General features: G+C 36.3%; 2 protein-coding genes across 2 annotated transcripts; one reads left to right on the top strand and one right to left on the bottom strand.

Annotated features, from left to right (window-relative positions):
* The first annotated feature begins 27,600 nt into the window (after window positions 1-27,600).
* Window positions 27,601-128,255, top strand: LOC148940475 (uncharacterized). Its single transcript, XM_089105499.1, has 14 exons — window positions 27,601-27,613; window positions 35,328-35,390; window positions 39,030-39,149; window positions 55,615-57,665; window positions 67,318-67,503; window positions 88,415-88,641; window positions 91,617-92,562; window positions 95,163-95,374; window positions 99,008-99,237; window positions 106,951-107,193; window positions 110,356-110,638; window positions 114,809-115,097; window positions 121,840-122,045; window positions 124,991-128,255. Exons 2-14 carry the CDS (start codon window positions 35,338-35,340, stop codon window positions 125,420-125,422), a joined length of 5,478 nt encoding a protein of 1,825 aa, XP_088961625.1. The 5' UTR covers window positions 27,601-27,613; window positions 35,328-35,337; the 3' UTR covers window positions 125,423-128,255.
* On the bottom strand, window positions 69,677-73,845 carry LOC148940476 (uncharacterized). Its single transcript, XM_089105518.1, has 2 exons — window positions 72,130-73,845; window positions 69,677-69,760 (listed from the first exon to the last, which is right to left on the bottom strand). Exons 1-2 carry the CDS (start codon window positions 73,843-73,845, stop codon window positions 69,677-69,679), a joined length of 1,800 nt encoding a protein of 599 aa, XP_088961644.1.
* Window positions 128,256-135,884: the final 7,629 nt, after the last annotated feature.

The following is a 135,884-nucleotide window of genomic DNA, read 5'->3' as shown; positions in this document are numbered from 1 at the left end:
CCTGTATAACCGATCCCCTGTGCAACTGAACCCTTGTGTAACTGAACCACCAGGAAACAGAACCCCATATAACTAAACACTCGTGCAACTAAACCCCGTGCAACTCAACCCGATTTAAATGAACCCCTGTGTAACTGAACCCCCGTGCAACTGAACCCCCGTGCAATTGAAGCACCTTGCAACTGAATCACCGTGCAACCGAATCACCATGCAACTGAATCCCTGTGTAACTGAACCGTCCAGCAACTGAGCCACTGAACTCAGTTTTTCAGTATTCTAAAAATATGAGGTAATATAATTGGGTAAACACAAGTTAGAATTTTTTACATGTTCAACCTTGTTTGAATTGTTTGTTTCTTAAAATCATCATATAAACGCCTGTCAAGATCATTCATAAAAAAGCTTTGTTTTATTTTTGCAAAAAAAAGAAGATCCGATGCCACAAGCTATTAAAGGTGGTTTCTCTTCTTTTTCAGATGAATTAGACCTTCCTGGACATTAAGAAATAAACATATGTGTTTGACCTTTGACCTTTGTCAAAGGTAAAACACAATATAAATATTTGTGTCTTAAAATATTTGACCTTTGTCAATCTAGGCAACGAATTTTGATCAGATGTCTTTCAGGAGATTGCAGCTAAAAAGGATAAGGGAGGGGGACTAGCTGCACTCCAGCCTTTTTTCAACATGCTCAGAAATGTTAAACTTCATACCCTCAGGTTTCTACACTCAACTGTTCTCGACACATTGCAGATACGTCATCTTGTAAAACTGGATGCACAAAGTGCCTCTTGATTTAGTTGAAGGCGCTCCTAAACATTTTCCGAACGATGTGATGTCTGATACCATCAGCCATTGCAGATATTGTTGGTATTTCCTTTTCACAACCAATAAAGGAAAAACTGTCTTTTGATTGTGTTTAGTATTCTTCTTGACATTTTCCTAAGGTTTAACCTTGATGCTCCGTGTTTTTTTTTTTAATTATAGGACCAAATATGCCCTCTGTGATTAAAAAATGTCACCTTGTATGTTAACAATAGGCAACTTCCATAACTTACTGCCCTTGCACGAGGGGCTAGGGGTTCAGAATCCTGGAGGTATAGTTATTTAAACTTTTATCTGTTTAAATAAAGTAGTCATCTCAAAATTATACATCGGATGTATTTGGGGAAAAAGGGGGTGGAGGTGGTATCCCTTCGATCACTTTTAATTCTTAAAAGTGCACTGGAACCTTTTATTTCCAATCGAATGAGCACCCCCCCCCCCAAGTTCATAAAAAAAATTCCATAAAACCTTATTGGTCAACATTGAGTAGCTAGCTTAACTTACAGCCCTGGCTCCGGGAGCTGCTGGTGGGGTTGTTACCCCCAGAGGCATGGTTGTTTGACATTTAGGCCATTTCAAAAAACATTTTTTTAATTTTGATCGATACATTTGGGGAGAAAATGGCGGTTAAGAGGAGAGGCTGAGGGTCTTCTGGTTACCTTTGATTTTTCAAAAATGAACTTTAAATTTCACTTTCCAATCAAATGAGCCTTCTCCAAAGTTTGTACGACCATACCTTCTATAAAATCCTTAAATTTTAACAATGGGTAACTTGCAATAACCTACAGCCCTTGCTCCGAGGACTGTGGGGGTTTTGTTAATCAAGTTTATTAATCACGTTTTATTGTTAGATTGGAAATTGAAAGTTTTAGTGCCCTTTTTAAATTATTAATTAAAAAAACTTTTTCCACAAAATGAGTTTTTCAAAGAAAATTAAAGAACGCCCATCATTCTCCCAAACACATCCAATCAAAATTTTGAGATAGCCATTTTGTTCAGCGTAGTTGATTACCAGATAGAAAATATATTTTTGAGGAGGACACTCCCCCACAACCCTCAGGGCAAGAATTATAAGTTATGCCCTGCAGGCATATAAGGTTTGTATTGAAATCTTTGTCGTAGAAATTGAAAAAGGGCTCATTCGATTTGAAATTCAAAGGGATAGTACCCTTTTTAATAGTCGAAAGCGATTTGAGGACAACTAACCCCCTCTCACGCCCAAGTTTTCAACAAACACATCCAATCCAAATTTTTAGATAACCATTTTACTCAACGTAGTTGAAAGTTTTGGAAGTTAGGTCTTTAAGGATGACACCCCCTCCCCCCACAGCCCTCAGGGCAAGGGTTGTAAGTTATACTATGGGTCATATAAAGTTTTATTGAAAGCGTTGTCGTAGAAACTTCAAAAGGGATCATTCAATTGGAAATTGAAAGGGCTAGTGCCTTTTTTAATAGCTGAAAGTGATTGGATAGCGACTAACGCCCCTCTCACGCCCACAAGTTTCCAAAACACATCCAATCAAAATTTTGCAGGCCAAACTATAAAGTCTTAAAAGACAAAAAGATTTAAAGTATTATTTTCTTTTTCCCTGTAAAGACTATGTCAATATAAAACGAACAGAAATGAATTTTTAAAAATTTTTCCACAAAATAAGTTTTTCAAAGAAAAGTAAAGAACTCCATAAACAAAAAATTAGCTAAAATAAAATCAAATAATCTACAAGGCATGAAACTACCACAAATCAGCATCGATAAATAAATGAAACCCAAAACGAACAGAAATTACAATAATTAACCGAGTCAAACTTAAAACGAGCAGAAATTAACATAAGTTGGGCGCTAAACCCCTATGCCTTCGCAAGGCCAGAACAAAATTTGCACTTTACTGAAAAAATACAAATGAATGTGCAATGCCAGTTTAATATGCATATACTGATATTTAGTAATCAAAATGTTTATATTATTTGATTTTTTAAAGTTATTAAAGTAAAAACATTTATATTTTACTTTTATATTTTACTTACTTTATATTTTACCAGAACAAAATTTGCACTTTACTGAAAAAATACAAATGAATGTGCAATGCCAGTTTAATATGCATATACTGATATTTAGTAATGAAAATGTTTATATTATTTGATTTTTTAAAGTTATAAAAGTAAAAACATTTATATTTTTTCAGTAACGTACAAATTTTGTTCTGGCCTTGGGAAGGCATAGGGGTTTTGCGCCCAACTTATGTTAATTTCTGCTCGTTTTGAGTTTCACTCGCTTATTTATTGTAATTTCTGTTCGTTTTGGGTTTCATTTATTTATCGATTCTGATTTGTGGTAGTTTCACGCTTGGTAGATTATTTGATTTTATTTTTGCTAATTTTTTGTTTAATGGAATTCTTTACTTTTCTTTGAAAAACTTATTTTGTGGAAAAAGTTTTTTTAATTAATATGTATATATACTGAATATGAACAAATGTATATTAAACTGACAATGCACATTCATTTGTATTTTTTCAGTAAAGTGCAAAACCCCTATGCCTTCCCAAGGGCAGAACAAAATTTGCACTTTACTGAAAAAATACAAATGAATGTGCTTTGTCAGTTTAATATACATATACTGATATTTAGTAATCAAAATGTTAATATTATTTGATTTATTAAAGTTATAAAAGTAAAAACATTAATATTTTTTTCAATAAAGTGCAAATTTTGTTCTGGCCTTGGGAAAGCATAAGAGTTTTGCGCCCAACTTATGTTAATTTCAGCTCATTTTGAATTTGACTCGATTATTTATTGTTATTTTTTGTTCGTTTTGGGTTTCATTTATTTATCGATGCTGATTTGTGGTAGTTTCACGCTTGGTAGATTATTTGATTTTATTTTAGCTAATTTTTTGTTTAATGGAGTTCTTTACTTTTCTTTGAAAAACTTATTTTGTGGAAAAAGTTTTTTAAATTCATTTTTGTTCGTTTTATATTAACATAGTCTTTACAGGGAAAAAGAAAATAATACTTTAAATCTTTTCGTTTTTTAAGACTTTATAGTTTGCTCTGCAAAATGTTGATTGGATGTGTTTTGGAAAATGGTGGGCGTGGGAGGGGCGTTAGTCGCTATCCAATCACTTTCAACTATCAAAAAAGGCACTAGCCCTTTCAATTTCCAATTGAATGAGCCCTTCTGAAGTTTCTACGACAACGCTTTCAATAAAAACTTTATATGCCCCAGGGCATAACTTAAACCCCTTGCCCTGAGGGTTATGAGGGGAGGGGTTGTCATCCTTAAAGATCTAATTTCGAAAAGTTGCAACTACGTTAAATAGATTGGCTATCTAAATATTGATTGGATGTGTTTGGGGAAAAGATGCGTGTGAGAGGGGGTTTAGTTGCCCTCAAATCACTTTCGACTATTAAAAAGGGTACTATCCCTTTGAATTTAAAATCAAATGAGCCCTTGTTCAATTTTCTATGACAAAGATTTCAATAAAAACCTTATATGCCTCCAGGGCATAATTTATAATCCTTGCCCTGAGGGTTGTGGGAGAGTGCCTTCCTCAAAAATATATTTTCTATCTGGAAGTCAACTACGCTGAACAAAATCGCTATCTCAAAATTTTGATTGGATGTGTTTGGGGGAATGATGGGCGTGCGGGGGGGGGGGGGCCCGCTAGTTGCCCTCCAATCACTTTCGACTATTAAAAAGGGCACTAGCTCTTTGAATTTCCAATCGAAGGAGCTTTTTTAACAATTTTACGACAACGCCTTCTTTAAAAACCTTATATGCCCCAAGAGCATAACCTAAAACCCTTGCCCTGAGGGCTCTGGGGGAGTGTCCTCCTCAAAAACATATTTTCTATCTGGAAATCAACTACGCTGAGCAAAATGGCTATCTCAAAATTTTGATTGGATGTGTTTAGGGAAATTATGGGCGTGGGGGGGGTCTAGTTGCCCACCAATCACTTTCGAATGTTAAAAAGGACATTAGCCCTTTGAATTTCCAATCGAATGAGCCTTTTTTGAAGTTTCTACGACAACGCCTTCTATAAAAACCTTACTTGCCCCCAGGGCATAAATTAAAACCCTTGCCCTGAGGGTAGTGGGGGAGTGTCCTCCTCAAAAACATATTTTCTATCTAGAAATCAACTACGCTGAACGAAATGGCTATCTAAAATTTTGATTGGATGTGTTTGGGGGGAATAATGGGCGCGGGGGGGCTAGTTGCCCTTCAATCACTTTTAACTATTAAAAAGGGTTCTAGCCTTTCGAAATTCCAATCGAATGAGCCTGTCTTGAAGTTTCTACGAAAACGCCTTCTATAAAAACCTTATATGGCCCCAGGGCATAACTTAAAACCCTTGCCCTAAGGGTTGTGGGGGAGTGTCCTTCTCAAAGACATATTTTCTCTCTGGAAATTGACGACGCTGAACAAAATGGCTATCTCAAAATTTCGATTGGATGTGTTTGGGGGAATGATGGGCGTGCAGGGAGGGGGGGCTAATTGCCCTCCAATCACTTTCGACTATTAAAAAGGGCACTAGCCCTTTGAATCTCCAATCGAATGAACCTTTTTTGAAGTTTCTACGCCAACGCCTTCTATAAAAGCCTTATATGTCCACAGGACATAACTTAAAACCCTTGGCCTGAGGGTTGTGGGGGAGTTGTTATCCTCAAACACACATTTTCTATCTGGAAAATCAACTACGCTGAACAAAATGGCTATCTCGAAATTTTGATTGGAGGTGTTCGGGGGAATGATTGGGGTGGGGGGCTAGTTGCCCTCCAATCATTTTCGACTATTAAAAGGGCCCTAGAACTCTGGATTTCATATCGAATGAGCCCCTTTTGAAGTCTCTACGACGACCCCTTCCATATGAAGTGCCCTGCTCTAAAGGAAAAAAAACAATAAAGGGTACATTGTGCCAACATTGTTCTTATATACCCTCAGAGCATAACTTAAAACCCTTGCTCCGAGAGTTGTGGGAGAGTTTCCTCCTCAAAAATGTATTTTCTTACTGGAGATCCACTACGCTGAACAAAATAGCTATCTCAAAATTTTGATTGGATGTGTTTGGGGGAATGATGGGCATGGGGGGAGGGGCTAGTTGCCCTCCAATCACTTTCGACTATTAAAAAGGGCACTAGAACTATCAATTTCCAATCGAATGAGCCCCTTTTGAAGTTTCTACGACGACCCCTTTCATATGAAGTACCTTTCTCAAAAGAAAAAAATAATACATAGTACATTGGGCCAACACCGTTCTTATGTGCCCTCAGGGCATAACTTAAAACCCTTGCCCTGAGGGTTGTGGGGGAGTGTTCTCCTCAAAAACATATTTTCTATCTGGATATCAACTACGCTTAACAAAATGGCTATCTCAAAATATTGATTGGATGTGTTTGGGGGAATGATGGGCGTTTTTTTTGGGGGGGGGGCTAGTTGTCCTCCAATCACTATCGACTATTAAAAAGGGCACTAGCCCTTTGAATTTCCAATCGAATGAGCCTTTTTTGAAGTTGCAACGACAACACTTTCTATAAAAAACGATATATGCCCCCAGGGCATAACTTAAAACCCTTGCCCTGAGGGTTGTGGGGGAGTGTCCTTCTCAAAAATATATTTTCTATCTGGAAATCAACTACGCTGGACAAAATGGCTATCTAAAAATTTTTAATGAATTTGTTTGGGGGAATTATGGGCGTGGGAAGGGGGGCTAGATGCCCTCCAATCACTTTTGACTATTAAAAAGAGTACTAGCCCTTCGAATTTCCAATGGAATGAGCCTGTTTTGAAGTTTCTACGACATCGCCTTCTATAAAAACCTTATATGCTCCCAGGGCATAACTTAAAACCCTTGCCCTAAGGCTTGTGGGGGAGTGTCCTCCTCAAAAACACATTTTCTATCCAGAAATCAACTACGCTGAACAAAATGGGTATCTCGAAATTTTGATTGGATGTGTTTGGGGAATTGATAGGCCTGGGGAGAGGCTAGTTGCCCTCCAACCACTTTTGACTATTAAAAAGGGCCATAGAGCTCTTGATTTCCAATCGAATGAGCCCCTTTTAAAGTCTCTACGACGACCCCTTCCATATAAAGTGCCCTGCTCTAAAGGAAAAAAATAAAAAAGGGTATATTGTGCCAACATTGTTCTTACATCCCCTCAGGGCATAACTTAAAACCTTTGCCCCGAGGGTTGTCGGGGAGTGTCATCCTCAATATGATATTTTCTATCTGGAAATCAATTACGGTGAACAAAATGGCTATCTCAAACTTTTATTGGATGTGTTTGGGGTAATGATGGGCGTGGGAGGGGAGGGGCTAGTTGCCCTCCAATCACATTTGACTATAAAAAAGGGCACTAGCCACTCCAATTTCCAATCGAATGAACCCTTTTTGAAGTTTCGACGACAACTCCTTCGATACGAAGTGCCCGGATCTGGGGACAAAAAACCAAAAAAAACACATTGTGTCCACATCGTTCTTTACTTAGGCAGCGCTAGCGCGCTGCCTATGATGCTGAATATATAGTGATATATTTTTTTTTTGTCCATACCCGGGCACTTCGTATCGAAGCAGTTGTTGTAGAAACTTCGAGAAGGGCTCATTCGACTGGAAATTGGAGTGGCTAGTGCCGTTTTTAATAGTAGAAAGTGATTGTAGGGCAACTAACCCCCCTTTCGCGCCAACCTTTTCCCCCAACAAATCCATACAAAAATTTTAGATATCCGTTTTGTTGAGCGTAGTTTTAAGTTCTAGAAATTGGGTCTTTGAGGATGACAACACCATCACACCCCTCAGGACAAGGTTGTAAGTTATGCCCTAGGGGCATATAAAGTTTTTATTGAGCGCGTTGTCGTAGAAACTTCAAAAAGGGCTCATTCAATTAGAAATTGAAATGGCTACTGTCCTTTTTAATAGTCAAAAGTAATTGGAAGGAAACTAACACCCCTTCCACGCCCACCATTTCCCCAAACACATCCAATCAAAATTTGGAGATAGCCATTTTGTTCCACGCAGTTAAAGTTCAGGAAATTATACCTTTGAGCAGGACACTCCCCCCAGAGTCTTCAGGGCAAAAGTTATAAGTTATGCTCTGGGGGCATATAAGTTTTTATTGAAATCTTTGTCGTAGAAACTTGAAAAAGGGCTCATTCAATTTGAAATTCAAAGATTCCAGTGTTCTTCTTAAGAGTCGACAGTGATTTGAGGGCAATTAGCCCCCCTCTCTTGCCCACGTTTTCTCCAAACACATGCAATCAAAATTTCGAGATAGTCATTTTGTTCAGATAGCCCTGGGGGCATATAAGGTTTTTATAGAACGCGTCGTCGTAGAAACTCCAAAAAGTGCTCATTCGATTGGGAATTGAAATGGCTAGTGCCCTTTTTAATAGTCGAAAGTGATTGGAAGGCAACTAATATCCCTTCCACGCCCAACATTTCCACAAACATATCAAATCAAAACTTTTAGATAGCCATTTTGTTCCGCACAGTTTAAATTTCAGGAATTTTACCTTTGAGCAGGACACTCCCCCCAAAGTCTTCAGGGCAAGCGTTATAAGTTATGCCCTGGGGGCATATAAGGTATTTATTGAAATTTTTGTCGTAGAAACTTGGAAAAGGGCTCATTCGATTGGAAATTCAAAGGGCTAGTGCCCTTTTTAATAGTCGAAAGTGATTTGAGGGCAACTAATCCCCCTCTCACGCCCACCTTTTCCCAAACACCTCCAATCAAATTTTTAGATAGCCATTTTGCTCAACACGGTTGAAAGTTTTGGAAACTTGGTCCTTAAGGATGACAACCCATCCCCCCACAACCCTCAGGGCAAGGGTTGTAAGTTATGCCCTGGGAGCAAATAAGGTTTTTATAGAAAGCGATGTTGTAAAAACATCAAAAAGGGCTCATTCAATTGAAATTTAAAAATGGGCTAGTGCCCTTTTAATAGTCGAAAGTGAGTGGAGAGTAATTAACTCCCCTCTCACGCCCTCCATTTCCTCAAACATATTCAATCAAAGTTTAGAGATAGCCATTTTTACAACGTAGTTGAAAGTTCTGGAAATTATGTATTCAAGGATCACAAACCTCCCAGAGTCCTCAGGGAAAAGGTTGTAAGTTATGTCCTGGGAGCATATAATGTTTTTAATGATAGAGTTGTCGTAAAAACTTCAAAAGGGGCTCATTCAATTGGAAATTGAGAGGGCTAGTGCGCTTTTTAATAGTTGAAAGTAATTGGACGGTAACTAACCCCCTCTCACGCCCACCATTCTTCCAAACACATCCAATCAAAATTTTGAGATGCCCATTTTGTTCAGCGTAGTTGATTTCAAAATAGAAAATATGTCTTTGAGGAGGACACTCCCCTAAAACCCTCGGGGCAAGGGTTTTAAACTATGCCCTGGGGGCATATAAGGTTTTTATAGAAGTTGTTGTCGTACGAAAATTCAAAAAAGGCTCATTCGATTGGAAATTCAAAGGGCTAGTGCCCTTTTTAATAGTCGAAAGTGATTGGAGGGCAAGTAGCTCCCCCACGCCCATCATGCCACCAAACACAACCAATCAAAATTTTGAGATAGCCATTTTGTTCAGCGTAGTTGATTTCCAGATAGAAATATGTTTTTGAGGAGGACACGACCCCACAACCCTCGGGGCAAGGGTTGTAAGTTTTGCCCTGGGGGCATATAAGGTTTTTATAGAAGGCGTTGTCGTAGAAACTTCAAAAAATGGATCATTCAATTCGAAATTCAAAGGGCTAGTTCCCCTTATAATAGTCGAATGTGATTGGAGGGCAACTAACTCCCCTCTCACGCCCATGTTTTCCCCAAAGACATCCAATCGAAGTTTTGAGATAGCCTTTTTGTTCCACGCAATTAAAGTTCAGGAAATTATACCTTTGAGCAGGACACTCCCTCCACAGTCATCAGGGAAAGGGTTATAAGTTATGCCCTGGGGGCATATAAGTTTTTAATTAAATCTTTGTAGTAGAAACTTGAAAAAGGGCTCATTCGATTTGAAATTCAAAGGTATAGTGCCCTTTTTAAAATTCGAAAGTGATTTGAGGGCAACTAGCCCCCCTCTCTCGTCCACGTTTTCCCCAAACACATCCGATCAAAATTTTTAGATAGCCACTTTGTTCAGTGTTGGATTTCCAGATAGAAATTATGTTTTTGAGGAGGACACTCCCTCACAGCCCTCAGGGCAAGGGTTGTAAATTATGCCCTGGGGGTATATAAGGTTTTTATAGAACTCATCGTTGCAGAAACTTCAAAAAGAGCTCATTTAATTGGAAATTGAAATGTCTAGTGCCCTTTTTAATAGTCGAAAGTGATTAGAAGGCAACTAACACCCTTTCCCCGCCCACCATTTCCCCAAAGGTATCCCATCAAAATTTTTAGATAGCTATTTTTTCCACGCAGTTTAAAGTTCAGGAAATTATATCTTTGAGCAGGAAACTCCCCCCCCCCCAAAGTCTTCAGGGCAAGGGTTATAAGCTATGCCCTGGGGGCCTATAAGGTTTTTATTGAAATCTTTGTCGTAGAAACTTGAAAAAGGGCTCATTTGATTGGAAATTCAAAGGGCTAGTGCCCTTTTTAATAGTTGAAATTAACTTGAGGGCAACTAGCCCCCCTCTCACGCCCACCATTTCCCCAAACACATCCAATCAAAATTTTGAGATATCGATTTTATTCAGCGTAGTTGAAAGTTCTGGAAATTAGGTCATTTAGGATGATAACCCCAACCGAGCCTTCAGTGTAAGGGTTGTAAGTTATGCCCTGGGGGTATATAAGGTTTATATAGAAAGTTGTTGTAAAAATTTCAAAAGGAGCTCGTTTGATTGGAAATTGAAATTGCCCTTTTTAATAGTCGAAAGTGAGTGGAGAGCAATGAACCCCCCTTTCACGCCCACCATTTCCCTAAACATATTCAATCAAAGTTTAGAGATAGCCCTTTTGTTCAACGTAGTTAAAAGTTCTGAAAATTATGTATTTAAGGATGACAAACCCCCCAGAGTCCCCAGGGTAAAGGTTGTAAATTATGCCCTGGGGGCATATAAGATTTTTAATGATAGAGCTGTCGTAAAAACTTCAAAAGGGGCTCATTCAGTTGGAAATTGAGAGGGCTACTGCCCTTTTTAATAGTTGAAAACGATTGGACGGTAACTAACCCCCTTCTCACGCCCACCATTCCCCCAAACACGTCCAATCAAAATTTTCAGATAGCCAATCTGGTCAACGTAGTAGAAAGTTCTGGAAATTAGGTATGTGAGGATGACATCCCCCTCACAGCCCTCAAGACAAGGGTTGTAAGTTATGCCCTTTAGTATATAAAGTTTTATAGAACGCGTTGTCATAGAAACTCCAAAAAAGGCTCATTCGATTAAGAATTGAAATGGCTTGTGCCCTTTTTAATAGTCGAAAGTAATTGGGAGGCAACTAGCACCCCTTCCACGCCCACCATTTCTGCAAACACATTTTCCCCAAACGATGACACCCACCCTCTCAGCCCTTAGGGTATGGGTTGTAATTTATGCCCTGGGGGCATATAAAGTGTTTATAGGAAGTGTTGTCGTAGAAACTCAAAAAGGGTTCATTCAATTTGAAATAAAAAGGCCTAGTGCCCTTTTTAATAGTCGAATGTGATTGGTAGGCTTGAAATTTTTATAGTAAAGATCGATGTGGGTATCGATGTGGGTATTTTGTTGTTGTTGTTGTTGTTGTTGTTCAGACCAGGGCATTTTGTATCGAAGGAGTTGTCGTGAAACTTCAAAAAGGGCTCATTCGATTGAAAATAGAAAGGGCTGATGCCCTTTTTAATAGTCTAAAGTGATCGGAGGGAAACTAATCCCCCTCCCCTTCCCACCGTCCCATTTGGCTTTATGTTTAAAAACTAAATGTTGCCTTAAGATTAAATCAAAATGCACTGTGTTAATGCTAATTCCAAATAAGGCATCTCAGCAATATCCTAAGAATGACTGAGGGTATTATGTTCAAACTTACGGGGCTGCTTCTGCTCTTAAAATTTAACCGAATAAAAATAGCGTAAGTGTATCCAAGCTATCAAAGAAAGTAAACAGATTTTTTTGCGAATGGTATCAAGTTTTCCATTTCAGGTCAACTAGGGGAGGTATGAAACTAAATTAAACACTCCTATTTGTGTCCAGATTTTTAAGAGATTTAACATCCCAGATTTAACATGTCCAGATTGAACATCATAGGATTGCATATTAGTGCTTATAAAGGTGTTCCAATCATGTCCCTACACCTTAGCTAACGCTAAGAAACACTTTCTGACATTACAGACAACTTTCTGTTAGGTCAGAAACATTCTGTTAGGTCAGAAACTTTCTGACATTTTAGATCAACCTAGGTGCCGGAACATGTTCCCCCCTCAACAGGGTCTTCTAGGCTCAAGGCTCCGATGCCCAAAATACTTGATAAATTCAATTCAAAATCAATGCTAAACGTTGCTGAAAATTTTTCTCCAACATACAAATAGCAGGTCAAACTATAAATTCTTAAAAAAACGAACAGATTTAAAGTATTATTTAATTTTCTCTGAAAAGACTATGTCAATATAAAACCAACAGAAACTAATTAAACAAACTTTTTCCACAAAATGAGTTTTTCGAAGAAAAGTAAAGAATTCCATTACACAAAAAATGAGCAAAAATAAAATAATCTACCAAGCGTGAAACTACCGCAAATCAGCATCGATAAATAAATGAAACCCAAAAAGAACAGAAATTACAATAAATAACCGAGTCAAACTCAAAACGAGCGGAAATTAACATTCGGCTCAAGTTCGGCTCAAAACCCCTATGCCTTCCCAAGGCCAGAACATAATTTTACTGAAAAAAATACAAATGAATGTATTTGAAAAATCAAAAAGTTAATATTATTTGATTCATTAAAGTTATAAAAGAAAAACATTTATATTCTTTTCCAGTAAAGTACAAACTATGTTCTGGCTTTGGGAATGCATAGGGGTTTTAAAAAGGTAAAGGGTACTATAATTAAAAAGGGTACTAGCCCATAGTATATCAAATAGAATGAGCCCTTTTACAAGTTTCTACGACAAATATTTCAATAAAAACTTTCTATGCCCCCAGGGCATAATCCTTGCACTGGGGGTTGTAGGAGAGTGTCCTCCTCAAAAACATATTTTCCATCTGGAAATCAACTATGCTGAACAAAATGGCTATCTCAAAACTTTTATTTGATGTGTTTGGGGGAATGATAGGCGTGGGGGGGCTAGTTACCCTCAAATCACTTTCGACTATTAAAAAGAGCATTAGCCCTTTGAATTTCCAATCGAATGAGCTTTTTTTGAAGTTTCTACGACAACGCCTTCTATAAAGACCTTATATCCCCCAGGGCATAACTTAAAAGCTTTGTCCTGATAACATATTTTCTATTTGGAAATCAACTGCGCTGACAAAAATCAGCTCATGGGTACCCTTGTAATGCTTACTAAGTTGACGGTATATTTTTGCTAAAATCGCCCCTTATTAATTTGTTTTCTATAATTATCTTAATTATCTTGTGCACTAATAACTGCACTAATTACTAATAAACAAATACATATTTAAGATCATCATAGAAAACTGATTCTTGGATTGAATGTTACAATAGTTAGGCTCTTATAATTTTGTTATTGACAAGGATCATTATGTACTTACCATTCATTACTATGAAGAATTTGATTTTTTTTTTTTTTTTTTTTTGCTCCAACCAAATCATATAGAAAAAATGTTCGTGGAAAACAAGAAAGGGGTCCCTCAGTCACAAATTAGAACTTACATTTTCCTTTTTAAGGGTTAAAATCTACTGGCAGGCAGCCAACAATGGGGCAACACACATTTTGTTTATGGTTTTTTCTTATTCTGCTCTCTTTCCTTTGTTTTCCTTATAATTACTTTATAGTCCCAAATTTCCAGAGGGGGTCATGGCCCCCCTGCCCCCCTTTCCTGCGCCCATGGTGGCAGGTATATGCAAGGATATCCACTGGACTCTTAAAGAATGCCGAACCGATGATAATATTATGGATTCAGATGCTGTTCTCTGTGATGAGGCCCTCAGAATGGATTCCAAAGGACTGGCTAGTCGGCATAATCCTATCCCTATATAAGAGAAAGGGGAACAATGAAATCTATTCTATAGAGGCAAAACACTTCTTTCAGTACTTGTAAATCTATTCTCGATGACCCTACTAGATAGATGCACGAGCATCCTCCGAAGAGGGTTCAGCAGGGCGAGTTTAGCCTCGGGAGATCAACTGTCAAAATATTCATACCATGCGATAGTTAACAGAAAAAAACGAAAGAACTTGGGAGTAAAGCATGCATAGCCTTTTTGGACATTAAAGCTGTATACAAAATCCGTACCATGCGCTAGTTAATAGAGAAAACGAAAGAATTCGGGAGGAAAGCATGCGTAGCCTTTGTGGACATCAAAGCTGCATTCAACTTGGTGGATCACAACTCGCTCTAGATGATGCTCTGATCAACCCGGTTCCTGACAAATACTTCAAGCTATTTGAAAAGCTTTTCAGAGAGATGGAGAGTTGCGTCCAGATCAACGGCAAACGGAGCACGACATTCGCCATAAAAATTAGTGTCTGTTCGTGGTGTACCACCACCCAAGAACATTTCAGTTTCATAACAGCGTAATAGCTTTTCAGTTGCTTTTGTTAGTTGGCTATATAACTTTTCGTTTATGGGGCTACCTTTAGACAGCTCGGAGCCAAGGTGGTAGAATTTTCTTGCAAGTTCAACCAGAGCTCCGAAGACATTTATGCTCCCAAGGGGTGAGACTGGGGCCAGGGGACTCAACTGTTATAGCCTTAGTTTTGAGCCAGTTAATTTTCAGCCGCGCTTCTGCTACCTGTTCCTATAGGACTTTCAGGGTGTCAGTCAATATATCAGGGGTATACTAGGACCACAGAACTATTCAATTGCTTTTAGACCATGTCATGACACTCTGAACTGGAATGATCAGCCTAGAGGAGCAGAGCTACGATACTCTCTACGCCGCCCCAACGCTACAGGAGCATTAAGTCACTTAATTCAGCCGCAATATTTTCACGAATTTGCGCTACTGATTGCAAGAGTACAGGTAGCAGGAAAATTTGTGTCAAGAGTAGTCCTTGTTTGTGCAGTCACGGTGAGAGTAGTGGTATTTGTAGTGAAAAATAGTCATAGTAGTGGACTGCCACGACTCAGAGTGGTGCCTCATCGACAGCAATTTTAGCTGTTTCTAGGAGTGTTTTGAGGTTCCCCTTCCACCTTATCCAGGGTCTGCCCCTCGGTCAGGGCCAGCCATAAGCTTCTGGAATGAAATCGTTGACCATTCGGGCTGGGGTTAACATAAGTAGGAGGCGTCCAAAACACCTGAAAGTACGCAACACTATTTGAGCGAAGAATAGCACTTGGCAGGTGAGCGTAAGCAACCTTGCTTGTGTTGAGGATTCAAGATTTAAGGGGTAACGTTTCCAGTGCATAGAGCAGAGCCGACCTTACGGATGCTTTATAGCTTCGCATCTTCATACACCTAGAAATGTGTTTCATTCTCTAGAGAGTGTTGAATCTTCCGACGACAGACGAGGCTTTTGATATTTGGTTGTAGACCTCTTCATCTATGGAGCTATCATTAGGCAGCTGGCTTAATGTTATATCAGAGGACTTACAAAAAGCATTTGATTTGATTAACCACATACATTGGTGGAAAAAATATTCAATGAATTTCAAGTTGACCCCTTTTCAATAAGAATGAATAGCGTCTTTCACCTCTAATAGGACAAAAAATGTCAAATACCATAATGTATATCCTGATCCCCTCCTAATTTATCATGGCGTGCCCATGAAACCCTCTCGGGCTATATCTTGCAATGATAATTAACCTTGGAATCTATTTCTTGAATAGGAGAAAATTTGTTGATGATCTTACATGTCTTAGACACATGTTCCAAAAAGTAGCGCAACGGATATCCTGGAAATAATATCAAATGAAGCTGTTACCAATGATATGACTGTCAACCATAAGAAGTCAACAATTTTAACAATTAATTTCCTTAAAAATCTCCCTTCTTTTACCTGCCCAATCCCCCCCCTGAATTGTCAGTTTGCACTATGAAATTACTGGGTGTTCTCAATCTCAAACGATTTAAAATGGAATTATCATGCTAACTATATTTTAAAACGCAAAAATACCACATTTTCCCTAAATAATAACCTCAGAAAATTAGTTTGGCAACCTGGTATCTCCAACGAATGGTGAGAAAGAATAGAGGCAGTCCAAAAAAGATGCCTAAAAATGAGGGTAAGTCCCCTTATATCTCCCTTCTTCAGAGAGCCAATCTCGTCGTCCTCAGGGAAAGGAGAACACAAATTTCCTTGCGTTTTGCCAACAACCTCCATAAGCCCCGGAAAAATTACCTTTTTCCTAGACAATTCCCCGCCCCCTTCGACCTTGCCTCCCTCGTCCTGCTTCAACAGACATCTCCCTTCATACCCCAATAATATTGTTCATTGAAATGATATAGAAGAACTTCTGTCTCGTAAATAGTGAACATATTAAAAAAGTGAGTCTCACCTTGTTACCCTACAATCGCTTGATGTTTTTATTTCAAATTTTGAGTTCTTTTTGACTAAATTGTGTTTTGTAGGTTTTAGTGACAACACTAAATCGTCATAATTTTTGTTTATTTCCGCTTATTAGCTTTTAACTTTTGTGAGTTTCATTTGTTTGTGACAAATTTTTACATCCTTTTTGACATTTTGATAATTTTTTCTGACTTTTTTTTTCCTTTTTTAGTATCCACTTTGTTACTCTAAAGTGCAGGTTGGGCCCATATGAACTTGTAATAGCCACTTTTCATGACTGGGAGATGAGCTAGGGCTAGGGAGATCAACTATCACTGCCTTAGTTCTGGAACAGTTAATTTTCCCCCTCACTTTTGTTTTATTGGTTAATAAAACCAATTTTATTACAAATATTTTCTTTTGTACTTAATATTGAAAATAAACATTAAAATTATACTAAAATTTCAAACTGATGAGCTTTCAGCAATTAATATCATTATACATCAAATATTCAGTTTAATTTATTAGTTCCGTCTAAAGCTGTTCAAGACGAATATAGTTTCACTACAAACAAGAGTTTGGATACTGCCCCCTTCCTTAACTGTAAATAAAAACCAAAAACCTATTGCGTCTTTGGGGCTTAGCTGAAAACGAATTATATTACAAATATTTTCTTTTCCAGTTCTTTACACTATTAAAAATAAAAATAAAATTACAGTGAAATAAATTCTTGAACTGATGGATCTTTCAACAATTAATATCATTATACATCAAATATTCAATTTGGTGTTGTTTATACTTTGCAAGACTGTTCAAGAGGCATATAGTTTTCAGTAAAACGCCAATGACGCAGTAGGTTTCAGACTTTTACAGTGAGAGAAGGAGACGATCTATATTCTTCTCGACCAATATCATGAAAATTGTTATTTTGAAATTTGATTTCATTCCTCAAAGGTCAATGAGGGACAAAAATGTCCTTGTGTTGCCTTCCAATAATTTTTTGGTTTATTAAGGGTGTAACAAATTATAACTGACAATTCATTGACCCTTCCCCCAAATATGAAAAAAAAGCTTTGGGCTAAGTCATTGCTAGTATTTTACAATGGCATTTATTAGTATTTACTGAAAAAACTCTTTGGAAAAGATTGATATTGTTGGAATGTATTTAATTCCTATCTAAATATAATATACCAGAACTAACCTAGGGGAATCAATCTAAACCATCCGAAGTTTTTTTGGGAGGGGGAGGAGGAGGCAAGGGATTTAATATTTTCTGTTTAGAGGGATAACAGGGGCACCAATTCACAAAAAATTGTGGGGGTGGGCAGCATATAATTTTCAAAATATAGGGGTAAATTTGTCATTTTTAAATTTTTCACAAAATACCCATAAAAGGCAATTTTCAATAAAAAAAAAATACCCCCTAAAAAGAGCATTTTTCAAAATATAGTCTTTTTAAAAATTCTAGAAAGGGGATTCGGGGGCCAACAATAGTATGTCTGATCCAAATAAGAGTTTAGACACTATAAGGCTCATTAGAACTTGAGTTAATTCTCGGTGAAGTAGTGTAATAAGTTAAAAGAGAGTAAATCCGCAAAGAATATCAAAATTGGATACCCGTAATGTCTCTCAAATAACTAGGGTGGATCGTGTTTAGAAATTCGGAGAGTTTTTGGAGAGTGTCAAGGAACATGAAATATTATGTTTAACAGAGGGAATAAGAATGTCAAAATTTTGTTTTTGTTACAAAATTTTGTCTTTGGCTAGTTCGAAAAAATAGGATGTGGACAAGAATGAGGCCCTCAATGACTAAATAGCTGAATGGAAGAAATATAAAAAGTACGGAAAGACAAGAAAAAGATTTCCAAGAGAAGCAAAGTAGGGAGATTGGAAAAACCTACAGAGACAAAGATCATAAATATCTTTTCGAACTTAGGCAGAAAAAGTGCGATGTATTAGGCAGCGCAATGGAGATGCCTAAGTAAAGAGCCATGTGGGCACAATGAGAGTTAACCCTAAAACAGACCTCATCGAGGCCTCAAGGGACAGAGTTGTGAATTAAAAAGTGTAGTATCTGTTATGTATTCTTTTATCTGTTGTCTTCTGTTTTTTTCTTTTTTGCTGTTTTAATTAACTTCTCTCTCTCTCCCTGTAAAAAAAAAAAAAAAAAAAAAAAAAAAAAAAAAAATTAGACCAGGGCAATTCGTATAGAAGGAGTTGTCGTATAGTATTCGAAAAGGGCTGATTCGATTGGAAATTGAAAGCTCCTTGGGCTATTTTTAACAGTAAAAATCAGTGGAGGTCGACCAAGAAACAGCCCTTAGGGCAAGGGTTGTAAATTATACCCTGGGGGTATATAAGGTTTTTGTAGAAAGGGTGGTCCTATAAGCTTCGGAGGGGGCTCATTGGATTTTTAATCAGAGGATGTAACGCCTTTTTTAATGGTAACGGGCATTGGAGGGTAGCTACGCCCCCCTCCCTCCCACACACATGTCTTCTCCCAAAATGTATCCAATTGAAATTTTGAAATATCAATTTTATTCAGAATAGTCCAAAGATCATATAAAAAGGCTTTTGGGGTTGAAAGAAATCCCCAGAGCCTGGGGGCAAAGGTTGGAAGTTATGCTCTAGGGGCATTTAAGATTTTTATGGAAGAAATGGCTGTATAAACTTTATAGTAGTCTCATTTGGTTGGAAATTGGAAGCTCTAGTTCTCTTTTAAAACCCAAAAGTGATGGAAGGCAACTAGCCCCCTCCTCCAACTACCCTTCTTTCCACGTAACTCATGTGATTGAATTTCTGTTAGAGTCATTTTGCTTAAAATAGTCCAAAGAACATGTTCTAGAGTTCATACAGCCCCCCAGAGCCCTGGGGCAGGGGTCGTGAGTTATGGCCTGGGGGCATATAAGATTTTTATGGAATAGCTGGTCGTATAAACTTCAGGTGTGGTTCATTTGATTTTAAATTGGAAGTTATAGTGCCCTTTTTGAGAGTCAAAACTAATATAAGAGCCAGCAGCCCCTCCTCCACGCCCATCATTTTCACAAGCACATCAAATAAAAACTTTGAGATAGCAATATTGCTCAGCAAAGCTGAAGGGTCCAGAAATTGTGTTTTTAAGGATGACAACCACCCCAAAAACCTCAGGATATGGGTTATAAGTTATGCACTGGGGGCATATAAGGTTTTTATCTAAAGGGTGGTCGTGTATACTTCACAGGGGTCTCATTGAATTGATAATCAGAAGTTTTAGTGCCCTTTTTATGAGTCAAATTGATCAGATGTCAGGTACCCCCCCCACGTCATATTTTCACAAGATGCCCCCAATATACATTTTTAGAACGTCATTTTTTAGATAGTCCAGAGATCATATAATAAGGCTTTTAGGGTTGTTACAAACCACCAGAGTGTGGGGGAAAGGGTTGTAAGTAATGTCCGGCGGCATTTAAGGTTTCTATGGAACGAATGGTTGCATAGACTTTAGAGGTGGCTGAAAATCGGTTGAAAATTGGAAGTTTTAGTGCCACTTTTAAGTCAAAAGTGATTTGAGCCCCCACCCCCCTTAACGCCCATCATTGCTGAGAAACAAACATCCAAACAAGGTTTTGAGACATATATTGTTTCAGCATTATTGAAAGGTTCAGTAATTATGCGTTTGGGGATGGGAATGTGGGGATATTGCTTAGGCAGCGCAATCGCGCTGCCTAAGTAAAGAACGATGTTTGCACAATGTATTATAATTTTTTTTTCTTCCATACCAGGGCACTTCGTATCGAATGAGTTGTCGTAAAAACTTCCAGGGCACTGTCTTAAAATGCCAGAACACAATTTGCACTTTACTGAAAAAAATACAATTGAATATGCATTGTCAGTTTAATATACATATACTGATATTTAGTAATCAAAATGTTAATATTATTTGATTTATTAAACTTATAAAAGTAAAAACATTTATATTTTTGTCAGTAACGTGCAAATTATGTTCTGGTCTTGGGAAGGCATAGGGGTTTTGAGCAAGTTATCATCAATTCAAAGTTATCATCAATGTTATTAAAGTTATCAAGTATTTTGCGGTAGGTTGCATAGGTTGCATCAAGACATGGCTAATTGTAGACAGAGAAAAGCCAAAACAGATAGTCCAAGTATTTGAGACGCAAATGCTTAAATGGCTGGGGCATGGGTAAATGGCAAGAGTATGCATGACTCTCTTATTGGACACATGCTTGTTTGTTAGTTTTGTCTGCCTAGGCATGCTAACCGAGAATTTAAAATTGACATAAGACCGTTAGATTGCCTGTAATGAGAGGCAAACAAGGCACGCTTGCCTATATAAGGTTGACCAAGAATTGACACAGGACCATAGATTTGCTTGAAATAACAGGCAAAAAATCGTTTAAAGCCATCTTTATCTTTCAAACAGTACCTATTCATTGCCTAAGCTCAGCTGAACATTCTGAAAAAAATTTGAATTTTTCAAAAATTTTTCAAATTTTTGGGTCACTTGCCCGAGACTCTGGGCGGGTGGGCGCCCCCAAATATTGTCCCAAATTCCTCTCTCAATTTAACACTTGTTCGCGGATGCCCACCGTCTCCTATCACTTTCCAAATATTATCTATTCGTTGCCTCAGCTCAATCCAGCAATCTGAGCCAATTTCCACTTTTTCAATTTTAGGGTCACTTGCCTGAGATTCTGGGCAGGTGAGGTGGGCACCTCCAAAAATTGTCCTAACTTCCACTCTTGCCTTACAACTTATTCAAGGATACCTAAATCCTTCAACGATTAGACTGTTTCCGTAGCGGTAACCATGCATGCGCTATACACATACCAAGAATATTTTTTTTTCATTTTCACATGGGGTCCCAATCTAGCCCATGTCCATCGCTTAGAATTCAGCCTACACACATAAAAATAATATTTACAACACTAACACCGTAACTACTTCTCCTACTATCACCGCAACTACTGTGATACTATTACTATTAAGGCTAAGTCTATGAAGGTAAAATTTACAAAATACTAATGGCAAATTTGAACTAACAAAAGACACTAAGTGTATTTAGATTGTCAAAATAGCGTATCTTAAGAGTTGGAACGTGTGTTGAAGGGGATTTTGAAAAAAATATAAAGGTTACATGTTCATTGTGCTACTAAGGCTGCTAGAACTATTGCTGGTGCAACTATTGCTTCTACACACACTAAGGGTATTAAGGTGAAACTTTCATAGAATAATTAGGCTACTTAGATGATTAAGTTAGACCATTCAGTGTAAGTTGTGGTGGATTTTGAAATAGCCAGTAGACACTATGTGTATACTTTTATTGTTACTTCTATGTTTAATGTAACTAATGACATTGAGGACAATAAGTTGAAACTTTTAGGGAACGTTTAGGGGGAGTTTCAATTAAACAAAAAAACTATGCACATACAGGTATTAAAAGGAAATATAAAAAATATCATAGGCAGCGCTGTTCTATCATAACTAGTTATATCATTTATATTTTAAGGGAGCTAATTTGATGGAAAATTAAAAGTACTAGTGCCTTTTTTAGGAGTCAAAATAGATTGGAGGGCATTCAGCATTCCAATTGTATTTCCCTGACAAAAAAACTATGTCAATATAAAATGAACAGAAATTAATTAAAAAAACTTTTTCCACAAAATAAGTTTTTCAAGAAAAAGTAAAGAACTCCATTAAACCAAAAATGAGCAAAAATAGAATCAAATAAGCTACCAAGCATAAAACTATCACAAATCAGCATCAATAAATAAATGAAGCCCAAAACCAACAGAAATTACAATAAATAACAGAGTCAAACTAAAAATGAGCAAAAATTAACATGATTAGGGCTCACAGCTCCTATGCCTTCTCAAGGCCAGAACACAATTTGAAGCTTACGGAAAAAATTTAAATGTTTTCACTTTTATAACTTTAATAAATCAAGAATTATTATGATTTTAAGGAATAAACATGAGCATATGTGTATTAAACTGATAATGCACAGTCATTTGTAGTTTTTCAATAAAGTGCAAAGTTCTGGCCTTGAGAAGGTATAGGGGTTGTGAGCCCTAATCATGTTAATTTCTGCTCGTTTTGAGTTTGACTCGGTTATTTATTGCAACTTCTATTCTTCTTTAGTTTCATTTATTTATTTATGTTGATCTGTGGTAGTTTTATGCTTGGAAGGCGATTTAATTTTGTTTCTGATAATTTTTGGCTTAATGGAGCTCACTTTTCTTTGAAAAACTTGTTTTGCTGAAATTTTTTTAAAATTAGTAGTCAAAAAACACAAATGTCACTCTTTTTTCAGAGACTTTGCCCGATAAACTAGAGATAAGAGACAAATAAGAAGAAAAAGAACTGAATAGCTTGACAGAATGATGTGGAACAAGCTGTCATATCAAATGACTGAGCCCGACTTAATCTCCCACAAACTGTGAGCTTGGATGAGTTTTTGAGTTACACTAAGAGCACGAGAGTCAGGTCAGACCCAGCACTGAATGATATAGCTGCTCAAATGTGAAAATAGGCACACACTTACATCCTTCTATATACAGAATTCGAATTTAAACTACTACTACTACTACTACTAACAACTCACCGCAGCACCACGCCGCCTTAGGCCAACACAGCTACGCACGCTCCTCCTCCATCCCAATCTATTCAAAGCCTCCCTTTTTACACCAGCCCACGAAGTTCCCATTTCCTTTAAATCTTTCTTTATGACGTCCTCCCACCCCAGACGGGGATGACCTGCTTTCTGTTTAGCCCTACACGGTTGGCCGAAAAGAAAAATCTTCGGAAATCCGTCATCCTTCATCCGCACAACGTGCCCTAGCCACCTCAACCTTTCTTTCATTATAGCCCTAGAGAGCGGTATTGAACCACATTTTTCGTATAGCCTATTGTTTGAAATACGGTCAGTCAGCCAGGTACCCAGAACAATCCTTCAGCAATTTCTCTGGAAAACATCTAGCAAATCTTCATCCGCTTTTCGGAGCGTCCGTGCTTCAGAGCCATGGGTACCCAGAACAATCCTTCAGCAATTTCTCTGGAAAACATCTAGCAAATCTTCATCCACTTTTCGCAGCGTCCATGCTTCAGAACCATATTTGACCACTGTCATCACTGTAGCTTCTAATATTATAATCTTGGTTTACAGACTTATCTTTCTAATCCTCCAAACTTTTTTCAAATGTGAAAAAAACACCTTGGCTATTCTACTTTTAACATCTTCACTGCTCACACCGTCTTTACTAATACCTAACCAAGGTAAGTGAAGCTGTCCACCTGATCAATCTTTTCATTATCCAACGTCACCTTTCAGCTTAACTTATTCCTAGCCTTAGTGACTTAGTCTTCTTAACATTATTTTTCAAATCAATTCTAGCACCCTGAACTCGCAAAACCTCTAAAACTTCATTCATTTTGCTCACACTTTCATCTAGGATGCTTAAATTATAAGCATAATCTAAGTCCAGGAGACTTTTCCCTCCCCATTTGACTCCGGGGTCTCCCATTGCCTTGCCTTTGCTCCTTAAAACAAAGTCCATCAAAATAATCCATATAAAGGGGGATAGAACACAACCAAACTTAACTCCTGATTTAATACAAAACCAGCTGCTAATCTCATTTCCTACCTTAACCGCAGCAGCGTTATTCTCGTACATAGCACTAATCACTTTAATGTATTTGTCTGGTATACCATACAAGGATAAAACCTTTACTAAAGCTCTTCTATCATTAGAATCGAACGCTTGCTCATTCTCTTTAAAACTGAGGACCAAAGGTGTTTGAAAACTCAGGCATTTCTCAATTATTAGCCTAAGAGTGAAAATTTGGTCGACACATCCTTTACCTTTTCTAAACCGCACTGTTATTCTCTTAAAACTTTGTCTACGACATCTCTAAGTCTAAAAAGTATCATATTACTAATTAATTTTCTACCTACAGAGACCAGACTAATGCCTCGATAATTACCACACTCACTTTTACCACCTTTCTTGTAAAGTGGCTTAACTAAGCTTTTCCTAAAATCGTTAGGTACTTCCCCTTTTTAAAAATCATATTCATAATTTTCAGTAACTTATTTCTAACCTCAGAGCCACCATATTTAAGAAACTCATTTACCACCCTGTCAGCAACTGGAGCCTTATTATTTTTTAATTCTTTTAGTACTGTTGCTAATTCCTCTTCATAAAACAAATCTTCCTTCACATCCAAGGTATCACAAACTTTTTCATTTCCTCTATATCTTTTCCTACAATTCTATCTCGGTTAAGCAAATTCTCAAAATGTTCGGCCCATCTCTCTTTAGTTTTTTCTCTTTAGTTTTTTTTTAGCAATTTCTCTGGAAAACATCTAGCAAATCTACATCCGCTTTTCGGAGCGTCCGTGCTTCAGAGCCATATTTGACCACTGTCATCACTGTAGCTTCTAATATTATAATCTTGGTTTGCAGACTTATCTTTCTATTCTTCCAAACTTTTTTTAACTGTGAAAAAACACCATGAGCCTTGGCTATTCTACTTTTAACATCTTCACTGCTCACACCATCTTTACTAATACCTAACCAAGGTAAGTGAAGCTGTCCACCTGATCAATCTTTTCATTATCCAACGTCACCTTTCAGCTTAACTTATTCCTAGCCTTAGTGACTTAGTCTTCTTAACATTATTTTTCAAATCAATTCTAGCACCCTGAACTCGCAAAACCTCTAAAACTTCATTCATTTTGCTCACACTTTCATCTAGGATGCTTAAATTATAAGCATAATCTAAGTCCAGGAGACTTTTCCCTCCCCATTTGATTCCGTGGTCTCCCATTGCCTTGCCTTTGCTCCTTAAAACAAAGTCCATCAAAATAATCCATATAAAGGGGGATAGAACACAACCAAACTTAACTCCTGATTTAATACAAAACCAGCTACTAATCTCATTTCTTACCTTAACTGCAGCAGCGTTATTCTCGTACTTAGTACAAATCACTTTAATATATTAGTCTGGTTTACCATAAAAGGATAAAACCTTTACTAAAGCTCTTCTATCATTAGAATCGAACGCTTGCTCATAATCTTTAAAACTGAGGACCAAAGGTGTTTGAAAACTCAGGCATTTCTCAATTATTAGCCTAAGAGTGAAAATTTGGTCGACACATCCTTTACCTTTTCTAAACCGCACTGTTCTTCTCTTAAAACTTTGTCTACGACATCTCTAAGTCTAAAAAGTATCATATTACTAATTAATTTTCTACCTACAGAGACCAGACTAATGCCTCGATAATTACCACACTCACTTTTACCACCTTTCTTGTAAAGTGGCTTAACTAAGCTTTTCCTAAAATCGTTAGGTACTTCCCCTTTTTAAAAATCATATTCATAATTTTCAGTAACTTATTTCTAACCTCAGAGCCACCATGTTTAAGAAACTCATTTACCACCCTGTCAGCAACTGGAGCCTTATTATTTTTTAATTCTTTTAGTACTGTTGCTAATTCCTCTTCATAAAACAAATCTTCCTTCACATCCAAGGTATCACAAACTTTTTCATTTCCTCTATATCTTTTCCTACAATTCTATCTCGGTTAAGCAAATTCTCAAAATGTTCGGCCCATCTCTCTTTAGTTTTTTCCTTATCGCTAATTGCGACCCCATTCCTCTCTTTAACTGGGCCAAGTCTGGATTGACTACTCCCTCTCAATTTGTTAACATACCAGTAAAATATTTTACTATTATGCCTTCTAGCTGCATCTTCCAGATCCTCGGCAATTTTATCGATGGCCACCACTTCACACCTCCTTAGTTCATATTTTAATGCTTTCTCCCCTTTCTTTACATTCCTTTTGTTTTCATATGATCTATCACTCAGATAATTCTTGTACAAGTCCTTCTTCCTTTCTATTAAACATAAAGATTTTTCACTAATATTCTTAGCTGCAGTTCTAGCTTTCTTCCCTAATACACCTTCAGCAACTTCGCACATTATTTTCTAAAATTATTTCAACCATCTTCCACATTATCAAATTTTAAACTCTCAATTTTAGTATTCAACCGTTCCTGGAAAGTTTCTCACAAATTCTGATCCTGGATTCCACCAACATCATAACTTCCCGGGAGGTAGTTACTCTTCCGATATTTCAGCTTTAAATTAACCCTTTATACTACTAGATGGTGATCTTTACTTTCAACATCAAAAACGGCAATCCCATATATCCTAGTATCTTGTATTGATCCTGCCAGTCTTCGGTTTACTATAACATAATCAATAAGGTTTGCTGTCTTACTATTACGTGAATACCATGTTAACTTATGAGCAATTTTATGACCAAACCCCGTATTGGTTAATTTACAGCAAACATTTAACTCAATTGGCCATGTTAGTGTAATGTGTCAGTAGTCATACAGCTTTTCGAAGAAAGAGATGGATCAAATGAATCAAACCTTACCCTCAATGAGCAGAAGTGCATGGCGTTGCGTTTCAACCCTCCTAAATCGGACTTTCAGGAGCCCCTACCTTGATTAAAATAGTTGGCAGTGAGAAAATTCTGGGGGTAATTTTCTCCGTTGATTGCAAGTTCAACAACCACGTAAGTAACCTTGTGCGAAAAGGGTATGCAGCGCTACAGTCACTGATTACCATGAATCAGTTTGGGTTCAGTGTGAATTCCATGATGCTTGCCTTCAAGACTTATTTTCTACCCATCATTGAATATGCGTGCCCAATGTGGGGCCCTAGTGTACAGTTGAGTGCTGGGATGGGTCAAGATATCGAAGCTATCCAAATTTGGGCTTGTAGGATTATGGTGGGTCAGGCCTTCACTACTTATGACAATGTGCTGAAGGTTCTTGGCTTCGAGTCGCTTTTTAACCGCCGTCAGAGACTTATTTGACAGTTCTCTATATCTCTGTATATCTATATATCTGTGATGTTCAGCCAACGCCGAAATTCGCGAACTGACGTTTTAACCGTCGTATCAACTTAATATCATAATATAACAAACAATCAGTCTACTTTCATTTGTTCTTTCCAGGAGTCTTAAATGGTTTTGTTGATTGTTTTTGTGTATATCAGCACTACCTCTCATTAAATTATTTCTATAGGCTGTAATAGTAGATGCCGTATCTGCTAATCACACTCTTCATCAGTTTCATCTCATAGTGCCCAAACAATGCCCGGATCGATTTCAGAATTGTGAGTGGACTGATCAAATATTTGTCATAAAAAGTTAGTATATAAAGGGGTTTGTGTCCATTTTGCTTTTTTTTTCTCAATAAATAGCTAGAAGGTCATATTTGGTCCTGGAGCTATGCTCTTTATTTTTTGTATGATAGTTTCCTGGAAAAACTGGGCAAGGTTAGTAGATTGATCAGGCTATTTTAAAGACACTCACACTTATTTGGCTATTAGTCTTTTTTAGGCTTGTTAAATATTAAAATTCTAGAGCATAGGCTCTTCACTGTTATTGAAAGCAATTAGGTTAGCCTAGCATAAATTAGGTAGGCTAGTCCAGCAGGTGCAGATAAAGAATTGATGTTTGAGGGTACTGATGAAAATTTGGTTCCCCCATTGGTATTTTTTGCCCCTCCGTCCCTCTAATTAGCAGAAATTTTTAACCTAATTGTTTATTCAGTGCAATTTTTTTTACCTTCTAGAGAAACTTACCCCTAAAACTATCCCCTGTAGCCTAGGCTAAAAGAATTCAGAAGCTAAAATATGCATACATTTGCTGTTGGTACATTATAGAGTAGAAATCATTATTTAAAGGAAGAACTAGGGTAAAAGACCTCTTTTTGGGAAAGACTGCTTTTCTTTGGCCTTCTGGAAAAATAGAGATGGGTTTTTGGACCTCCTCTATTTTACTACAGCATGATGCAATGTGAGGATTGTAACAAGAGCCCTGCCTTCTTGGTAAAATTTCCACCAATAATTTGTCTCACATACATTAAAAATGAGGTCTCTGTTTTGACAAGCAATTGAAAAGATACAATTAGGCTATATTTAGGCTAATATATGATTTATAGAATAAATATCAAGCTATAAAAGTTACATTTTTAGAATCAGAAAGAAATCAGCTTTCTTTTAATATGTCAATAAAACTAAATCACTGAAAGGATATATACATCAGTATAGGCTAATTGGTATTTCCTAAAAGAGATCCTTGTAGGTAAGTCAATAAACTAATATTTTCAAGTGGTCAGTCTTAAATAATTTTAATAATAACAATATTGATGCATAGCTTAGATTTTTAGCTATTCATTGATACATATAACTCTTCTCAATTCCTCTGGTAACACGGTGTGAAGGTTTTAGTTTTACATAATTTTGCTCAATTTGATACTGTTTTTTACCCTATGTCATTTGATTTTGCAATAAGTGGAAAAGTCCAGGTAAAATTCTAGTATAGCTGCTTTTTACTATCTTGGAAAGGGATTAGGTTAGGAAAATGAAACTTTCAGTAGGCTAATGCATACTGGGCCAAAAATATACTATGGGAAGGTATTGCCAAGCTTCCATGTTAACATTCTTTTGATTTTGGATAAGGTTTATATTAACAGACTATTCTGGTAGCTGAAATGTTATTTACCCCCACCCCTATATATACCAATTCAAAGTATATATTTGTACATTAGGGGAGGGGGTGTTAAAGTTCAAATTTACCTCTATAGTTAGAATTGAATCCTGAATCTAAATTTTAATGTTCATTTGCATCATAAATGAGATTCACCCCCCCCCCCCTAATGTGCAAGTGTATACCCTGAATTGGATTTTAACCTTAACTGGTATATTGGGGTGGGGGCAAAATTCATTTTAATGAGGATAATCCCGAAAATTTTTACTGCAATGTCAATTAGACTTATTCCTCGGTAATTTTTGCTCTCAGTTTTATCAGCTTTCTTGTAAAAAGGGAGAAAAACTGTTGTCTTCCAATCCTTTGGGAATCTTTTACACTAATGAGAATAGATAAAAAAAATTCAATGAAGTGTCATCTCTAGCACTTCATTACATGTAACGTTTTCTTTTGTCTTGAAGCAAGCCATAGCTTTTGGTATGATGACAGTTGATGTAGTTTTATCTTTGTTTTTCAACCAGTAGTTGACTTGGAATAAGTGAGACTAGGGTGAAATTCTTGAGACTATTTCAGATGTCTATTTTGACTAATTTCAGGAGACTAAACAAACACTCAGCTGGTACATTGCTAAAAGGTAACAAAGATCAGAAATATGCACTTCTGCAATTTTGGGTACTTGATTTTGCCAATGCAAGTCTTGAGACCAAGTATCTTCATCCAGCACTGCTTAACTGATAGGTCTTGAACTTGGGCATCTCCCAGTTGAAGATCAGTGATATCAGTCATTGCTTGTGACCTCTATTCTATGTCTGTCTTCTGGAGACATTACTTTTCTGCCAGAACAGGAAATCTTGCAAATAGTGGCCTTGGGGATTTTGGCTTCAAATTTATTGTATTCCTTGGTTCAGCCAAAGCCAAAATATCATAAATTTGATGTTCAAACTTGAAATGGTCTACTTGATTAGGACTATAGTATATTTGACAAGACTGTTAATAAGAGATCAATGTTATCACTTTGCTCTTGAGTATTTTTGAGGTCCAATATTAAATTGAATACAGCTATTCCCTCCTATGTCTGGTTTAAAGGCAGGTAATCAAAATGTAAGCATTCAGTTCAGTAAACAAGCCAACTTTGCAAATATACTCCAGTTCCTTGAAGTTAGTTGCAACGTCATTCACAAGTTTTCTGACACTTGCCTTTAGCAAGTGAAGAAGTGGGAGCTCAAATTGAAAAACTATGCTGAAATTGTTGGAAAGGTGAAGAGAGTAGTACTTGAATTCAAGGTATGGCTTTGTCAACTTGCTTTGTTATGTCAACAAGATGGTCAAACATGGTTTCTATGAAATAATTAGTAAAAGCAACCCAATGCTCAATAAGCAGCTTTATGCATGTCTGAAGGGCCAACCAACATGTCTGTCCTGGTGCAAGATTTCAATGTGCTTTGTGTTGAAATAATTCCTAAAATTCGGCATACTTATTTCGCCTGGAAACACTTCTGGAAAAGTGGGCAATGATATTTTCCACCAAGTCTTATCATGTTTTTGGAAGGGACAAGTATGCATAAAATGAACATAAGGGAATAAGATGGCATGAGCATTTAACATTCAAGATATGGGGCACCATGGCTTTCATTTGCATTGAAGTAGATCTATTGGCTCCAAACATGATGTTAGTAGTATCTGCACAAAATCCAACAATATTTTGCCAGAGAATTGAGTAATGGTAGATTATGTATGTTAACCCATATCAGTGTTTTTTTTTCTAAATTTAAGAAATGTACTTGCGCATCTTTGAAACTTCATAAACTGGGATTGAGCAAAGTTGTGAAGCTAAAAACAGTTTTCTTGTACTTTATTTAAGCAGAAGATCTCTTTTGCAAAGTTTCACTTTTACAAAACAAAGATTTTTAAAGGTCATCAAAAGTCACAGCCCTCTAGAGGGAGAAGGAGTGGAGGTAGGTACTTCAAAATACCTTCCCATGACACGCTTCAGTCTGTAGACACATCCCTGAAAGTTTAATTTTTTTAATGTTACCCCTTTCCAAGAGAACACATAGTAGCTAAACTAGAATTTTACCATCTTGTGATCTCTACTGTATATAGATTAAGAATCAGATTTGTTATCACTGTCTTAAGGCAAGCAAAGCAAAGGTCACTTGCTTCTATTCTGCAATTGCTGCATAGCTTAACTAATACTCCCTTATGTTGGTAGTTTACACCCAGCAAAGCCACTGCTTAAAAATAAAATAAATGCCAGGCTACCTAAATAATATTCCAAGGTTCACCTTTTTGAAATTTTGGCAATTTCAGCAAAGTAAGCCAGTGTTGCTTCATAAGCTTTCTTAAAAACTGAGCATATGCAATCTTTGAGAATTTTTCAACCTTTCATTTGAAAAAATTAAACTTTCCATGAACATCCCTGAAAATCCTTACTTTACCCCAGGTTTTCCCTGAATCCCTAGATTCAAAATAAGTTCCCTAAAAGTGATTTTTCCCTAAAATAGGTAATCTCCCTAGAAGTGGAATCCCTGGTTAGCTTCTTGAATGCTTAGTAAACTCAGCTATTTTAGAACATGTAAGTGCAAACAAACTATATTTTCTTGCCAACATAGCTTCTGTGCCAGTCAATCAGTTGATACAAACCTGATGATGCCTGTAAGTATGTCACAAAACTTAAGGACACTATATCTCCACTTGATTCTTTACCACACTAGATTTAGGTGAAGCATTTGATGAATTATATCACAGTAGACTGAATTCAAAAAGTCCATGCAGTGGGCATTCACAAGGAGGTCATAAATTGTTCCATCTGGTCCATTCAATGCCTTCAACCTTCAACACCTTCTCTGTCCGTCATTTGGGCTGTAGATCCAGTTTCATTCACCTAGCTGAGCAACTTTCCAAGTAGTGAAATGTCCCTAAACAGAAATTATGTGTAGTTTCTTGCTGATTCCTTGAAATACTGGACTTTCAGTCAATAACAATATACCAAATTGCCTGAATGTTATGCTGATAGGCTAGTTGGTGTTGCCATATCCAAGTGTTACACTATTCATTTTGGTGCTCAAAAATCCCAAATCCCATATTTTCTTATGGTTCCCTTGCTGGTTAAGCAAGGGTCACCTTAAAATAGAAGAGGAAAGGCGTCTTGAAATGATCCTTGCTAGTAAGCTCGATTTTCACTTGTTAGTTTGCCTCTGTTGTCTCATGTACAAAAAGTTTCTAAACGCAAGCAGCTTATTATGTTACCAAAATTCACTTGCACACTATCCTAAGGGACTTCTAAGGGACTTTTCTCTTTTTTGTAAGGTTGTCCATCATCAGTTCACAGATCAAGAAGGATCTGAATTTGCTCTGTAGTGCGACTTAAGGTAATTACTTAACAAGATGGCATGGCAATAGATTGACTAAATTACATAGCTAAATATACACCAGAACAAATCCTCCTATCAAGTAGTCAAAGATTTGAATCAACTACCTGAATGGTGTCAATGCAAGTCACAATATATGATAACAGTGGCAGCATCCTCCCCCAAGCACAAGGTGTCAGTGGCATTCCAGAAGGAGCCATTCTTGGGCCAACTTGGTTCAGTATCTTTAATGGCTGTTCAACATCCCTAAACAGCTTGCTAACACCATATAAAACATGCTCACACTGCAACCTCAAGTGATTTGCTGGTACAGGTGAAGAGGCAGCTAATATTCAGCTGGACTTCAACAAACTCCACTTGGTCTGTTAAATGGGCCCCAGAATTCTGCACTTCAACATATACAACACAATAATACTCACATAACCTACCATATTGGGACAACTAGTTGAAGGTTCAAGATGAAGGGAACAGTTGGGTGGGGGGTGGTGATTTTTGATGGAGAGCTTAGTTTCTTACCTACACATAAGCCCAGGTTTCTAAAGTCAACTGAGCACTTGGACTTGTCATGAACAAATTCACGACTAAAAAACATATGTGGCAATAAAGCTTTACAAAGATCTTTTCTGTTCCTACCTAGAGTTTGGCATAATTCTTCCATCACCCTAATACAAAATTGATATCAAAGCCCTGGAGAGCTGTCAAACTTATCCCTCACTTTAAAAGTAACACCATATGAAGACTCCATATGACGTTTGAAGTTGACTACTCTTATACACATGAGGGAAAAGGGTAATATGATCCAAGCACTAAGCTGCTCCACTACTAAGACCTGAATTCCATCTTCACCCCTTCTTTGGCTTGTCACGTCCAAAAGCCAAATCTCCCATGCTCTCAGAGAAAGGTGCAACACAACTTTTTATGCTATCCATACTGTCCCCCTTTGGAATAGCCTTTCCTTACAAGAACTGTTAAGAAGCTGAGTGGAGTTTGAACTATGATACCATCGAAATGCAATGAAGTCATACTATCATAGAACTACCTACTGGAGATACCTATAACCTTATCTTTGTGCAAGTGTAATTTAAGGCAATACAGGGCTCTAACAAGCATTTAAGACCAATAACTGGAATACTAGGCACAGTGGCTAAAGAAAGACATTGTTTTTGAAGCCTCCAGGTCATGACAAAAACAAAGTTGAATATTGACAGCTTCAATTTACAACAGTCTCTACCCAGGAAAAAAAAAACAAGCCATCCTAGCCAAGTGGGTGGCACACTGGAGGTGCAATCCTATGTCCTTTGGGATGATGGTTCAGATCCTGGTGTTAAACAGACCTGGCTTGGTGTGGGTGTTAATGATGTGATGCAGTAAGCTCAGTTGCATAACAAGTTAAGTTACAAAGGACGAAAAACAGATGTAATTTATTTTTAAAATCTAGAAACATAAATATTTCAAAAAACGAATAAGATTTTATAAACCAGATATCTAATCAATAAAGCATGCTGAGTTTTTTTAAGTATGCTGCAAATCTCAGTTTGGCAGCTAGTTTCACAATGAATTTGGAATTACTATATCGCAAATTAGGACATGTTAAGGCATTTTTATGTCCCATACTCTATTCTTTCCTGTTTTTAAGTTTTGAAACATGATTTGAAGATAAGTTTTAGCTATCAAAGAAAAAAGAAAGAGAAATAATGTATTTTTGGCGTAGAAATTGGCTTAGGTCCTTAACATCTGGCTCAACTACCTTGCCATGTCCTATGGCTGGGAAACCTGAACTTTAAAAAAAGGTTTGTTTTTTTCTGTCAAAGGTTAAGGCAGATCTCTACCAAATCTTCAAAACATTCTTCTCTCGATTGTTTTATCTGAAGCATCAAGAAGTGGCTTTTTGAGTATTTTTAATTCTGAGTTGTTTCCCATTTGCGTATCTTTTTTGGGAGCTTGCTGAGAAATTGTAAAATAGAACAAGTTAGAAAGCCCTAATAAACAAAAATACTAGTACAAATTTATTATTAGACTTGTATTATTTAACATGTATTTTTTAAATTTGATAAATATCAAGGGTTTCTGTTTCTTCTGAACTCAGCACAAGGAAATATTTTGTCTAAACTTTTGTCAAAATTTGCTCAGGAACTGCATGAAAGATGTTTTTTGTTTTTGCTTCAAATTTTCTAAGAAATACTGCAAATAGAAAGCTGCATAGATCTTCCCAGCTTAGATTTTTCAGGGTATAAAGCTATTTATATATTTTTCAGATCTTATTAATAACCCTTGTATCTTAATTTTGGCTTGTCCATTTCTACTCCCCCACTATCACAAATTCATTTGATGGGTTGGCATGCTTCCATTGCTAGCGTCGTCCTCTCCCCCCCCCCTTGTGTACCTATGTACAATGTAGCTGTGCAGATCTCCAATTTAATTTTGTATATACACCCACTCCATATGTATATATTCATTTGACATAGCATTGCTCTTTTTTTCCTCATTTTAGCAAAAGCTTATTCTTGTGGTAGATTTATTTTCTAAGGCCTTGCTACTGTCGTGTCTAATACCTCCATGTGGGACAATAGTGTCAATCAAAACGATATGTACCCAACCCTCTCCAACCAGGGTAACCCCTGAATATATATGAGCCCCCCTATAACCTATAGTCGAGTTAAGATCACCCTCCCCCCCCCAACACACGATTTTCATCATATTTGTCTGAGGTAACATTGCATGCTTCATTAGTTTTTTTTTAGTTTGGAATGGACCTGATCAAATTGGTATATCAGTTTTATATCTATTTCTTATTTTATGGATTGTCCCTGTTCACCTTCAATATTGAGAAGTATTCTAGTACTTTAATAGTAAAATAATGCAAAAAAATTAAGTGTGCTAAACCAGTTTGGTCTCTGAACGTTCCATTTAATGTTTATTTGCCTTGAATGTTTATATTCCACCTAAGCTGATATTTTTTCATGCGCTTAAGCTTGACAACTTTGTTAACTTATTATAGGCAAGTTTCAATGTCTGAATCAAGTATGCATGATGAAAACAACTGTGAAATGTATAATACTTGGTATGATTCCCTCTTTCTTTTTTGATTGTTGCTTTTGTCCATTGCTTAGAACAGTTTAGTCATCCCAGGGCGAAATGACATCATCTCATTTTTTAAAGCTCTTCTGCTAATTTTTTGTTTTGAAATGAATGATTTTCGATTTATTTTTATTTGTCTACCTTTATTTTTACTTTTTTTTACTTCCTTTTACTTAGTTGAACTATGCCCCTCCCCCCTCAAGTGTAAAATACAATGTTTTAATTTTGCGTTTTCAACTTAGTATGTTTTTAAAATTAGTTTATTCCTTTGGTTTGATTTTAATTTTTTCCTCAGAAGGTATTTTTTTCTTTTTTTTTTGTGCTATATCTCACTTACAAAATATATTCCCAGAAGTTACGCTTTCTTGATATAATGCCTTTTCAGCCTTGTAGGACTGACGTATGAAGTTAAAATGTAGGGGTAAAACTAGACAACCTCTCTCTCTGATTCCAGATTTGGGCCACGGGTCCAAAGTTACATGATACAGCGGCAAGAATCATGTTATGTCTCCAGTGACCACAGTGTAAACACTGCTCTGTTAAGTCAAGCTGGAATTTTTCATCCCCCCCCCTCCTCTGGTCCACTCCATAATTAGTTGATCACAATTTCAACAGTCTTCTTTAATTTGCTATATGTTATTGTTATGTAGATTTTATGTTTTTGCTTTGCAGCTCTGCATGCTATACATTTGAAGTTGTTTTATGTGTTTGCTAGTTATATAATGCTGATCTATGTATGACGTGCTTCAGGGATGTAGTCAGAATTTGATTTTAGGGGATGGGGCTTACAATGAAAACAATTTAGGCTTTTCACAATTTTTTTTTTTGGGGGGGGGGGGTGGGGGCGATGGATTTGAAACATTTGGCTATGCAACTGACTTGTTTTTTTTTCACATATTTTCTAATTTTTACAAGGATATTCAAGCAAGACTGGTCTACTAAAAAAATTATTCCAGAGATATATTTTATTTTTTTTGTAAGTTTTTGAAAGTTACCTCGCTTTGTCTTTTTTATGAATATACAATCTTTCCCATTGAAAAAACGACTGGAAACTAAATATAACATTATTGACAATCTTGAATTTATTAGCCTTTTTATTCAAAATACAGCTTGAATCGTTACTACAAAGCTACTCGAACTCTAATCATTCTTTTCGGGAGGTGGGGGGGGGCGAGCCCCAAAGAGAAGGATTTAAGTTTGAGTCGCTCTGTAGTGACGATTCAAGCTGACGAATTTCGCGAATACATCTATTCAGGAAGTGTGTATAAAAATCTAAACTTATATTTGGCACACTTAAATTCAACTGTTCTAACCTTAGTTAGGGGGGTCAATTAAAAATTTGCCAAAAAACTGATGGTTAATTTTAATTCGACGCATTAAACACATGACGATGCGTTATTTATAATAACAGTTGTTCGACTTAGTTTCTTCTACTATTACTCTGTTGAACCATGTTGTAGTTACAGAAAAAAATTGTTTCATTAAAGCGAATTTTTTGGCCTGATGTGATTTTATTTGCATCTTTTGTATCATCTTAAAAAAATTGAAACATTTTAATAATCCCAGACAATTCTGGCAAGATAAAGTATGTATACAGGGGGGAGAAGCAGCGGGGGGGGGGATCTTCAATTTTTCGTCTCTAAGTGTTTTCCCTTGTTATTTTCTTTTTTAAATTAAAATATTATTTTGAAAATCCCCACAAGATTTCATCTAGTATGTGGATAGACAGATATTCATTCAGCAGTAAAAACAAATACATTATCATATATCTTACATAAAGCTCTATGACCGAAAATACATAAAAAAAAACAAAAAAAAACAGCACACACACAACGGAAAATAACGAGCAGCAAGTTAGTGACTTAGCAGTTCATCCAACATAGCCAAAAGACATAGACGAAAAAAACAAAACAAAAAACGAATCGAAATTTTGATACGGCATAAAATAAATAAAACAAAAAAATACCTCATCAACATTTTTCAAATGCAGATGATACTATGGTTGCAAATCAATTTGTATGTTGTTAATACATCCCCTGTCTTACATTGATATGTGAGACATGGTATTTTGAACGTTGAAGTTGAGTGGAATACAGCAATGGGGTAGCATATCTGAATTTATGGGGACATTTGAGCATCAACTAATTTTGACATTTGAGTCGGGCAGATACCAGTTATTGAAGCAAGCTGAATCTTGGCCTTTGTAAAATATCATTGTGAATAATTATGATGATTTTGAATCACTCACTTACTTAATTTTGGTGCTTAAGTATATCCAAACTAACGAAAAATTATGACACTAGCTTGCTAATTTTGGCTTTGAAATTATTTATACGTTCAGGGGAGGATACATAAATAGTGTGTGGGGGGGGGGCACCGACGAAACTTTGGCTCCCATGTTAGTGTTTTTGCCCCTCCACCCCCGTAGTTGGTAGAACCTCTGATCTTTGCGGGAAGGACGTGTCCCTAAAACTACCCCCTGGATCCACCCATGGTAGCATTAGATGATACTAATTATTGAACGAAGCTGAATCTCATTGTGGATAATGTTATAAGAAAATCAGGATGGTAAACATTCAGGCATTGTCTAAGTCGTGAAAGCGCAGATATCAGTATCTACCATTAGCAAAAAACAGTGTTGCTCGTACAATAATAAATAAGTGATTGAATGGGTAAACTTTTTTCATTGGCTAGGTAAGTGAACGCAATTAGCTACATGGGGAAACAAACTACGTCAAATGACTGATTTTAGTCAGTGCTTTTTTGCACTAGCTCTTTCGGATCTGAGGAAATGGGGGTACGTGTAATTTTGTAAATGTCAAAGTAGTACAGGATTTATCTGGGGGGTGAATAAAGTATCATATTCTTATTTGAGAAAACCTAAATAAGAGCCCCTAATTTTTGTATCACCCATATCTCTGTTCAAATCAAAGTTCATATAATTATCCAGTAAGCTTATCGCAGATCATTTCTGGTCTTCGTTCTCGGTGCGAACAAAAAGCTCCTCCCACTTCTTTCTGCATTAGCGGGAATGCGGGTTAGTCTGTTTCCGATTGTTTCCAACAAAGTGCATTATTCGTAATAGCGGGTTTCCACTTGTTTCCGATTAGATCACAGTCTGACTTGTCTACCCATGAAAAGATCTGATGCCGCCTATGTTTCTATCTGCAAAAACGTTCTCCGGAGCACTCGCACCCCGGTCCGGGTTTTTATAATGGGTGAGATAGGGGATGATCATACTGGATAATTATATGAACTGTGGTTCAAATCTAGTCCCGAATTTTGTTATTTATATATCTCAAAACCCTCTGCAGTGATGAGCCCCACCTTAGTCCCCCGAAATTAAACTGGCTTAGTGAAAAAAAAATATTATGGTGCGGATGATCGTAAATGTGTTCCGCGAGGACTGAAATCATAATTTTGAGGTTTTTCTCCTCTTTTTGAGGGCATTAAATTGAAATGCAGAGCTAGTGTAAAAGAAGTATTGGTTTAAATTTGTAAAAATGTGGTTAAATGTGCCGTTGATATCTAATACACCCCTGTCCTAATCGTCAAACTTGGATGTACGAGTGTGTATTGTATAAACGCTATTTTCCTTGTCCGTTTATTTTTACCTTTTTAGGGATTTATCTGATGACTTGCAGTTCCGTGATGGTTCGCAGGAATGTTTCAGTTCATTAGAAAATTCCCAAAAAGCTCTAAAGGATAACAATTCAAGTGAAAGACAATTAGATAAAGTGAAGTAAGTTAGGTTTTTGTAATCTAAACTTTTAATTTTAGTATTTTTCTAAATATTTTTATTAAAAATATTTTAATTAATAATTAAATAATTTAATATTTTTTAGCATATTTAATATTTTTTTAACACATTTAACTTTTTTTACTTTTTAATTTAAACTTTTTTTGTCAAATCTCGTAAATACTGTATTACCTATAAGTTTTTGCTTACAAGCCATTGTATCTTTTGGAAACGTAGTGAATTGTGGAGGAGCTCCTCCCAGAGTTTGGAATCTTTACGTACAGGCTTGGTTGTATTCAGAATTTTTTTTTATATAAAACGCATGTACCCATTATAAAACTCAAAAGCGTAATTAGTGATGTTACTTATTTCATGGGGGATTTCATGGGGGATATATTAGTATATAATAGCCTACAGACTACATGCGTTTTGGTGAACTCCTTGCCTTTTCCTTCTTTGCCACCAGCTAACGTTTCCTAGGGCCTTTGAGGCAGGCAAAACCAGTTATTTAGGTCTGCTATCCAATAACCACCATTATTGTTAGAAGCGTGTTGACTGTTTACCAAGGTAGATGTAATATACAGTAGCGGAAAGTCCTATACTCTCCACTGAGAATTTTTGACCCACATCTAAAACCACACAAGCTTCATGACCCCGCCATCGCGCACGCATAATGAAGAATGTTCCTGATGGAACACCAAGTATTAACTGAAACTATGGCTCTGACGGTTTGGAAAACTTCCCAAATTGCGCGCAGTATGAAATTTAATGTTTGGAGAAACATTTCGCTACTGTCTAATACCTCTACTGTGCTGTATACCCGCAGTAGCAGTGCCTTTTCGTTGTTATCTAGCATTTAATCAGATACTAATCTGTAGTTTAAACCCAAATGTCCGCTCCCACTTGATGTAGCCTTATATGTGGTGCTATTATTATGGCATATAAGTAGTGTTTCATCTTTCATATTTTAAAAAGTCCTAAATGTTCATTTCCGAAATCCCTAAAAATTTACCCTATTTTTAAGGAGCTGAATTACTAACAATAGAGATCACTGTTCACATTCTAGATGAAGCATCGTTTCAATTGTTGTGTCAAAATGGCACAAAGTGCTGACGATTTCCTTAGTAATTCCTGTTGTGACTGAATTAGTATTCAGGAGTTTTGTTATCCATTGCTGTCCCTTTTACCCTAGTCACCGTAAAAAGTCGTTCAGTTTTACATTAAATTTGGATGTTCAAAAGTAATTTTAATTAACTTATGACCTTACCCAATCAAAAACAAATTTTGATCCAATATCTGGCGTGAAGTAAAATTCTTGTTGCATGTTTGGAAATCGCTGATGATTTTCAGAGAAATGGGGATGGAGGTAATGGGCGCAATGCACAGGAAAGTACTAAACTAGGAATACACATTCCTGAAATAATCTGGTACACTAAAATCACAAGTGCTTATAAGTTCTAAACATAAAATACACGAAGCTTATAAAATATATGAAGCATTTTAATGAGTGAGTGATAAAGTCTAAGATTTATGCACAAATATTCTTAGTTAACAATCCCAAACAAGTTTCTTTTGTAAAATAAAAACTTGGGAATTTTCCCTTAAAAAATTATTTTGTGAGTAGTATAATACATTACTTTCTAAAGTAGTTCACCTTCTACATTTGAGAGAATATCGAGGGGAAATTTGAACTAAATCAACACTCAATTCCATGCTGATTGTCACAAGGGGGTATCTCAGGAATGGATTAGGGTATTGAGTTGGAACTTGTTGTCAAAAAGACGTATCAGCAATACCCAAGGAACGGTTTATCGTGTTAAGATGAAAAGGAAAATTGTCATAAAAGACCCCTCTGGTATGATTACAATGCGGATGTTTCTTTTGGTTCCTTCTCATGCCACATTTATTTTTACCACAAAACATTTTTGTTTTCAACCTGTATGTTTTAATGTTTTTATTGTACTGAAAACGCTTTATCCCATCAGAGGTAGCAACCCTTAAAGTAGATACAGCTACAAAAGTGATGTGGCTCTGTTTCATTGTCTGAGGCGGTTGTGGAATTGCTACTAAAAACATCTCAGCTACTGCATAACTGGACATAAGGGTATGAAAAGGGTTGTAATTCATATGTATACCTGTACTGCCGTAGTTCCATAAGAAAACATATTTCAGTTCCCTAAGAAAAACATATTTCAATTAACTAGAATTCTGGTATCTACAGGTAAGTGCTATTTTTACGGGCCATACCGTCGCTGATAAGTCTAAAGATCTAACTTATGAGTTTTATAAGAATGGAGAACTATAGTTTTGAACTGTTCAGGGTTGAGGTCATTTTTTGATATTGAAGCAAAAAATAAATCTTGAAAATGATGACGTGGCTTCTGATTTTTAACGCTTTACTTGGGTATGTCGCGCATTGACATAAAACCGTGTCGGCTACTATTGGAGCTGCGGGTACATGAACGTTTTTGTCACGATCATTGATACCCTATCGTCTATGAAATACAAATTCTCTACCTCTACCAATGCGGCCAGTTTATAAAGACCTACTGCAGCTCTTATCATGGGTTGTGTACTTTCAAAACTTGTATGCCATATGTTGCACCCAATTCGTGGTGAAAATATGCCTTGTTTGGTGGACAGTGGGCAACCCTAGATCCTAATACATCGTAAAAAAGGACGATATTTCACGACATTGGCATAAACGTTCAAGCAGAGTAATTTATTGTTACTATAATGTGTCTACACATTTTCATATACATATTTCTGCATATTACACATATTCCATACGCATTACACATATATATGGACGTAGGGAGGGGTGCTGCCCCCCCCTCCCCCTTGACCTTCAAATTTACATTAGATATGGCTGAAAAAGCAGATGGTTTGGAAAAAGCAGTTGATAAAACTCCATCACACTATCGACTGCCCCCCCCCCCTCGCCAATATGCTGCCTACGCCCATGCACATATACTTCTTCACATTTCTAGATACATATTTCTATACTTACTACAATTCTGACATCATTTTATTAGTAACAATTTTTGACTTTGAGCTATTTTTGTAATGGGTTTCCCAAAGCATGAGTTTTGTTTTTCTGGGACCCAGAAGTAGGTGACGTTAGTTGTAATTGCGTGAAGTACCTTTCTTCAATGCAGGAGCGCAGCAACTGATTTCCAGGGAAATAAGCAACTGATTTCAGTTATAATATTTATGTGAATAGCACTGAATTGGACTTCAACAATCAATTATAGAAACAAACAATCAAGTCATCAAGTATAGCATAAGAAAGTGCAAAATAGTATGTTCTTTGAATTTGAGTTTTATTAGTAGGCATATCTGGGCGTGCGCACACCTTGACTGAAGGTAGCGATCGATATATTTATTGTAAATTTATAATTTAATTATAAAGTTTTCATTATATTTGCAATACAACGCTTTTCAGTAGCAGAACTCGGAAGATTTAGTTGTCTGGGAACATTTCCCCCCACCGACTATTGTTCGCAATTAAACTATTTGATATGCAATTCTCTTTGAAAATCAATAATTGTTTTCCCTTGAAAATCAAAATCTCGGTGTGGCAAAGGATTTGCCAGGGCAAAAGGAAGAGGCACTTAGAATTATGAACGATTATTATTCCTGAGATGAATATCAGACTCTGCTCTTGTTATCGCAATTGCATTCTGAAAACAATAAATTGTTTTATATAGAGGCTATGGATTCTTTTTTATAGGGTGTAAATTTTGTGATTACTAAGTAAGGGAACATGGAATTTTGTGTTTGGGGGAAGGAGGCCAAATGTTCTGCCTCCGGTTCGCATAAGAGTACACACTACATTTGTTTTCTTTTATGGCTGTAAATGGACTCCACTAATTTTACTTTGCAATCACCTTGCTAGACATGTTTGCAGGCTAACTTCAACTAATTTAAGAATATTATTTCAAGATATAATAACATTTTTCCCAGGAAAGGGATGAGAAAATATTGAGCTGTTCTGAAGCTGAATGGTTGCGAAATTTTATGTACAAATTTGTAAAAAACAAAGAAATAAAATCGAACAACAAAGATTTTTTTTTTAAGGCAATGGGACACTATCACCTAAAAGCTTCTGTATATTTCGATCGTTGACTCAAGACCCATCATAAGGGAAAAAACTGGTCATATACTTTTTTGTGTTTTTATTTCATCTTTCCGTTTTTCAAGAATTGGACTTGGCTTGATAGAAAAGGAAGGGAATAATATACCTGGATGAGATGCATAATTTCGGAAAATATAGTTTATAGGATAGGTACATGTTTTTAACCTTGAATTAAAATCAAGTAGTTGCGGACATCAAGCCATATGGTAATAGTAGAAAAAGCCAAGACAGATAGTCCGAGTGAATGAGATGGCAAATATGGCATAAACCTTTTTTAGGATTGTATAAAAATGATATCATTTCATTTGTTGATAGATAAGTCTATCTATCATCCTGTCCATACGTCATTCCTAAGGCAGAACTAAGGTAGATTGTCACAGAACTAAGTGATGAAAGATTGGATTGGGTTGACGCGTGACAGAGAAATGTCCACTGGACTTGTATGCAAAATCTGGGACTGAATTTGCTTGGACTCACAGGCGAACAAGTGAAAACTAAGCCTAATAGGCTTGGCTGCTTGTAATCTAAAGGCAGAAAACCCTCCCCTTAATTTAAATAAACTAAGGGGAGGGTTTTTTAAGAATCTAAGGAGGGTAATTAACTCCCTTCCCCCTCTAGATGGTATTGCTGGAGAATTTTTTGACTCAATTTCAAGGTTGTCAAATATGGAAGATGTGTTTCATTATTTACCAGTTCCCTAATATCCATATATGACTGACTTATGAAGACTCTCAAAAAGATAAAAAAAAAATACTTCGAAATTTATGGATTACCTCCAAACAATACATTTATCCAAACAATACCTCCAAACAATTACCTCCAAACAATACGGGAACTTAACATTTTTAAGAAGGATTAGTTCGAAAAAAGAAAACAAAAAAGACAAGTTATGTAATAAATGTAGGAATTTATAGAGTCACACATAGAAAATCAAGATTTCAGGACGGGAGAGGGTGGGTCCAAAGCCTCTCCCCCTGTGTAGATATTGAATTTCTGACATAACTAGTACTTGCAAAAGCGTTTTATCGTCTTTGAAGATATCGTCCCTGTCTTCATAAACGTCTTTGAAGACAGGGATTCTGGATAGTTGTGTTCAACTTTTACTCGACTTCTTATTTGTTTTTATTATTATTATCAAAAAGTTCGTTACCACGAACTGTTCGTAGTTCAAACAGTTCGTGGTAACGAACTGTAAGTTAGGAGGGAGTCGGCCCAATAGTAACCGACAGTCTAAAACCGGAATTTTGGTAACAATATATACATAAAAAAAATGGATTTTTTATGTTGATGCCACATATGTAAAAACCATTAAGTTTAATGTTACTCGTTCCAAGATACACGCCTGAGAAAATCAGCCCGGTTTTCGAAAAAAAGGGGAATATCCCAAAAAACTTAAGCGATCATAACGCAAATCACACCATCAGATTCAGCATATCAGAGAACTCAATTTTTAGAGTTTTCAAGCTCCTATCTACGGAAATGTGGAATTTTGTATTTTTTGCCATAAGAGAAATCACGGATGCATGTTTTTTTCCCCAAGGGTGATCGTATCAAACCATTGATCATAGAAGATTGGAAGAGGGCTCATTCAGACGGAAGTCAAAAGTTCTAGTGCTCTTTTTAAGTGACAAACAAATTTTGGAAGACAACTAACCCCCATCCCACGCCCCCTTTTTCCCAAAAACATCCGATAAAAATTCTGGGATTGTCATTTGGTTTCGCATAGTTGAAAGGTTCAATGGCCATATTTTTGGGGATAACATGACCCCTCTCCCACCAGTGTGTCTGGGGAAAGGGCTGTAAGTTATGCGATTTGCCCATTGCTCATACAGTGTTTGTTACATTATAGTCATGCTCGTGGATAAAATCAGAACTAAGCATGACTGAAGTATAAATAAAGTCCCCCCCCCCCTCTACGTACTTTGTTTAGTTGAGCCATGTTTACCCTTCAAGCGTAGTCTTTATTATTGAGTATTGATTTAAGGGTCAGTTTTTTTTTAATCAGAAAAGAGCACTGTCGTATTTAAGATTTTGTTTGATGGGGGGGGGGGGTCTTAAAAAGAGATTTGTCATTATCAAGGTTTATCTATGCAAAAATTTGTTTACATGTAAATGTAAACACGACAAAAAATTTTAGGCTGGGGGTCCACACCGGGTAATACAGTCATGGGAAAGAGGTAGAATAATTTATTCAATTAGACTTTCCGTTCATGAATACGTGCGTCATTGTGTTACATTTATTCTGTTTTGGATTTCATTCTAATTCTAAGCACGAGTTTAAAGTACTGGAAATTGCAAGTCTATAAAATCGATACAAGAAACAAGATCTATGCGCTTTGCTTTATGTCTAGAGGGTGATATTGTTCCCTGTGTCCAGTTAGCGATTTACAGGAGGTTAGAATTGTCACTGAGAGAAGATATCTCTTGAAATGAAAATTTTAATGTCTATTTTGCGTGATTGAAGTATGTAACTAGTTTTGTTTGTTTTTTACTTCTGGAAATTGTATGTAAAACTGACGGAGAGGGTAGCTAAGTTCAGTATAAAAAAACGAGTATCAAAAATTCAGTATAAAAAAGACCTAAAAACGATGAGTGTAATCTAGTTTTACTCAGAGGAATCTTAAAATTCAAAACCAAATAAATGTATCAGTTGTGTTTATGTTTTTATCTCTGTTTTTACATTTATTCCACATTGAGTCAGAGATGGAAGCTAACTTTTCCAAAAGGCCACAATAGGTATATTTGTGTTTATTTTTTTTTAAACATTCTTGTTCCTTGCATACTAGTCTAACCCTAATTATTTCGTAACCAATTAAAATAGATTAAAATACCGAAGGATTGGCATATTTTCAAAAAAAAAAAATATGTTGTATGCTTGTTCTGAATTCTTCTAGTTCTACTCAGAGTTGCCAGATGGGGCACATTTGCGCCATTTGGGTGCCTTTTGAGGCGGTTGTGCATTGAGTTTTTTTAAATTGGTGCAATTTTTTCTTGGGGGGGATATTGTTCATTCGTTGCATTTTCACTAGAAAAACGGCGCTTCCGGCGCATTTTCCCTTTTATTGCGGCACAATTTTAAATCAGACATCTGGCAACACTGATTCTACTGCGGAACATCCCATTCTTAGTGATTGTGATGCTAGTAGTTTTTGGTACTAAGAACCACTAGTCATAATGCAGCATTGTATAGTTAAGTTAAAATTCAATAAAATAAACAAGTTTTTTCAGCTGAAAGTGAGGAGCAACATTAAAGTGAAACGAACTGAATTTATTCCGTACATGGAGGGGCTACCCCTTTCTCAACACTCTTTACATTAAAGTCTTTTAAAATAATTCTTATTCAAATTCAACGTCCCTTGTGTGTCAGGAGTAGTCCTTAAAGGCTTGGGACACCAAGTCAAAACTTTTGCGTAAAGAGTGAGGAATTTAGAAAGGGGCAGCCGCTCTCATATACGGACTAATTTCTTTTTGTTTTAAGTTTTAATGTTGCTCCTTACTTTCAGTTGAACATTTTTTGTTATTTAATTTCTGAACGTTTTTCAAATGCCAGAAAGTCCTCCCCCCCCCGCTTAAAATCTCCCCTAAAAAAATTCCTCCCATAAACTTTCCTCTACGAACAATTATTCCCATGAAAAATCCTCCCGAAAAATTTTCGTATATTTCACAATAACAGATACTGTACGTGGAACAATGGGCAAATGGCATAGCTTCCAACCCTTTCCGCTGGGGATCTGAGGGCCATTTCATCCCCAGAGGGATAGTTATTGGACCCTTCCACTATGCTGAATCAAATGGATGTCTCAAAATTTTAATTGGGTGCCTTGGAGGAACTAAGGGGAGTGGGAGGGGACCAGTTCCCTCCAGTCGTTTAGGTCACTTAAGAAGGGCACTAGAACTTTTAATTTCTGTTTGAATGAGCTCCCTCCCGGTCTTCTGGGATCGTTGGTTCTGTATTATCACCCCAAAAAAAAAAAAAAAACACGCTTAATTGATCGTTCTTCTGGCAAAAAATGCAAAGTTTTGTAGATAGGAGCTTGAAACCTCTACATCATAAGTTTTGTAATATGCTGAATATGAGAGATGTGATTTTCATTCAGATTGATTGACTTTTTGGAAGTATTTCCACCTTTTTCGAAAATTAGGCAAATTTTATCAGGCTCGTGGCTTGTGATCCATAACATTGAACTTCATGAATTTTATATGTTTGGAATCAACATAAATTTTAATGTTGATTTTTATCAAAATTCTTTTTTTAGAGTGTTGGCTGCTATTGCGCCGAGTCGCTCCTTTTTTTCAGTTCGTCATCACGCATTGTTTGTTAGTACTCAAAGTTTATTAAATCTAACAACTTTAGGATGTAAAGCGGGATAGGATTGAATTAGAAAAGTATAGCCAGCATTACCGCCTTTTTCGAAGGGCTAGACGGCGCTGATCATTGATTCCACTTGAAACCAACTTACGTTTTCAGTCCTAGCAGTTTCCCATAGTTTTTGCTTGTATGCAAACATCCAACCATAATAATCCCCCCCGCCCCCTAGCCCTTGAGTGCTGAAAGAAGAGAAAAGAAGATTGAGTGCCCGAAAGAAGATAATCCATCGGTTTAAACAATTGAACCATAGTGAACCTAAAATATAGGCTAAAGGGCTGGGCACACGTAGCTGATTTCAGGATCAGCGCCGATTTTAAAGGAAATCGGCGTCGATTTGAGGCTGAAAATTTTTCAACAGATTTACAAAATCAGCGCTGATTTTCATCATGATCATCACCAAAAAATAGGGATACAATAAATAGTCAGTCAGAGGTATCTGTGGTGAAAGACCCGACTACTGAGCTTGAGAATTAAACTGAGAACTAAGCTAGGATTAATCAAGTAACTATTAATAGACTCCAGTTGACTATTTGTGTCCATGATTTTTTGTTTTGAAAATTTTGCGCGATAAATTTTTCTTTCAACCAAATTTTTCTTACCGCTATCGTTTGTCCACTGATGCTGAAATCAGTTCCCGAAATCAGCTACGTGTGCCTAGCCCTTAAGCCCAGAGGCGGTTTAGAAGAGAGACAGAGGGGGCACTTGCCAAGGGTGCAGAAATTTTAGCTGCGTAAAATTTCAAATAAATGATCTTGCGGTTATAATGATTTTGTTATTTTTGAAAATTATTTTTATTAAAATAAAGTAGAGGGCGCAGTTGGCAGTATAAGCAAATTTAATCCGAAATTTTCATTTTCCCTATATTTTGATCACGATTCCTTGATAATAGAAGTAAGAAGACTGAACTTGATTAATTTTAATTTTTTGTGATATTTTGATTTCAAATTTAGCTAATATATGGTTTTTTCTTTTAATTTGACCTACAAATTTTTGGGAGACGGGGAGGGGATGAGGCGCTAATCAAGATTTTGTGCCGATCGCAAGAGAGGCCAGAACCGCCAACGGCTAAGCCTCTGAGAATAATAAAAGGCTTGTTTTTCAAGCTGGCTATAATCGTAAGAAAAAGCTGCGATGTGAGCGGTTCTAGGAATTTTTAGTCCTATTAAACCTATGCTGAAACGCCAATTTCTCCTCTCTTGTCAGCTTGTCATGCTGTTTTACGCAATTAGTCATATAACTAACCAAGCCCTGTTAGCTCGGTCAGCAGACCGTGTTTCCCCCAAGATATCTAATGTGTAAGTCTTGTTTGATTCGCCTGTTTTTCAACGTTTTCTTGAATTGTCAGCTCGACGTTTATAATTAGGCCACTCTGCTTATACCTCATTCTGAAGTTCGGAACCTTGCTCTTCGCCCTAAATATCCATATTTTTATGGTTTTTCTCTGATATTTTATATTTTGGTTAATTTGACTGTTTTCTTTTTTTTTCAAATGGGCGCCTTTGGTCGATCTAAGCAAAATTTTAGACATGGTTCCCCCTCCCCAAGAGACCGATGCCAAATTTACATTTCTTAGAGGGGTCCTACGGCTTACCATATTAAATTAAAGAGATCCAGATACGTCTAAACCACCCCTTTGGATACTGCATGGGCTTTTCAAAGTGTTTGGTTTGACGTTCGCCCCCTCCCCCTTTAGCGCTGCTCGGTGGTTAGAAATTTCTCCCGAGCCTATCTTTTTCTAAGTGGTGACTATGTTTGTGTTCAAGTATTATAAATGGCAAGTCAAACAAAATCTAATTAACCTCGTGGTATGTTTTCTTTTATTAAGTATGAACATATTTGTTGTTCGATTTTTAACAAGATGTAATTCTTCATTTTGGCTTTGAAAGATTTTATTTAAAATTTGATCTGTTGAGAGTTCGGAAATGAAACTGAGAGAATCATTCAAGCAAGCGTTGGTATGCGCAAATTCAAATCCAAAGATGCACAAAAAGTTCTAACTTTCGTCTCAGACAAGGAAAAGGGAATTTTGACGGCAACTGTTTTTGTGTTCCTGTAATTGCTTCGCGAAAATTCAGGTTTCTGTTCTTTGATTCAGTATCAGTTGAATCGATTGCATTGAAATATTTGAATGGATTATTGTTGTTCATCTGTTATCAAAAGAGTGTTTATATGTTAAAGTTGACGTGGGGCGGGGGTTGACAGGCATAATATTAGGTACTTGGGGGTGGATGGGGTATTGAATCAGCCATTCACATGCAGTGATGATGGGTGGGGTGGGGTGGGGCGCTGAGATATATTGTGGCTGTTTCCACAGTGGCTAGAAACAGCCACTGTGCCAGTGTTTGTGTACGTGTGGTGATGGCCGTCAAGCCACTGTGCCAGTGTTTGTGTACGTGTGTTAATGGCCATCAAGACTCTGTGCCAGTGTTTGTGTACGTGTGTTGATGGCCATCAAGCCACTGTGCCAGTGTTTGTGTACGTGTGGTGATGGCCGTCAAGCCACTGTGCCAGTGTTTGTGTACGTGTGTTTATGGCCGTCAAGTCACTGTGCCAGTGTTTGTGTACGTGTGTTGATGGCCGTCAAGCCACTGTGCCAGTGTTTGTGTACGTGTGTTGATGGCCGTCAAGCCACTGTGCCAGTGTTTGTGTACGTGTGTTGATGGCCGTCAAGCCACTGTGCCAGTGTTTGTGTACGTGTGTTGATGGCCGTCAAGCCACTGTGCCAGTGTTTGTGTACGTGTGTTGATGGCCGTCAAGTATTACTATGGATGAGTACCAAAAGTGGTTTTTCGTAGCTCCAGTTGAACTGTATTAAGCTTTTTATGTTGGCATTCAGTCTTCTAAGAGAGGTTTGGGGGATGAATCTGGTCCTTGAAGCCCCTGAAGTTTGTCTCCAGGGGGGTGTAGGGTGTTAGACATAAGAACACAGCCAACATTTTAGATATTTAAGAAAATACTTTCGCGGGTCTAAAACTTTTAAAAACTTTTGACTCGAATTGGGCAGGTTTCTTCTAGTGAGTAATAGTAACCAGCAACCTTTTTAGACCCTCCTCCTCCCCCCTTATGTGTAGTTGTTTAGCTGGTTTTTGTTCGTAATATTCTGCGCAATATTTTCCTACTGTGAATACTTTCTTTCTCATGAGCTTGGTGACGGCCGCCTCAAAAATAAATATAAAATATATTTTATCTAGTTGCCCTTCGAGAAGGCCTCTTTTAATTGTGTTCGTTTTTATTCTCCTTTGAGAACTTTTATCTGTTATTAAACTCATTATATCCTTTTTTTTGCACTAGTGACAGTTGAGTGGAGATTTGGACCGAAATATCTGCGATCTATTTTCCCTTTCTTTTTTAACTGGATGGAATTATCCCCGTCTTTTTTGCTCTTTTCAGATTTTTTTTTTTGGCTTTCGCAGGTAGCCCAAGTTGCTACAGCTGTAGTAGTAGTAGTAGCCCTGAAAGTTTCACGTTGATGCACTTAGTCGTTCCTAAGATATTCTAGGTGCCTCCTTTTCTTAACCTGGATGCAGATTGTGTCTTTTGCTTTAGTTATCTATTTCACCTCAGCATTCCCTTAAGTTTCATCTTAATACCCCTAGCCTTTTTGAGACCAAAAATCTAGTAAGCCTCTCTTTCTCAATTCACCGTTTCTTGGAGAAGACCTCTTTTAATTAGTAATTTTAATTATTTTTTTGTTTTTATTTCGTTCTAAGGACTTCAATCGGAATACTTTTTGCTCTTTCTTTACGTCCCACACTGAGGACGGCCGAGCAGAGGTCTCGACCAAAATTTCTACATAACTATACTAGTTTGTTTCTTCTTCATCGTTTTTTTAGTCACATTACTACTACTACTACTAACAACTTACCGCAGCACCAAGCCGCCTGAGGCCAACACAGCTACGCATGCTCCTCCTTCATTCCAATCTGTTCAAAACCTCCCTTTTTACACCCTCCCACGAAGTTCTGTTAATGTAATCACATTAACAGATAAAAGGCCAAGTTTAGTAAATGTGTAAAGGTGAGCCATTACACTATTAATCTTTTCTGTTAATGATTCAACATAATGACTGGAAAAACTGAGAACATTTTCTAGAACACAGAATTTTCATATAGACATGGGTGTAGGGAGAGGGGGCAGGGGGGGGCAGCTGTCCCCCCCCCTAGACCTTCAAATTTACATTAAATATGGCTGAAAAAGCAGATGGTTTGGAAAAAGCAGTTGATAAAACTCCATCAACACGAATCATTCCTGTTTTTTTTTGTAGATTAAACGCAGTGTTTATTTAAAAAAAAGATTTTTTTTATTAAAACATTTTTTATTAAAAAAAAAATAAGCCTCCTTAAGATTTCGTTTATTCGGGTTATATCTCTTAAACATGCATAATAACGTCAAATGAGAAAAAAATTAAGAATTTTTTCTCTCCTGGTCCTAAGAACCCGTCTTATCAACAATTCACTTCATTTATCAACACGCACAAATCCTCACTCCGACAAGAAAAAAACGCTCCCTTTTTTGTGCGGAACTTGATGGCGAATCAGTTTCAATATGAAATATGTCGTAAGACCTCTTTATCTTTCATGATAACAATTATTTGTATTGATATTGTATTGTTATAATTATCATTAGTGATTTGTAATTATTATTAATTATTTATAATTATTATATTATTTTTTATAAATGCAGGCTAACTCCGCAAGGCAAACAAAGAATCCATATTTACAAATTTTGTGGTTAATTTTTTTTGTTCTTTTTACTCGCTTAAAATTCTACAAAAAAGCGCAATCCTGTTTTGTGTTCTTTTTACTGGCTCAAAATATAACACCGAAACAACAGGAAACTACAACAACGAGTAAAAAGGTGGGACAATTTGTCTTCCCTTTCTGACATGCACTTGAGGGGGGAAAATGTGCGATTGACGTTATAAAAATAAGCAAATGGAATTGAATCACACTTTTTAAAACGGAAGCCTAGGCCAGTGATTTTCTCTTTTTCTCTCTCCTTGCTTGGACCAACAAGAATTGGGACGGGGTTTGGTATAAATAATTTATACCTATAAATAATAAAATAATAAATTTTACTATAAATAGATAAATAAATTTTAACTACTATAAAATTTAGTTAAAATAAATTTTAATTACTATAAATAAATAAATAAATTTTGTGGAAGGGGTTTTAGTATAAATAAATTTTAACTACTATAAAATTTAGTTAAAAATAAACTTTAATTACTATAAATAAATACATTTTGTGGAAGGGGTTTGGTATAAATGAATTTATACCTATAAATAATATAATAGTAAATTTTACTATAAATAAATAAATAAATTTTAACTACTATAAATAAATAAATTTTGTGGAAGGGGTTTTGGTATAAATAAATTTATACCTATAAATAATAAGATAATAAATTTTACTATAAATAAATAAATAAATAAATTTTAACTACTATAAAATTTAGTTAAAATAAATTTTAACTACTATAAAATTTACTTAAAATAAATTTTAACTACTATAAATAGATAGATTTTGTGGAAGGGGTTTTGATATAAATAAATCTATATCTATAAATAATAAAATAATAAATTTTACTGTAAATAAATAAATAAATTTTAATTACTATAAATAAATAGATTTTGCGGAAGGGGTTTTGGTATAAATAAATTCCACAATGCTAACGTTTAGTCATAGTGTTTCATTAAAGTGAAGGTAGTAACAATTGGCAATTAGTTACCATCAAGCTGATGTAGTTTGTGATAAAATTTCAATTGATAAATATCAGTTGATATTAATATATAATATATTGGAAGTTTAAATTTATAATATTAATTTGGCTTGGAATACAAAAGTCATTAGCATGTAATAATTTCCAGAATATGAATGAGAGCTTTGTAGTCTCATCACTTTTTTTTAGCATTCTGATATTTGAAGTTTTAAATCTTCCCTTTCTCCATAACTTAAGAAGCGAAATATTTGAAGGAGTGCGGGAATTCCACCATTTATGCCTCTTTATAAGTATTAGTCAAAACAACTTTTTGCACAAAATAAGTTTTTAAAAAAAAATAAAGAACTCCATTAAACCAAAAATAAACGAAAATAGAATCAAATAATCTACGAAGCATAGAACTACCACAAATCAGTATCAATAAATAAATGACACACAAAACAAACATGAATTAAAATAAGTTAAGGTCAAAACGAGCAGATACTAATCAGAGTAGGGCTCTAAACCCTATGCTTTCTATAAGCCAGAATATAGTTGGTACTTTACTGAAAAAAAATTCAAATGAATTTACTGAATAAAATGAGCATTGTCAGTCTAATATAAAATTTTAATTAATTTTTATTTCTTAAAGTTATATAAGTGAAAACATTTAAAAGAATTTTTTTCAGTAAACTACAAATGATAGGGCGATTGCGCTGCCTATGAAAAATAGGGATTCTCTTAGGTTTTCCTTTTGGCTTTTTAAAATTATGAAGTCTTTAGGCCAGTATCACTTTTTTTTCACTGTTGCCACGTTGAACCATGAAAATAAATAAGTAAAACTAGTAGTTAAATTTAAAAACACTTGTTTTTCACAAAAATTGAACTATTGATAAACAGTTGATTGCCAAAGACAGTTACGCCTTCTGAGGCTGTTTGTTGCCACGTATTTCTTGTTGAATTTTAATCCACGTTTCTCTTTTTCAAATTTGGCACCTGCTACTACCGAAAACTGTTTTTCCCTTGTTTTTTAAGATATGTTTGGCTGTGTAAATTTCCGCTTGTGCCAATTCAAGCAATCAGATTTCATTTTCACTGTCAATTGCTAACAGCAACTATAATAAAGATTGATGAAAAGGTTCATACCTGTTTAATGTTTCAACAATGAAACGCAGCTTATGCACCAAGACTCAAAATATTCAGTCTTCAAATCCTATTTTTTCTGAAAATGTAAAATGCGTTAGATAATAACGGTAATTAGGACGTAAATACGTCCTAAGAACGTTAAATAAGTTTTGTCGAACGTTACGGGCTTTCTGTCGCGTCATCTGTCCCCAAAATCTAAAAACTCTTTGGCTATCCTATAATTTCTTATTCGTCTATATCTTGCATGTATTCGAATTTCTACCATCCTTTCCCTTGAAAGTAAGGTAAGTAAGCTCCTTTATACGAGCCTCCCTTGAAAGATATCTGCTTCAACATAGGTCATGATGGGAAAAATTTAACGTAATTGATTACGCAATTAAAACGTAATCGACATAATTGAAACGTAATTGAACGCAAAGTAAGCTCCTGTATACGAGCCTGCCTTTAAAGATTTCTGCTCCAACATAGACCACGAAGGGAAAAATTTAACGTAATTGAAACGCAATTTAACGTAACTGAATGCAAAGTAAGCTCCTGTATACGAGCCTGCCTTGAAAGACTTTGTGCTCCAACATAGACCAGGAAATAAAAATTGTTGTTAGTTTAAAAGGTGGTTTAAAACACATTTTGGTTGATACCGTGTGCGCACACTTGTATAGAGACATAGGGAAACCCCCGTAATGGATTCCCTCCTCCGAAAAAATTGGCCAATTAACCCATTCAGTCCGTATTTTTAGCACCACTTTGGCGCCCTTCCCTCCTCACCCAAAGGCTCGGATTTTGGTACCCCTGTGAATGTTGGTTTATGTTGTTAATGTAGTGTGGTTTATGGTGTGTACCTAATAGTTCTATGCATGTATAGAAATTCCATTTCTGATGATACTACCTGCTCGGTTTTGCTGTAAATCTGACTTAATGGGGCTAGATGGTGGTTAATGGGGTTAATGGTGGTTAATGGGGCTTAATGGTGAGAACTAAATGGGGCTATGGTGAGAACTATAGACACGTTGTGCTGAAATCAGTTTATTGCTTCCCTTCACTTTTGCTGTTTTTCAGATCAGACTGTTAATTTAGTTCTTTTGATTTTTTTTCTATCTATGTATTTTTATTCCAGTTGTACTCCAAAATCTACCAGTTCTTCCAAAGCTGCTTCAATAGATAAAATTAAAAATAATTACATTAATCTGTGCAGATCTCTTGAAACGTTCTTGCTATCCTCTCAAACCACCGATGATCTTTTGTTGGATGCTATTGATAAAGGCTCAGTTAAATATCAAGCATTAAGACGTAAGTTGCATATACTCTGTAAGAAAGAGGAGAGAACTACCAAAAGAGTTAAGGAAAGAAATTTGTCAAGCCGTCGAAGCAGACGGCCTAGTCGAAATGCTGATTCGGAATCTTTGAATCAGCCGATTGAAGTGGTAAGCAGCTCTACTGTAGCTGAAGACGGAGTTGAAGGCAGTAAACAGGAGGGCTTAACGGGGAGGCGCTCAGATAGTTTTGAACTTCATTTAAGTAGTACTGAATCAAGTCTTTTAGAAGGAATTAAGTCCCCAGAAAAGGAAATTGTAGACTCTGAAATTGAATCGAATTTAGTGGATGTTGAAAATAATCGTGAATTTGTTAGTGCAGATGAAGTTCGTGAAAGTGTACCAGAAACTATCGTCGAAAACGGACTGAGTAGTAGTGATAATTTAGTTCGTTCAGAGAAAGACATCGACTTAGAAAATAAAAATATAGAGCTAAATAATACTGTGGAACCAGCAACACAATCTGTAAGCATATTTGAAGATCAGACTAAATCTGTTGAAGCTGTAGTGAATGATACACCTGACGATTCAACAGGATCTGAGGCTGAAACTGTCCTTTTTATTCCCAATAAAGACGCATCTTTAGTGAGTGAAAAAGTTCTTGAATTTAAAGAGAGTGAAGATTATAAAAAAGAAAAGCGAAATAAAAGTAAGGAAACAAAGAATAAAGAGAAGGAGTCGGGACAATCCGCGAGTTTACCTGTAGAAGAGGGAGAGTCGGATAAAGCTGGAGTTGAGGGTCTATTAAATAAAGCTGGAGTTGATGATCTTATTGAAAATTCAATAAGATCGAAATTTCACAGTATTCTATTAGTGCCTAAGGAAGAGACATTGGATACAACTCCTGACCCTCTTGAGGAAATAACAGATAAGGAAAGGTTTGGTACTGAAATATATGAAACAGCAAATAGTGTACAAACTGATGATATTTCTGGTTTATTTGATGAAGACAAGAAAAGTCTAGATTCCATTGACTTGAAACCGTATTTGAAAGTTCGACCTGATCTTTTTCATAAGGAAAGGGATTTAAATCAAGAAGGAGAGGGAAATTGTATTTTATCAAGTGGAATTCACGGTACAAAAAAAGAGCCCTCAATTCAAGAAACTGATGAGGAGGCCATTAGACCTCTAAAATTAGAGAGTGAAATACAATCAAAATCGCCTGTTGAAGTTACAAGGGTTAAAACTGATATTGAAAGTCTTTCAAGTGAAGAAGACATAAGTCAGGAGAGTGAAAAAGGAAAAAGGAAAAAGAAGGCTGCAATAGAGGGTGCTAACTCTCAAGAGGAGAAAGACAATTTGGAAGCTTGCCAGTACTTGTTGGCCTTAAGTGAAGATAGCGATATTGATATTTCTTTACCTATAATTACAAAGAGAGAAGAAAAGTACACGTCAGTTGATCACCTTCAAAAAGGAATAGATTCGGGAAACATAGTTTTGCCTAAGTGCTCTGTTCAAGTAGAAAGATACTCTGGTCCAGAAACTTTAATTGTAAAGAGCGAAAATAGTGAAAGTTTACTTGCCACTAATCAAGATCCAGATGATGAGGATTTTGATCGCTCTATAAATAAACTACTAAAATCAAGAAGGTCTGAAAGATTAACAAAAAGATTATCACAGAGGTCTAAACGCCGTAAAAAAGCTGTTATAATGAGTGATGACAGTGATGCAGTAATTTTGTCATCTGATGATGATGTTGCATCAGTAAAGAATGGTGCTATTGAAGAAGAAGTTGTGGAAGTTTCAAATGAGAATGAAGCTGATAAAGCTGCTTTGTTGGTATCTTCTGATGAGGAAAACTCAGAAGCTGAAGACTCAGAAGCTGAAGAGGAGCTAAAAAAGAATAATAAAAAAGGTAATTTTTTTTTTGTTTGTTAAGATGCACAGGTTTATGATTTGCCAATCAAATAATTTCCACCAATGTGAAATAGCTTACATGCTGAAGCTGTGTAACATAACTAGTAATGAATAATGCAAAGCCTAAGGCAGACGCATTTTAGTTTGAAGTCTAAGTGAGACTTTATATATGATTGTATATGATCAGCTCAATACAATTTGCTCCACGAATTGTATTTATTTTGCCAAAAAATCGCGAGTTCAAGTGTAAATCAGAAATTTCATCCAAACTATACCCTCCTGTAAAATTGTAATTCAACCTGTATGGGTAGTTATAGATTATGTATACAAATTCATGAAATATTTTGTTGTATAACCTTGTCAGGGATTTTTGCATGACATCTATTAGTTTTTACTGGTTAACCAAGCACTAACCGAGTGGTTAGTGTTCTAGACTTGAAATCCAGTTCTAGACAAGTCTAGGATAGGGATTCGGATATCAAGGATATTAGGATATCAATATATAGGATTAGGATAGGATAGGGATATCAAGAAGGATAGGGATTCGAGCCCTGGTGTTTCTGGTTATTTGGTTTGGAATGGGAATCAACCGTGTGACTCAGTAAGCTCATAGAGAGTCGAACCAGCTCTAAATGGGTACCTGGAAAAATCTGGGGCGGGGGAACATGTGAAGCGTCGGATGATTTGCCCCCAACCACGGATTGCACTCCCGATAGGAGGCAGATAATCAGAGATCGGCACCTGCGCTATGCAGATCATTGGTCATCATGCGAAATAGTTTGAGTTCAAGTTTTATGTATTAGTTAGAATTTAAAACGTAAAAGAATATAACATAAAAGTTGTATGCCAGTCTTATCTTTCTTACCTTACCTTAGACCTTAGATCCGCCTGTGCCTCCAGAGGCACCCAGGGCATCAAGAAGGAGCCGCCAATCTTCCCGCAGGTTTGCTGCTGCAAGTATGTCCTCCCATTGAGGTTGGGTTGATGTGTGCAGGTAACGGAGATCTGTCCGGTACGTTCGATGCAGGGTGTCTCCGGGTCTGCCCCTGCGGCGTGGACCCGATGGCTGCCAATGGAGCGCTGCATTTGGTAGTCGGAGATTGTCCATACGTTGTACGTGGCCAAGGTATCTCCATCGGCGGACTCTTATGATATATGTCACAAGAGGCTGGCCAGTCTTGTCACTTATCTTTCTTGGAGCAATAGCTTGACATTAAAAGCATTACATTGAACTTCAATTGTGAAAAAGAGTTTTGAAAATATTAGGAATTTTAGTTTTAATAAAAAAGGTTTTCATATGACATTGTGCAGGTTTTGGTAGTAGTGGACTCCAAATTAAAGAAAATAAAAATAATGGGTTTAAAGTCAGCCAAAATGAGCTAAAACCATATGGCACAAACAAGGGCGTATCCAGAATTTTGTTTTGTTTTTTTCGGGGGGGGGGGGGCAAAAAGCTTAAAAACTCATGTTTTTGTGTTTGTTTATGCATTTGTTACGTTTTTACGAGAAGACAAACATTGGGGGGGAGAGGGTTCAAATCGTAACTCCCTCTCCGTGGATATGGCTTTGGGCACAAAGCAGTTTAAGAAGTTGTAGCTTTCCTTTGAAGGTGGGGTTGTCTTTAGGAATCAATCGATGATTAATGCTCAATTTTTATGAACTAAAAGTCTTGTCAAAATTAACTAATTATTTTTGCCTATTTTATTTTCACGGTTCGACATGGTAATACTCATGGAAGTAAGGTGCTGACCTAAGAACTTCATAATTTTGAAACGACCAAAATAATAAGTCTTGAAAAATCGGGGTTGTCAAGTGAATAAACTTAAGGTGGGTCCAGAGGGCTAAAATGTCCTATAAAATATTTTTTTGATTTTCTGAATATTCTTCAGCTGAAACAAAACACTACAACAGAAAAGAATGGCGGATTGTCGTCCGCTACTCATTAAACTAAACTAGAGTGAGGGGCCATGCACAATAGCCATATTCAACATATTTTCGTGCATGGCCCAGGGATAACCACCGAGGCAGAAGGGGCATAAAAAATGAAAGAAAGAAAATTAGGGAAAATCAATTAAAAGCCAATCTCTTTATACAATTATATCTTTGATGTCCGTCCCTGGTACTTAAAAGATTTCGCAACTTTTAGATCTAAGGTCTAGACTGATTCCAATTAATATGTGTCATGCATAAACCCTCGACAAGAGCGTATAATAAAGTATTTCTTCTGTTGTTATGCATAGTCTATAACTAGACACCAGGTGAATCAATTTTTTCTTGGGATGGTATGGGTTGAATGCTTGAGCAATCCTAATTTTATGCTTGAATGTATATTCCCACACATTCGAGTGTGTTTTTGTGCCACTGTTTTGTGCCACCCTTGTGCCACTGACCCTTCACTATTACTTTTTTGAAAAATTCACAAAAGTAATGTTTGAAAATCTCTGATCAATAAAAGCTTAATTACTCAAATGTTGAAGATCAAATGTCGTTGGAAGACTTTACATAAAGTAAAAATGTATCTTTAATATCATTGATAATCATAACCTATTTTATTTTGTGATATTCGATGGGGCCATGAGTGAAGAGGGATTGAGGCCTTGGGAAGGCATAGGGGTTTTGCGCCCAACTTATGTTAATTTCTGCTCGTTTTGAGTTAGATTCGGTTATTTATTGTAATTTCTGTTCGTTTTGGGTTACATTTATTTATCGTTGCTGATTTGTGGTAGTTTCTAGTTTGTTAGATTGTTCTATCTTAGTTTTGCTCACTTTTGGTTAAATGGAGTTCTTTAATTTTCTTTGAAAACTTAATTTGTGGAAAAACTTTTTTTTAATTAATTTCTGTTCGTTTTATATTCACATAGTCTTTTCAGCGAAACAGAAAATAATAATTTAAATCTTTTCGTTTTTCTAAAACTTTACATTTTGGCCTGCTATTTGTATGCTGGAGAAAAATTTTCAGCAATTTTTAACAACATACTCTTTTAAAAATCTGGACACGAATAATACTGTAATTTAGTTTCATACCTCCTCTAGTTTACCTGAAATAGAAAACTTGATACCATTCACAAAAAATTCTGTTTACTTTCTTTGATAGCTTGGATATACTTACGATATTTTGATTTGGTTAAATTTTAAGAGCAGAAGTATCCCCGAAAGTTTGAACATATTACCCTCAGTTGTTCTTGGGATACTGCTGAGATGCCTTATTGGGAATTAGCATTATCACAGTGCATTTTGATTCAATCTTAAGGCAACATTTAAATTTTAAACATAATGGGCAAATGGGAGGGTGGGAGTGGGAGGGGGATTAGTTACCCTCCAATCACTTTCGACTATTAAAAAGGGCATCAGCCCTTTCTATTTTCAATCGAATGAGCCCTTTTCGAAGTTTCCACGACAACTTCGATATGAAGTGCCCTGGTCTAAACAACAACAACAACAAAAAATAATACATTATACCCAGATTGATATTTACTATAAAAATGTCAAGCCTTCCAATCACTTTCGACTATTAAAAAGGGCACTTGGCCTTTCGATTTCCAATCGAATGAGCCCTTTTGGAAACGACAACGCTTTCTATAAACATCTTATATGCCCACAGGGCACAAATTGCAACCCTTACCCTAAGGACTGTTAGGGTGGTTGTCATCCTCTAACAATGAATTTTTAGAACTTTCAACTACGTTAAAAAAAATTGCTATCTCAAAATTTTGATTGGAAATGTTTGTGAATATAATGGTTATAAGAGGGGCGTTAGTTGTTCTCCAATCACTTTCAACTATTAAAAATTGCACTAGCCCTTTCAATTTCCAATCAAATGAGCCCTTTTGAAGTTTCTATGACAAAACTTTTAATAAAAATCCTATATGCCCCCAGGGTATAACTTACAAACCTTGCCCTGAGTGCTGGGGCGGGGGAGTGTCATTCTCAAAGACCTAATTTCCAGACTTTTCTACTACGCTGAACAAAATGGCTATCTGAAAATTTTGGTTAGATGTGTTTGGAGGAATGGTGGGCTTGAGAGGGGGGTTAGTTACCCCCCCCCCCAATCACTTTCAACTATTACAAAGGGCACTAGCCCTCTCAGTTCCGGATTGAATGAGCCCCTTATGAAGTTTTAAGACACCTCTATCTATATAAAAACCTTATATGCCACTAGGTCATAACTTACAATCTTTGCCCTTGGGGCTCTGGGGGGTTTTTCATTCTTAAATACATAATTTCCAGAATTTATAGCTACGTTGAACAAAATGGCTATCACTGAGGTTTGATTAAATTTGTTTGGGGAAATGGTGGGCGTAAGCGGGGATTAATTACTCTCCACTCTTGATTGTTAAAAAGGGCAATTTCAATTTCCAATCAAATAAGCCCTTTTTGGAATTTTCATAACGACTTTATTTATGAGCTCCATATACCCTCAGGGTATAAATTAAAACCCTGGCAATGAGGGCTCTGAGGGGTTTATCATCCTAAAAGACCTAATTTCAAGAACTTTCAAATACGTTGAACAAAATGGCTATCTCAAAATTTTGATTGGATGTGTTTGGGAAATGGTGGGCGTGAGTGGGGGGGAGGGTTAGTTGCCCTCAAATCACTTTCGACTATTAAAAAGGGCACTAGCCCTTTGAATTTCCAATCGAATGAGCCCTTTTTCAAGTTTCTACGACAAAGACTTAAAAAAACCTTAAATGCCCCTAGAGCATAACTTATAACCCTTGCCCTGAAGATTGTGGGGGGAGTGTCCTGCTCAAAGATATAATTTCCTGAACTTTGAACTGCGTGGAACAAAATGGCTATCTCAAAATCTTTATTGTGTGTGTTTGGGGAAATAGTGGGCGTGGAAGGGGTGTTAGTTGTTTCCAATCGCTTTCGACTATTAAACAGGGCACTAGCCATTTCAATTTCCAATCGAATAAGCCCTTTTTGAAGTTTCTACAACGCGTTATATAAAGGCCTTATATGCCCCCTGGGCATAATTTACAACCCTTGCCCTGAGGGTTGTGGGGGGGGGGGTTGTCATCCTCAAAGACCAAAGATCTTAAAACGACGTTGAATAAAACAGCTATCTCATAGTTTTGATTAGATGTGTTTGGGGAAAAGGTGGGCGTGAGAGCCGGGTTAGTTGCCCTCTAGTCACTTTCGAATATTGAAAAAGGCACTAGCCCTTTGAATTTCCAATCGAATGAGCCTTTTTTGAAGTTTCTACTACAACACCTTCTATAAAATACCTTATATGCTCCCAGGGCATAACTTAAAAACCTTGCCCTAAGGGCTGTGGGGGACTGTCCTCAAAAACATAATTTCTATCTGGAAATCAACTATGCTGAACAAAATGGCTATCTCAAAATTTTGATTGGATGTGTTTCGGGAAACAGCAGGCTTGGAAGGGGTGTTAGTCGCCTTCTAATCACTTTCGACTATTAAAAAGTGGCACAAGCCACTCCAATTTCCAATTGAATGAGCCCTTTTCGAAGTTTCTACGACAACTTCTTTGATACTAAGTGCCCTGGTCTAAAGGAAAAAATTAATAAATAATAAATTGTGCCAACATCGTTCTTATATGTCCCCAGGGCATGACTTAAAACCCTTGCCCACAGGGTTGTGGGGGAGTGTCCTCCTCTTTACTTAGTCCCCGTTTCTTGTCACGTTCTCGAGTGTCCCCGTTCTTTACTTAGGTAGCGCGATCATGCTGCCTATTATATGTGCAACAGCTCACTATATAAACCTTATATGCCTCCAGGGCATAAGTTACAACCCTTGCACTGAGGGCTCTGAGGGGGTTATCTTCCTAAAAGACCTAATTTCCAGAACGTTCAACTACGTTGAACAAAATAGATATCTCAAAATTTTGATTGGTTGTGTTTTGGAAAATGGTGGGCGTGAGAGGGGCGTTAGTCGCTATCCAATCACTTTCAACTATTAAAAACAGCACTAGCCCTTTCAATTCCCAATTGAATGAGTCCTTTTGAAGTTTCTACGACAACGCTTTCAATAAAAACTTTATATACGCCCAGGGCATAACTTACAACCCTTGCACTGAGGGCTCTGAGGGGGTTATCATCCTAAAAGACCTAATTTCCAGAACTTTCAACTATTTTGAACAACCAGGATATCTCAAAATTTTAATTCGATGTGTTTGGGAAAACGGTGGGCGGGAGAGGGGCGTTAGTTGCTATCCAATCCCTTTCAACTATTAAAAAAGGCACTAGCCCTTTCAATTTCCATTTGAATGAGGCCTTTTGAAGTTTCTACGACAACGCTTTCAAAAAAAACTATATGTCCCCACGGCATAACTTACAACCCTTGCCCTGAGGGCTGTGGGGGGGAGGGGTTGTCACCCTTAAAGACCTAATTTCCAAAACTTTCAACTACATTGAATAAAATGGCTATCTAAAAATTTTGATTGGATTTGTTTGGGGAAAAGGTGGGCGTGAGAGGGGGGTTAGTTGCCCTCAAATCACTTTCGACTATTAAAAAGGGTACTAGACCTTTGAATTTCAATTGAATGAGCCTATTTTCAAGTTTTTACGACGAAGATTTCAATAAAAACTTATATGCCCCCAGAGCAGAACTGATAAGCCTTGCCCTGAGGGCTGTGGGGGGTGTCCTCCTCAAAAACATAATTTATATCTGGAAATCACCTACGCTGAACAAAATGGCTATCTCAAAATTGTTATTGGATGTGTTTGGGGGAGTGATGGGCTTGTGGGGGGGGGGCTAGTTGCCCTCCAATCGCTTTCGACTATTAAAAAGGGCGCTATGCCTTTGAATTTCCAATTGAATGAGCCTTTTTTGAAGTTTCTACGACAACGCCTTCAATAAAAACCTTATATGTCCCGAGGGCATACCTTAAAACCCTTGGCCTTAGGGTTGTTGGGGAGTCTCCTCCTCAAAAACATATTTTCTATCTGGAAATCAACTACGCTGAACAAAATCGCTATATCAAAATTTTTATTGGATGTGTTTGTGGGAATGGTGGGCGTGGGGGAGGGGGCTAGTTGCCCTCCAATCAATTTCGACGATTAAAAAGGGCACTAGAACTTTCGATTTCCAAATGAATGAGCCCCTTTTGAAGTTTCTACGACGACCCCTTCCATTTGAAGTGCCCTGTTCTAAAGTAAAAAAAATAATACATGATACATTGCACCAACATCGTTCTTATATGCCCTCAGGGCATAACTTAAAACCTTTGCCCCGAGGGTTCTGGGAGAGTGTCCTCCTCAAAAACATATTTTCTATCTGGAAATCAACTACGCTGAACAAAATGGCTGTCTCAAAATTTTGATTGGATGTGTTTGGGGTAATGATGGCCGTGGGGGGGGGGGGGGTAGTTGCCCTCCAATCACTTTAGACTATAAAAAAGGGCATTAGCCACTCCAATTTCCAATTGAATGAGGCCTCTTCGAAGTTTCTACGACAACTCCTTCGATACGAAGTGCCCGGGTATGGAGAAGAAGAAAAAAGAATAGTAGTAGACATCATAGGCATCGCAGGCATCATAGGCAGCGCTGTCGCGCTGCCTATGATGTTTTGGTCACATCTGATGATATGTACCACAAGCGAAGCTATAACAACTCATGTGGTCGGTCCACTCAAAGTTTACCACCACACAAGGAGGGTGAGGCCACCCTTCCTTGAGATCAGTCCAAAGGATCCCCTACCCCATTCCTGGAACAATTTCCCGTGAAAAACCCTTTCTTCTTAAAGAATAGGTGTTGGCAATTAGCTCTAGCAACCATAAGGCTAATCTCGGACATGATAATATACACATAAAATGGATTATACAAACACCAGTAAAGTTGAAATGTGTACTTGTATATATCTATAATCATCTATGGACTCAGGAAAAATTTCCAAGATCAGGGAAGGTAGCCATTCTTTAAACTAGTCCTCAAACCAACCATCAAATGATATTCAGCCCTACAGACCAGTTTCTCTGCTGAAAACAGCACGGAAAAATCCTGGAATGGATGATTTTATGTACGTTAGAAGGGTTTGTGGAGGTGAATAATCTTTATCCTCCAGAATAAACAGGATTCAGAAAGGGTTATAATTCACAGGACAACATTGCTTACCTGGAAAGTAACATCAAATTCTTTTAAACAAGTTTATTCAACCATTGCCATCCTTTTTGATTAGGTTGCTGCCTATGGTAGTGTTATTCTGAATAAATTACTTGAAGTTCTGTTGAATCTTGATTTTCCTATTGGTGTTGTTAACCCTATTGAAGATTATTCTTAACGAAAGACCATTGGCAGTATAAATTGACAACTACAGGAGCATCCTCATAGAGAAAGATTACTCATGGGTGCCATCTCTAGTCCACTCTTCTTCAATTCTTATATATTTTAATTTCTGTTACAACACACACCATTTGGGTTGTATGCAGATGGCCTAATATTAAGAAAGTGAGGTAGAAATGCCCCTAATCTGGTACATGGACTGCAACAAGTAGTTCATATAATTTATTTCTTCTCGGAAGCATTACGCTTATTTATCTCAACTACCGAACTAAAAGCCATCTTTTTTAGCAAGCAAAATCGCACGGTCCTACCAAGTGTTGTGTTAAATGCCTCTACAGTAGAACATGAAAATTCTGCTGTTGGATTTTGGTTCTGATAGACTGACAAACAAAAATTATTCACAACTGCATTAATTAGTAAACCGAGGTCTACATAAATGCAAACTCGTTGGACCCTTAAAGGGAAGGGCGTATTATAGAATTTTTCCTGGCAGGGGAGAAAAGGGGAGGTAATGGGAAAAAATGATTTTCCTTCAATTGTTCTCAGACTTCCCCCTTCTCCCCCTTTCAGTAAAATTGGAAATAAGTGTATTTTCTCCATGTCATTTTTTATTTTACTTATTATTTACTAATTTTTCCCACTGAAATTGCTATAACTATTAATTTTTGGAAACAAATAGAGTTAACAAGTAGATCTACCCACAACCTCCTCTACACACCTTTTTGTAGGATGACATATGAATCTAAGAGAGGAAAGGAAATAATAAAATCAAAAAAGGGGTGAGAAAACCAGGATTTTGTCAGCCAGGGTCAAAACATGAAGACGGAGAAAAAGCAAATATTTCGACAATGGCCTCCGCCAAGTCGTCCTCAGTGCTAATAATAAAAAAGAAAAACAAAAAAGAAAAAAACAACAAAAACCTAACCTTTTGGAGTTTATTCAACAAGAGGCGAACGAATGAAACACCAAGCCGAAATCAATGAAAAAAAGGATTTACCAACTAGATTGAGCAAGAATTTTTTGCCTTGCAATACTTTTTCCTTTTCTGCAAATTCAGTTTTTATTGTATAGGCAAAAAGGTTAGTTTCTCTTAAATTTGACTGGGTGCGAATATTAATTGGGTCTTTTAGTATTAAATTGTTATAAATTGGGCTTAATGAATTGTAGGTTGACTATGCTACTAAGAGCACAGCGTGAGGTAAGACTGAATGTTTAAAAAAAAACAGCTGGTTGCTGAGGACAGATTGACATTTTGACTTGAAATGTTTGCTAATTTATTCCTTCTTTTAGTTTTGGTATTGTTTGCGAGGTGTGGGAGGTTTTTTTGTGGGATATGGCATATATTTGTTATCAATGGTAACTGTTCCCGAATCAGTCATTTTATGGGGTTTTATTCTTATTTTCAAGGTTCTGGAAGAAAGAAGAAACCCAAAAAAGTTGGTTCAGATTCTGAAAACGAAAAACCGAAAGTAAAGAAAGAAGAAGAAATAGAAGAACTGTTAAACACCTCTGACAGTGATAGCAGCGATTTCGCCACACCAAAACAGAAGAAAAAGAAATTAAAAAGTGACGAAGAGCTAATTTTGGATTCTGGTATGTATTTAAATATCTGGAACATACTATCACAAGACTGGAATCTTAAACCAATCTTGAGGGAGAAAATACGACTTTTTTAATCCAACAAAAGCAAAACATATATCATCAAATATTAAATGTCCCCTCCCCCTCTCCGTAAGGCTCCATGGGTGAAAATGCAGGCAAGAAAAAGGAGAAAAAGGATCTACACAGATACAGACTGAAAAGGAAAATACTAATCAGCTACCCACCACTAAGAGTTAGTTCAAACGTTTGGGGAAAACGCATGGGATTTCCTATAGGGAGAATGTTCACACGTATCCGAACTGCAAAATATTCAAACATCAGAAGTCATGACTGAAGATACAGACTTGGAAGTTGTTTTTTTAGCTTGTAGAGATCTCTTGTAGTCTGAACTTGAAGCATCATACAAAAGTTGATAATTATATACAAGGGCAATCAAATTGGAGGTTTTATGATGCCTGACAATCGACGTATTTTTCAAATTTCAAAAGTACCGCCACAAATTCCTAATCACTTCAGCCCTCTGTACGGAAAAGCTAGAAAAAATTACGAACCATACCCTGAATGGGAATTACCAAACTCCGTATCGAAATTCCCATAGTGAGAATGGGTATTACCAAACGTCTGAAGTAACTCTTACTACTCGCTAAAAACCAAGCCTAAGTAAAGTACCTTTGCCAAATAAACAAAACAATAGTTTTGTACCTTTAATAGTACATTTGCCAAATAGTACCTTTGCCAAATAAACAAAACAACACACAATTCCAACTTGACGAAGTAACCACACATGGGTATTGTAACCACACTGGGAATTAAAGAAAAATTATATTATAAAAATAAAAAAAAAATCATCTAGAGACTAAAAATGTTTTTACAATTCTTTTAGAGACACCAAATGAATGAAACTTTCTATCCAATTAAGAAAGTATTCTAGGCATGCTGACAAGCAGTCGTTCAAGTCTGATGTGACTGATGAATTCAATGGAATCCGAATACTGTCATAATTGCGACGATCTAGTTTTAAGGGCCACAGGAACATCCGTGGGAAGAAAAACAAAAGACATACATGAGAAAATATAAAGTAAATTCAAATCAAGTAACGGCTTATTAATAGGATTTCTTGTTTCAAGGATAAGGTTCCTAGCTTTGTCATATACCGTAGAGGGTGGTTATAGAAGAGGAATAAATGTTGGCAGTAAGAGACATAGCTTTGTCATATACCGTAGAGGGTGGTTATAGAAGAGGAATAAATGTTTGCAGTAAGAGACATAGCTTTGTCATATACCGTAGGGTACCGTAGAGGGTTGTTATAGAAGAGTAATTAATGTTGGCAGTAAGAGACATAGATTTGTCATATACCATAGAGGGTGGTTATAGAAGAGGAATAAATGTTGGCAGTAAGAGACATAGCTTTGTCATATACCGTAGAGGGTTGTTACAGAAGAGGAATAAGTGTTGGCAGTAAGAGACATAGCTTTGTCATATACCATAGAGGGTGGTTATAGAAGAGGAATAAATGTTGGCAGTAAGAGACATAGCTTTGTCATATACCGTAGAGGGTACCGTAGAGGGTTGTTACAGAAGAGGAATAAATGTTGGCAGTAAGAGACATAGCTTTGTCATATACCGTAGAGGGTACCGTAGAGGGTTGTTAGAGAAGAGGAATAAATGTTGGCAGTAAGAGACATAGCTTTGTCATATACCGTAGAGGGTGGTTATAGAAGAGGAATAAATGTTGGCAGTAAGAGACATAGCTTTGTCATATACCGTAGAGGGTTGTTACAGAAGAGGAATAAGTGTTGGCAGTAAGAGACATAGCTTTGTCATATACCGTAGAGGGTGGTTATAGAAGAGGAATAAATGTTGGCAGTAAGAGACATAGCTTTGTCATATTCCTTAGAGGGTACCGTAGAGGGTTGTTATAGAAGAGGAATAAATGTTGGCAGTAAGAGACATAGCTTTGTCATATACCGTAGAGGGTGGTTATAGAAGAGGAATAAATGTTGGCAGTAAGAGACATAGCTTTGTCATATACCGTAGAGGGTACCGTAGAGGGTTGTTACAGAATAGGAATAAATGTTAGCAGTAAGAGACATAGCTTTGTCATATACCGTAGAGGGTGGTTATAGAAGAGGAATAAATGTTGGCAGTAAGAGACATAGCTTTGTCATATACCGTAGAGGGTTGTTACAGAAGAGGAATAAGTGTTGGCAGTAAGAGACATAGCTTTGTCATATACCATAGAGGGCGGCTACAGAAGAGGAATAAATGTTGGCAGTAAGAGACAGCTTTGTCATATACCATAGAGGGTGGTTATAGAAGAGGAATAAATGTTGGCAGTAAGAGACATAGCTTTGTCATATACCGTAGAGGGTACCGTAGAGGGTTGTTACCGAAGAGGAATAAATGTTGGCAGTAAGAGACATAGCTTTGTCATATACCGTAGAGGGTGTTATAGAAGAGGAATAAATGTTGGCAGTAAGAGGCATAGCTTTGTCATATACCGTAGAGGGTTGTTACAGAAGAGTAATAAATGTTGGCAGTAAGAGACATAGCTTTGTCATATACCGTAGAGGCTGGTTATGGAAGAGGAATAAATGTTGGCAGTAAGAGACATCTTTGTCATATATCGAAGAGGGTGTTTATAAAAGAGGAATAAATGTTGGCAGTAAGAGACATATCTTTGTCATATAACTTAGAGGGTTGTTACAGAAGAGGAATGAATGTTGGCAGTAAGAGACATAGCTTTGTCATATACCGTAGAGGGTTGTTACAGAAGAGGAATAAATGTTGGCAGTAAGAGACATAGCTTTGTCATATACCGTAGAGGGTACCGTAGAGGGTTGTTACAGAATAGGAATAAATGTTGGCAGTAAGAGACATAGCTTTGTCATATACCGTAGAGGGTACCGTATAGGGTTGTTACAGAAGAGGAATAAATGTTGGCAGTAATCAATCAATCAATCAATCAATCAATTTATTAATACTAAAAAAAACAATACAATTACAAACTTAAAAATTTAAACACGCCCAAGAAGCTAAGCTTGTACAGGGCCAACAAAACAAAATAAGACACTATTATAAAGCACTAAAAAAAAAAAAAAAAAAAAAAAAAAAAAAAAAATTAGATAAGAGACATTTATGAAAATAGGAGAAATAATAGAAGAAAATAGGAGAATTATTTGAAATATAATGAATGAAAAAAAAAAGACATAACTGTGGATAGAATGCAAAAAATGAAGAAAAAAGGGGGAAAATACTATACTGGAAATACCCAGCGAGAAAGTGCCTTTGCAGAAAGAGATAGAGGGACATCAGGAGGGATGGAGTTCCATAGTAAAATAGATTGATAAACAGGAGACCTCTGACCTGCTGTCGATGAACGCTTAGGTAAAATGAACCTGCGATAAGAGCTACGTAAAAAGAAGAGTACCTACCTGAGCCTGACAGAAAGAAAAACTGCTGCAGAGATGGTGGGAGTCTACCTAGAAAAGCAGAATGTGCTAAATAAAGGTAACTTTTACCCACAATACGATCCAGCGGAGCTATTCCAGTATCATTATAAAGATCAGAGGAAGGGTAAAAACGAGGAAGAAGAAAAGTAGCCTTCACTGCCCTATTTTGGGCTCTTTGAAGTGAGCAGAGAAGAGATTTATTAGTATTACCCCAGACAGAACAGCAATAAGAAAGGTAAGGAAAAATAAAAGCATAATAAAGAGAAAGTATAACATCAGGGGGAAGAAATGAGTTAACCCAGTATAACATTGAAGATTGGCGGAGGACAAGGGAACGGGTATGAGTTATATGGGGTTTAAAAGAAAGAAAACAGTCCAGATACACACCAAGAAATTTCACTATAGTGGCTTGCGGTATAATATCATTCCCATAAGTCAGGATGGTTGGCTCCCCTGCGTCTCTCATACGATAAGGGGTCCTGAAGTGTACAATGGCACTTTTTTGGCTGTTGAGAGTCATACCATTTGACCAGCACCAATCTTTTACTTTATCAAGAAGACCTTGAGCTAGGGAAATGGCAGATGGCAGGTCCACTGCAGTAATGAAGAAGTTACTGTCATCAGCAAAAAGTATAGGGTGCACAAGGGGATGAAGACCATCAACAAGATCATTAATATAAATTAAAAACAAAAGTGGTCCAAGCACAGAGCCCTGTGGGACACCTTTCACAATAGGCAAGGAAGAGGAAGAAGTACCATTAACCGAAACATACTGAGATCTCCCTGAGAGGTAAGACCTAAACCATTCAAGTGGGACTCCATGCACTCCAAATGAAGATAATTTAGACAAAAGAACAGAGTGAACGACCATATCAAATGCCTTTGAAAAGTCAAGAAATAGACCCAAAACACACAAGCCCTTGTCAAGATTAACACGCACAAACTCTGTTGCATCTGAAAGCGCATGCAAGGTAAAGAAACTGGGACGAAAGCCATACTGATAGTTGGTTATGAGAGAATTACCTGCAGTAGTATTAGTACTAAATACAAATGAAGAGAGTCTACAATACACTACTTTTTCAACAACCTTAGAAATTACAGGAAGGAGAGAAATATGTCTATAGTTTGAAATTAGATATGAATCACATTTTTTAAACAAAGGTACAACATTAGCAAACTTAAATAAATGAGGAAAAACACCAGAAGAAAGAGAGAGGTTAGTTATGTGTGAGATGGGGTTAGAAACAAACTGACCAATTTTTTTAAGAACATTACAGCTCAAACCAAAACCATCAACTGTACGGCTACTTGAAAGCTGAGAAATAATGTTAGAAATTTCGGTATCACTGCATGGAAAAAGGAAAAATGACTTTTCTGCTAAGGGAAAACTACTTACTCTGCTGTAGGGTGGATTAGGAACTGAAGGAAGTGAGGTGAAATACGAATTGAAGGCGCTTGCTGAAGAATTTTTGTCCACGAAAGATCCATCAGCTTTCCTGTAGTGACAAAGGGGGGACTGTTTGAGTTTCTTGCGGGAAAGAGCTTCATTAACTACAGTCCAAACCTTTCGCAAATTCCCCTTACACTCATCAATTCGACGCGAAAAATATAGCTTTTTGGCTGCACGTACTGAAGAAGTAAGCACATTTTTATAAAGTTTATGCTTCAAAAGATCATCCTGTGTCTTACTTTTACATGCAGCCTTAAACAGAGACGCCTTCATATGTGTAGCATTGATCAGACCTCTAGACATCCATGGACATTTAGGTATGGAATTCCTTGGCCTCTTTCTAAGAGGAAAATGCTTATCCAACAGAGCTCCCATACGACACAAAAATAAACTCGTTGCACAATCAACATCATTAGCTTCAAGAACACTAGACAAATCATTACTCTGAAGACTATGTATTAAATTAGAAATTTCTTTATCTGTGGAAGTTCTAAAAGAAAACTCACCCTGCTCATCCACAACAATCTCAGTTTGAGGCACAAAAACTGAAACATAAATAGGGAAGTGATCAGAAAGATCAGTGAAAACAAGACCAGACGTAAACTTCAAATTCGAAGAATGAGAAATGAAAATATTGTCTATTAAAGTGGCAGAATTTCTAGTAGGGTCAACACGAGAAGGAAAAAAAATTGAAGGAAGTAGATCAGCAGAAGAAAGCACATCAAAGAGATGGTCACATTCATCACTTGATCCAATATTTAACATATTAAAATTAAAATCTCCCAAAACACAAATACGTTTTTTAGAGAAAGACCCCACACAAGACAGTTGATCAAGCAAATCACAGAACAAATGTGTTGGAAAAGGAGGGGGCTTATAAAACAAACAAACAGTGTCACATGCAAACTGGCTTTTCAGATCAATAACAAGAGAATAAACTGTCCTACTATTTGACACTACTGATGTAAACAAGGATTCAAGGTCAGACCTTCTTCTAAACTCAATATCAGACTTTATAAATAAAGAAATACCTCCTGAGCACTTTGTTACCATTCTGGGGATATGGACAGCAACATAACCATGCATATCATAGGCTGTAAAATTTTCACCATCAGATATCCATGTTTCTATTAAAACTATTACATTAAAAGGGCAAGAGTTATCAGACCAAAAACACGATTTCAGACTATCCCACTGATCTTTTATCCCAAGCAAATTCAAACAAAATACATTGAAGCTATTATTTAAAGACAGTGAGGGTATAATTTCGTCACCATAATCAATGGTAGTGTGATAATTGCAGCTAGAATTAACCATAGATTCAAGGAGAGGGTCAAGCGTATGAGTCTCCTGTTTACCAGCCCTACTTGTTTGATCAAATATAGCTGAATTAAGAATAGACGAATTCAAAAGAAAAGAGAAATCACCCATAATTATCACAAATAATAAATATACACATAGAAATATAAGTGGGATGGCACAAATTATCCAAAATACTGGACCAAAGTATAATGTGACACCAGTTGCTATTACATGAGCTGCAAGTGTGCTGGACTGACAAAAAAATAATAGAAGTTAGGCTACATGTAGGTGAGAGGATCACAAAAAGCATAATGAGATATCAGTAAAATGAAAGTAGAATCAAGAGCTATGTAAGAGACATAGCTTTGTCATATACCGTAGAGGGTGGTTATAGAAGAGGAATAAATGTTGGCAGTAAGAGATATAGCTTTGTCATATACCGTAGAGGGTACCGTAGAGGGTTGTTACAGAAGAGGAATAAATGTTGGCAGTAAGAGACATAGCTTTGTCATATACCGTAGAGGGTACCGTAGAGGGTTGTTACAGAAGAGGAATAAATGTTGGCAGTAAGAGACATAGCTTTGTCATATACCGTAGAGGTTTGTTATAGAAGAGGAATAAATGTTGGCAGTAAGAGACATAGCTTTGTCATATACCGTAGAGGGTACCGTAGAGGGTTGTTACAGAAGAGGAATAAATGTTGGCAGTAAGAGACATAGCTTTGTCATATACCGTAGAGGGTGGTTATAGAAGAGGACTGAATGTTGGCAGTAAGAGACATAGCTTTGTCATATACCGTAGATTGTTGTTACCGAAGAGGAATAAATGTTGGCAGTAAGAGACATAGCTTTGTCATGTACCGTAGAGGGCGGTTATAGAAGAGGAATAAATGTTGGCAGTAAGAGACAGCGTTGTCATATAACTTAGAGGCTGTTCATAGAAGAGGAATAAATGTTGGCAGTAAGAGACATAGCTTTGTCATATACCGTAGATGGTTGTTACCGAAGAGGAATAAATGTTGGCAGTAAGAGACATAGCTTTGTCATATACCGTAGAGGGTGGATACAGAAGAGGAATAAATGTTGGCAGTAAGAGACAGCTTTGTCATATACCATAGAGGCTGGTTATAGAAGAGGAATAAATGTTGGCAGTAAGAGACAGCTTTGTCATATATCGTAGAGGGTGATTATAGAAGAGGAATAAATGTTGGCAGTAAGAGACATAGCTTTGTCATATACCTTAGAGGGTTGTTACAGAAGAGGAATCAGTGTTGGCAGTAAGAGACATAGCTTTGTCATTTACCGTAGAGGGTGGTTATAGAAGAGGAATAAATGTTGGCAGTAAGAGACATAGCTTTGTCATATACCGTAGAGGGTTGTTACAGAAGAGGAATAAATGTTGGCAGTAAGAGACATAGCTTTGTCATATACCGTAGAGGGTACCGTAGAGGGTTGTTACTGATGAGGAATAAATGTTGGCAGTAAGAGACATAGCTTTGTCATATACCATAGAGGGTTGTTATAGAAGAGGAATAAATGTTGGCAGTAAGAGACATAGCTTTGTCATATACCGTAGAGGGTACCGAAGAGGGTTGTTACAGAAGAGGAATAAATGTTGGCAGTAAGAGACATAGCTTTGTCATAGACCATAGAGGGTTGTTATAGAAGAGGAATAAATGTTGGCAGTAAGAGACATAGCTTTGTCATATACCGTAGAGGGTGGTTAAAGAAGAGGAATAAATGTTGGCAGTAAGAGACATAGCTTTGTCATATACCTTAGAGGGTTGTTACAGAAGAGGAATTAATGTTGGCAGTAAGAGACATAGCTTTGTCATATACCGTAGAGGGTTGTTAAAGAAGAGGAATAAATGTTGGCAGTAAGAGACATAGCTTTGTCATATACCGTAGAGGGTGGGTATAGAAGAGGAATAAATGTTGGCAGTTAGAGACATAGCTTTGTCATATACCATAGAGGGTTGTTATAGAAGAGGAATAAATGTTGGCAGTAAGAGACATAGCTTTGTCATATACCGTAGAGGGTGGTTATAGAAGAGGAATAAATGTTGGCAGTTAGAGACATAGCTTTGTCATATACCATAGAGGGTTGTTATAGAAGAGGAATAAATGTTGGCAGTAAGAGACATAGCTTTGTCATATACCGTAGAGGGTGGATACAGAAGAGGAATAAATGTTGGCAGTAAGAGACATAGATTTGTCATATACCGTAGAGGGTTGTTACAGAAGAGGAATGAATGTTGGCAGTAAGAGACATAGCTTTGTCATATACCATAGAGGGTTGTTACCGAAGAGGAATAAATGTTGGCAGTAAGAGACATAGCTTTGTCATATACCGTTGAGGGTGTTATAGAAGAGGAATAAATGTTGGCAGTAAGAGGCATAGCTTTGTCATATACCGTAGAGGGTTGTTACAGAAGAGGAATAAATTTTGGCAGTAAGAGACATAGCTTTGTAATATACCGTAGAGGGTGGTTATAGAAGAGGAATAAATGTTGGCAGTAAGAGACAGCTTTGTCATATATCGTAGAGGGTGATTATAGAAGAGGAATAAATGTTGGCAGTAAGAGACATAGCTTTGTCATATACCTTAGAAGGTTGTTACAGAAGAGGAATGAATGTTGGCAGTAAGAGACATAGCTTTGTCATATACCGTAGAGGGTTGTTACAGAAGAGGAATAAATGTTGGCAGTAAGAGACATAGCTTTGTCATATACCGTAGAGGGTGGCTACAGAAGAGGAATAAATGTTGGCAGTAAGAGACATAGCTTTGTCATATACCGTAGAGGGTGTTATAGAAGAGGAATAAATGTTGGCAGTAAGAGACATAGCTTTGTCATATACCGTAGAGGGTTGTTACAGAAGAGTAATAAATTTTGGCAGTAAGAGACATAGCTTTGTCATATACCATAGAGGGTGGGTATAGAAGAGGAATAAATGTTGGCATTAAGAGACATCTTTGTCATATATCGGAGATGGTGTTGATAAAAGAGGAATAAATGTTGGCAGTAATAGACATATATTTGTCATATACCGTAGAGGGTTGTTACATAAGAGGAATGAATGTTGGCAGTAAGAGACATAGCTTTGTCATATACCTTAGAGGTTGGTTACAGAAGAGTAATGAATGTTGGCAGTAAGAGACAGAGCTTTGTCTTATACCGTAGAGGGTGGCTATATAAGAGGAATAAATGTTGGCAGTAAGAGACATAGATTTGTCATATACCTTTGAGGGTCCAAAATAGGGTTGTTAAAGAAGAGGAATAAATGTTGGCAGTAAGAGACAGAGCTTTGTCATATACCGTAGAGGGTGGCTACAGAAGAGGAATAAATGTTTGCAGTAAGAGACATAGCTTTGTCATATACCGTAGAGGGTGGTTATAGAAGAGGAATAAATGTTGGCAGTAAGAGACATAGCTTTGTCATATACCCTAGAGGGTTGTTATAGAAGAGGAATAAATGTTGGCAGTAAGAGACATAGCTTTGTCATATACCGTAGAGGGTGGCTACAGAAGAGGAATAAATGTTGGCAGTAAGAGACATAGATTTGTCATATACCGTAGAGGGTGGTTATAGAAGAGGAATAAATGTTGGCAGTAAGAGACATAGCTTTGTCATATACCGTAGAGGGTACCGTAGAGGGTTGTTACAGAAGAGGAATAAATGTTGGCAGTAAGAGACATAGCTTTGTCATATACCGTAGAGGGTGGTTATAGAAGAGGAATAAATGTTGGCAGTAAGAGACATAGCTTTGTCATATACCGTAGAGGGTACCGTAGAGGGTTGTTACAGAAGAGGAATAAATGTTGGCAGTAAGAGACATAGCTTTGTCATATACCGTAGAGGGTGGTTATAGAAGAGGAATAAATGTTGGCAGTAAGAGACATAGATTTGTCATATACCGTAGAGGGTTGTTACAGAAGAGTAATAAATGTTGGCAGTAAGAGACATAGCTTTGTCATATACCGTAGAGGGTGGCTAGAGAAGAGGAATAAATGTTGGCAGTAAGAGACAGCTTTGTCATATACCATAGAGGGTGGTTATAGAAGAGGAATAAATGTTGGCAGTAAGAGACATAGCTTTGTCATACCGTAGATGGTTGTTACAGAAGTGGAATAAATGTTGGCAGTAAGAGACATAGCTTTGTCATATACCGTAGAGGGTGGATACAGAAGAGGAATAACTGTTGTCAGTAAGAGACAGCTTTGTCATATACCATAGAGGCTGGTTATAGAAGAGGAATAAATGTTGGCAGTAAGAGACAGCTTTGTCATATATCGTAGAGGGTGATTATAGAAGAGGAATAAATGTTGGCAGTAAGAGACATAGCTTTGTCATATACCTTAGAGGGTTGTTACAGAAGAGGAATGAATGTTGGCAGTAAGAGACATAGCTTTGTCATATACCAAAGAGGGTGGTTATAGAAGAGGAATAAATGTTGGCAGTAAGAGACATAGCTTTGTCATATACCGTAGAGGGTACCGTAGAGGGTTGTTACAGAAGAGGAATAAATGTTGGCAGTAAGAGACATAGCTTTGTCATATACCGTAGAGGGTGGTTATAGAAGAGGAATAAATGTTGGCAGTAAGAGACATAGCTTTGTCATATACCGTAGAGGTACCGTAGAGGGTTGTTACAGAAGAGGAATAAATGTTGGCAGTAAGAGACATAGCTTTGTCATATACCGTAGAGGGTGGTTATAGAAGAGGAATAAATGTTGGCAGTAAGAGACATAGTTTTGTCATATACCGTAGAGGGTTGTTACAGAAGAGGAATAAGTGTTGGCAGTAAGAGACATAGCTTTGTCATATACCGTAGAGGGTGGTTATAGAAGAGGAATAAATGTTGGCAGTAAGAGACATAGCTTTGTCATATACCTTTGAGGGTACCGTAGAGGGTTGTTACAGAAGAGGAATAAATGTTGGCAGTAAGAGACATAGCTTTGTCATATACCGTAGAGGGGGGTTATAGAAAAGGAATAAATGTTGGCAGTAAGAGACATAGCTTTGTCATATACCGTAGAGGGTTGTTACAGAAGAGGAATGAATGTTGGCAGTAAGAGACATAGCTTTGTCATATACCGTAGAGGGTTGTTACAGAAGAGGAATAAATGTTGGCAGTAAGAGACATAGCTTTGTCATATACCGTAGAGGGTGGGTATAGAAGAGGAATAAATGTTGACAGTGAGAGACATAGCTTTATCATATACCGTAGAGGGTGGTTATAGAAGAGGAATAAATGTTGGCAGTAAGAGACATAGCTTTGTCATATACCGTAGAGGGTGGGTATAGAAGAGGAATAAATGTTGGCAGTGAGAGACATAGCTTTGTCATATACCATAGAGGGTTGGTATAGAAGAGGACTAAATGTTGGCAGTAAGAGACATAGCTTTGTCATATACCGTAGAGGGTTGCTACAGAAGAGGAATAAATGTTGGCAGTAAGAGACATATCATTTGTCATATACCTTAGAGGGTTGTTACAGAAGAGGAATTAATGTTGGCAGTAAGAGACATAGCTTTGTCATATACCATAGAGGGTTGTTACAGAAGAGGAATAAATGTTGGCAGTAAGAGACATAGCTTTGTCATATACCGTAGAGGGTACCGTAGAGGGTGTTATAGAAGAGGAATAAATGTTGGCAGTAAGAGACATAGCTTTGTCATATACCGTAGGGTACCGTAGAGGGTTGTTACAGAAGAGGAATAAATGTTGGCAGTAAGAGACATAGCTTTGTCATATACCGTAGAGGTTGGTTATAGAAGAGGAATAAATGTTGGCAGTAAGAGACATAGCTTTGTCATATACCGTAGAGGGTACCGTAGAGGGTTGTTACAGAAGAGGAATAAATGTTGGCAGTAAGAGACATAGCTTTGTCATATACCGTAGAGGTACCGTAGAGGGTTGTTACAGAAGAGGAATGAATGTTGGCAGTAAGAGACATAGCTTTGTCATATACCGTAGAGGGTTGTTACAGAAGAGGAATAAATGTTGGCAGTAAGAGACATAGCTTTGTAATATACCTTAGAGGGTACCGTAGAGGGTTGTTACAGAAGAGGAATAAATGTTGTCAGTAAGAGACATAGCTTTGTCATATACCGTAGAAGGTGGTTATAGAAGAGGAATAAATGTTGGCAGCAAGAGACATAGCTTTGTCATATACCGTAGAGGGTGGCTACAGAAGAGGAATAAATGTTGGCAGTAAGAGACAGCTTTGTCATATACCATAGAGGGTGGTTATAGAAGAGGAATAAATGTTGGCAGTAAGAGACATAGCTTTGTCATATACCGTAGATGGTTGTTACCGAAGAGGAATGAATGTTGGCAGTAAGAGACATAGCTTTGTCATATACCGTAGAGGGTGGTTAGAGAAGAGGAATAAATGTTGGCTGTTAGAGACATATCTTTGTCATGTACCGTAGAGGGTGGATACAGAAGAGGAATAAATGTTGGCAGTGAGAGACATAGATTTGTCATATACCGTAGAGGGTGGTTATAGAAGAGGACTAAATGTTGGCAGTAAGAGACATAGCTTTGTCATATACCATAGAGGGTTGTTATAGAAGAGGAATGAATGTTGGCAGTAAGAGACATAGCTTTGTCATATACCGTAGAGGGTGGCTACAGAAGAGGAATAAATGTTGGCAGTAAGAGACATAGCTCTGTCATATACCGTAGAGGGTGGTTACAGAAGAGGAATAAATGTTGGCAGTGAGAGACATAGCTTTGTCATATACCGTAGAGGGTGGTTATAGAAGAGGAATAAATGTTGGCAGTAAGAGACATAGCTTTGTCATATACCGTAGAGGGTGGTTACAGAAGAGGAATAAATGTTGGCAGTAAGAGACATAGCTTTGTCATATACCGTAGAGGGTGGTTATAGAAGAGGAATAAATGTTGGCAGTAAGAGACATAGCTTTGTCATATACCGTAGAGGGTGGCTACAGAAGAGGAATAAATGTTGGCAGTGAGAGACATAGCTTTGTCATATACCTTAGAGGGGGGTTATAGAAGAGGAATAAATCTTGGCAGTAAGAGACAGAGATTTGTCATAGACCGTAGAGGGTTGTTATAGAAGAGGAATAAATGTTTGCAGTAAGAGACAGAGCTTTGTCATATACCGTAGAGGGTGGTTATAGAAGAGGAATAAATGTTGGCAGTAAGAGACATATCTTTGTCATATACCTTAGAGGGTTGTTACAGAAGAGGAATTAATGTTGGCAGTAAGAGACATAGCTTTGTCATATACCGTAGAGGGTTGTTAAAGAAGAGGAATAAATGTTGGCAGTAAGAGACATAGCTTTGTCATATACCGTAGAGGGTGGCTACAGAAGAGGAATAAATGTTGGCAGTAAGAGACATAGCTTTGTCATATACCGTAGAGGGTGGGTATAGAAGAGGAATAAATGTTGGCAGTAAGAGACATAGCTTTGTCATATACCGTAGCGGGTGGGTACAGAAGAGGAATAAATGTTGGCAGTAAGAGACATAGCTTTGTCATATACCGTAGAGGGTGGTTATAGAAGAGGAATAAATGTTGGCAGTAAGAGACATAGCTTTGTCATATACCGTAGAGGGTGGGTATAGAAGAGGAATAAATGTTTGCAGTAAGAGACAGCTTTGTCATATATCGTAGAGGGTGGGTATAGAAGAGGAATAAATGTTGGCAGTAAGAGACATAGGTTTGTCATATACCGTAGAGGGTGGGTAGAGAAGAGGAATAAATGTTGGCAGTAAGAGACATAGCTTTGTCATATACCGTAGAGGGTGGGTATAGAAGAGGAATAAATGTTGGCAGTAAGAGACATAGCTTTGTCATTTACCGTAGAGGGTGGTTACAGAAGAGGAATAAATATTGCCAGTAAGAGACATGAGATTGAATTCTCTTTTCGAGCCTATTTTTGGCACTCTTCATTTCCCCCATGCACTTGCTACTGCTTCCATTACTTCTACTTTTAGGTATTTCCCCCCTTTCTACATTTTGAAAGGAATTTGTAAAAATAGACAACATGTATGAAGAGCATATCGGAGACCCAATGACAGCCATAATGTTGGGGCTCATGGAATTAGCTTTTCTCTTCTTTTATTGTCAACAAATACTTCTATTAAAATTTACGAATAAAATGAAATGAAGTAACTACAGACAGGTCATTAAACTTCTTTTTTTACTACTGATAACAAGCTGGATCAGTTAAGCCTCTACAAGGTCAAGTGTAATCTAAGGAATTTCAACAGGCATTGCTAGCTCTTAGCTCCAAGCCCATTCGGATAATAGCTTCAAGGATATCTCAAACAAGCATCCAGATAGTGAAGACATAGCCTAGAAGTCAATTAAGACCCTGTCCGCTCAAGGAATTAGACTCGTTAATCTTACAAACTTACACTATGATATTCCACACTCCTGATAGGTTTAGCTATATCTCACTACATTCCATTGCTAAAGTTTGTGACTTACAAAAATTATCTACGAAAGTCCAAGACAATAAGACAAGACAAGACAATACCGTAGAGGGTGGTTATAGAAGAGGAATAAATGTTGGCAGTAAGAAAATGTTGAGCAGTAAGAGACATGAGATTGAATTAAACATTTAAACGAAATTTTTAGAGTTGACTCAGGAAAAATGTATTTGAGCTTTTTGAGAATCCCGAGATTCCTTGAATATCTTCATGTTAAGGTGACTAAGATGATGCCTGAAGGAGTATATCATCAAGAAGAATACCCAGGAATCGAACATGACGGTCACTAGGTCGACTGATAGGACCCCTTGAAAGCATAATTTCCGCAAGTTTAGGGCATGTCTGAGATATTTGCGTGGGAATCAGGAAGGTCGACTTAACAGTCAACAACTCAAACAAAACAGTTAATTAAATACGGGTCTCAGGTTCCGTTCTGTACCGTCGTCAGCAAAGGCAGTTAGAATGTCCTAAAAAGTTGATGGATATCTACAATTGTGGGCATGGGAAGATTCGTGGTGACATAGACGATAAGGGATAATCAAAGTTCCCTTTTTGTACATCTTAGGAGTTTTAGTACCACAGCACTTGATTAACCATTGAGTCTTTATAGTCGTAAAGATACGACCCCTTCTCCTCCCTCCCATCCTTCTGCTGTTACTGTAGTTCAGTTGCTTCGTGAAAAGTTTTCAATTGCTTATGATGATCGGAAGGGGGTGTGGAGGGGCTAATTCAAATGAGTCAACCTGTGGTGTTCATCTTGTTTTGGGTTGATAACTCCAGTCTTAAATATTTATTTGCAAAATGTTTTAAAAGTAAACTGAGTTCTAGCCTAATTAAAAATGCACTGACTTACTTGCTTACTTTTAATGCTTATTGCTTACTTACCAATTGCTTGCTTACTTACTTGCTAATTGAAAAATAAACATGCTTACTTTTATACTTATGGTTGATGACGAAAGCTGATTTACAACTTTCGTTTGTACTAAGCGGTTGTAAATGGTCAAATTCAACTGATCACCATCCTCATTATGGGGATAGTATTTCAAGCCAGGAGGGGCCCCATCAACGACCCTGAAGACGGAAACCACCGACTGCTTCGAAGACGGCTTTCTTTGTATTCAGCTAGGATTTCGTCTGACTGTTGTGTGTTTTTTTCCATCCAGGGAGGAAGTTGTATTGTAAGCATGTCCAACTATGAGAGATGGCGGGAGCGGATGATAGTGTGAAGGCCATTTACATGTCTTTATTGCTGTCTTACATTCTCATTCATCACTTGATCGTAGAGATTCAATTAGAGAATGTGACTTTTCTAAAGTAGTGAATTAGGCTTCTCGTATACGAATCTCGTATTCTAGTCCCATTCTTATTTTTGGTAGCATTCTTATTTGTAAGCCTCGATTAGCATTGTGGTTTTATTTTGTTGTTAAGTTGGTGTTACAGCAAATAAAAACGCCATTCAAAATACAAAGTGTTTTTAGTGAAGCCCAAGTGACGCTCTGGCCTTGGATTATCCCGGCCAGAGGGTCTTTAACTCGTGACAGTGTTTTTATGGAGTATGATTTGGAATCAGTTTTTAAATATTTAAAAACTGATCTTTTTTTAAAAACTGACTCTGGCGATCAGTTTTTAATATTTAAAATACGATAGTGTAAAGGTAATTTTTCTGCTTTTATTGCCGTTTTACAGTCTCATTGACCGCTCGATCATGAAGATTCAATCAGAGAATATGCCTCTTCCATAGTAGTAATTGGGCTTCTCATATTTTTGCGGATTCTAGCCAAATGTCATCTATAGATCGATTTATTTATTGGCAAAAAATTTCTTCGGGCCATGGCAAGGCCGTATCCAGGGGGGGGGGGGGTTACCCGGTTTGAACCCCTCTCCCCCGAAATTTTTGACCGAGTCGAAAATTAGTAAAACGCTCAGAAAAAATTAGTAAAATTAGTCGAAAACCGAGTCGAAAATTAGTAAACCCCCCCTCCCCCCGAACAAAAATCCTGGATCCGCTCTTGGGCCATGGCTACAAATGTGACAAAAAACAAACAGGCAAAGGCTTGATAGAAAAATGCAAAAACATAGGATATAAGTTCCAATAAAAGAATTGACATTTTAATTACCTTAAATTACCTTACCTTAAATCACCATGTCCAGCGAATAAGGAATTATCCTGTAGGTGCTGGTTAGTAAAGATGTTGAGCCAACATGTCGGCTGAATCCCACTCTCGAAGCCATGGCTTGGACGACCAATCTTTGTCCACAGCTCTTTTGAAGGCCCCACACTAGGGGCTGAGACTGCTCCTTCGCTTAGGGAGTTCCAGAGCCCCACGACTATTTTGGAAGAAGTTGTTCTGTAGTCTGGTGTTGGGTCGTTTGCAGTACAGCTTCTTGGTTTGTCTTCTAGTTCTTGTTGACTGGTCAAGTTCAAGCATATTTTGTTGCAAGGACTGAGTGCTGTATTTTGTACGCCATGATGACATCCCCACGCTTCCGTCGATAGGAGAGGGTAGAAATCTGTAACTTCTCCAGGTGGGATGGGTAGTCCAGGCCTTTATAACCTTCTATTGATTTGGTTGCTCACCTTTGGACACTCTCTAGTTTTTTCTTGTAGCCTTTATTTAATGAGGTTGCCATACACACACCAAATTCCAGTTTTGGTCAAACAAGTCCTTTGTATAGCTTTAAAATCAGCTTTGGTGACTTACTGCGGAACGTTATTTTTACAATTCCCAGGGTCTGGAGTGCTTTGGAGCCAACTGACTCAGCATGTTGGGTCAAACTTCAATTCATCATCCACAAGTATGCACAGGTCTCTTTCAGCGTGGGAGGAACCAATCATTTGCCCTACACCATCTATTCCACACATGTGAAACTGAACCCTCACATTTTTTCTGCCAAAATGAACTGTCCTGCATTTCTAAATGTTGGATTCTAACCTCTATAGAGTTTTTCCCAATCGGAGAGTTTGTCTAGGTCAGCTTGTAATAAAGCTCGCTCTTTGGCTGTTTTTGCAGGGCTGATGATTTTCTGCAAGGCTGATTATTTTTGACAAATTGTGGGGCATCGTTGATGTAAATGTTAATGAATTTCTGAGACCACACTGGCTAATCATTATAAACCGAAAAAATAGTAAAAAAGAGAAAAACGACAATTATACAAGCCAGTGAAAAATGTGAACTAAAATGCAAATATTTCGGTCAAGTCCTCCGCTTGACCGTCCTCAGTGCAAGATAATAACATAAATATTACTTATAAAAATCCAAGGATACTAAAGGTTTGAATTTTGTTTTATAAATGTTAAATAATGCTGTACCATGGATCGTTCCCTGTAGGACTCCACTTTGCACTTCAGTACTATCTGAGGAAAATACCTGACCGTTTTCTCCATGCAACTTTGCGTTCTGCCTTCTATCTTTCAGGAATGCCATTACCCACTCAACAACCTCCTGGCTTATCCCGATTGCAATTAATTTTTCCTGTAGTTGACGATGACATACTTTGTCAAATTCTTTGGCCAAATCAAGGAGAATGAGGTCTACTGGGATTCCTCTATCTAGGAGCTCTGCGATAAAATTGTACGCGTCTATTAGATTTGTATGAATAAGTCGTCCTGATCTAAATCCGTGCTGCGTAATAAGATTGTTGGAGGTGAGGTGTCTGACAATGGCACTATTTACTGATCCTTCTAGAATTTTCCCAACAACGGATGTAATGCTAATAGGGTAGTAATTTGATGGGTCTAATCGGCTGCCACCTTTATGGATAGGGGCGATATTAGCATTCCGCCAGTCCTGAGGCACTGTCTCCATATCCAGGGATTTTTGGGAAAGTGCTACAAGAGGCAAGGCCAATTCTGCATGAACTTCCTTTAATGTCCGAGGGTGTATTCCGTCAGGTCCTACCGATTTGTTCGGGTTCAGATTTTTCAGTCTAGCCTCAACGACGTCTTTACTGGCAGTAATTGGTGACATTGGTTTATCAACTGTATGCTTAGGTTGATTGGGAAGAGGATCTTTATCTGGGGTAATGAATGCTTTTTGGAACTGACTGTTCAGTGTCTCAGATATTTCTTTAGGGCTGGTAATAGATGCTGCCTTAACAGAAAGCTCATTTAGTGAGTGTCTTAGGGGTTTTTGCAGGGAAGCATACCTCCAAAATTTCTTGGGATTTGATTTTGGAAGCATCTGCAATTGCTTCTTCATACTCTCTTGTAAGTTTTCATGAAAGCTGTCGAGCCTCATTATGGAGTTGCTTAAATCTATCATAATTTACCTGCGTTGGCATATCTTTATATTTCTTCCACTGCTTTTTTTTTTTTTTGGATTGCCAGTTTAATATCACGGGTGAGAAAATGAAGAGTTCTTGGTTTATGGATCCATGTAATTATTAGCAGTAGTACGCATATAGTGCCTTTTGGGTTAGTTCAACAAACACTAAAGATGCCTTGAAACTTTCAATTTAATCCCTAAGCTATTCCTGGGATATTGCTGATACACGCTTTTGGCAACCTGCAAGTATGTAGTGAGCTTTGATTTAGTTCAATGTCCCCCTCAATATCCCCAGAGAGTTTCACTTTAATATCCTTAGCCTTAGTAATAGTAGTAATTATAACAGTAGCAGTAATTGAAATAACAGTGATAGTATGCAGATAGTCCCTTTTCGCTAGTTCAACACCCCATCCACATGCCCTAAAAATTTTCAACTTAATATTCTAAGCCGTTCCTGACATTTTACTGATATACCCTTTTGACTACCTACATGCGCATAATGTGTTTTTATTTAGTTCAACATCTCCCTCAACATTTCTTTAAAATTTTGTCTTAATACCCTCACCCTTAGTAAAACTAATAGACTAGCAACAGAAGTAGTATTTCTTAGCCGGTTCTTAAAAATTGCTGATACGGCCTTGTCACAAGATGATACAAGAATCTCTTTCACTTTACTCTATGATTCAGGAGCATCTGCATTCTCAAGGAATGACCAATCTTTTCTTGATAATTCTTTCTGAACTTGGTTGTAATTCGTATACACAATTTATACATGTCTTGCATACTGATTTTTCTTAGGAAATACAAAGCTGGCAAGCAATGATCACTCGCTCCAAATGGCGGTTCAGGCCTGATACTAACAATTGTTTCTGGGTCTCCTACTAATACAAGGTCAAGAACTGTTAAGGTTGGCCCATCTCGATACCTAGTTGGAAAATTAGCACCTGGCACAATAAGCGATCTTGTAGGCATGTGAGAAATGGGTTAATATGACCACTAAATATTAACCTCAAATGAGTTAATATTATATTAATATTCGTTAATATTAATGCCACCTCCGTGGCTTTAGAAGAGGAGTGGGATTTGCCCTTTTTTTGTTTATTTTTTTTTTCAATGAAAATACCAAAAAGGCATTTTTAAATGAAAATATCCACCCAAAAAGTGATTTTTCAAAATCTAAGGTGGCATTTGCCCCCTGCTCCCACTCCTCATTGACGCCACTGAGAGTGATTTAGATCTTTTTTTTTATAACTTTGATTTATATTTTATTCTAATTCGTATCACGAAAGATGCTCGAGTAAGGATTCTCTTAGGTTCAAAATAGTTTTATTTGTTTCAGATTTTATTTATTGGATTAAGTAAGTTATTTACTCAAAGTTAATTTAAATTAATATATTACTCAAAGTAAAGATTTTATTAAAATTTTACCTAAAGTATATAATAATTAGCAGCAAATAATAGTAATAATAGCAAATAAAAATGAAAATCATTTTTATCTAATTTGGATAGTGTCCCTAGATTTTGTCTGTGCAATAAAAGGCGGAAAAATCAAGCTTTTGTAAGTTTTAGTTAGAAATATTATTTTCTCAAAACTCAGACTTTCAAATTAGGAGCGTTTTTTGGAAAATTTAAAATAATATGAGCTGTTATAGCATGCTAACACCTTAAATATTTGATTCACCAATTGGAAAAGAAAAGAATAAAAATGGGGTATCTGGGACAATGTGAAGTTGATCTAACCTTCTTATTTTCTCTTTTCAAAATTCAAGTGAAATATTTTTTTATTTACATTTATATATTTACGTATATACATATAAATATATTTATATATATAATTTTATAATTAAAATTATAAATTTATAAAAAAAATATCATATGTGAACTATTTTGATTTAACTTGGCCTTACTTGATCCAAGCTGAGACATTTCTGATGTTCTAATCTTCTTATTTTCTCTGTTCAAGATTCAAGTGAGGTTGATGGAACAAAGAAACGCATTAAGAGGAAGAAAAAAGAAAGCTCTGATGAGTCTGACTTCAGCGATAAGGGCGAAGAGAAGAACACTAGAAAATGTTTGAAGAGAATAAAAAGTCCAGACTCGACTGACGACGAAGTTGAGATTTTAGATAAATCTAAAGATCCAAAAGGCCGAAAGAACATCAAGAAAATAATCAAGGATAAACACCTCCAGGTAAGGCAATTCAGATGAATTAATACCAACAAAAATACTAATGATTATGGCCTTATTTATCGCCTATGGCCAAATTTATTATACTTACGGCTTGTGACCATTTATGTGATATATAAACGGAAAATAATCAAGGATAAACACTTCCAGGTAAAGCAATTCAGATGAATTAATACCGACAAAAATACTAATGATTATGGCCTTATTTATCGCCTATGGCCAAATTTATTATACTTACGGCCTGTGACCATTTATGTGATATATAAATGGAAAATAATTAAGGATAAATATCACCAGGTAAAGAAATACAGATAAATTAATACTGACAAAATACTGATAATTATGGCCTGACAAAATGCTTACAGCCAAAGTTTATAATACTTACGGCCTGTGACCATTTACGTGATGTATATTTAACATCTTGGAATGTTGGAACCATTTGGATTTAATCGATTGAGTCCTTTTGTCTCTAAGGTGTCAAAATGCTCTAAAATGCTTTTGGTCGTATTTCATCAAAACATAGGGCTCTTTACCAGGATTGTTAGTAAAGAGCAAACAACGGATAATGGTAAAAGAAAAGTTCTAATGCTTATTTAAATGACTTGTCCCATCAGATTAAAATTGTCCCTATGGAAAAAAAAGTTTCCACGATAATCGAGTTTAGTGGTCTCAGAGATGGGTCAACGTTACAATGTTGGGGAGGGGGGGGGGAATTGGATGTACATCTTGAAGAGCTCTATCAAGGTAAAAATAGTCATTATTCTAGCCATAGTAATAGCGATCTATCAAAATAATTGTAATAGCTATTTTTGATTAGTATTTTTATTTATTTTTTTCAGTTATGTTTTAAGCCTATTGTAAATCGCTGCTTTGTTTCATTTGTTGAGCAGTTTTATTTATGTATTTTATATTTTCGACATAATACCTTAAATTAGGTATCCTTTTCTTAGACCACGCTGCCGTTCTATGACGAACAAATAAACGTTCAAATGGGGATAAATCCATTTTTATCCCCAAATATGGGGATAAAAATGACAAATAACAAAATGACCAATAACAAATATTATTCGCCATAGTATTTTCAAAGAGAGTTCATTGGCAAAGTTCATTCAAGGTTCTTGATGTAAAATTTCTTCTTTAATCTTGCCGAAATGTAAAAGAAATTTCCAATGAAAGTGGCAAAGCCTTCCGTGTCTTCTAATTGCAAACCAAATGTTGAGTTCATAGATGTTTACTGGGTTGGTTCTATTTCCCCATATATACGACGTATTTTCAATATAACACCTTAAATTAGGTGTTGTTTTCTTAGACCACACTGCCGTTCTAAGACGAACAAATAAACTTTCAAATGGGGATAAATCCATTTATTTAGACAGTGAAAAAAACAGGTACAAAAGTCCAGATATTTTGATCACATATACAGCGACCGTCTTCAGCAGAAATACTAAAATAATAAAATTGAAACTATCATATTTATACAAAACAAAATAAATAACTTCTCAGGTCATTCATATTTGGAATGACCGAAATATTTGGAATGAATGTTAGGATTCTCTGTATGGGTTACTTAAGTTGTAAGTAGTATTAGGTAAAAAGGGTAAGATCGCGTTTTTCGGATTCGGAGTAATACATACGAAGCAGTATTTACATTACTACTACTACTTACATTACATTACTAATACGAGTAATATTACATATTACTCGTATTACAAGTATTATTTGTTTGAGATATTAAAAAAAAAAGAAATTGAAAAAGTGTATATCTCTTACTCTATAAAACTTAACATTAATCGAAAACAGTCTCGCTGTGCGTCTTACCACAAAAGATAATCACAAGAATATCCAGTCGAGGGATACACATGTGCCACCAGAAACCTTATTTTGGAGGGGGTGGAGTAAATACTATCACGGTTTTTAGAGAGACCCCCACATCTCGGGGTATTATAATGTATCAAATATGATCGTTGATTTGTAAGGTTTGTGGTGCTAAAAGGGATATGTTTCTTTAGCAAGTTTTGCATTGTAGCAGTGTATGTAATTTACCACCTTCTCAGGCATTATTTACTCTTGGGGTGGTCTTAACACTATTTTTTTCTGTCACATTCCTTCTACCTCTGATATCCTTTCCCTATTTGTGGTCCAAGTTACAGCTGTAGTCTTGCCTTCGCAAAGTTGCTTTTCTTTTGCGGAGCATAAAAGCTAAGGCTTATTTGTCTTTTTTTGAAAACGTTCTATTGTACGTTCTACTATAGAAACGTTCTATTATAGTAACTATTATGGAGAATAGTTCTACTGTATCACCAACTATAAAAATTGCAATTCCATGAAAGTTATTAAGAATTAAACCTAACCATTTTAAGGTAGTAAAACCCCTTTTTTTGTATTGGGGTCCTCTTGACCTAAGGACTTAAGGGTAAAAGTTTCAAGCTTATCAGAAAGGAAATTTTTGGCGTGGGCCTTTTTTTTTCCTGGACCGGGGTCTTTTTTTTTCTCGGTTAAGGGATTTTTGGCTGTCATGTGGTTCAAATGTAGTTAGAACGCTAAACTGGAAATCCTTGTCCGTGAGGACAGAGGCTCGAATCCTGGTGTTGTAGGTTATTTGGTCTGGAACGTGGGGTGACCGTAAGCTCAGCCAGAGTCGACCCAGCTCTAAATAGGCACCTGGATAAATTTGAGGAAGGTAAACAGGAAGGGTGTGCGACAGCATAGAATGGCTGGTTCCCATCCTCCTTTTCACTTCCTGGATGAAGGGCCATGAAATGGAGATAAGCACCACCGGTAGAGACTGCAAAATCCAATGGCCTATTCTTTACCTTTTTTCATATGGTCTAGATCATGCCACATAAGTTGTCATTTTTTATTTGAGCTTGAATATTGAAGGGGACGTCTCCTACCCACTCCTCGGAATTGTTTTGTTACTGATAATTAAAAAAGCTGAGAAGCCTGATCTATTTTGATAATTGTTACCATTTTTTTAGGATGAGACCCGTCAAGCCGCACGGCAAGAGAAGGAAAGAATTCGACGAATAGCCGAAAGGCAAAGCTTGTATAATCAAGTCTTTGCTGGCCCCGAGGCCGACGCAAATAAAAAGATTACCAAATTAGTGCTTGATTTTGACCCAGAAACTAAAGAGGAGGTTGTCACAGTTCATCCTAAAATATGTGAAAATCTAAAACCTCATCAAGCCTCTGGAATTAAGTTTATGTGGGATGCTTGCTATGAAACTGTAGAAATGGCACAAAAAAGTGAAGGCTCCGGATGTATTCTCGCTCATTGTATGGGTTTAGGGAAGACATTGCAAGTAGTTAGCTTGGTTCATACCCTACTCTCTCACGAAAATTGTAAAACTAGGACTGCTCTCGTTGTCTGCCCTGTAAGCACAGTATTGAACTGGGTGAATGAGTTCAGTATTTGGCTGAAAGATGAATTAGAAATTGAGGTGTACGAACTGGCAAGTGCCAAGCAGAACAATATGCGTAAAATAAAACTGGATGCGTGGTTTCGTACTGGGGGTGTAATGGTAATGGGCTATGATGCTTACCGGCTATATACAAATGACGTGAATAAAAAGATCAAAGGTGCGTATAAACAAACGTTTCAAAAGACTTTGGTCAGTCCGGGCCCTGATATTGTGATTTGCGATGAAGGGCACATTTTAAAGAATGAATCTTCTGCTCTCAGCAAAGCAATAACACGCATTAGAACCAAGCGAAGGGTTGTTTTGACTGGTACCCCGTTGCAGAACAATTTAAAGGAATATCATTGTATGATTAACTTTGTCAAGCCGAATCTACTTGGAACCAAGAAGGAGTTTTTGAATCGATTTGTCAACCCGATTATGAATGGTCAGAGTGCTGATGCAACTCAGAGTGATGTGAAAATAATGAAGAGGAGAGCGCATGTCCTTCACTCCATGATGGAAGGTGAGCTATTCAACTCCTCTTTTTAATTCTCAACTTTCTTAGGTTGTTTATAAGGTGAGCTAGGTTGTTTATAAGGTGAGCTAGGTTGTTAGGTTGTTTATAAAGGTGAGCTATTCAACTCCTCTTTTTAATTCTCAACTTTCTTAGGTTGTTTATAAAGTGATATCTGTTGTTTATAAGGTGAGCTAGGTTGTTAGGTTGTTTATAAAGGTGAGCTATTCAACTCCTCTTTTTAATTCTCAACTTTCTTAGTCTGTTTATAAAATGCAAAAAGTGACCTTTCAGGTTTTGGGTTTCAAGGAAGGGGAAAATTCACTTAGTCTTGGAGCGATGTCCCCCACTCCCCTTAAATTGTTGATTTGTAAAATTACCTTGCAGGAATCATAAGGATCATTAATTTTAAGTTTAACCTAAACAAGCATACACTAACATTGTTTTTGAACGATCCTATTTTCTAACTGGATGTTAAACAACTGAAGGTAGTTCGGTAGAACGACCTTCGATTGAAGTGTTTTTTTTAACCCCTTCCCCCCGACAAGATCCTGGATGCGCCCTTGTGTGTCAATCAAAATGTCAATACGGTAGCTGTCTTTTGACGTTGTAACGTTCAAAATAATATTTTAATTTTAATGTTTATATTGTTATTTTAAAGGATCGCCCTACCTCGTCCGTTATAATTTGTTTAATTCGTGTGGCCAAACTGTTCAAGGTTGATTGGGCGTATTGTCATAACTTGTATAGCTTTGACAAGAGATCCGAATAAAGGACAGAAAACTAAGTGCTGACACCTACTTTCCCTGTAATCTTGGGAAAATTTAAATTTTCCGTTTTTTTGTCGGAGATGGAAAATTTAGATTTAATGAACTTACAATTAGAAATTAGAAATTTTATTTTTCGATTAAGCAGAGCTGAATTTTCTTTTAAGGAAAGGATGGGCCCTTAGAAATTTTGTAGTATACCTGCTTGAACAACATTAAAAATCAGCTCAAAAGAAGTATTATTAAATAATTTGCCAGCCTCGAAAGCTTCCTGTTGTGCTAACTGCCTTGATTGAAATCTTTGCCGACACAGGATGAATATTATCTATGCTCTATATACACTGAATAGACAGTGTTTTGCTTAACAATTAATAAGAGATTATCGGCTTTCTTTGTTTTAAACTAGCCTCTGGTTAGCTATTCCAACTGTTCACTCATTTAAGATCTCCTATCAATTTTAACCAAAATTGCTTAGTAAGCTCTCTGTGTTTCTGATAAAATTCACAAGTTTATGGAGTTGAAGGGAGTTCAGGACCAAATTGAGTCTGAGGAGGCCCTTCAAACTAACCTGGAGATGGACTGTTTCCTGTTTCTCCCCTCAAAGATTGGTCTAAATCCTCACAGTATTAAACAATGGCATACAAATGCTTTTTTTTCTGATTTTGACTCACTCCCCAAGGAAATGGAGGAGATCTGCCTCCTCCCCTTGGGTCGGTCCTGTGTATGCTAATGCTCTTAATTATATACGGCATATCATTTTTAACCATGAGTAGTCTGTATAATAACATTTATTGTTGCATATCAGAATAGAAACAGAGTAACATCATTTTTCAGACTGTGCATCATGATCTTGTAGACTAGGGATGATTGTGGAAAAACAGAACATTAAGGCATATAAAAGTTTGTCTAATATATTTTATTCAAATTTACCTACATTTATCTTCCTTGCAAAGCGGTCGCACCTGTTCCCAAAGCTGAGCCGATTGTCCCGCCACATTCGAGAGTTGAACAAGGTTTCATTCCTGCTTTCTGGAATATGAACGTAATTGAGTCATGTAGTTTTTAAATTTGTATGAATTTGATATTGAATTGACTTATTAGATCTTTACCTTGTTTGTCTTCTTGTTCTTTGTATGGGTAATGCCACAGACAACACTGGCAAGGACCAAGTATTTCAGTATGTGATGGACTTGAGATATAAACGCTTGTTCACTGCGCTTGGCATGTTTAAGATTTCTTCTGAAGCTGAATTTTAAATCTTCCGTTTATTTGCTTAGGGGTATGCAGCCCCTCTGTTTTTTTTTTGTTTTTTTTTTTACTCTTACCCCTTTAATTTTGCAGAAAATAATTCGTAGCGTAGATTAATAAAAATGTATAGTTTTAGTCTCAATGTTGTTTCTTTGACAAGAAAAGAAAAAAAGTATGCTGTTGTTTTTTTTTTTTTAGATATTTACAAATAAAAAATTATAAAAAACAAATATATTTCAATCAGCATCTGATTAGAAAAATAGGCTTTATTGATAAAACAGATAATTAGGCTATTAATTATTTCATATAAGGACGACACTGTCAAAGGTTTACAAGCTAATCTAACAAATCCTCCGGGAAAATTTGAACCAAAAGTCCCCTTTTGAGGTATCACAACTCTCCGTACCCTTTAAGATTGGAACTGTGTGGGCTGCGGTATGAATATAGGCTATGCATGAACATCATAAAATGTATCAGACATTCTCTCTCCTCTCCCCTCTTTCTACCCCCACCCTCTCTTTCCCTTCCTGCCCTCTCTCTCTCTCTCTCTCTCCCTCTCCCTCTCTCTCTCTTATCTTTATTCTTCATTTTTAGGTTCGGTTCAAAGAAAGGACTACAATGTACTAACTCCGTTTTTACCACCCAAGCAAGAGTACGTTTTATCAGTAATGCTAAGTGAGCCTCAGATTAAGATGTATCGATATTACCTAGATAATCTCAGCAAAGGTGGCGTTGGTAGAGGCAGAGGCCTCTTTGCTGATTTCCAGGCTTTAGCTAGGCTGTGGACTCATCCAAGGGCTATGAAGGTAAGTAATAATAATCATTAATTATTTAGTTTATTATATTATTAGCTCTGGTCTAATTTAGATCCTCTTCATTAGTAATTGAGAAGTTAACGGTAATAGTGATCTATAGCTTTTAGAATTTACAAATAGTAATTTAAAACTCAGTCATCTTGTAAACAACATTCATAAAACCATAGAAAGCAGTACTAGTTAAATTCCTTAAAAAAAACTTTCTAAACTATTGCCAGTTCTAGTATATTGTCAGATAATCTTTTCCAGTTCTCTGCAATTCGATTGTAAATTAGTACTTGCCTATTTTCTTGGGGAAATGTTATACTGATGTTCAAGACTATTCAGGGGGGGGGGGGTGTTTTAACCCCCCCCCCCCCTCCCGCCCCGAAATGTTTGTCCGACTCGTAAAAACGTAACAAAAACGAAAGTAAACACATTTTTGATGCGTTTTTTAAAGCTGTTTTTGGTATTATCGGCTATTGGAAACAGCCAAAAATTAAAGTTCCTAATGAGTCCAAATGAAAACTAAAAAAAAAAAAAATATAATGATAAAATTTTAGAAAAAAAATTGTGGAAACCTAACCCAACTTCAAAGCCACATTCGTAATTCTCAAAACCACATATTTGGGTTTTTGACGCTGCGTTATTGTTTAATTTTATTCTTTGTTACTGAAGTGTTCTTGTTTTCCTTTTCTGTTACTTCCATTCTTGTTTCCATTTATTTTCATTTTCTTGTTTTCGTCCTTTTCTGTTACTTCGCTTTCTCTTTTTTGTATGAGCGGGCTAAAATGAAGTTATTATTGGTATTATTATTATAATATAACTGATGCGTTAAATAGAAGAAAAAAAAATGAAAATAAATAGGTTTTTGAATTATGTTACTAGCTTTTGCTCCAGTCTGTATCTACTTCTTCCAAACACAATTCTTCATCATATAGTTGGCGTTCATCAAGAGCCTAAAACATTTTGGCTTTAGCCAAAGCCTTCAGCCAGAGCCTAAAACATATTTTGCTAAGCATTTAAGTTACTTCTTTGTAGTAATATCGTGCTTGTCTTTTAAACAAACAGAAGTACAATACACAACGGCGCTAATTCAAGAAAATGTAGGGAGGTGGGTTCAAATGTTTTAAAATGAAAATGCAGAAAGATTTTTTAAAATCTGGGTGGAACGCAATTATGTTGTTTTTTTTTTCGTGTTTTTTTTAATGAAAATACTACAAAAGGGTAGTTTTCAAAATTTGAGGGGGGGGGGGGTAATTATGTTTTTTTAATGAAAATACTAAAAAATGGTATTTTTCAAATCTAGGGGGTAATTGCCTCATTCCATTTGTGCCCCTTACAATACGATGTATATATGGATTAAATGAAAATACCTTCAAAATAAAGTTCTACACTTTTGCAAAAACTCATGGACAGCCCGGCTGTTCTAAGTTTCCAATGAAAATTTGTTCCCAGGATTCCCATTTTCCAATAAATTTAACGATTGTGTTAACAAAGGGATATCATTTTAAGATTTAACAAAATTTAATGATTGATAATAAATGTTAGATTATTTTAAGAGATTTGGTACATTGGATAGGCTACCGAAGGGCTTGGTCGCTGTGTGTCTTGAAAGTTGATAAAAAAAAAATCTTGGCTAGATTCGGGTGTAGGTTAGTGTCTTAGGGTCTCGGGTCGGGTTTAGGTTGCTGAGTATCTTAAAAGAAATATTCGGGTCTAGGTTATTCTTATGCCGTAAATTTGGAATGATTAAAGTTGGATTTGGAATAGGGTTCAGGAGTCTTGAGGGGAATCGACACCATAAAGAATCAGCCTCTCTTGTTCATTATAAACTTTCTTTAGTTTGTGTGGCCAAACCATTTAGAATTGTTTGGGCGGTCTTGCCATAACTTCTAGCGCTTGGATAAGCGATCCGAATAAACGGCAGAAAACTAAAAGCCGACATCTACTTTCCCTGAAATCTTTGAAAAACCTTGTAACTTCTCTTGTTTTGTGCTGGAGATAGATATATTTAGTTCTAATGAAACTTAAATCATTAGAAAGTGTAAATTTTGTTTTTCGATCAAACGGAGTAGAATTTTCTTTTTAAAATTCAGGAAATGGTTGTTCTTAAAAATATTCTAATATGCCTGCTAGGAAAATGCCCAAGATCACCTCAAAAGAAATGTCTTTTTGGTCATGCTTTTGAATTTATTGCTGTTATTGAAAATTTTGCCTGCATAAATCTATCGTCTTTTCAATCAAATTTCATAGTCAAATCACAAATTCTCAATAGGTTTCAATTATAAATAGTCCCTTAGGGGAATTCGCTAATTGATCCTTTACCTTTGAGACAGTCTACCGACGTTGAGGCTCACAAAATGATGTTCAAAGTATCGAATCCTATTTACTGCATTTGGAAAAGTTGTTCTTACCATTTGAAATATAAGTAGGGCAAGTAGCTTTCTCTTTGTGCGCAATACTGGAGCAACGACGCACTCACTCCAGCCTGTTTTGCATGTTGAGAGAGATATACATTTACTAAACCAAAGAAAACAAAAATAGTAATAAAGCAGTTGCAAAGCAATTGATCGAACTAAATAAAAATGATTCTAAGTGTCTTATCTGCAATGCTTAGCTGTATCCTTGGCATTTCAGCTACCATCCCTGAGCCAAATTATCATGTCCAAATATAAAATATCGGATTTCGGAAAAATTCAGTGTTGAATTTAAGCGTTCATGTGTTACTAATTTCGTTTTGACCTCTATAAGCTGCGTTCATCATTTGAAGAGTGTCTTATATCTAATTTGCCTTGTCTATCTGAATTGTCAACTCCCATAAAAATGACTTCTGAAAAATTCAGTGTTGAAGTTGTGGTACTAATTTCCGACAGGCTCGTCTGTTTGAATTGTCTATCCATATAAAAATGATGTAGATAATTTCAGAATAGGATATTTCAAATAGGGATAATAAAATAGGATAATATCAAATAGGGATAAATAAAAGGATTTTATCCCTGTTTGAACTTTTATTTATCGTTATAAAAATGATTTTAGAAAATATCATTGTTGAAGTTGGAACGTTCTTATGCGTATAATTTTATGTTTGTGATTCCTCTGGAAAGTCGTTTCATCTTCTAAATAGTATCTTGTATTTAGATAGCCACGCCTATCTACATTTTCTATCTTAAAAAAAAGTGATTTCGGTTTTGAAGTTTCAGCATTCCTACGATTATAATAGGGTGCTACCATTTCAGCGAACCGTCACAAAGCACGAAACGTCATAATATCGAACCGTCATAACATCTAAAAAAATCTATAAGTTTATATAATAGTAATAAGTATATAATAGTTTAGAAACAAATTTCGGCTATATGTGTGCACATCAAGGGGATGGGGGTAAAGTACAGCTTATATTAAATAAGTAACCTAACCTAGGTACCTTTTCCCCACTAAGCCCCCAATAAATAAAGTTTTAAGATTTTCAATGTTATGACGGTTCGAGGTTCTGACGATTTTTTTGTCGATGTTATGACAGATTTTTTACTGCTCATGACGTTCTTGCTCCTGACGGTTCGATATTATGACGCCTTCCCACTATAATTTTATATTTGCGATTCCATTAAAAAGTATTGCATCTTCTGAATAGTGTTTTATATTTAGATAGCCAAACAGCGTCAAGATCTGCGAAAGGAACAAGAGGAATCTGAAGATGAGATGGCCGACTTTATTGACGATCATTCAGATCAGGAAGACACGGATGACGAAATTCAATGTCTTGACGATGACAAGTTGCCTAATATAAATTGGAGGACAAGAACCCGCGCCTCTAAAGGAAGTGCTCCAATTGAAGAGGATGATCTTGAAATAACAAAAGAGGAAGATAAGCATTGGTTAGTAATTTTTTAAAGGTTTTCTTAGATGTTAGTCTATTGGATTTTGAAGTACAAGTTTCTTGAATAGTGCAATATTTAAGCTTTTGTCAAAAATTGTCGCGTATCCTACCTCTGACAGAATTCATTTTGTTAAGGTGATAATCTTTAAGATACCTTAAGATACCAAGCAAAGCGTGTGGATGACTTATAAGAGTGGAAACTGGCGCTATCGTCGGCAAAATGATTAGCAACACCATCGAGTTTTTGGTGACACTAGGCAATTTTTGAAACACTGTATTCATTTTTCTGTCAGGAACTGAGATCAAACAATTATAAGTACCCTATCTTATAAATTTTAATAACTAAGTTGATTGTTCTTATTATTGCACCAAAAAAAGCCTAAACTCGCTAAAGGTTTTTGTCGACACTAGTGCCACTCTTATAAGTTACTCATACTCTTTGGTACCAAGGGCAGAAAAAATTACATTTGTTTGTTTAAATTGAAAATTTACATAAACATATATGTCTTAATAAATAATGAGGAATCACGAATTCAATTTTAATGAAAAAGGCCCCGTATGCGGTTACGCAGTTTTGGGAGTAGCGGGCGCCAAAATAAAAAAAGAAAAAAGAAGCTTGGTGAAAGATCGCAAAATTAAGCTTAAAAGATACAGTGCTAAACAGATTAAGAAGTTTTAGCTGCTTTAAGAATCGATAGAGTTAATTTTTTGGACGAAACAATTGTCAAATTTGATAACGAGCAATATCTGACAACGATTAAAATGACATTGCTTGGAGTAAGTTCGTATCCAGGGGGGGGGAGGTTAGGTTGACCCCCTCCCCCCTTTAAATCGTAAAAACATAACAAAAATGCATATAAGCAAATTTCGTTGCGTTTTTTAATGTTTTTGTAATCAGTTTGTCGTTTTCAATAATTTTGTTCAGTTTTTGTCAGTTATTCAATAAGATTTCAATCAATAATCAGTCAGTTGTAAAATTATTTGATGGAAAAATTTTTCCTTGGGCTGTCTCAAATTTTAGGCCAACACCAAATTTTCGTCAATGTTCCCACATTGAACCGTGAAAACAAAATAGGAAAATTATTCTAGTAAATTTGACAATGCTGTTCGTCCATAAAAATTCAAACATGCGGTTTGAAAAGTTATTCTATTAGATTTGACAATGCTGTCCGTCTATAAAAATTCAAACATTAACAAACTGTTGATTCGCAAAAATAACCATATCTTCAAAGAGAAGCTAAACCTTTATTAGGGTCATTGGTGACTTGTGTTTCTCGATTTTTTTTTCTTTCTTTTTTTTCAAGTTTTTTTTTTAAATAGGCCTCGCGTTGCTACCAAAAACTGACAAGCTGGATATGTAGGTTTTTTTTTGATTAAAATAGGATCCGGGTTCTTCCTTATTTATTGAGATGTATGACCTAAACATAATTTGCCACTTAAACAACTCGAACAATCAGGTTTCGTTTCCACTGTCCTTGGTATTTTTTTTATTCCTGATAGGAATTATTATTTTCAAATTGTCTTCTTACCTTCTTTTTCAAAACTGGGACCCTAAGACACCCTCTCCCCCCAAAGGTAAGATTTATGCCCATTAAGATTTATTTGTACTAATTTTTCTAAGTTCTAGCAATATTTTGTAAATTTATAATTTCATACATTGAAGTGCAAAATACTGCAGAATCGCTCTCCAGTCTCTGTTAAGAAGTCAACTTGGTTAAACAGCCATGTTTTAACTTTAATATATATTTTTAAGGAGACTCATTAAAAGAAGAAAAGAATGAACCAAGTGGCCTTAATCATTTAATTTTAGAGAATATTTTTAATGATTGCTACCTATTTTTAAACAAGTTTCACGAACCCTTTTGACTAAATCTAAATGAACATTTCTTACTCACTAACTGTCTTCTCACCGAAAAAAAGAGGGAGGAGAAAAGAAAAGAGATTTACGATAGGAAAGAGAGAAATATTTTTAAGTAGAAACGTAAGTAAAGCAAAAGGACAAGAGAAAGAGAGAGCTGAAAAAGTACATAAGTGCAAAGCCTTAATGGGCAGGTGCGCCATCATCTCCTGGTCTCTCATTGGTTGGCAAATAACCAAATATGTACCCGCTACTAGTGAGAAATCTAAATGGTCTCGGGTTTCTCAATGTAACTTTACTGATATTCAGAGTTCATTCAGAGTTCATGGTGAAAAGACCTGTTTTGGATTCAAACCTATTGCAAAGGATTATATCAATGCAGACGAAAAAAATAGCTTTCTCCTGGATTATAAACAAACCTGTGTGGCAAGTTTATCTTTAATGAACTTAATTTACTATTATTCGCTCGTCGCCTGACCATCACGTGTACTTCGTGTTTGTTGGTTTGAATTATTTTTGAAGTGAATTTATAACGAGATGAGCGTTTCCGAGCTTTTGTATTCACCGCTATTGAACTTTGTTTTTGAAAATTTAAGTGGTGTTGATGAAGCCGTTATTTTACGGAAAGGAGTGGACTTAAAGATTTGGAAACTGTTAAGTCAGAGAAAGCAAAGCTATGGAGTTTTGTGAATGAAAATGATCCCCCTGTCAGAAGGGGCACTAATGCAATTCTTAGTCACCTGCAAGATATTATAGACTTTATGAAGAAATGTGATGCTGATGGAAAACAGCTCCCTTGTTTTGTCATCAAAAGGCCAACAGAAGTCCCTGTTATCTCTGCTACAGCGTTTACACACGTCACAGCCAAGTTTACGAGCCTTGAGCAAGCAATTTTGATAGTTCCTTCTAAGATTGATTCGCAAAATCTGAGCTGTCCTCAAATACCTGTTATTAACCAACCTGCTGCGTGTGATACACATACTACAAATTTGATCTCCGATCCCCCGCCTGAGCTTGGTGACCCGCTAAAGCGAAAATCAGTAATAGACTCAATTTCTGGTAATCAGCTGGTGTCTAGAGTGCAAGCGACTAAAAAGCGGTGGACGGTGAATATTGAGAAATCTGCAGCTGAAGATTTTTGCAAATCAGCAAATGAAGCTCTACCTGGTTCTAGTGTGAAAGTTTTATCTAAAAAACACACTGGTGTTATTCGAGAAGTCCCGTCTGATTTTGACCTTGAAATGCTACGGAACCAGTTTGGTATAATTGGGTCTAGTCAATTTGGAACAAGCAAATCGGTTAAACTTGAATTTACAGACACGATTACGAAAGGATCATTTCTGCGAAACGGTGTGAAGATTGGGTATGAAAACTTCCGTGTTTATGAGTTCAAGCAATTGCCAAAGTGTTGCTTCAAGTGTCGTTCCCCTGGACACTTGGAAAGTGCATGTACTAGTAGCGCTCCCAAGTGCGCTCGTTGTGCTGGACCTCATTTATCTACGAACAGTGATCGTTGTACGGAATCTCCGAAATGTGCCAATTGTGGAGGATCTCATCCTTCTTACAGCCTACGATGCCCTGTGATTAAGAAGATCACTGATAAGGTCTATTCTCAGAAATGAATCCGTACATAAGTATAGTCTCATTTAATATTAATGGAACGAGAGGCAAGGACTTTTTTATTGATGATCTGTATGTTAATTACGACGTTGTTTGTCTCCAAGAACATTTACTGACTGCCTATAGCGAAAATTTTCTGAGACGAAGCAGTGATCACGTTGTTTTTGTGCGTCCAGCTAAACTTACGAGTGACCATCCTTCTGGCGGCTTAGCATGTGTTTTTAAGAAAATTATTTCTGGTGCGAGTCCTGTGCTTTTCCAATCAGATGACACTTTTCTTGCGGTGTGTTTTGGTAATGTTGTATTAATCAATGTATATCTGCCATATAATGATCGTTCCGTTCGTTCACTTCAGAATTTCTCTTGTGCTTGTAATGGTCTTAAAACTTGAATTCAAAAGATATCGGATAACGGGTTGCATTTTGTTATTGCTGGTGATTTTAATACTGATCTGGTTTCTGATAATATAGGGGATGTTCAGCTTTTTGATTCTCTCCCGGCTTAAAAAATTGTTCGGAAGTCCCATGATTATACGTATATTCACCATTCAGGTAGTAAATCAGGCATTGATCACGTTATTTGTTCTGCAGCTCTTGTCTGCTCGCCCGTTACGGTTCATTTTGACGAGAATGATCTTGATCACCTTCCGATGTCTTTTTTTTTATCAAAGTCTGTTGTTTGTTCTGGGAGTATGTCTAAGAATCGTGGTGTACGTTCTAAATGGTTTTATAAGCCTGATTGGAATGATGCGAATTTTTCTGTTTATCTTATAACTTTGGCTTCACTTTTAAGTACGATTTATGTTCCTTATCAGCTTTTGCAGTGTAGTCAGAATTTTATTTATGCTAAATATGAAATAGACCGATATTATCTTTCTATCCTCTGTGCTACGAAAGAAGCTGAAAAAATTTCCGTCCCATTTAAGCGAATCCGAAAAAATACTCAAAAGCCTCTTTGGTCACTTGACCCTAACCTTAAGGCCTGTAAAAATAAAGCTAAATTTTGGCTAAAAATTTGGACAGATTGTGGTCGGCCTAGGTCCGGTAATGTTTTTCTTATTAAACAGAAAACTAAATTAGAATTTAAGAAGTATCTAAACAGTGTCTGATACCGAGGGCTTGATTTTCCATCTTCGCCTAAGGATTGGAGGAATGTAATTAATTCAAGTAAAACAGACGATTCTGATGTAAGTAGTATTGATATTCCACCAAGTTCTTGGCATGCACATTATTCGAAGATTTTCTCCGTTTTGAATTATTCTGTTCATAAAAAGTTCGGTGAAGCGTTTGTTAAAATTGTCCCTAGATTTCTATGTCAGCGTTTTGTTTTGCCTATATCGCGTTGTGAAGTTTTGAATGCTTTGAATCATCTTAAGTCGAAATCTATTGATGCTGATGGTATCTCTAAATTGCATCTAACTCCCCAATGTGCTGAACTTGTGTCACATCTTGCGCTCTTGTTTCAAATGTGCTTGGTATCTTCTGTCTTCCCGGAAAGTCTTTTGTGTGGCAGCGTGACTTCAATTTTAAAAAGAGGTAAACCGCCAACAGATTGCTCTTCATACCGTCCAGTTTCTGTTTCTTGCAATATCAGCAAGGTCTTCGAGTATATTCTTTTACCTAATTTAACTCAAAATATTTCTTTCTTTGGTGAAAATCAACATGGTTTCAAACCTGGTGTGGGATGCCAACATGCTCATCGTGTCCTTTCTTCTATTCTACTTTCTAATTCTTCTAAGGGTAAAGGCGTATATCTCTGTACACTTGATCTTTCAAAGGCTTTGGATTATGTTGTTCATAACCAGCTTGTCTTTTATTTGGCTTCTTCTGGTGTTAATTTTTCGGTTATTTACCTTTTACGGTTTTGGTATTCTAATTCTTACCTCCGCCTGAAATCTTCTCCAGAAACAACTATTAAAGTGCTTCGTGGTGTTAGGCAGGGAGGTGTTTTATCACCAACCCTGTTCAAAATTTGTATTTCTAGTGTTCTGGAAAAGATCTCAGGAACTTATTTTTCTGGTTCTACTGATGTTTCTTACATTGCCTATGCTGATGACATTCTGTTGATTAGTCGTACCAGGTCTGCTCTTTCTGCTATGGTTTCCTTAGTTTCTCAGTCTTTCCTAAATATTGGTCTATCCCTGAATCTTGACAAGTGTGAATTCTTATCTTATTATCTGGCTTCGTCTACTCCTCTGGTATGTATAAAATTTTCTGTACTTTCTGTCTCTTCCTTTCGGTGGCTTGGTATTACCGTTTCTAATTCTCTAGCTCTCTTTCGTAAACAGATTGTTGCTGATTCAGTCAGAAAAATTCAGTTCAGTTATTCAAAAATTGTAGTAAACCGTAGAAAATATAACAGAAGTGCTCTTGAGCGCTTATTCTCGAGTCTTCCTGATCATTCTTTGCTTTATTTTTTGGATGTTCATTCTGTTCTTAAGCTAAAGGATTTAAAAAAGATTAAAGTTACTTATTTCAAATTTTGCAAATTTCTTCTTTCTCTGCCGCCATGGACTAGAAATCGGTATCTAGTTAATAATTTTTATGTTACGGATGTAACTCAAAAGCTCGGTGTCCTACACAAAAATCTTTCTGCAGATGCATTTTGTAAATTTGGCCCTTACCACGGTCTTTTACAGTTATTTTCTTAGTTTAATTTAATTGCTAGTGTTTGTTGATTTTTTTTTTTTTTTTTTTTTTTTTATTTTTTTATTATTATGTACTCCACTTGTACTACTTTTTGTTAGTTGTGGGTAATAAATGATTGATTGATTGATATAAGGAGTCAGGCTAATTCAACATTTATATCACCATCGATCTTTGACATATATGACATCAAATACAATATACCAGGAATACACAGGAAGTTTTTCAGGCCTGTCTCTCACTCTCCTCCCCTTTTTGGAAACACTGCATACAGTATCTTCCTGTTTTTATTGTATAATTCGCTTGTTTAGGAGAAGTGAGAGGCGGGTGATTCTCTCTCAAACCTCTTAACTCCTTTACATGAACATAAAAAATGAATTAGATCATTATTTTCGTCCCCACAAATCGGACGAAAATAGGGACCATCCTTCGACCTAATCTTCCCCAAATTTTTTCTCCTATCACCAAATGCTACAAAACTTCCCCTTACTGATATTACCCATTTTAATTCCTCCCCACTAAGCCCCGCCTTAAAATACACTTCCTCCCCCCATAGGTCCTTAATACTATTTGATCAGATGATGACATCGACATTTTGTGTAAAATGTAATAATGGCCATCTTTTTTTTCATTTAAGGTAGTCTTTCTTTAAGTAAGCTTTATTGGAATTAAGTGGTCATATTATTATTATTCCTATTTGGTTTTATTTTCGTAAGAATTGTATTACCAGGTTAATATAATCCAATGAAGTTGCATAATGCATAGTATTTCTGTCATGCATGCTCATAATTTGTATTTTTAGAGAATAAGCCGGTTACTTGGAGGACCATGGACAACCCCTCAAGGGATAACCCCCCAAGGGATGATCGACTGTATACTGTAGTGTTTTTAACCCTCCTAACAGTGTATATATCCTTATAAATAATATTGGTCAAATGAAAACATTCTATATAACTTAATGATGGCAGTTTTTTTTTTTTTTTAAGTTGTATTACTGTGTTAATGTAACCCAATGACGCTGCATAATACATAGTATTGTTGTTGTGCATATACATAGTTTTAATTTCTTCAAACAAGCCGGTTCCTTGGAGGACCACGGGTAATTTTACCGTGTCTGGATGTCTGATGAATATTATATAGATGTCACTATGTCAATAGATTCTAAATGTTTGTTATCTGGATGTCTGTATCTCGTGGGTTATATTATATAGGTGGGATGAATTCGTACCTGAAGAATCCTCCGTGTTCCAACATGTTTTGGACCCGCAGGTCAAAGCACTTTAGTTCGTAAGAGGGTTGAACATGGAGAATATGAAACCGAGATTGCCAAGCCTGCTTCTAACTTCCAGATTTCCTTTGGGTTTCACATAATCCACCACTCTTAAACTCTCCTGACGAGAAGTCTTGCTCGACGAGATATAGGAACCGGCTCGAAGCCGGTTCCTTGGAGGACCAGGGGTAATTCAACCGTTTCTGGATGTCTTATGAATATAATATAGATGTCACTATGTCAATAGATGCTAAATATTTGTTATCTGGATATCTCTATATAATTTGATGTCTGTATCTCATGGGTTATATTTTATAGGTGGGATGAATTCGTACCTGAAGAAGACATGTCAAAAATGGAGTTGAGTGGGAAGCTTGTCCTTTTGTTTGCTATTCTCCGAGCTTGTGAACTAATTGGTGACAAAATACTAGTTTTCAGTCAATCACTGATCACCTTGGACGTAATAGAAGAATTTTTGAAGATAGAAGACGATAAGAATTGTTTGGGTTCAGATGATGCCTCCTATTTTGGATCATGGAAGCTAGGACTTGACTATTTTAGGTAAAGTAACTAGTTTCGGGGTGTTTTCATATGGGCTAGTATCTTCCAGTAGAGACTTAGTGTAGCAGGCATATACTCTTAGGTCTCCTTCAGTTTATCGGTCCTGTCGACAGAACTGAGAGTGCCTTTGTTTTGGATTTGTGTCAAAAGGTTAAGTATTTGTTTTGTCTATGTCATTTATATGTGTCATTATTAGATAGTATGGCAGTATTTTATATAGCTTATGACTCTTCTAATCTTTAACTTTATTGTTTGATGAGGACACAAATTTATTCGTCTGAGCTCATGATTTATTCAATTTATTCATCATGATCTCAATTTATTCCTCTTTAAATAAATTATTCATTTTTTTTTCTCATTCTTCTTCATAAGATAAATTGTCTTTACTCATCTTCGTCGAAAGAAAACACTACATATTGGGAAAGGATTCAAAAACTGAAATAGAGACAGTCAATATTTATAATTTATATTTATATTTATAATTGCCACCAAGATTGGAATATTGCTGAATATCAAAACTTAATACAGGACTTAGATTCGTGAAATTGTTTAGATTTAAACTGAACAGTACTTGTACTCATCCCGGTAAAAGACACACAGATGCTGAAACGTCGAGAGAGAGAGAGAGAGAGAGAGAGAGAGAGAGAGAGAGAGAGAGAGAGAGAGAGAGAGAGAGAGAGAGAGAGAGAGAGAGAGAGAGAGAGAGAGAGAGCGAGAGAGAGAGAACTTGACGCCCTATATGCCAGGATTTGCTCTAAAGTATTTTTATCCTTTATATTGTTATCCTTAGATCTAAACGTTTCAAGATATAATTCTCTTGAAAGAGCCTAATGCCTCAATAAAGCGTCTTTAGGCCCAGGAGAGGTGCTTCAGATGAACTGGATGAAAATTCAGACGAACCTCTGGCCTCAGATTCAACCTCTGACCTCCCTTCATTTTGAAGAATATATGCATCGAGCTTTTATTAAGAGTACCAAGGGGACCCTCTTTATATACTGAATATTTTCTGCTTTTCTCAAGTCAATGTTGCTCTTAACTTTGATTTGATAAAACAACTTTTATATTTTTTAGTTATAGTTATTTTTGTTTTTTTGTTGGTTGTGGGGTTTTTGTACTCCCGGGTTATCCTAAATGTAAGGGGTAGCTAACAACTAATTATTGCTACCAGACCGTTAAGGAGAATTTCTCAACAGAATGTCAAACTTAACCGTAAAGAGTCAGGGATGAGGAAGGGGCATCTCCTCTCATACACGGAATAGTTTTAGCTCGTTTTATGTTTACCTCTGAGGGGGCGCCCAGCTGAGTATTTTTCTGTCGGTACTGTGATCTGCATACATTGTGGTAGTGGTGATGGTTTTGTTGTTTTTTTTTGGGGAGGGGGGGTCGATTAAAAAAAAAACAGTGGCATAGCTAAGAAAGAGAAAAACAGAAATCATGGGATTTCCTGGTATGATTTGAAAGACGATAAAAAATAAGTAAAAAGGAAAGCAACAAGTTTTTTCAGCTAAATTAAAAAATAAATAAATAAAAAACAAGCTTTTTCAACTGAAATTAAGGAGCAACATTAAAACTTAAAACAAGCTGAAATTATTCTGTATATGAAAGGCCGCCTCTTCCTTAACCTTTGCTTTTTACGCTTAAGTTTGACTTTTTTATTTTGAAAATCCTTGTGTAACAACATAAAAATTACGGGGCAATGAAGAAGGAAAGACGAATGTTCGCATTAACAAAAGAACGAAAGAACGTGTAAACGTTATAGAGAAAAAATTTTAACTTACTCGCTCATAATTCAAACAAGACTATTGAAAAATTCTCTTTTATGTTTTTCAAAAAGTATTGGTGCTGTCATATATGTACCTGCGCTACTATATTTATTAATCAATCTTTTATTTCGTGTCCATAGTGCCAGGTGGTTGTATTTATATACTGTAGTTGTATATTAGTTGTATATTGTATCCATCGTGTATCTATATATTATAGTTCCATGCCAATAGATGAAATTCCCTTCAGAAATTCCTCCACCCAATCCCCGCTGCATACGATTCCCTACTGTGGGAATCTCCTCCTCAACGGAAAATCCCTCCCCCTTCGTGGAAAAGCCCCCTGGAAAATTCTCCCCAGATGTAAAGTAACGATTCATATTTCTAAACTTAAAAATGTATGACAAATTAGGCTAGGATTATCTACTTCCTCGTTGGGGTGTTTTTGGATAATTCATATCCAGAAAAATGTCGACATTGTGAATGAAAGGTGACTGTCAATTTTTTTTTTTGTTTCATGGATCTCTACTTTTTGTCAGCGGGAAAAGCATTTGAAAGATTAAGGGGCCTGGGGGGGGGGGTTGATTTGTTTTTTGTAAATAAATAATATTTGTAAATTGTTATATGTAAGAACAACGCTGACATCACTGTTCGTACTGGTTGCCTTTAGGCTTTAGTGCTACTGGCGGTCTCGCTAGAATATGGTAATGTGATCGAACGATTGAAAGGACCAAACTATGGGCCAAGAGTGCTACTGCCTATGTTACCACTAATATCTCTAGTTATCTCTTATAAGGGTAAACTGACCCCCCTATCGATATACTAATGACGATATTTCTCGCGAACTTTTTTCCTCCCTCTTTTTCTGCGTTGAAAATAACCTTACACGGTTGTAGGAAATAACTCACTTGTATTTTCCCAAAGGTCACTTCAAAAATACGTATAAACTCTGAAAACAGACTTTACAGTCTAGGAAAGAACTGTACAAACTCTGAAAACGGACTAAAACCGAAATCACCAATTCTGTACAAAAAACTTGGTGTATGGATGGACCCTAGATTGACCCTGGCCAATTTTATAAATGAGAGCTTCAAAATCAAACACTTTAAATACCATTAACTATCAATGGCCATTTCCAGGAAAACAGAAATAAATTTTAGACCCAATATTTACTTATTGCAACACTACTGGCTTAGCAACTGGTCTTTGACTTGTAATTAAAAATTATATTATAGGCAAATCTAAGCAAATTTATTAACGAAAAAAAAAAACTGGTCATTTATCTAAAAAAAGAAAGAAAAGCATAAGGAAGCCCCAACATAAATATTATATAATACAAATATATGTAAATACTATTAGCTAAATATTATTTTCGTAAATAATATTACTATTTTATAACTAGACTTGATGGTTCAATGGCTGCGGACCAAAGAAAAGTTTTTTGCAACCGTTTCAATAGGGAAGACAACCTCCGTGCCCGACTTTTTCTCATATCAACAAAAGCGGGAGGCCTGGGGATTAACTTGTGTGGTGCCAATAGGGTCATTATATTTGACGCCAGTTGGAACCCCAGCTACGACATCCAAAGTATCTTTAGAGTTTATCGTTTTGGTCAAGTAAAGCCTGTCTACGTTTACCGATTTCTGGCTCAAGGAACTATGGAAGAGAAGATTTACCAACGACAGGTACGTCTTAAACGTCCTTCTTTTTCTTAACGTTCACCTAATTTTACGTTCTGTTGTATGTACTTGTATGTACGTTGTATGTATTGTATGTTCTGTACGTATGTTTTGTCAAAGTTGCATTACTGATGCATTAAGCTATGTTCTACATTAACTTTTAAGCTTCTCAGTTTTTGTTAACCTCAAGTACGTCCACTTTTTTTACGTTACATTAACGTTTATATTACGTTAACACTATTACGTTTTACATTAATCATTAATCTTCTTCGTTTTTTTTTAAACTAAGTTAACTTAACGTTAACCTACTTTAAAGTTAACTTTAAGTTAAGATTATGAACACACCGTAAACCTTGTAAACACAACACAAGGAAACCTTGTTCTTCCTATGGAATCAACATTATACTATTATTTATTGCTATTACAATTATTTACTACCACATTTTATATAATATTATTACATGTAACAATATAATGTAATAATGTAATTATAATGTTGCTATTTGCTTATTACTATTATTTATAATATGTAACTCACTTTGCTAGTTACTATTATATATATGTAATTCACATATGCGTACATGGATTCGTATATATATATATATATATACATATACAAAATGGGGTTCATATCTTGATATTCAAGGAGCATGGGCTATATAATAATTTAATCTCCACATTATTGGAGGGGCAGCTGGCCAAACTTGCCCCTCCCAAACGACGCCCCTGTATATATATATATATATATATATATATATATATATATATATATATATATATATATATATATATATATATATATATATATATATATATATATATATATATATATATTGGTTGATGTAATTATATATTTAATTGAGAAGTTGGGAATGCGAATGATCTAAGCTTACTTGAACACAGGAAATCTTTTTTTCAACGTATATTACAATCAAAAGAAAAGTGCAAAGCCAATTTCAAAAATACAATTCAGTAGATGAATGAAGCTGAGTCACAACTGTCGAATGGTAACACGATTGTCGTCTTACGTTGGGAAATTAAAACCTTGGAACTAAAAATTACGAGAATTTAAGAGAGAAAAACAGGTTTAATAATAAAGTAGTGATAAACGAACTAAAAACAAAAACAACAACTAAAGATTAATTAATAAAATTCCGAATGTTTCGACTTTACGTCCAGGAGCCTCTGTCAATGGAAAAAAAAGAAAACAAAATTAGTTAAATCATATAAAGAAAAAGACAAAACAACACAACAAGAGAGAAAAAAAGAACAAAAGACAAACTAATAAACATAACTCATATCTTAATAAATTTGTTCAATACCGCTCAACTGTAACACAGAAAAGAACACCAAAATCTCTAGACATTTTTCCTCTACAATATAAATACCAAACAAATATTTAGATTTTTAATTAATTGCCCCTGCTTTATTTAAATTAAACTCGTTTTTCTCTCTGAAGTTCTCGTAAATGGAAAAGCAGTGTACTCTATGAAATTATCTAAAAAATTACGTACCCAAAACTCTTAATCAGGAGACATAAAGCATAATTGAAAACGAGGACATAAAAAAGCAAAAAAAAGGCATAAGCAAAAAAGGACATAGCATTAAGAAAATTAATTAAAAGAAAAAATTAAAGAATTTTTTTTTAATTTAATTAAAAAATTAAAAGAAAATTCTTAATTTTTTTGCTGAAATTCTTGATTTTGATTGAATTTTCTTAGTCATTGTATTCATATAAAGCTGGGGCGCTGAAGTAGACTGAAACAATTCTAGCTGCGGTCCGACTTGAAGGTAGGGGGGAAGGGAGCTAAAGTTTCATGAATCTTGCGATTTGGACATCTACCAAAAGGGGTTGTTTGATCTCAACTAAACTTGATGAGAAGCCATACCTAGTTTCTTATTTGCGCATTTGGGATGCTAATGCAGAACTTGAGCTCCTCAAAGGAGGTTTTCAAATTTAAGCCAATGGAAAAATAGAAAAACGGCCTTATTATTTTTTAACAAATTAAATTGTTTAAATAAGACAGTGGACAAATAGAAAAGCGAGTGTAATATTTTTTTCATTTGTCTAAATTTGAAAATGGAAAGGTGTTGTGGTCCAAGAAATTATTTATTTGCAAATCAGGTTTCCTTAACCCTCATCATCATGTCATCTAGAAGAAAAGATTATCAGATCTAAGGCAAACTTGGTGGAAAATTATCCATATTGAATTAGTTCTGTTTCTGACTGACTGTCTATAGGATTGCTATCCCATTCTGAAACACCAAGATTGCGATAAAGCTGTGATTGAGCCCCCCCCCAGGTTGCGAACTAGTGCTTTAAAACATAGCTACAATATTGAAATATTGTTGGATTCATTATCGTGACCATGATACGTCAATTACATCAATTTGGCTACCCTTAAGCAAATAAGAACAAATTTGTTTCTTGATATTTGTTAATTTTGCTGTCTATAAACTTGAATAAATAGGCTTTTCCCTAGTCAACCCCTCCCCCTTAGACGTAACCTCTGCCTCAACAAAATTCTCAATTTTTACCTCCATAAAAGATATGTATATAGAAAGATACAGAAGAACTCCCCTCCCCCCTTTATTCACCATCAGTGGCTCCGTTTGGGAGGTGCAAGGAGGGGTAGTTGCCCTCCCCCAATAATTTGGAAAAGAATTATTATGTAGCCCATGCCCCTTGACTCTTCGTATGTCGACCCCTTTGCCCCCCCCCCAATAAAATGCTCGAGCTATGCCCTTGTTCACCATGTATTGTGTAAGGTATATTTTACTAATTTTTGGACTCGCTATTTTTTGTATGCTACATCTCACTAATTTCTTTGAATTATTTTTTGATTTAACTAATCGTTTGATCGTTTATATACATGGCCCTGTGACAATTTTTCTTAATTTAGCTTCATGTTTTTTTCTCGGTTGTCTCTGATTTTTGCTTGATGCAGGAAGAGAATTTCACTCTCTTAGAGCTTGTGATAAAACCTTTCGAAATAAATATTATATTTATTTCCTAGATCCTAGATTTAATTTCTTTCCAAGCTTTATTTATATCCTGGATTTAAAACGCACATACTCTTTTTCCCTTTTACCTTAATTTCTTTTTGAGGGAATTAGTACCTTGGCAGATATACGGATGCTCTTTGTTGATGATTACCTACATTTGAGTTTAATTGTGCGGGGGAAAGTATGTAACCACATGGATTTTTTATTGTTCAAAGTTTTTTTGCTTTTGTTCCACTGCCTTATTTCAATTATACTCGTTTTCTCTTTCTCAATTTTTTTCTAAACATAGATTTACACATCAGTACTCAGGGATCCGGTGATCCCCTTCCTCCCGCCTCCCAGGGAAAGAGGATGATTGTGGTTTTCTTGTCTATTTTTTAACTCGTTGCTTTCCACTTCTGGTAAAAAACTTTTGATGTTAGAACTAGTTGAAATTCTAATGGAAATTCTGTTAAAAAGGAATAAACACTTCTTCGCATAGATGAAACTAATGAGATCTTAGGGTAAATGAAACTAACTTGAATTACATGAAAAGTCACATATTAGGTGCAAACAGCCACTTTTTAAAGCATATGGCGGGGATATCTTTTCCGGGGTTTTTTGTTTTTGAGGAAGATGGGGGGGGGGGGGTGCCAGGGGACTGTTTTTGGGTTGAAATCCAAAGGAAAACAAACCTTTTGGCCAAATTCTTTTATTTCCCTAGGCCTTTAGTTCCGTCTTGAGGGATAGCAGCTTTTTAGGGAGCTTGAGTATGAGCCTTGCTCTTCTTAGTATCTCCTGTATTATCATTATGGGACTTCTTGTTTTAAAGGTCGGAATTTGCTTTTGCTGCTGTCATTAATGCTCCGTGAAATTTATTACGTTTCAAAAAGTCATTGGATTCAAGATTTTATTCTACGCTTAAATGCAAACTGCCCACAATTTTATCAAAATCCAAAAAGAAACTAGGTCAGATTTTGTTAATATGTAGCTTTGTTTTTTAGAAGAGGCTGATAATTTTGGAACATACTATTTAAAGCTAGTTGAAAGAATAAAGGGTCCTAAATTGTTGTCATCAGGACATCTACCTCATCAAGCTGTCTAGTTTATAGCAGCATGATGAAAGTAAGTGCAGGCATATGTCAATAGCTGTCTGGTGGCAAAGAATTTTATGGATTTAAACTCTTCTAGGTAGTGAAGCAGTCGTTAGCATGTCGTGTTGTGGACGAGCAGCAGATCGAAAGACACTTTTCTGCAGAAGACTTAAAGGAGCTGTATAGATTTGAGCCAGATAGAAACGAGAATCGACCAACCCCAAAGCTACCCAAAGATTTGCTGCTAGCTGATTTATTACAGTCCCACAAGGATACAATTGTAACCTATCATGAGCACGACTCCCTCTTGGAGAGCAAGGAGGATGAAAATCTTTCTGAGGAGGAGAGGAAAGCAGCGTGGGAAGAATACGAAAATGAAAAGAAAGGTAAAGTAATTAGTCTAACTATCCGCTGCCTTTTTTTTTTTTTTTTTTTTTTTTTTTTTTTTTACATTTGAAAATCTTTATGGTAAATTCTCAAAAGAAACCTCTAAGCTTTTCAAAAGTGAAAAAAATAATGATAACAAATAATACTACCACTACTGCTAACAACCTACTTCAGCACCAAGCTGCCAAAGGCCAACATGGCTACACACGCTCCTCTTCCATCCCAATCTGTTCAAGTCCCTAGTCGGTTGCCCGAAAAGGTAAATATTGGGCAATCTGTCATCCTTTATCCGCAGAACGTGTCCTAGCCAACTCAACCTTTCCCTCGTTATAACCCTAGAAACCGGGATTGACCCACATTTTTCGCACAGTTTACTGTTTGAGATGCGGTCAGTCAGTCGGGTACCTAAAACAATCTGTAGGCAATTTCTCTGGAAAACATCTAGTAATTCTTCATCCACTTTTCGGAGCGCCCATTCTACAGAGCCATATTTGATCATTGTCATCGCTGAAGCTTCCAATATTCTAACTCCGTTTCTAGCTAAAGTCCAGAGTAGAAAATCCTACTCCGTTTTTCAGAGTGCCCACGCTTCAGAACCACCCCTGGACCACTGTCATCACTGAAGCTTCCAATATTCTAACTCCGTTTTTAGAAAAACTCCAGAGTAGCAAATCCTATTCCGTTTTTCAGAGTGCCCACGCTTCAGAACCACCCCTGGACCACTGTCGTCACTGAAGCTTCCAATATTCTAACTCCGTTTTTAGAAAAACTCCAGAGTAGCAAATCCTCGTCCGTTTTTCAGAGTGCCCACGCTTCAGAACCACCACTGGACCAGTGTCGTCACTGTAGCTTCCAATATTCTAACTCCGTTTTAAGCAAAACTCCGAGGAGCAAATCCTACTCCGTTTTTCAGAGTGCCCACGCTTCAGAACCACCTCTGGACCAGTGTCGTCACTGTAGCTTCCAATATTCTAACTCCGTTTTTAGCAAAAGTCCAGAGTGGCAAATCCAACTCCGTTTTTCAGAGTGCCCACGCTTCAGAACCACCTCTGGACCAGTGTCGTCACTGTAGCTTCCAATATTCTAACTCCGTTTTAAGCAAAACTCCGAGGAGCAAATCCAACTCCGTTTTTCAGAGTGCCCACGCTTCAGAACCACCACTGGACCACTGTCATCACTGAAGCTTCCAATATTCTAACTCCGTTTTTAGAAAAACTCCAGAGTAGCAAATCCAACTCCGTTTTTCAGAGTGCCCACGCTTCAGAACCACCTCTGGACCAGTGTCTTCACTGTAGCTTCCAATATAATAACTCCTTTTTAAGCAAAACTCCGAGGAGCAAATCCTACTCCGTTTTTCAGAGTGCCCACGCTTCAGAACCACCTCTGGACCAGTGTCGTCACTGTAGCTTCCAATATTCTAACTCCGTTTTAAGAAAAACTCCCGAGTAGCAAATCCAACTCCGTTTTTCAGAGTGCCCACGCTTCAGAACCACCTCTGGACCAGTGTCTTCACTGTAGCTTCCAATATTCTAACTCCGTTTTAAGCAAAACTCCGAGGAGCAAATCCTACTCCGTTTTTCAGAGTGCCCACGCTTCAGGACCATACCTGGACCACTGTCATCACTGAAGCTTCCAATATTCTAACTCCGTTTTTAGCAAAAGTCCAGAGTGGCAAATCCAACTCCGTTTTTCAGAGTGCCCACGCTTCAGAACCACCTCTGGACCAGTGTCGTCACTGTAGCTTCCAATATACTAACTCCGTTTTAAGCAAAACTCCGAGGAGCAAATCCTACTCCGTTTTTCAGAGTGCCCACGCTTCAGGACCATACCTGGACCACTGTCATCACTGAAGCTTCCAATATTCTAACTCCGTTTTAAGAAAAACTCCAGAGTCGCAAATCCAACTCCGTTTTTCAGAGTGCTCACGCTTCAGAACCACCTCTGGACCAGTGTCTTCACTGTAGCTTCCAATATTCTAACTCCGTTTTAAGCAAAACTCCGAGGAGCAAATCCTACTCCGTTTTTCAGAGTGCCCACGCTTCAGGACCAGACCTGGACCACTGTCATCACTGAAGCTTCCAATATTCTAACTCCGTTTTTAGCAAAAGTCCAGAGTAGAAAATCCTACCCCGTTTTTCAGAGTGCCCACGCTTCAGAACCACCTCTGGACCAGTGTCTTCACTGTAGCTTCCAATATTCTAACTCCGTTTTAAGCAAAACTCCGAGGAGCAAATCCTACTCCGTTTTTCAGAGTGCTCACGCTTCAGAACCACCTCTGGACCAGTGTCGTCACTGTAGCTTCCAATATTCTAACTCCGTTTTAAGCAAAACTCCGAGGAGCAAATCCTACTCCGTTTTTCAGAGTGCCCACGCTTCAGGACCATACCTGGACCACTGTCATCACTGAAGCTTCCAATATTCTAACTCCGTTTTTAGCAAAAGTCCAGAGTAGAAAATCCTACCCCACTGCACTTTTCATTTTGTTAATTATTTACGCGTCTTAAAACTGCACTTTTCATTTTGTTATTTATTTACGTGACTTTGTTAATTTCATAACTTTCGTAGCAAGGTTATGCAAATATCCAAATTTTTAAATAATACATACTCATTTTTTCCTGTCGTTCTTCAGAATAAATATTTTATGTCAGTAAATCCGATTTCATATGATCAACTGTTTACATATAATCAGCTTTCTGTCGTTCTTCAGAATAAATATTTTATGTCAGTAAATCCGTTTTCATAGGATCAACTGTTTTCATATAATCAGCATGTCAGTAAAACTGTTTTCGTATGATCAACTGTTTTCATATAATCAGCTTTCTGTCGTTCACCAGAATAAATATTTTATGTCAGTAAATCCGTTTTCATATGATCAACTGTTTTCATATAATCAGCTTTCTGTCGTTCTTCAGAATAAATATTTTATGTCAGTAAATCCGTTTTCATATGATCAACTGTTTTCATATAATCAGCTTTCTGTCGTTCTTCAGAATAAATATTTTATGTCAGCAAATCCGTTTTCATATGATCAACTGTTTTCATATAATCAGCTTTCTGTCGTTCTTCAGAATAAATATTTTATGTCAGTAAATCCGTTTTCATATGATCAACTGTTTTCATATAATCAGCTTTCTGTCGTTCTTCAGAATAAATATTTTATGTCAGCAAATCCGTTTTCATATGATCAACTGTTTTCATATAATCAGCTTTCTGTCGTTCTTCAGAATAAATATTTTATGTCAGTAAATCCGTTTTAATATGATCAACCAGATTTATCAACCAGATGTGATCAACCAGATTTTAAATCCAGGTGATCAAAAGGGCATATATGCAGCATATCAGGAAATGCTAAGGGTATTCATTTTAAACTTTCAGAGAATGTTCAAGGATAGGTTAAACTAAATCAAATGATACTAGGTGCGTTAAGGTTATCCAAAGATATTGATGCGTTTTTTTGTGTATTAATTAAAAAAACGTTTTCCACAAAATAAGTTTTTCAAAGTAAAGTAAAGAACTCCACTAAACAAAAAATGAGCAAAAATAAAATCAAATAATCTTCCAAGCGTGAAACTACCACAAATCAGCATTGATAAATAAATGAAACCCAAACGAACAGAAATTACAATAAATAACCGAGTCAAACTCAAAACGTGCAGAAAGAGTATAGCTCAAAACCCCTATGCCTTCTCAGGGCCAGAACTCAATTTGCACTTTACTAAAAAAAAAAAAAAAAAAAAAAAAAATGAATGTGCATTGTCGGTATAATATACAAATGCTGATATTTATTTCTTAAGATGTTGATAATACTTGATTTGTTAAATTTATAAGAGAAATAACATTAAAAAAAAAATCAGTGAAGTGCAAATTATGTTCAGAATGGCAATCAAGTTGCCATCAGCCATGGCTAATTGGAGAACAAACTGAGACAGATAGTCTGAGTGAGAGGGAAATCTGGCATAAGCCTTTTTTAGGATTATATAAAAAAATTTATCATTTCACTTTTTCATTGGTAGTCTATCATTCATCCGTCCATCCTAGGACAGAACTCATAGAACTGAGGGATGGCCTAGATTTTTGGGTTGACTCGTGACACACAATGTCAACGGGACTTGTTTGCAAAACGGGGGACTGAATTTGCTTGGACTCACAGGTGAACAAGTGACCTAAGCCTGATAGGCTTGGCCACTTAGATTCTCAGGCCGACTACCGTGTGTTAAGATTGACACAGGACCGACAAATCCCCTGCACTCGCAGGCGAACGGGGAGACTTAGATTTGGCATTGTGAAATTTATCGAGTTTTCGTGTTTATTTTCACGGTTCAATGTGAACACGCTGCCAAAAGCGTGGTACTATCCACACAACTTAGTAATTTTGAAACAATCACAAGAATCGCAATTTTTGGGTATAAATAGACCTGAAATGAGTCGGGGGGGGGGGGGCCAAGAATGCATTTATTTTTATGTCCTTGTTACATTGTTGAAGTAGGTACGCACTACCAGGGGAAATTTAAACTAAACGCAGTACTAAAACTAAAAAAATAGACTCTTGAATTGCTCTGTAACAATGATACAAGTGGGTATTTGCATTTGGTTTTATAATAAATCTCTAGATCTATCTATTGTATCTGTAGGTGTGGTCATTTTTTAAATGGTGCTTTCCGGAGTACGGAAAAAATTGATTCAAAAGCTTTGTGTTTCATTATTTTTTATTTGTATCTAGATAGATAGATCTTGAGATTTATTTTAAGATTATACAGATTTATAGATTATATAAAAGTTTTTGGCAGCGTGTTCACATTGAACCGTGAAAATAAACGCAAATATCTAGTTCGATTAATTTGACAATGTTTTTTATCCGAAAGTTCAAACATTATCAATGTATTGTTCTCTAAAGACAATCACGCCTTCAAAAACAGTTTCGTGCACCATGTTTTATCTTATTTTCGAGATTTTTCAACCTTTTTTCCTGTTTTTAATTTAGCATCTGCTACTACCAAAACTACATAATTGCAGTGGAAGTCTTCTGTTTTTTTTTTTTTTTTTTTTTTTTTTTTTTTTTTTTTTTTTTTTTTTTACATTTGAAAATCTTTATGGTAAATTCTCAAAAGAAACACCGTGCCATTCTTTCTTAACTGTATGGAATTAAAACAGAATATCCAGGCCCTTTTTTTTGTTTTACCGATATGGCCTGCTAACATTGTGGGCTGAGCTGAAGCCTATAAATTGAAAGTCTAGGACTTATCAATCGCTGTTCGCTATTCATTTTCTTCTGTTAGGAAGTAGAAAAGACTGGAAAATTGACGCAAAAGGTTATTGGTATCTTAAAAACTTCTAAGCTTTTCCAAAGTGAGAAAATTAATGATAACAAATAATACTACCACTACTACTAGCAACCTACTTCAGCACCAAGCTGCCAGAGGCTACTACCTAAACCTACATAATTGCAGTGGAAGTGTTTTCCGTTTTTTTTTTACATTTGAATATATGGTCATATAGCTATCCACTTTACCTGTTCAAACACTCTGATTTCATGCTTACTGTCCTTGTTACTTTTGGAAGCCAGGTCAGTTCAGTTGCATTTTTTGCATTCCGTGTCAATTCGGTTCATTCATTGTGACAAGAATAAATACGTCTATAACTCGTTAATGAAGCCCCCGAAATCAATATTAGCTAATTCAGTTTATGCACAATTTTATTGGGGAGGGGGAGAAGGCAACACCATAAGACAACTCAAAATATTGAAAGCTGAGAGCAATATTACAGATGGTAAGGCAGCCTACAACATGAAGGTCTTGGCTTCTTTTTCTTTTTTTTGTGGAGGAATCTGTTTTGTACTTTGGCCACACATGCTCTAATAGAGCTTAACAACTAATCATTTTTATGTATTTTGTTAGAAAAAACTTTTTTTTTTGTAGAGGAATCTGTTTTGTACTTTCTCCACACATGTTCCAATAGAGCTTAACAACTAACCATTTTTATGTATTTTGTTAAATTTTTTTTTTGTGGAGGAATCTGTGTTGTACTTTGGCCATACATACTCCAATAGAGCTTAACAACTAACCATCTTTTTTTTTGTCTTCTAATAATTAGTTTCCCTGTCTTAGAAGGTGATTAGGTAATTAAATTCAATCTGGTAATAAAAACAGGCTTCTTCTAGAAATCTCGCTAGTTGTTCATTTTTCTCATGTATTTTAACATCTTGTTTGTTTAATCAATGATTCACTATTTGAGGTTGGTATTTCGTATTCAACAATAATTATTCATTTAAATTAAATTGTTATAAATGTATTTATCAAGTTTGTAATAAAACTATTAAACATTACTTAAGATTATTAATCATTTTCTGATGATTATTAATTCGTTATTAATTCTTTTCAGATTGTAATGAGATTGTTTTTTAGGGCTGATATTCCATATTCAACACTTATTATTCATTTTCATCAAATTATTATTAATTTACTTCTTAAGCTGTAATTAAATTATTAAATGTCAGTTAAGATTATTAATTTAATTATTCATTATTTTCCGTTAAAACTAATTGTTCATTTTCTTTTAGGTTTCAACCAATGATTTACCTTTCAGCGGTAGTATCTCATATTCAATAATTGTTCATTTTCATTAAATTACTTGTTAAATCAATTATTGTTAATTAATAAGGCTGGTGAATTATGAATAATTAAACGGGCTTATTCATTCTTCTTTTTAACATCTTTTTTTATTTAATCAATGATCTACTTTTAGGACTGGTGTCCCATATTCAACAGATGCCTGTTGCCTTCGATCCATTTGCAGCATATTCTAGCTATCAGATGCCAATGAACACCCCAGTTATGCCCTCGTTGGATACTTTGCGGGAATACCTGAGGGCTCAAAAACCTGATATGAGTAACGAAGAGCTGGACGCTCGTTCCAAGTTTGCTCTCCAAGAATATTACAATCTTTATCGGGTACTTTACTTTTTTATATTTAGTATATAATTTTAGTATGTTATATATAACTAGGATGCATTGGCTATTTAATTATCGAAAGAAATAGTGATACGCACACTGCTTGTTTTATAAAATAAGAACGCTTACTGCAATACCAACACTTAGTAAGATTCAAGATATAAGGCTAAAAAGAAAAAATACCAGATTCCCCCCCCCCATCCCAAAAACTTCCCCAAGTCGTAAATTGGTCGTAAAAGTGTAGGCGGAAAATTAGACCCCCTCCTCCCGAAACAAACTATTTTAGTAATCCCCCCCCCGAACAAAGTCCTTTTTGTACCTCTCCCTCCCTAAAAAAATCTTTTGAACTCCCCTCCCTCCTGCAAAAATGTATTTTACATCCTACTAGGCATTAAACTGATTTTGTAAAATGTTTTGTAGACCAGTCTATGCTTAACTGCTTATATATTAGAATATTCTTCTACTTCTGAAGGCAGGCTCAAATCCAATGAGCTAGTTTTCTTTTTTGGTTTAAAAGATTAAGTTTTACATCAATGCTGCTGGGTAATGGTAAAAACGAAGGACCTTGCTGATTAATATCAATCTCCTTAAAAATTCTATAAGTAGTAATTAGACATGAAAGCATGCTGCAAAATTAGAAGGAACGGATTGGTTTGAGTCCATGCAGAGAAAAAGGAATTTTGGACATTCACCGGTGTATGTTGACATTAACCAGATTTCGGGCATTCACGGTAACATATATATCTAAATTAAAAATATTTATTAAATTTGACATAATTTAAATTGATGCTTTTCTGTATATATCTCTTAAATTTTGGACAGATTAAAAATGATGAAGCTGCAAAGCTTTTGCTCCCCTGCCTCCATTTTAGTCATATTCTTACCTGAAAACCGAGATTTTCTACAGTTCTTCTGTTGGTTGTTATACAACCAGTAAGATCTTTCTCATTGCGTGAAGTTTATCCTTGTTGCCACGCTGAACTTTGGAAAGAAACAAGCGGAAAATTTCCCTGTTCACAAAACAGCCAAGCCGAGCGACTGTACCGCACAATTAACCTACATCATATATTCGAGTATATCATCAATCACAATCACGATATGAACGTTTTCTATTGAACAGTATAGGCTAGTGGGAATATGTCCGATTAAGTAAGAAAAGCGATATTTTTAAAATAATTCTATTGATACGTCAATAGTCAACTAAAGGGATAAATACTGCAAAATAGGATTTCCTACTTGGTCTTTCTAATATATGATCTAGTAGGTAACTTTATAAACTAATAATTTCAAGTGTATAATCTTGAACAATTTTATAAATAAAAATATAAATGCATAGCTCAGACTTTTAGCTGCTCAATGATATATACGTTCATTCAATTACTGGGTTTTTTTTTTCGCCCAGTTACTGTCAATTAATGGTAGCCGTTGTCTTTTGCTAGAGTAATCATAAAAGTTCCACTTTCTAGAACTCTATGATGACTTCGCTCATTTTTGGCTGATAATATCAAATCCAAGTAACTTCAATCATTCATTTATTTTTATGATGTGATATATTATTTAACCTTAACAACAATTCACATACTATCAGTTTGATTCACCCAAAACCATGCGGTTGACGTGGGGTGAATCAGGTAAAAAGAACATACACATAACATCATTTAAACTCACTCTAATAAGAAAGTATATATATATATATATATATATATATATATATATATATATATATATATATATATATATAATATATATATATATATATATATATATATATATATATAAAATAATAATTATAATACTACGGGGGCAGCAACTACATACCATGTCCATAATTTGGGGTCACTCTTACTAACCAACAACCAATTACAACTTAATTTAAATCGAATCAAATCATATCTCCTCCAAAACCGACAAAACTAAAATTCATTCTTACTTAATAATTTTATAAAGTTTATCCTAGATAATTTTATATATGAATTTATTTTTATAATTTTAATTTCTATTTATTATAATTAAAATAATAATTTTATTTTTATTTATCCTAGAAATTTTTCAACAAGCAGTTCTTGCAGTTGTTTGGCCTTAGAAAGTATATACTATACTTATATATTAATAAAATATATGTATTTTTCTATACAATAATTATAATACTGTTTATATGATAATTAATGTAGTTCTGAAATAAATGAAATTTTCCAGACGAAAAAGTTCTGTTAAGGTAATTGAAATTATAAATATAAAGAAAAGTGGAGTAATTAGTCATAATCAGTTAATAAAGAATATTCGATATCAATCCTCTTATATTTCAGCTGTCCAGAGGCCAAATCTATTAACCCACTAAGAATTTCTCTATTTTTTTGTCGAAGTATTTAATTGAATTTCCCTAATAATAAAAAAATATAATATAAATGGTTGCAGCTAATATTTAGACATTAAAATTAAAATAAATTATTGTAACATATTCTATTTATTAATTGGTCTCTTTTGTGTAGGAGAATATTGTATTTTCTTTTCTCTGCTAAAACTCGAATATATTTTTAGTCATATATTGCAGGTCAACACTTACAAAATCTGTGTCTCTTTTTTTGTGCGAAAATTTTTATTTTTGGCTATAATTTTTTCTTCTGCACAACCAAAATTTTTTTTCTTTTGTTGGAAAAAATCCCCGCTGTACTTCACACAGCATTCCCCATCCCAACATTTTGTAATAGATTGACGTAATTTCCAGGGACGACAATACCATTTCGCGTAACTTGAGACGAGGTCTTCATTGAAACCAGAAAAACAAAGGAAAAAACGGGATGCCGTATAAATATTATCTGAAGCTACGCGAAACGAGGATTATTGTCCCTTGAAGTCAATCTATCACAAAGTGTTGGGATGGGGAGTGCCTTGTGAAGTACAGCGGGGGTTTCTACCTTGTTTCACAAAATGTGTGCATGTTTTAGGCTATGATGCAACAGCAAGCACTGGCAGAACGAGAACGCATTATGGCACTCCAACAAATGCAGCAGATGATGTACCCTCAAAGACAATCCATGGCATTAACTATGGGCAGACCTCTTGAGCCAGGCCCATCACGAGTTAAATCCTCAGTTAAACAACTCCTTCCTCAGGGGCCCACTAGATTAACAGAGATTTCTGTGCCTCTCTCCAAAGCGTCGGGTGGCATGAATCAATTAAAGACAGTTAAAGGACAGTTAAATCAGTTAAAGGATATGGGTAGACCTGTGGTACCTGCTCATAAGAATGGTAACCTTCCGATAAAGCTAGGTAATGAAGTGACAATTACTCCAGTTGCATCTGAAGTGAAGAAAGTGAATGACAAAGATTCGCTTTTGTCGCAAGCTTTAGGCAATAGTGATCAAAGTGAAAAATAGTTTCTCTGATATTACAATTTGTGGTTAGTATTATTTTGTTGAAAGTTGGAATCAGCCGCTTATGAATAATTTTTATATATTGAAATGTGTCGTTACTGGAAAAGAAATACTTTCATGTCTCCTAAAAGAAAGCAGGATAGTTTTTTTGATTTTTTATATATATATTTTTTTTTTAGCTGGCTCATAGTTCATTTTACCTCAGAAGAAGAATCCAAGGTTTTGTCCAAAAGACATATATAAAATTTATTATTACGTTTTTATAGGCTTTTGTACCCCCCCCCCCCCCCCAACAAAAATCTTGGATATGCCCTTAGATCCATCAGTACTTATTAAGCCATGCTATCATTCAAGCTATTGAGACCAACGAAAAAAACAACTGTTTTTGTCTTCGCAAGAGCAAGAAAGAGTTGTTAATTATTAAATGCTTTGCTCGTGTGCAAAGGAACTTTCGTTCAAAGATCAGCAAAATGTCGGGATAAAGAAAAGGGGAAAGTTGCAACCGAAATTGTGATCATATTGTCAAAAACCGAAAAGGAACATAAGGAAAGAAGACCTCCCTGAAGAAAAACGGAAAATGAAATGAAAAAAATGGTAGAAAACTGAGAAGAAACACAAGAACAGAAAACTTATCTGAAGAAAAGCGGAAAAGAAAATGAAAAAAGGTAGAAAACTGAAAACAAACACAAGAAAAGAAAACTTTTTCTGAAGAAAAACGGAAAATGAAATGAAAAAAAATGGTAGAAAGCTGAAAAGAAACACAAGAAAAGAAAACTTTTCTGAAGAGAAGCGGAAAAAATGGTAGAAAACTAAAAAGAAAAAAACAAATAAACCTGAGTGTAACAATATTTGAAAAAAAGAAATGAGTGGGAAACCCCATCGTACCTTAAGGGAAAGCTAAACGTGGTTCATTTCTTTCCCGTCGGTTGTTCATTACCTTTTAACAATATTCACTTTCAATTTTTACGATGTTATCTGACAGTAAGCTCCTCTAACTTTAAACTGACTTGTTGATCTCCATAAATGCGATGATTTGTCTTCGTATTCTTCCTTTAACGAATATATCAAAGATACCGCATCGCTTTTAAGTTATCGCTTTACGATACAATAGCAATTAAATGATACTTAATTGTTATTTGATAATTATTAATAATCGAGGGTTATTGCTTTGTGAATTTTGAAAGTTCGAAGAAGCTGATCTGGTTGCTTCTGCCGTCCCCCAAAATTTTTGGGATTTCTCCGAATATTACAAAAGAATCTCCGTATTGCATAAGATCTCCAAAATGTACCCAAAATTTAGAATTTGTATTTTGGGTTAACTTTAGTGTATTTACGAAACTTTATTACGAGGAGATTTCAGAGGACCTATATTTCATAGGCCGTTTTCTATCTGTTTCTGAGACTTGATCGATCGAAAAAACCAGGCTGTATTGAAAATAAAACTATGAAAATGCAAGTACCGAGTTTTTATTTATGGCACATCCAAGCCAAATAGAAGGCTACCCAGCTCAGGTACGAACACGCCAATTTGTTCCCTGAGGGAGGGGGAAAATTTGTTAAAACTACAAAAACAAGCAAATTTCGTGGACATTAAATTTCATATAAAAATCCCAAAACTTAAAACAAAACTTGAGTCAGTATAGTACAGGGAGAAGGCTATATGGGCATTGGTCAAAAGGACACTTTATTTAATGTTGTTGTGTGAAATGGAAGTTCGTTGTCTCGTCAGTTTAAATGATACATGGCAATAGCTAGTTTTCCACATTTTTTTCTTATTTGCTGGAACATATGTATTGGAAACCTTCTTCTGTGGCAATGGATGAGTTTAGTAACTGTTAAGTGAAGTTCAAGTTTATCTTTCCCTAATTTTTCCAGGAACAAGGAAGTTTGGTTGAGAGGGGGGCAATTGTAGGGTGACCCATAATCAATTTTTTTGTATTTGTTGGAAGTTGCTTATTAAAAATTGAAAAAGCAACACATTTTCTCTAATATTGGATGATTTTAGCAACTGTTTTAAGTTCAACTTCAATTTTATTGTCCTACTAAGTATAGGATATTGAGAAGTTTTAATTAGAGGGAGGGAGGTAATTGTAGATTGACACCTAATCAATATTTTCTTATTTTTTTGGATGGAAACATTTTCTGTGGTATTGGATGACTTTGGCAATTGTTTTTAAGTTCAATGTCAATTTTATTGTTCTGTTAAATTTTCCATGATATAAAGAAGTTAGGCTTAGAGGGAGGTAATTATAAACTGACACCTAATGTATGACCTCTTATTTGTTTGAGGAGTCTAGCAACTGTTAAGTTCAGCTTCGATTTTATTGTTTCTCTATGTTTTCCAGGATATAAAGAAATTTGGTTTAGAGGGAGGCTATCATAGAGTGGCTCATTAGTCAACTCTATTTTTACTTCCCCCCCCCCCCCCCCTTGTAGGTTTTGTCGGAATAATGAAAAAATGTCGTTTTTCCATATTTAATCTGAACTTACCTAATACATACTTTTCGCTGATTTATAATTAGTTTGAAAAAGTAGAACAGTTTCTTTGGAAAAGGTTTTAGCTGTTATATGTATATATATATATTTGTATAAAATTAGAAGTGATCTAGTTTTTATATGAAAGAAGTACTATTTCCTTTTCTTTTTTTATAGTTTGATTTCCAGCTAGTATTTTCTTTTAGCCGTTGATTTTAAATATATTCATTAAAAATGTCTTTTCGAAATTGAAGTAGAACTTTTGACAAATTCCAATGACAAAAATTTGGAGTCGGTATCAAAATCCGGAAAGTTTGCAAAAATATTTGTATAATTATTGTTTTTTTTTTGTTTTTTTTTTTGCTACAAAACCTCAAGAACTAATCGCGTTTAAATGAAAAAAAACGTTGAGAGGGTTAATTTTGTAAATAGAGACTGTTGTTTTTATTTTTGAATATTTGTTGAATCTTGGTAGGTTAAAATCTACTTATCGTGGGAGGCATGTGTGCGTGCGTCCCATATGTAGAAAAAAATGTCAGCTTTTTTGGGAAAAGATGAGTAATTGAGCCCCTCCTGATTTCTTCAGATTTTTTTTTATTTTTTTTATTTATTTCTCCTGCATTTTTTACGTCTTCCTTGTATTTTAACTTTTTTTCTTTTGTATTTTGTGATGAAAAAAGATGACTTCAGTACCATTTTTGGCCTGGTTATAAGTAGTACAGGACAAATTCCAATAAATGACATTTATTTATTTAAATTCTAATTCATGTAAAATCTATGACATTCATTTAATTATATTCCAAATCCAATTTTCTAAAATGATGGACACATAAAAACATTAGAATATATTCACATATTTGTAAATGCAAATCTGAATCTGATATAATACATCCAGTTCTACTAAAAGAAAATACATACTTCAGTCTATTGGAAATTATAAATCAGGCTTTTAAAAGCAGCTTTGAGTTGCAACAATAGTAATGTGGAAGGTTAAAAAAAGTCATTACTGGATGCAATTTGGTGGTTAAAGATTCTGAAAAGAAAAAGAATGTTGGAACCAAGATTGTGAAGTCCAGTGTGAAAGCATCAAAAAAGTCATAAATCAGGTCTCGGAGGTCGTTGTCCATTGCTGCTAACCAAGTTCCATTTTTCAGTCTTTGAGAATTGTCCAAAATGTTAGTTTTAATAATTAGTTGATCATATTTCGTGCGTCTTTGCAGGGGATAAAACTTTCTACCTAAGATTTAAAGGATTCTAGATATTCTTAGTCTACTAAATGAGTATATTGAGGATGCGTTGAATAACTTTTGTCACGGACAGCATTTTTTTTTTTTACTTTTTCCATTAATTTCCAATGAAGCAACAAACATTTCACAATAAAGCACAAAATATTTACTTCATTAACTTCTGAACTAGTCTCCCCACATTTAGGCCAATATAACACTAAGTCTTAAGTTATACTAGTGTGAAAGGTTCTATGGCGTACCTTGAAAGCACAATAATGGGCTTACACGTAACAAAAAATAGCTCATATTAAATCATGGGCGGTTTTGACCTTTAACTATTATTTAATGTAAACGTTCTGACCTCAGAAATTTGCAGGGACTAACCAATAATATTAGTCCTTATTTTATTATTTTAGTTTCAACCCACTTACCATAGTCATATACAGCTTACCAGATATCTGAGCATGTTAAGTGATAATAACTGTTTGTGGCGTCATATAAAAGAGTTTATTCCTGTAATACAACCTTTCCAATTACCAGAAAATTCTTTATTATTGCTTCTACTGCTAAGGAATTCAGTTTATTAGGGAACATTTCATGTTTAAATGTTTTATTTTGTATCCTTTTATTATTTGATAATCACAATTAGTGAGCTTGATTTGTCAAGATTAATTAAACGACTTTGTTTATGCCGTTTATCTAATAGTAAAAAAAAAAAAAAAATCACTTATGAGAGGTAAGGGTGTTACCTAAACTATGGAAAAAGAAGCCAAACCGAAGTATCGTATGAAACCGAATATTCTAAAAGCTAATATTTATAAAGTTATAATGAGGCGCCATCTTGTGTGAAAGTTTTGTAGCATTTTTAAGTCAGCAAATTTCAAATATAATTTTTATTATTTTTATTTTTCAAAAGTTAGGTCTTACTTAAGTTAACCCGCCGCGATTTAGTTCAATTGGTTGAATGAATGTCATTGGTTGAATATGTCAACAGGACCCTATCCAGGGTGTTTGTTTGTAAAAGGGTGGAGGGAGGGGGGGGAGTTTACCAAAAGAATATCTTCTCGTGGACTTAAACTAGGGGCCTGAAGCCAGATTAGAACCTGTATTGCCGAGATATGTTACCTAGTTGGTTTTTTTTTTTCTTTTTGACACGGGTAAAAATACAGGTTTCTATTGCATTTTTTTTACCAATTCGCGAGTCGGCCAACGTTTTCAGGAAGACGGGCTCAAACTGGATAGATTAATAAAATTCTTAGGTTAAAATTCATATGGGTTAAAAAAAAATTCATAAACACGAATTAAAACCATATGTCTGAGTGTCAATTATATTCGTTTCTGAAATCATTTAAGGAATTGTAAGTTAGCATTTCTGTGAATAAACTCTGTTATTAGGAATTCTAATTTACTAGATATTCTTTTTCTTCCATTGTATTTATGTTATTTGCTGCGATTCCAGTATGGTTAAATTTCTGCATGGAATTCGTTTGTCGCTGTGTCAGGCACTTATTGCGGATAGGCTAATATAGATGGCAGTATTGTATTTGTATGTTTAAACGGTTTAGCATAAAGTGCCACTATATCCCACGATACTTGCCTGCTGCACGCTAAATACACAGAAAATCTTCTATACTCTTAAGTTTTCTTCATTTTTCTCCTTTTTTGTACTACTCCGTGATATGTAGATCTTTTGTATACGGTATTCATTCTTTTCTTGCTGATATTATTTTTTTCTCTGTTGGGCATATAGATACAAGGAATATTGAGACATATTTGCTGCCACGTTAGGTACTAGTTGTATTTGTCAGTGCTTTTTAACTGAGTTCCTTGTACACTGAGTTGAAGTTGATGGACAAAATTCTTATCTAATAAATTCTTAAATTGTCTTCTGAATTTTTTTTTATCTCTTGGTTAAACTATAGATTTGTTTGCTTTGGAGTCTTCTTTCTTACTCTTATTTTTGTTAATCCTGCTCGTATTTACTGTTAAAAGAGCTTCAACCACGCGGCTCTTTGGCTTTTTTTCAGAATTCAGTTTCTATTATAATAGATGGTTATTGTCAGAAATATGTTCATATACCTGAAGCCCTGAAGCGGATCTAGGTTGAAGGTAATGACTTAAAGCTAAATTCGCGATTTTCACGATGTCGTAGGTGATGAGGCTTGACTCCCCGTCACTGCAGGAGTGGAAATCCGTCAGCGCATCTCAACGTGGTGTAAAATATCGAATTTCACGCCGGGCGAGATAGTGGCTAACGCGCTTCGGGTGTTCCAACTTGTTGGTTGGTAGAAGGGCTAGTAACCCGTCATCTTAAAAAAAAAGTGATCACTCAAGAAATAGCAACATATAGCCTCAGATTGACCTCTCCTGCGATTATGAATAATGCTTGCCTCTCAACAAGAACATAGGCAGCGCCGTCGCGCTGCCTAGGTAAAGAACGATGTTGGCACAAAGTATTGTTTATTTTTTTTTCCATACCAGGGGACTTCGTATCGAAGGAGTTGTCGCAGAAACTTCGAAAAGGGCTCATTCGATTGGAAATTGGAGTGGCCAGTGCCCTTTTTAATAGTCAAAAGTGAGTGATAACTAGCCCCCCCTCCACGCCCATCATTCCCCCAAACACATCCAATTAAAATTTTGAGATAGCCATTTTGTTCAGCGTAGTTGATTTCCAGATAGAAAATACGTTTTTGAGGAGTATACTCCCCCACAACCCTCAGGGCCAGGGTTGTAAGTTATACCCTGGGGGCATATAAGGTTTTTATAGAAGGCGTTGTCGTAGAAACTTCAAAAATTCATATTTGATTGACTTTTGGCCTCAAGAATATTTTGTTACTTGGTTTCCTTTCATCAAAAGAGTCCACCCAAAATATCAGTGATTGTGTCAATTGTTGCCTTACTCAGCCACTCACCTATAATTTTTTTCGAGGGGGGCATAGGTTGCAGTAGGTTCAGGTTCAAGGGCTTTCCAACCAAAGCCCTTGAACCTGAAGCAGCAACATATAGCCTCAGATTGACCTCTCCTGCGATTATGAATAATGCTTGCCTCTCAACAAGATTCTTAAAAACGGTTGAGTCTTTTCATATTAGATATTGGCATGTGCGAACAATCAATCAGAAAACAGCCAGGAGAAGTGAATAGTCTTATGCGAATTCTCGAAAAGTTTCGTGTTGATATTGCTGGACTTTCTAAGACCTGGCTGAACTGGCATTAGGACTATAAATATTGAAAATTATCGTCATATGTATTCAGGACCAGCGACCAAGAAAGAAATGGGGAGTGGAATAGTAATAAGTAGCCAAGGCAGAGAAATACCTAGTAGATTGGGAACCTGTAAATGAAAGAATTCTTCCTGCTGGCTTTGCTACTTCGCAAGTGAGGTTGACAGTCATCGTTAAGCATGCGCCAACTAATGAAGCAATTGAATATAGTAAGGAGGATTTTTATCGTGCGTTATCCATTCTTGTCGCTGGAATGCATCGTCATGACGTTGCTAGCCTTTGTGGGGACTTTGATGAAAAAGTTGAACGCCCCAGGCACTCTTGGTCAGCATGGGATTGGTGAAACGAACGTCAATGGAATTCGTTTAATTGACTTTTGCACAACAAACAAGCATATCGTTGAGGCAACATGGTTCCCACATAAAAATATACATAGTATACATGCCCCCCCTCCCCAATATATGCAATATATATGTACCACGTCTGATGATCAAGAAATGGAATTGACCACACCCTAGTCTTAAACCATGGACAACAGTGTCTTGAAGATATTAGGAGTTTTAAAGGTGCTGATTGCTATTCAGACAATCAGCTCGTTGTTGAGAAGTTTAAACTGAAAACTGTTAAAGCTCCATTCTTCTGTAAGAACTTTCAACGTAAGAAAACTGCAAGATGAATGTGCGACAGGAATATGAGGTAACTTTTTCTAACAAGTTCTCTGTTCTAAGCGAGCATCATTAAGTTGACAGTCAATGGGAGAGCATCGTTGGCACTCAAGGAGACCGCAAAAAACTGCAAGATGAATGTGCGACAGGAATATGAGGTAACTTTTTCTAACAAGTTCTCTGTTCTAAGCGAGCATCATTAAGTTGACAGTCAATGGGAGAGCATCGTTGGCACTCAAGGAGACCGCAAAAGAAGTTGTGGGCTACAACAGAAAGAAGAAGTGACTTCGGATGTCTGACTAGGCTTGGAAGCTTATTGATAAAAGGACGAAAGCGAAAGTATTTGTTGATAAATACAAGCCCAGTACAACATGTATGAGACAATACTTTGTTGAATTGAAGGCTGAGCATAAGCATCTCTAGAAGCAGGGTAAAATATCAGTAAGAACTGATAAACGAATATTCTTTGAATCTGTGGCCGAACAAACTGAAGTAGCCGCTAAACGAGATAATAGCCGAAGCGTTTTTAAATATGACGGGGTGGTTTCCCCTGAGGGTAAGGAACGGGAAGGTAATAGTTTTAGTTATTTGGTAAATGAGGGGTATGGTTGTGTCTGAGATTAGGAGCGGTGACCATTCTGCGTATTATGTTAAATTGTAGTGATTTTGGTTATCGGCGTCCAGGAATGGACTGAGTATTTTGATTATGTGTGATTTATTCTTTTAATTTGTTAATAAACCCATTGAACATTGTTTATGCAATAACGAACCAAGTAGAAGGTTTCTGATTACCGCAAATGGACGACATAGCAAGGCGGTGGAAAGAGCATTTCAGTGAATTGTTACTCCTCCACATGCTATGCTAAATATTACGGACAAATAACTATTTGATTTGGACTCCTTTTACTTAGCTAAGTTTAGGAAGCTGTCAAGACCTTGAAAAATAGAAAAGCTGCGGGTAGCGATGGTATGCCACCTGAACTATTAAAAGACGGTAAAGGGGCTCTAGCTTCACTTATGTTTGAACTCTTTTCACGCGTTTGGGTTGAGAGAAAAGTCCCACGTCAATGGTCTAAGCAACAATTATTAAAGTGCTTCAGAAAGGCCAGTGAACTAGAATGATAACTGGAGATACATTACTCTGCAATCCGTTCGTGGCAAAATCTGGCCAATCAATAGGATTCAAAGCAAGGTAGAAAAGATCTTAAGAAATTAGTAACATGGATTTTGCCAAAAATAGCTCGCGCTTCGACCTCATATTTAGCCTGTGGGTTTTGCTCGAGGTATCGAATCAGTGGCAAATTCAGATACTTATGGTGTTTATTGACTTCTTCAAGAACTTTAAATTTATTCACCGCGGAATCATATGGAAGATACCGCTGCACTATGGGATTCGACCGAAAATTGTCAATATAGTAAAAGCATTATGTCAGGATCGCTGCAGGCGCAGGACGGGCCAAGCTGACGATCTACTGTTACTGCCTTATACGCCTACAGGCATAGGAGGACACAAGCCTAAGATTATGATTTTATGCTGAGTTAAATGTATAGCGTGGTTTTCATTGCGTATACGATATTTAAACTGTTTTTTTTTTTTTTGGGGGGGGGGGGTAGAGGGGGGAAGGTACCTATGTAAAATTTTAAATAACTACATGTTTAATCTGTAAATTTTGATATATGCAATCTTTTTTTAGGATGAGCCAATAAATTGGAGAATTTAGAAGAACTTTCGATAATTCGAGAAAAAAAAAGCCTAAATCATCCTCTTTACTACTAGCATATGTATTTTTCTCCGAAGAGGGTTGTTTAGCATACATCAAATTTGTACTCAGAATTCCAACAACTGTAACTACATCCCCCCCCCCCTTATGTATCCTTTTGTATATCCACAACTTCATGACTAAAATATTTGAAGCTTTTGTTTCAGATTGTTCTGTTTCTTTTAAAGATTGTCAAAACATTCGGTCAACGATCATCGATCTGGAACTAACGTTACAGCTTCTTAACTGAACACTGAGTCGGAGTTGATGGACAAAACTATTATCTAATAAACTCTGAAATTACCTTCTGATATTTTTTTTTTACTTTCTCCCCTTTTTTAATGCTCTATTTGTTTTGTGGTAATGATTATAGCTGATCCAACTCACAGGTGCAGGGGGGGGGGCACTTCTAAGAATTTTTCGAAGAATTTTTCTGCTTCAGTTTTCTCCTCTCCGTACTTCTTTGATTCGTCTGAACTTTAAGTAGGATAGCTTACACTAAGGCCGTATCTAGGGGGTTAGGGGGTTTGAACCCCCCCCCCCGAAATGTTTTCCTGACTCGTAAAAAAGTGAGAAAATAGATAAAAACAAATTTTGTATGCGTTTTTTGAGTTTTTTTGTGTAATACCCCCCCCCCCCCCCGTAAAAATCTTTGAGTACCCCCCCCCCCCCCAAAAAAAAAAAGAAGAAGAAAACTCCTGGGTTTAGCCTTGGCTTATACTATAGCTTGTATCAAGTGCCCCTAGTCGGGACTACTTAGTAAAGAGCGATGTGGCCTCTATGTATCCCCGGCCACTATGTATAGAAGGGTTTGTCGTAAGAACTTAAGAGAGGGCTTATTCGATCGGAAATTGAAAGTTCTAGTTTCCTTTTTAAGAGTCAATGCAGAAAATACTGGCTCAAATGATAGACTAAGCCTTGATTTGATTGAAGATTATTGCTCAATGTCGCGAATTTGCAACGAAAATGGCCCGCCGTCTGCAAGCTGCACAATATTTGCGTTGTAAACATCATCTGCACTTGAATCTGGCACTGTCAAATGCCCCCCCCGCCCCTCCCCCCAGGTTAAATATCAGATTTGTATTTCCTTTTGTGTCCATCCAAGCAATTTGAAAAA

The sequence above is a fragment of the Artemia sp. Qi Xiang Cuo genome, chromosome 19 (assembly GCF_049724085.1).
Source record: "Artemia sp. Qi Xiang Cuo chromosome 19, ASM4972408v1, whole genome shotgun sequence".
Classification (NCBI taxonomy): Eukaryota; Metazoa; Arthropoda; class Branchiopoda; order Anostraca; family Artemiidae; genus Artemia; species Artemia sp. Qi Xiang Cuo.
The sequence above is the reverse complement of the archived record's forward strand: the minus strand, read 5'-3'. Positions and strand labels throughout refer to the sequence as shown.

Excerpts from the sequence above, each read along its gene's own strand:
- LOC148940476 (XM_089105518.1), bottom strand. The coding sequence starts at position 73,845 with ATGGGTGATTTCTCTTTTCTTTTGAATTCGTCTATTCTTAATTCAGCT. Across the intron at positions 69,761-72,129 it reads TATTTAAGTTTGCTAATGTT|CCGCCCTCTATGGTATATGA; the intron begins GTACCTTTGTTT and ends CCTCTTCTGTAG.
- LOC148940475 (XM_089105499.1), top strand. The coding sequence starts at position 35,338 with ATGTCTGAATCAAGTATGCATGATGAAAACAACTGTGAAATGTATAAT. Across the intron at positions 35,391-39,029 it reads TGTGAAATGTATAATACTTG|GGATTTATCTGATGACTTGC; the intron begins GTATGATTCCCT and ends TTACCTTTTTAG. Across the intron at positions 95,375-99,007 it reads CTCATCCAAGGGCTATGAAG|ATAGCCAAACAGCGTCAAGA; the intron begins GTAAGTAATAAT and ends TTTTATATTTAG.